Source organism: Phlebotomus papatasi, unplaced genomic scaffold (genome assembly GCF_024763615.1).
Source record: "Phlebotomus papatasi isolate M1 unplaced genomic scaffold, Ppap_2.1 HiC_scaffold_53, whole genome shotgun sequence".
Classification (NCBI taxonomy): domain Eukaryota; kingdom Metazoa; phylum Arthropoda; class Insecta; order Diptera; family Psychodidae; genus Phlebotomus; species Phlebotomus papatasi.
This window is the reverse complement of record NW_026604726.1, coordinates 4,887-148,162: the sequence shown is the minus strand read 5'-3', so window position 1 is coordinate 148,162 and position 143,276 is coordinate 4,887. Positions and strand designations below refer to the sequence as shown.

At 32.9% G+C, this 143,276-nt stretch overlaps 4 protein-coding genes across 7 annotated transcripts; 1 reads left to right on the top strand and 3 right to left on the bottom strand.

The window, feature by feature from the left end:
- Window positions 1–30,684: 30,684 nt before the first annotated feature.
- LOC129809254 (integumentary mucin C.1-like) lies at window positions 30,685–40,239 on the bottom strand. The gene is made up of 4 exons (XM_055859067.1): window positions 39,905–40,239; window positions 39,508–39,819; window positions 31,016–31,214; window positions 30,685–30,953 (listed from the first exon to the last, which is right to left on the bottom strand). The coding sequence occupies exons 1-4, from the start codon at window positions 40,050–40,052 to the stop codon at window positions 30,806–30,808; spliced, it is 807 nt and encodes a 268-aa protein (XP_055715042.1). The 5' UTR covers window positions 40,053–40,239; the 3' UTR covers window positions 30,685–30,805.
- Window positions 40,240–40,637: 398 nt separating this feature from the next.
- LOC129809253 (neutral ceramidase-like) lies at window positions 40,638–69,037 on the bottom strand. 4 transcript variants are annotated; one of them, XM_055859064.1, is made up of 7 exons: window positions 68,877–69,037; window positions 54,881–55,165; window positions 54,458–54,778; window positions 48,082–49,015; window positions 47,861–48,012; window positions 41,074–41,459; window positions 40,638–40,996 (listed from the first exon to the last, which is right to left on the bottom strand). In XM_055859064.1, exons 2-7 carry the CDS (start codon window positions 55,019–55,021, stop codon window positions 40,810–40,812), a joined length of 2,121 nt encoding a protein of 706 aa, XP_055715039.1. In that variant the 5' UTR covers window positions 55,022–55,165; window positions 68,877–69,037; the 3' UTR covers window positions 40,638–40,809. The 4 variants fall into 4 exon arrangements, with proteins under 4 accessions (XP_055715039.1, XP_055715037.1, XP_055715040.1 ...); XM_055859062.1 differs by having other exon boundaries at window positions 68,914–69,037; XM_055859065.1 differs by having other exon boundaries at window positions 68,974–69,037.
- Window positions 69,038–76,218: 7,181 nt separating this feature from the next.
- On the top strand, window positions 76,219–110,478 carry LOC129809255 (prolyl 4-hydroxylase subunit alpha-1-like). The gene is made up of 9 exons (XM_055859068.1): window positions 76,219–76,615; window positions 87,922–88,133; window positions 92,257–92,408; window positions 92,470–92,808; window positions 97,862–98,031; window positions 98,126–98,386; window positions 104,414–104,638; window positions 104,708–104,939; window positions 110,037–110,478. The coding sequence occupies exons 2-9, from the start codon at window positions 87,937–87,939 to the stop codon at window positions 110,117–110,119; spliced, it is 1,659 nt and encodes a 552-aa protein (XP_055715043.1). The 5' UTR covers window positions 76,219–76,615; window positions 87,922–87,936; the 3' UTR covers window positions 110,120–110,478.
- An 18,788-nt stretch (window positions 110,479–129,266) lies between these two features.
- Window positions 129,267–131,712, bottom strand: LOC129809256 (J domain-containing protein-like; the record flags this gene model as incomplete). The annotated part of the gene is made up of 2 exons (XM_055859069.1): window positions 129,267–131,505; window positions 131,575–131,712. Coding segments are annotated over 2 exons (348 nt in total), but the record flags the coding sequence as incomplete, so codon positions are not given.
- Window positions 131,713–143,276: the final 11,564 nt, after the last annotated feature.

Sequence of the window (143,276 nt, the reverse complement as noted above, 5' to 3'; positions counted from 1 at the left end):
TACGAGGTTTCCCAATCCCGTTCAAATTTCGTATTCCAAATGGTGCAGAGTAGGGTGTCAATAGGTGTTCCTTTTACCCTATATTTGTATGGTTTGTTGGTATGAGTCTTTGTTATCTGTTTTCAGAAATACTAACCAGATAAATATCCTACTTAAAGTATCACAAAACAATACCAAGTATATTACATCAATGTTTTGTATTTCTTTCAAATTATGTGATGATTTTGCTCCTTGATTGGACCGACGTGCTTTGACTGTGAAGGACTTTGGCGACCATTACGACATATAATTTATTTATTAGTTTCGTTCGTATAAAATTTTAAAAGAATTTTTGTTTTGAGCACCTGTTTTAAATATTGTAAAAAGGTTTTTTTTTCTTTAATATTACACGAATTTGGCTGTAAAATACGCTTATACATTGTTTTTTGTTTTAAGACTTGCAAAATAATTTAGCGATAATTGTGTAATAGGGAGATTTTAAAGTCAATGTCATAAATTGCAGGTTTCCAATGAAGAAGCCAGCCTTTTGATGAATCCAGCCAGACTAAATGATAGTGATGATGAACTTCTAATCTAATCAGCTTTTGCGAGTCTTTTTGAACTTACACATATTTTTGCAGTATGTCACCTTTTTTAAGCGTTCCTTTTCCGCCAAAAAAAAAAAACAAATGGTTATACACCTGTGAAACTAATTACTTGTTGAAGTTTCTTAAATGAAATTTCTTGTGTATTTGCTGTAATTGAGAAACTTAACTCACTGTAGTATTCTTAATTTAATCCAAAGGTATGGACACATTTGTGATGTTTACGGAAGCTATTATTTTAATTTTTAAAATAAATTAAAGGAAAATATTGAATTGATAAAAAAAATGAAAAATACCAAATGAATTGAATGTGAAATGAAAGAATTTAGAAGTGATTTTTTTTTGTTGTGTCAGAAGGATATTTTTATATTAGCTAGGCAAATAAAAGTCAAAATGAAAAGAAAATTTTATCTTATTGTCTTCATTTTGAGGGCAGGCTATTGTTCTTCTTGAGGCTTCTTGACGGAGGAGAGCTCACCTTTTTTTCCTCTTTTCTTTACAACGGCATACAAAGTATTCATAAATTGCGCACCCAGGATTACATACACACCTTCCCTCGTCATTTTCTATTTTATTATACAAGGGAAAACTTCTTTCACGTCATGCGATAGCAATAAAATTAAATTTGCACGGAAATGGGTTTTATTTTCAGCAATTTATGGTTGAAACATTTAGTTAGAAGAAAATTCTCTGCCATAATTGCCATGGAGTGCCTTTAAGCGAAGCTACTCTTCCTAGAGTCTTTCCTTAGGCATGTCTGAGACATGTTACTTTATAAGTAATTTCATAAATTGGCGGTGGTAGGGCTTAGGGGAGAAAAAGAAGTAGTCAGACCTACTTATGTCTGCTTTTCGGCTGTTGGCGTGAAAAAATATCAAGATTACATTGATTAGCGGATTTCTTTTTGTTTATTTTGAAATACCAAGCCATTTTGGTTATTTAGTACATCATTCAGTTTAAAAATATTTATCTACTTTACAATGCTTTTAGCAAAAAATATCCCTTTAGGCGCTTTAATTTCTTGCACCGTGCGGGACTCGGAACACAAGACTGTGACAGACGAGTCGGGGGACTTGCGAATTACACCTTCAGTCAATCCAGGAAGAGATTAAGATAAAAGAGTACCTGATTGAAAGTGTAAAGTAATCTAAAAGACATAAACGTGAGTTTCTGAAGAAAGACAGATTTTTCATCGGAAAGAAAAAGTTAAAAATCTTTTATAATTTCAATCGTGTTATTTACTGGTCCAAAATTCCATAGTAACTAATAAGTATCAGCAAACTTATCGGGAATTGAATATTTTGCGATAAAAAAATTACGAGTTGTTTTCCGATTCATTGGTTAGCCGTTGGGAGATTTTTTAGGTTTAGTCCACTTCTCGAACCAGCTTTTCAGGTTTTTCATAATATAACAGATTATTTAACATTAGTAATTCAAACATAACAATTTTTCCAAAAAAATTTAACTGATAAGAAATTATAATAGCTAAGCCATGATATGGCTAAACTTTAGAACTAAAACCCGTATTACTATTGCCTTTAAACTTCACCTGAAGTTCAAGATTCTAATTAAAAATGTAAAAAAGATTCTTAAGAATTAAAAAGAAAAATCCTAAAAAAAATGCATTTCGTAGGTTTTAAATTTTGATCTGATCCAAATGTCTATAATTACAGCTTTACACGAATTTAAAACTTCAAGTTTAACTGGTTTAACTCTATTCCGGGAGGTCTCGAAATTGCTAAATATAAAAAGGAATTGTAGTACTTTTTTAAGGCTAAAACATTTTTGGTAAGTATTTTGATATAAATGGTAAATAAAAAATTCACTTGGTAAGTTCTAAATTGGTAAGTGTAATAATTAATTTTGGTAAGTAAAGAATTAGGTTCGGTAAGTAAAAATATTGGAATGGTAAGTAAAATTGTAATTTTGGTAAGTAAAAAATCAAAATTGGTAAGTAAAAAAAAAACAAAATTAGTAGGTAAAGCAATTAAAAATGGTAAGAAAAAAAATCAAAAATAGTAAGTAAAACAAGAAAAAATGGTACAAATGGCACAATCATATTTTATAACTTTCCAAAAATTTCCCTTTGCCCTAACAGGCGATACTGATAACTTCCCAAAACATAGAAAAATTACTTTTTGCCCCAAAAAACGAAACTCATTAATTCCCAAGACACAGAAAATTTCCCTTTGGCCCAACAGGCGATACTGATAAATTTCTAAATACAGAAAATTTTCTGTTATCCTAACAATGAAACATTTTAACATTTTTGATTTTTTTATCTACCAATTTAGTTTTTTTTAATTACCATTTTAGATTTTCTTACTCACCATATTAGATATTTTTATTTACCATTTTTGTTTTTCCTACTTTGATTATTGATTTGATTATTTTTGATTAGTTTTGATTATTTTTTTGTTACAAATTAAGATTTTTTTACTTACCACTTTTGATTATTGTTTTTTTTACCAATTTTTAATTTTTTACTTATCATTTTTGATTTTGTTACTTAATATTTTACCAAAATACTTACCATTCTACTGCAGCCTTTTTTAAATAGATATTATAATTTGTTTTTTGCCCTAATGTATATTTTTAAAGTCGATATTATCCTTAAACTAAAAAAAGCTTATATAAGCTTAATCTGACTAATTTTAATCTTCTGTTGCTTATTTGTTTTTGATCCAAATTTTCCTTTAAGATACAGTGGGACCTCGATAGAGTCAACCCCGGATAGAATCAATCTCCAATAGAGTCAACAGCTATTTTTTTTATTCTACAGACTCCGATAGAGTCAGCTTAGACCCAAATTGACTCCAATAGAGTCAATTTTTCTATTACTATTGAGCTAATAATATTGTATGACTTTTTCGAAATTAAAATCAGTGTTTTAGTATATCATTGTAACGTTTTTAACACAAGAAAAACAATATTAAGATAAAATTCAAAATTCGTATATTAAACCGTATAATCAAATTTCGACAAAATAATTTTCTTTTCGTGATTTTAAGTGTTTTGTCCGATTGAAAGTTCTGTTGTCTTTTCTCTCTTGTCTTAAGATTTTTTATTAAGCCCTATGATCCTGTATGACGTGTTTTTCTGTAGGGGGAGGTGGGGCTACTTTGAGCTGTGGGGCTAGATTGTTATACGACTTTTTCGTCTATTTCCTAATGAAGCTGGTTCTTACAATTATTTTTTTTAGATCCACAATTATTTTGTCTATCTAAATTACATTATGTTAAAACCCAGTTCCCTTTAGAAATATGCGAAAAAAATCGTATAACAATGTAGCCCCACAGCTCAATGTAGCCCCACTTCCCCCTAATCACAAAAAAACGTTTTTGGTGGTGTATGGGAGGGGTAGGGAAAAATTAGGGTAATAATAATAATCCCTAGATTGACTTTTTAGAGGGTTATCTGAAGACTTAAGTAGATATCTCTAACCATTTAGCGCCCATTTTACAGAACAAGAAAATGAGTAAAATTGATTTTATTGCTCTTTTTGTAAAGCTTAGAGCAATAGTTACATATGTCAAAACGAAAAGAACAACTATCAATCTCTTCTCTCGTACAATAAAAATTTAAAATAAATTCTAATTAATAACGTTAATTGCATCAGAATTTTCAACAATTAAATATCTACCGGAGCTCTTCTAATAAAAAGTGAAAAAAAATCTTTAAGACACCATTTCCTTATCTTAACATCGTGGATGGATCTCAATATTATCACATGGATAGTAATTTTCACTTAAGACACTTACTAATAATAAAACCATTCTATAAAATCATACCCTAAATCTCCAACTTTTGTCCAAACATATGGCTTTTTTGTACCAGAGGGTGGATAATGTATGGGTTAATTAAATAAAATATTTTATTATCGTGTTAAATTTATCAATTTTCTAGTACAAATCTAAAATAATACTCCTTTATATCAAAATTTCACATTTAATTGATTTTTTTCGGACTCCGATTGAGTCACCGAATCCAATGGAGTCAACACGCCTGGAAATAATTAGTTGACTCTATCGAGGTCCCACTGTACTAATCTTTTAAATTAAAAATGTAACTTAAAATAGGGTGGAATCACCAGTTCTCGCCAGTGCCCCACTTCTCGCCACTTACATTGAAATCGCTATTTTTCGCAATTTATGAAATAAATGAGTCGCAATTTTTTTTGTATTGTTTCTGCTTCTACGCATAGAATCGAAAAATAATAATTATTCGTTTTGGATTCACGATTTTGATCACTTTTTAGAGCAATATTTTAAGCAAGTGCATCGAATCCAACATCTCTTACCAAATGTACTAAGTGTCGTCAAATTTTCATCAGGCCAAAAATACCTATTTGGGTAAATAATTTGTCTATTGAATATTTAATTGCACTTGTGGAATACATAAAATTTGTATTTAGTCAATTAATATTTCATTTTATATTATTTTTGTATAAAAATGAGGCATGGCGAGAAGTGGCAATATTCTGGAATTGATTTTACCACCTGTCGCCATATCTTTTCAATAGGCGACGCTAACTTCACTTCGTACATTCTCAGTTGTCAAATCTGCATTGTTTACTTTCTGCAAAAACCCCATAATTTGATTTCTCAAATAAAAGTGAAGAAAAATCATTTAAAGAGAGTAATAATAAAGTGATCACAAGGAAAGAGAAATGGTGAATGTATTCTTTTCATAGCATTGCCTAAAATAACCGAGTGTGGTTCTTTTCAAGTGGGTGGCGAGAAGTGGTTACAAATTTTACAAAACTGGCGAAAAGTGGTAAAAAGTGGCGACGAAATGGTTATTTTTGCATTATTAATAAAAATCAGTTTTTTAAGTAGTCCAGCGTTATGTTCTAGGATTATTGTTTTCACGTATCTAGAGCCAATACATCTAAGTAACTTTGTGTCAAATTTGACTTATCTTGTAACAAGGATTTAAAAGTTATGATTAAATGAATTTAATTTTTTCCTAAACATGGCGACAGCCGGTTATTCCACCCTAAATTTACAAGTTTTCTTTAGAAGGATAATTTTATGATCGTTTATCATGTACATTTTTTTAATCAAGTAAATTCTTTAAAAAGTTTGAAAAATAATAATATTTAATCATAATATTATCGTGTACTTACATAAACGTTTTTCTTGTGTTAGTAACGTTACATTAATACACAAAAAGACTAGTTTTAATTTCGAGAAAATCATAATAAAATTATATAATACTATTAGTTCAATAATAAAAGAAAAGTTGACTCTATCGGAGTCTGTAGAGTAAAAAAATAGCTGTTGACTCTATTGGAGATTAACTCTATCGGGGGTTGACTTTATCGAGGTCCCACTGTATTTAGGGAAGATTTTAAAAGCATAACATGAAAATGACTAGTCATTTTATTTGTCTTTTCTACCGTCAGGTCTTTCCTTTTTTGTAACTGCATACAGTTTTGTTCAGTACAAAAGTAAATCATATAATTGATATCATAGTCTAGTAGTGTAACTAAAAGACAAAATTCTAACATAATATTTTTTTTCAATTTCTAAAAGCTTACAAAAAAGATCGAGTAACGTAAATAGTTGAAGAAAATTGGCAAAAAATGGAAAGAACATCATTTGTAATGCAATAAATAGGCTTCTATTTGGGTAACTTAGGGTAAGTGTGCCAAATTTCGGCATAGTTGCATGCAAGCGTCAAAGTCTCAAGTTTGAAATGTAATATTTTAAATTCAAATTGATTTTCTTTATTCTTTCTTCTGAAAGAGTGTTACTTGGAACCTTGTAAATAGTTTACCGTTTACTCTAAAATCATTCTTAATACATTTTAAAATGAATAAAAATACAGACATAGCTTTGGTGCCCTATTTCGGCCACCTTCATTCTCATAGTTCGTTTGCCCTTTGGGAATTCTTCCAATATCTTTTTCACGTCATTTCGTTTGTCGAAGCTACATTTTTTTGCAATTTTTTATTGTATAATCTCTAGAGTATGCAAAAATTAAAATTTCACGAAAATTCGAGGAACAATAAAAGTGGCCGGAATTGTAAGCTGTCCGGAATTTGGCACACTTACCCTATGTTTAATTTTTCCAGAGCAATTTTTGAAATGAATGTCAATACCTAGGTTTACTTTTGGTTTATTTTTATTTCATTTTTAGCGATGTTTTGTTTGATTTGAAATGATAAACCTTGTCAAAAAAATGTCTGAAAATCTTCTGAGACTACAGGCTTTTTTGTCCGCACGAGGGTACTGTCTTCTTCCGCAAGTGGGGCTGCTAATAATTGTTCTCTATTTATAATTCTCAAAACTTTTATCAAAAAAGTTTATCAGAATTTAATTCAATTTTTTTACATGAAGTTGGCAATTTTTACATAAATTTTTAAACAAATGTGCTAAGTAATGTCTTCAGAAATATACTGTTCTAACTGTGTAAAATAGATTGTGAAGCTAAAATATTTCCTTCTGAATGGTAGTCGAAATGCTTATATGATACTGCTTGAATAGTAGCGACGATATCTTTATGGAGTAGCACAAGTCTAAGACGACTTAGAATATAAAATGAAATGGGACGATCGTTTACCCTCTTTTGAGAATTCTGACGAAGAAAAAAGATGTTTTTCAAGTTCAGTGTAATCCTACATAGCATCATTCGGTTATCTCAAAATCACAAAAATTTGCAGAGAAATGCTGTCTATAAAACTGTGAGATTAAAGAGCTTTCAAGCTTGATCACAACAGATGTTTTTTTTCTACAAGAATCTCAGCAGATATAAATTTATCCCTTCCATTGGCAGGATGTCCAAACATTAGAGCAGAAGGCAGAAAAAGAGACGATGAATTATCAAATATTTCCACAGAGGCCATTTCAATCGATAATATCTCCCATTGGGTGTGTGTTTGTCGAATAAATTTAGAATGGGGTATATCAGTAAAGAGATATGTATTAGGACGAGATTTATGTTCCAACTTTTGTACTTCTTTTTTTTTCCTTCTGTCTTAGCATATCTGTGAAAGCTCATCTGGTACCAGATTCACACTGTAACGATGTACGAGTGTTAAAGTTTCGTCTTTTTTTTCCAGCTCCTAATATACCCCAATGTGAGAAACATTCATCTTATGTGTTTCGATTTCATTATTCATCGTGTACATAACTTGATAACGACAGTTGTTATAAACTTTGAGGTAATTCTTATTCAAATGAATTCGCTGTATTCATGACTCTAGCCCACCCCCCTCTTTATACCTTTTTTTTTTTTGCTACGGTACAAACATATCGTCACACCAGAAAAAGCCATTCCGGTGATCTCCCTATGGGCTATGCCCTACTGTTCCTTTTCTCGAACTTTACAACACACACCAAACACGTTTAGGGGATAGGGTAAGTGCTCATAATTTTGGACAGTTTCTTATTTTGGACACTTTGAGGGTAAAATTGGACACTAAAAATAAATTTATTAAAATGATGGATTTTTATTCCAATATTTGATGAAAAATGAATTCTATCCAAATATTTGTTCTTTTTGGAAGATTTTGACACTAAATACGTTAAATTTTGAATATGATTTGAGTTGAAATTGCTTTGTTGAAAATTCAGTGTGAGCAATTGCTTACGAGAAATATGACAGAACTTCGTGGCTTACTTCAGTCTTATTTAGTTTTGGTGAAGTACTAACAAAGTTTGTTCGCTGTTTTTGAGTGATATTATTGAATATTCATTGAATATTGTGTTGATTCACGTTACTGATGATTTGTACATTTGACCTGAAGTGAGATTTGCCTTGTGAATTATATTTTTCGTGTGAAAAATGGGAAATTTTTTAAGACATTCACCAGTGAGGTGATGATTCTTATTTTGGACAGGTGTTTTTCTCACGAAATTTCGTGAAGTTTTAGCTTTTGTGATGACTAGGTTGGACAAATGCCTGGAGAAACAAAGGAGCATCATCTCTACGAAAGAGATGTAGCGAGAAATGCCTTGAAAGGCTCCCGGAAAGGTCAGGGAATGAGCGAATCCGCACGTACTTGGAGTACCGAAGTCAACTTACTTTAATGAATGATATGGAAAGTTTCTGGGCTTCTTGTGACATTCTACGTTTCCCTTACATGAACAGGAAGAGGACTTGGTAAGATTGGTTCATAAAATGAAGAACAATGGGCATCCTGTTGAGGCGGATTATCTGTCCAAATTTACAGCCAAGTTGTAAAAATTAATAACCAAGTTGTCCAAAATAAGAGTCAAATTCACCTCTACATATCAATTCATTTTTAAACGTATTAAAACTAATTTTAATAAAAATGAGATGATAAATAGCTTGCCAAGTTTCTAAACAATCCTTCTGAAAAGAGAGTAACAAAAAAAGTCAATTAGTATTGAAAATATCGCACTTTAAACTTGGGATATCGATGCTTATATGCAGACTGTCCAAAATTATGAGCACTTCCCCTATATTCAATATTTGCTCACGGAGTATTTCCAACCGCTTCTCTTGGTTTTTGTGAACTTCGAAAGAAATGAGCCTGAAGATGAGAGACGCCCCTAAAAGCATCCCACTCTGTGGCAAATACTAAGGCATCCGTGGTGAAGAAATTGAGGTTGGAATGGGATTCTTTGTAGGCTGATGTGAAGAAGGGGATTCGCGAGTTGGTGGCACAGTGATTTGCGCCTAAAGTGGTTTTCACGCGAAATGTGTTTACCAGTCACTCGCACCACATGAAATTTGCACTTTCACCACATTACACTGCTATACACCATCTCAAAAATTTTCTTACAATATAAATAACAAAGTGAAGTGGCGGAATACAAAAGTTTCTACCCTCCGCCAAAATCACAATTGCCAAAAGACCATGAGGGAGCTTTAAGAGCTTTATGAGCTACATTAAAAATAATACTCTCATGCCCGTTTAATTTAATTTACTGCCGTTGTCGGCGAGAATTTATTTGTCAAAGATGCTGTTTAACGTCTCTATGACAGTAAATTCACAAGTTAGTCTTCACGAAAATTCCTTCACATGCCTAATGTAAGAGGGAAGTCAGGGGTGAAATTTTGTAAATCATCAAATGAAATATTTACGTAAAACAATGGAAGGACTTTTTTAATTTGAATTTTGAAATCTCGGAATATTTTTTTATCTCTCCCTGTTACCTAAAATTACTGTTGATGGCAATAACAAATAAGCAAGTAATGTTTTCGTATTTCGTTGAATTTCTATAAGTATTACAAATAGGGTAAGTGTGCCAAATTTCGGCATAGTTGCATATAAGCACTGAAGTTTTAAGTTTGATATGCAATATTTTCAATTCATATTGATATTTTTTGTTACTTCCTTTTCGGGAGGGTTGTGTGGAAGCTAGAAGACTAGTTTATCATCTTTGTTTTCTTTAAAGCACTTCCTAAAATATTGAAAAATTAATAAAAATGTGGACATTGCTTTGGGTAGTATTCCGGCCACTTTGAGTGAAATACCGGCCATCTTTTTTCTGACCAGCTCTTGTAATTGTAATTTGTCCTGTAGACCTGAAGAGTAGCATCTCAAATTTATGCGTAGATTCCCGTAGCAATTTGTCCCTCCTGAACTCTTCCAAGGCCTTTTTAAAATCATCTTTTTCATAGAAGCGATGTTTTTTTTCTCTGGACATTGTAGAACTCAGAAACTGAAAAAAAAAACAGAAAATGAATAAGAAATTTAGGAAAGCAAAAGATGTTGCCGGAATAGGCAACACTACCTCATCGGAGAGACGCTCACAAAGTATATACTTTTTTACGCGAAATACAGGATCCAGCTGGGAAATTTTACCCGAAATTTAAAGATTGACTCATTATTAACATAAACAGAAACAATCTTTAATGAAAACTAATCAATTTTCATGAAAAAACACCGAAGGAAAACCTTTTGTATATCACCACAAATCATAAGACTGCGAAAAATACAATCGATCTGTCATATTTTTTGTAAGACTCTTTCCCACACTGAGTTTTTACAACGCAATTTAAAATCAAATAATACCTCAAATTTAACGGTCTTTGTGTTAATACATCCTAAAATGAATAAATATTTAAAAGCAAATTGAATTCATTGACTATTCGAAGATTACATACATAATTTTAATTATTTTATTTGCATGGTCGAAATTACACTCAAAGTGGCCGAAATTAGAAGCGGGCCGAAATTTGGTACACTTCCCCTACGTAACACAATAGAAGGACTTTTTTAATTTCAATTTTGAAATCTCGGAATATTTTTTTATGCTAGGTACCTCTCCCTATTACCTAAAATTACTATTGATGGCAATAACAAATAAGCAAGTGATGTTTTTGTATTTCATTACATTTATAATAATGAAATACAAATAGAAATAATGAAAATTAGTATATTTTTTTTAAACCAAACTTTCCATATGTGAGGATGAGGAAAAGAAGATATCAGGTCAAGTAAAAAGTCTTGTGCCTTTTTGAGTTTAATTTTGAAGATGATATTAATATATGAATATCCGATTTAGATCAAATATGAGCCGTTTTATTTATTAATTTTTGTCCATTTTGAAGATAATTTCATAATTCCATGATTGAAGAACACCTCGTCCCTGGTGAAAAACTTGACTAGCACATTTTTATAGGGGAAGTTAGGCATGGTTCGCACGTTTTCCCGAAGTCCATTTTTAAGATTTTTTTCTGACTAAACTGTGAAATGGACAGTCGATTACGCTACACCAAAAAATATCTGGTCTATGAGTTTCTATATGTGCCTGATTCATTGCCACAAAATCTCTGATTTTTCCTGGACAGGAAAATGGAAAAAGTATGACGGTTTGTGCGAACCTTGCCTGTGGAGCCAAGGTTCAACCTATAGGTGGTATAGGTTCGTCATTGCATTTTTCCTGGAATAGCTCTGCCTCCCAATCAAATATTTTTTACCGATTGCTAGACTAAAGAGCCATGAATCCGTGAATACCATCTTTTCACAAAAATAATGCCCCTAGAACATTTTTTTGTCACTTATCTGAAGCACTGTTTTTCTTGAATTTGAATGTCGATAAATCAACTAAAATGTGAGGATTTCTAATGTGACAACATAAGAAATTTATTAGCTCAATTTGTTTGGTCTCTCTGAACCCTTTCTTCATCTCTTCTTCCCTTTGTTTGCCTCATTGAGGTTAGGTTGTGATTTTCAAGCTGCTGGAGTTGCCTAATGAGTTGCCGAACTAAAACACTTTCAGCGGTTGAACCATTACGCAGTGTAGTATTTGCAAGTTTTTGGCCGGTAGGGAAAAAACTTCCCCCGATACAAAACATTATTACATAAATATCTACCTACATTAACCCTTCATCCATTGGTGTAAGTGGTTTTGTCTGAAAATTAACTTTTGAGCTAATTTTCTATTTATGATCCTAGATCTTAGAAAAGAAGGGTTAAACTGCCTATTCTTGTTCTAACGATGAGTTTTATAATAACCTATATAATGGCTAAGAAATTAGGATTCATCTCTTTCCCAACAAAGAGAAAATTCGGATTGTTCGAAGGCTCACGCGTGCGAAGCATGCCAAACTTCCCCTACGCCTTTCTTGAGAACGGTTTTGAACCATCAAGAAAATTTTGCAAATGCTGGAAAAGGTGATAATCGCTTGGTGACAAGTCTGGAATATACGGTGGGTGCAATAGAGCTTCCCGTTCAAGTTCTCGAAGCTTACGGAGCATTATTGAAGATGTGTGCCCTGGCGTTATCTTGATGAACCACCACACCCTTTCTTTTGGCAAATTCTGTACGTTTTCGGTCGATCGCCTGCTTCAATATGGTCAGTATTGGATGATTCCCTTCAAATCCCGCCAAACACACAGCAAAACCTTTTCGGCTGTTTATTCGGGCTATAGCGATCGTTTGCGGCGGCTCATCACATTTTGATCACGATTTTTTCTAACGCGCGTAAATTTTTTTTCCAGCGTCAGTCACCATTCATTAAAAAAATGAATCGATTTCACTACGTTTTAGCAAAGAATCATAGATATCAATTCGGTTCAAAAAGTTCTTTTTCGACAATTCATGTGGCACCGATATACCTAGGTTTATCGTGAGATCAGTCTTATGCCCTGGACAAACCTACGACTTAAGCAGAGAGACGACTTAATGGAAAATGATGGAAATGAAATTTAACCATTATGTCGAATAAAATTACGCTAAGCCGTCTCTCGGCTAATCCTCAGGTTTGCCAAGGCCTTTATGCAAATGGTTCCAAACTGCTTTCTCGCTAATCTTCAGAATAACTGCTCCTGTGTCGGTTGAACCCAACGATTTCTACAATTTTATCGATAATTGGCCTACCACAGACTGCCTCATAAATATCTAAAAATTGAGAAGTTTTTTCCTATTATAAGATCCCTTACCGCGTTGAGGGATAAATATACTAAATTTTTGTTTAAATACGTTTTTTTCTAAGAGCACTGTGAGCAGAGTCCGAGATCAATTTAGGGAATTGGCTTCAAATAGCTCCATGTAAAAAAGTCAACTTGCCACGTGCTTGCTGTATTGGGTCTATAAACAGTACAATTTTTTTTGACCGTATGCTTCGTCTTTTTACCTATGCCGTAGTTATACTGCAGAACATACCGATTTTTCTCTTTTTTATTTTCATTTTGGAAAGCTGTAAAATAACAAGGCTTCACGAAACACAAAAATTGCAAATAATCTTGCAAATACCGTTTGTATGACCCGATCCGATCCGATTTGTATATAATGAGATATTCACTATAGTTGTTCACTATAGAAATCTTGCGAAAAAGGCTCAAGACTTTTTACTAGACCTAATATTTTCCTCCAAAATTTTATATGAAAGAGTTAAGGAGAAATAAATACAACATTTCATCGTGTATTACGTCCCTGAATTTATGTTTAATAGTGTTTTTCAATACTCGTATAAAAAGACATATCAACAAATAGAGTTTTTCTGAATCACACCAAACTTGTATGGAATACTTTTAGTATCAAATAGGCTCCAATACGTCGTCGTGATTATTGATCCTATATGATATTTTGGGATGCAATTCAAGAAATTCTCTGTCATTGATTTAATACCACAAATTCATTAATTTTCAATCGTGATCTGTATTGATTTAGGGTATTATACCATTAATTTTATCCTATTGTAGTATCGTATACTATTCATTTTAGAGAGTATCGTATTAATTTTATCCCATTGTTCTGTAATTCCGTGATGGTTATCCTAAAAATCAAATCTGGTTCGTTCAGGTATTTAAATCAATACCACGGATATTTAAACATTTTCTCTGCGGGTACAAATTTGTATTATCTAAATCCAAATGGTTAAACGGTTAAACCATCCATCTCTTCCATTCATTTTAAGATTTAGAGAGCAGACGGTTGGAGACAGCGAGATAGAATTTTCAAGGAATCTACCTCTGAGTGAGTATTATAATATGAATTTTAAAATAGAGAAGCGACCTCAAAAATTGAACTAAATCAAGTTTCCTCAATTCATATGTTTTTTAATTGTTCTTCAGAGTTAAATAGAGTTTGGAAAATAGTTGTTCAGGCCAGGATGAACTTTTTGGCCTGGCTAGTGTTCGGAGATGACTTGCAGTGCTCGTGAGTGCCAAGATAAATGTTCATCATGATTGCAAAGCTTAAATTTGAGACTTTCTTTGAGTGAGTACATCTTGAACTTTATTTTTTTGATATCCGTCCATTGGGGATCATAAAAATGTTCTTCCACAAAAGGGTCGTATAGTAAATATTTTCTGTTAAGCCTATACATTCGCTTGAAGCGGACAAAAAACTATAGCTAAAACAAACATTAATTTCTAATGTTTATTTTACTGCTCGAATTCAAAGAGAGAGCAGTTATATAATCGTCTTTTTTTTTCAACTTTTCACTGTTCTGGAGCTTAAACGGTAAGAGATATCAACTTCCAGTCTTAGATGACCCCCAATTAAAAACAATATCTCTCGACGTTTTGTTTTCCCCTCCCCACCCCCCTCTATCCCCACCAAAACCATGTTTTTTCGGTTTTTCTCAAAATTGGTCCAAGCTTTTTCAATGATTTTTGGATATGTTTTAGAGCTAGTCCAGGCGAACATTTCGCCCAAACATACCTATGACCGGAAAATTCGCCATTTTGAATTATTGAAGGTCAACCACTCTAGAATATTCATTTTTCAACTTACACTGTGAGAGAAATCCGAAAAAGTTAAAATAACATTCCGGAAATGTTAATTTTACCCTGCAGTATTGATCCGAAATCGGTGTAAATATTACCCTTTTTAGGTGTAAGGTAAAGTACTCTCTAGTCGGCCGTTTAACAAGTCGGCCACTATGTGTTCTTCAAGTCGGCCGGTGGAATTATTTATTCATATTATATAATTTTGCAATAATATTCCAGGAGTTTTATAACATCATAAGGTCAATAATTGTATAAATAACACAAATGACCTAGAATACAAATGAAATTAGACACAAAACATTAAAAAAATTATTAAAAGTCAGAGGATTCAAATTTACCTTAAGCAATGTTGGTCATTTTTCAGCATATTTTGATGTTCTTTATAATATTCACGACATTTTTTCACAAAGAGTTATTCGATTTATTACCTGTAAAGATTACTTTAGCAGTCAAATTTTGAGTCAAACCGCAAGTTGAGAACTTTAACTAACTCACTGTGCAATAAATTTATTTTCATTATTGATAAAAATATTAATTTTCTGTCTTAAATGTGAAAGTGTGAAATTTTAAAGCCATGTTCCTCAATTCGGCCGGCTAAATAAAAGAATAAAAAGAATTTTTCCCTTACAATTTTTTGTTTTCTTAAAATTACTATTCTTTAAAGGTTTTCTTTCTTTCTTTCTCAATATCCTTTTCTAGTCCGTAAAACCGTTACGGGCTTTTAAAATTTGAAAAATGGGTGGCCGACTAGACGAACCCCAGGTGGCCGAGTAGAGAAACGCTTATATTGAAGTGGCCGAATTGAGGAACACTCTACATTTTTAAAACATTTTAATTTTTTAATAATCTAAAATTATTTTATCTCCAAATAAAGTGTACAATCAGATGGACAAAGATCTATACTACAACTTAGGGTGAAAATTTGATCAAAACAGGGAAATTAAATGTCCTTTTACATAAGTTTTTCATAAAACCCATCCTTAAGTGGCCGACATACAGCCCCTTACCTTATAATGGGTTAAAGTTACCTTTTTTCATGTTGATTTTACCCTCAAAAGGTGTAAAATTAACATTAAAAAATGTTGATATATTTTTACACCCGAAAAGTATTAAAGTTATGACGAAAAAAAGTTAATCGTAACCTGTTCTTATCTCAATGTAGGTTACATTTGAATTTTTTGGAAAGGTATTGAAATTTCGAACCCGGTTGCATCGGTCTTCATCGGTAATGAACCGGTTAAGTACCGATTTTTGAATAATTTTTCATCAATGTTTTTTCGGTTTTTCTCAAAATTGGCCCAAGCTTTTTCAATGATTTTTGGATATGTTTTAGAGGTAGTCCAGTCGCATATTTCGCCCAAACATACTTATGACCGGAAAATTCACCATTTTGAATTATTGAAAGTCAAAGGTCAACCACTTTGGAAGGGTAATTTTTCACCTCATTTGGTTAAATTTGGATTTTTTGGAGAGGTATTGAAATTTCGAACCCGGCTGCATCGGTCTACATCGGCAATGAATCGGTTAAGTACAGATTTTTTGATTTTCAAATGCTTTTGTGATTTATGAATCAATTTGATCTCTAGTAGATCAGTAATACCAAAAGATCATACAGAAAACTAATTCACAGTGAGCTCTATCTCGTGAGTTCGAGCATTCCACAAAGCTGGGATGCTATGCCAGCTCTTTATAATTAACTATTCGACATAAGAATCTATGTTTGTATTGTAGATATAAGGGAAGATGAAGCATAAGCTTAACCAATGATTTTAATCGAATTTTGCAATTTGATATAAAAAGTAAACCATTGCCGTAAGGATATAGAAATCTTTATTATCCGAAAATATAAAAAATTACTATTTGGAATAAAAGAGATAGAGAAAAATGTGGAAAAATCGAAAGAAAAAACGATTTTGAAAACAAATAAATCTTTTATATCGTCATGGAAATTTAGAATTCTTGGCTCTGCTATTTTGGTCCTTGGGGTCGGATAGTTCATTGCTTATTGCAGGGCTTATTGATATCTCTTATTATTAATCGTACCTAGAGACTTGTTAAGAGACTGTCCAGAAGCATCTAATAACATCTAATAACAATGCTTTCATTCCACCTTTATTGAGTGTCACTGTGGTCATCTCAATGGCAATGCCTGATCAGATGAATTTTTAAGTACATTGTCAGTTAATAATTTCTTTTTGAGCACCGGACGCGGTTCACAAAATCACGGTTCAAAATCCAATACCCTATCCGCTAATTCACGAAGATACCCATTGATCAAGATTGTGTTTGAATAAAATTATGTTAATGATATTAGAAAAAATCGTTCCAACAGAAAACTTTCCTGTATTTCAAAATGACAATATGTTCACTGAAAATGACAATGAATATTCTGTAGACAGGGTTTATGGAATGAAATTTCAAGAGATATATGCAAAGTGTTGTCTAACTCTCAAACTCATACACCCATTCCTCTTTTAAATATTAACCGCAAAATCTCTATTTTCGTTTTACTCTAGAGCAGGGGGTACGTGATTTACTATATAAATCCACTTCTTATAAATTGCCATATGTTCTAGACAGCAGCCACCACAAAACTAAAGCACTTCAACCCTCTCAAAACGAACTTCATCTCTGTCTTTCTCACTCTGTTTAGCACTCTCACAAGTTGTATATGGTAAGGGGTAAGGGTAAAACTATATATGCAAAAGCTTTTGAATGGATTTACACATGACGGGAGAAAGTATAATTTTACCTACTCTGTCACCACACTGAAATACGTGTTTCCTACTTAGTTTCAGGATTTGTACGATGTTCAGATAATTCATGGACTTTTTTTTAAATCTAAAATTAAGCACTTGTTGTTCAAATTGCTTTTAATTCAATTCTAGAAAAGTTTTCAAAATTCACATTAAGTTCAAGTTTCTTTGTTGTCTCGAGAACCGTGACCAAGTCTGTCAACCGTCGTCGCAGGATGTTACACTTCCTGAGAAACTAATTATCATTTTCACAGTGATTGTTAATTTGGTTCCTAGCAATGAAGATATTGTCTGGCTATATATAACACCCATATAGTAATACATCAGGGTGAAGTTAATTATTATGATAATCACGCAATGCGCTCTAGTAACAATAACAATGAATTCACCGATGAAATTTTATGATACAATTTATATTTATTTGCAATTCATTAAGTTGAAATTGTTTTTCCAACTCTCATTTTGTTGTAATTTACAAAATTTACTTTAATGAGATGTATTGAAAATTGAAGAATTATTTCATAATTATGTTCCTCAAATAATCAAGTTTTATTCTTCTGTAATTGAAAATTTTAAAGTTTATTCAAAAATGTTTTTCTCATTTGCCTAATTAAATGACAATTTTTATAGGTATTAAATATCCGAAACATCTTTAGTTACTAGTTTGAAAACAAGGATGAAAAATTTACATGGTCATATGGTCGGTATAAGATAGAATAGGTTTGACTCAGCACACCTTTCAGATTAGGAAAATTTCGTGAAAGCTAAATACACATCCTTTCTATCTGAAATATTTCACGTATACCTACTATAGGGTAAAGTGATATAAGTTAGACATAGTGTTACAAGTTGGACAATTCGCCGGTACAAGTTGGAAATGGCTTTATTCTTTATAAATACAGTACAAAATTTGTTTTTAAGCACAGTGAACCAAATTATAAAACTAAAGCATTAAAAAAATACAAATAAAAATGAAGTACTAAATTTATCAAGAAAAAAAGCCCTGTCTAACTTGTACCATTCTTCAACTTGTACCACTTTACGCTATATAACTGCAGTAGAAATGCAAATAACTTTGTAGCTGTAGCTCACTTATTTCTTGATTATTGAAAAATAGCGATTCAGGTATAATTAGCGAAAAGTGTCAGGTCACTGGGGAGAAGTGGTTATTACACCCTACAGTAGTTCTTCAAACTTGTCAACCTTATCACCCCTCAAACTTAAACCCCTCAAATTTAACTTATCTGACAGTTCAATTCAAAATGTAAAATTTAAAATTACTTTAGAAAAGTGTGACTGCCTTCCGGGAGTGACTTTGTCATTTTACTGTTCGTTAGCTTTTTTTTTAAATTCTAGTATTTAATCTGGGGATGGCAAAATCACCCCCGGAGGGTAAAAAGTCACACGTAGGGTGGTGTCATCACTTCGCGCCAGTGACCCACTTCTCGCCACCTATAGTTAAATTGAAGAAAAATCATATAATATGAGTAATAAAAAGGATATCAGGAAGAAAAAGCAACGCTGAATATATTTTTTAATAATATTGTCCAAAATAATTGAGTTTGGGCCTTTTCAAGTAGGTGGCGAGAAGTGGTTATTTTTAAATTTTTAATAAACATATTTTTTTTTTTAAAGTAATCTACCGTTAAATTGAGGGACTATTAGTTTGATATATCTGTGGAGTCTATAGACAACATATCTAAGTAACTTTGTGTCAAATTTAAGTTATTTAATAATATGGGTTTAAAAATTATAATTAAAGTAATTTCAGTTTTTCCTAAAAGTGGCGATAAGTGGTTACTCCACCCTATATACGGTATGTAAAGAAAGTATTCGTGTTATGCATTAGTGAAATAAATTTCTTTATTGTTTCTTGAATAAAATCGTATAAAATAATCAGGAAAGGCGTTATCACGAAGGTTTGTAAGAAAATATGGGCACTATAGTTAAGACTAAAATTCCAAAAAAAAGTAAAATCCCTGATATCAGTGGCAATTGGTGGCAATGATATTGAATATTGGGAATCTACTATTGTAAGCTGGACAATCGAAAAAAAGCTTAAGAATCAAGCAGATTATGAAGGATGTGCTATACTGAAAGCATTGCGCACTGGATGATTAATTACATTAACCCATTCCTTACCATGGTATTATACATCATACGCAAATTGAGTTATTTTAGATTATTTATTCCTGGGCAATTTTTATCCGAATTGCTGTCGTGAATGGATTTTTAGTAACTTTAGTTCTTCAATAACTTGGAAAAAATAGTCCGACAGAGATAGGAATGCATTGTGTTATTCTTTTTCCGCTTCGCGGAAGGTCATGCAAAATTTTTGCTCAAAATGGCGGACGGAAAATACAACATCCCGCCGAATGTGTTAAAATTGGCCTCTTTCCTCTTTCCTGATTTGAATTCTAGTTGCCAATTTGTTTTCTTGGTTAGTTACTCTATCTAAAGCAGTAGAGTTTGTAATGAATTAATTCACAGAATTTAAATTCAGTGACCGTTAAGACGTGTGTTTGACAAGGGCTCCCCGCGACCCCTTGATATGTAAATTTTTCTTTTCAACAATCATCTATTAATCTGTAAGGAACTAATCCCAAAATATGAACATTCTATATCAAGTATTTCTGGTATATTGACCGAATGGGTTAAAAAAAACCTTAAAATTTATTTTTCTTCCTTTATTTGAAATTTTGTGGTTTTTTGAAAGTATTGTTCAAATTTGAGGACAATGAACTATCATCTAATACATCAAATATTCAAGTTTGAAGAGCTCTACTGTATGTAGAGCAAAATGATTCTTGGGTATAATTCAGTACAAATTTATTTTCCTAATTTCCCTAAAATGAGCTTTCTAAAGTTTTATAGCAATTTCAAGAAAAAATTGCTTTCAAATGTCAATTTTACTTTTCATTTCCTAAAAGTTCACCAATTTTTCTGCCCAATTTCGGGTAAAGTATGGGATGGCAATAACTTTTAAGATTCATGACACAATTCACCAATGCCATCAAGCTAATTTGACAGGCTATTTCACATGAAACAGCTTAAAACTTTTACATTTCAATCCACGAAATTATGTGTATTAATACATTCAGAAGTGGGAAAATTGAGAAATTTTATTGTATGTGACTGATAGTGATTCCATAATGCCTTTATGCCAAAATCCTCAGTGATGTATTTGGTGTAATAACAATAGTGTAGCACCTAGTAAAGCTATCTACTATAAGGCACTGCCTCATTTCGAAGCTTTACGAGCGATGTAACCATTAATTTCTCTGCTGGTTTGGAGCACAGTATCCAACTCCCTCGGGAGAATGCACATAAACTAATATGTACTGCCACAAGCACTCCCACCGGAGACATGCAAAATTTCAGCATTTAGCAAAAATTAATTAGTTTTCTTCCGCATCCTGGATCAATCAATATATTATGCATATATTGCCGTAGTGGAGTTTTGCCAATATTTAGTTACGGCTTATACTATTAATTGAGGATTATGGAGAAGTAGAGGCGGTTTTAAACATTTTAACCATATTTCAGAATAGATTTTGTCAAAACTGATGGTTTTTGGGAAGGACTTTACAGAGTATTGCAAGTTATTAGTTCTATCCTGGGCATTGAAATTATTCTGTTAACAAGTTAGTGTCATGAAGAATTTTGAAAAGTGAAAACTAGTGTTAAGCTCAGATAAACTTATGGTGGCTGAAATTCTTTACAGAGGACTTCGAAGTCCTTGCAACACGGAATGCATAAAAATTCGATTTTCAGTTAAATTTTGGGGATAAAGAATAGCGTCGACCAATTTTATTCGCTTCGGCCGTCGAGAATAGTTTTCTCAACGGGATTCTTTAACCCTAAAATTTAGCTATCAATCGAATTTTTGGGCATTTCGAGTTGCAAGCACTCCTGTGAACATCACCTACCATAGGTTTATCTAGGCATATCATTGGTTTTCAATTCCTTTTTGACTCGAAAAATTTTGAGCTATACTGTATGTACTTTTATATTCATAGATCTTTATTCCTTAAAAGCCTGATTTTTTCTTTTTAAAAAACGTATGAGGTCCATCAAATCGTTCAATTTTGATTCTTGTATTGCCCTTCCTTTAGGATATAACACCTTAAGGTAATGGATTTTAAAGTCATACTTTGTCATTTTCTTTTTTTCAACGTTCATTTCGGACGTTTCCCCCTTGAAATTCTTAATGAAGATCTTACCCAAGAAACATTTTTTTCTTAATATAGTCTTGTAGAACTCCCTAAGTAAGGCATTATAGAACCAAAAATCTTATTTGCTTATAACGCTCTTAGTTCCATCACCGCGAATACTATAAGTAAAGTGGCGAACTCTTAAGGATCTTCAGAGCTTCTATAGGAATTGCAACAGAAAATTCTGACTTTAAGTCTTTTAAAAGTGCACTAAAAGACTTGTCTAATACTTGGTTCTATAAGGCAGCTATTTTGCTTCTTGAGTAAAGATTTCATTTTTCTCATAAAATCGATTTGCAGGTTCTTCAGCCAGTTTCTTTCGTATATCTTGTTTTCTGTTGCATATGATTTTTTTCAGTTCGTGGGAAGAATAGAAGACCCTCGATTTCATTTGTAGGGGGACGTGGGGAATCTTTGAATTGAGGCATCTTTAAAATTAGACCTTTTCTCCTATTTTTTTTTATTGAATTGGACCTTACTATGATATAATTTAGCTCCACAGACCAACAACTAAACTAAATTACATTAATGTAAGGCTCAATTCCATTTAAAAATTGGAGGAAAAAGCCCACTTTAAAAGCTGCCCCAATTGAAAAGTGCCCTACGTCCCCCTATGACTTTAAAAACAGGCGGTTTTGTCTTAAAATCTGCTATATGATGGATGCCCAATCCTAATCATTTGCTGTTTCAATTGTTTCGTGCCTTCGACTTGCTTTTTCAATCAATCCAAACTCACGATCGCAACTGTTATATGAATTGTCCCGATATAAAGAATTTTGCATTTTTTTTTGCAAAGCATATGAGTACAGTCATGTACAAAAAAATGTTCAGGACAAAGATTTTCTCTTCATAGTATTATTATTTCTCGTTCGGTGTATTTTTTAATTTATTTTTAACTATCAAGAAAATTAGCATTCCAAAGGAATTAGAAACTGTTAAAGGGAAATAGGGCACCTTTAAATTGGGACACATTTGAAATTTGCATTTTTCACTTACTATCAAATGGAACTGAGAATTATCATAATGTAATTTACCTTTACAATTTTATTTAACTGTTTATATGTGGAGCTAAAATATATCATGATAAGGTCCAGTTCCATTTAAAAATAGGAGAAGAATCCCTATTTTGAAAGTATCCCAATTCAAAGATGCCCCACTTCCCCCTACAGAAGAACGTCTGATATTATCACAGTTTATTATGTCTGCACTCTTCATTGATGAAAATCACTACCTTTCACGAAACTTTTCAAGTTCAGCTGGCAGAAACACTATGTAGGTTGAAAGGAGCATGTACTGACATTTTAAGAACTTAGCGTGACATAACTATATTGACACTTTCAGTTCCAATTTGGGATGTAAAATTGAACACCTCACTTTACGGCAAAAATAGATTAAGGAAAACACGTACAGTAGAGTCTCGCTATAGGCCATCGCTCTATAGTCCACAATTTATCGACCGTTGATTTCAAAACACTGATTTTAAGTTAGGTTATGTTTTTTAGTATGCGACATGCATAATTATTTTAATATTTTTGGCAAACTTCATTGAGTAGTTGTGATAATTGTGATCCACAATGAAGAGAGCAAGGACAAGTACCACAATCGCAAAGAAAGTGGAAGCCGTCGAGCAATTTCAATACTAAAAATCGTTGATAATTTTAAAAAATTACATGGACTATAGTGCGACCCAAGTGTCAAATTTGAAACCAAATATGGACTATAGCGAGACTCTACTGTAATATTACTAGAATTTTATGAGATACATTAAATAAATTTAAATAGTTTTAATATTTTGATGAAACTATGAAGAAGTATATTCCCCGTGCAATAACTGTTCCTTCTACCATTATAATAATTTATTTGGTTTCACAGCGGCAAAGTACTTTCTGAATTTGCGTAGTTCATCAATGTTTCGTTTCAGATCTTAGCCCTTGAATGCTTGATGTTACCGGCTAGGCGAACAGACAATTCATTATGATTGCGAAGAAATCTTTTCAACCAATCACGATCAGGATTGTTGTCTTTGAATTGTCTAATATTAGTACCCTGGTTCGTCAAATACGTTTTTATAGTTTATTGCTGATCATTCGTCGTTACTGTCGGAGGTGGTTAACAAACGACTTTTCTTCATCAATTGTGAAAACTTTACGTCCTCCAACAGAATCGACGTATTTGCTTTTTAATTTATTTCTAAGGGTACTAGGGGAAAGGCTCATAATTTTGTTCAGTTTCTTTTTTTTGGACACTTTGAAGATAACATTGGACACTAAAAATAACTTGATTAAAATTATGGATTTTTATTCCAATATTTGATGTTCCAATATCTAAATATTTGTTCTTTTTGGAAGATTTTAACACTAAATACGTTAAATTTTGAATATGATTTGAATTGAAATTGCTTTGTTGAAAATTCAGTGTGAGCAATTGCTTACGAGAAATATGACAGAACTTCGTGTTTACTTCAGTCTTATTTAGCCGTGGTGAAGTACTAACAATGTTTCTTCGCTTTTTTTGAGTGATATTATTGAATATTCATTGAAAATTGTGTTGATTCACGTTAGTGGTGATCTGTACATTTGACCTGAAGTGAGATTGGCCTCGTGAGTTAAATTTTTCGTGTGAAAAATGGAAAATGTTTTAAGACATTTACCAGTGAGGTGATGGTTCTTATTTTGGACAGGTGTTTTTCTCACGAAATTTCGTGAAGTTTTAGCTTTTGTGATGACTAGGTTGGACAAATGCCTGGAGAAACAAAGGAGCACCATCTCTACGAAAGAGATGCAGCGAGAAATGCCTTGAAAGGCTCCCGGAAAGGGCAGGGAATGAGCGAATCCGCACGTACTTGGACTACCGAAGTCAACTCACTTTAATGAATGATATGGAAAGTTTCCGGGCTTTTGTGACATTCTACGTTTCCCTTACATGAACAGGAAGAGGACTTGGTAAGATTTGTTCATGAAATGAAGAACAATGGGCATCCTGTTGAGGCGGATTAGCTGTCCAAATTTACAGACAAGTTGTAAAAATTAATAACCAAGTTGTCCAAAATAAGAGTCAAATTCACCTCTACATATCAATTCATTTTTAAACGTATTAAAACTAATTTTAGTAAAAATGAGATGATAAATAGCTTGCTAAGTTTCTAAACAATCCTTCTGAAAAGAGAGTAACAAAAAAAGTCAATTAGTATTGAAAATATCGCACTTCAAACTTGGAACATCGATGCTTAGAGGCAGACTGGACAAAATTATGAGCCTTTACCCTACGTGGAATATTGTATTTACGTGACGCACATTTAATTGTTTTTTTTGCTTTGATCTCTTCCGTGCAGATATTAAGTGCCTCCTTATAATTTGCGTAGGCACGATTTCACACTTTTCTTTTCTAGATTGCAGATATCTTAATTTAAAAGTAGCCTACCAAATCGAGTTTGTTTAACTTTTGTACTATAAAATACGTATAAACAATTTTACAAATTGGTTACCTGAATACACAATAGGGTGTTTCAAGAAGGAAAAAAAATTTGACACTATTCTCAGGGTGCTCTCTACATGATGGGACAAGAAAGTTTATCTTCGACGACCATATGATCAGACACCGTTTAGAGGTGACTGAACGACCCTCTCTGTAATGTAAAATCAGAAAAATGTTCTACAGATAAAATTTTGAGGTAATAAATTTATAGAGGGTTTTATGGTGCAATTGCTAATACTGATCAGCTTATATGGGCTTCAGACTACACTGGTAAAAATAAAAGGGTCAAATTGACCCTTTTCCAAAGGATGGATCATATTTGACTCTTTGAAAGGGTCACCAGGTACCCTTCGAAAGGGTCACGGTTTTGACATCTATTTAATTCCGGAATAAACGAATAAAAAAACAATGAAAAAGTGATCTTTGGTGTTCGCTCAGATGAGAGAAATATGATATCAGTAATAAGTTTACGATAAAACATGATTATTCGTGATAAATGTGCATACTAAATTTCAAGAGATACAAAAGTGAACCTTTCAAAGGGTCAAATACGATCCATCCTTTTGAAAAGGGTCAATTTGACCCTTTTATTTTTACCAGTGTAACTAGATACTTATAGCTGAAACTTAGCGCTTAAGTCATAGTCTGAAAAGATCGGGTTGTGGCTAAACCCAAAAATTTAGATTTACTTATGCCCTAGACACACTTACGACTTAAGCCGAGAGACGACTTAGTTGAAAATTATTTAAATGTAGTTTAATCATTATTTCGAATACAATTATGCTAAGCCGTCTCTCGGCTAATCCTTAGGTTTGTCAAGGTCCTTAGCTAAGTCCGGTGCAAGAGAATTAAGGATCTGAATCGACATTTCATCCAGTCATTACGTCATTACCCAAGAGAAACTTAGCTGAATGTATTTACCTTTATAAATGTTAGGCAAATTATTCTTAAAATATAATAAATTTCAATTGTTTTAAACTACCCTATCCTATTGCATTTAAATATAGAATTAAAATTTTTAAAATTCCCTATACTGACTTAAACGCAGCAATATAATTCTTCAGTTTCAGACAGATGTCTAAAACATTAGCATCTCTTAAGTTGAATTATACTTTGAACCCCATTCTTATTTTTAAATAAGAAGAAAAACAGATGGATTTCTCTCGTTTTCTAAATATAAAATTTGTTGTGTCTCCATATGAGACATTCTCATGAGTATATGAGATTGCTTTTTAAAGAGGGGGCGCGAAGGTGTAATATGGAACGTGTTCCTTTCTATCAAACAAATGCGTGTCATGTGCAAAGGAATCCCATTTTCCAGCATTGATTGTATTCTCTAAAAATGATCGTGAGCGATATAGAAGAAAGGCATGTCAAGTGTGAAGAGCTCAAGTCACAGAGAAAAATGTTGGGGATGTCAAAATGGGTAAAGGAGTAAATGGTATTCTATTATAGAGTGTAATTTACACTAAAAGGGATAGGATTTCCAACAATTAAAATTCTCACCGCTCTATATCATCCTCTTCTCCTAGCATCGTTGTATTGATTGGAGTTCCCATTCTTCCTTTTTCATCGCCTTTCCCGGAATCCATTTGCAGTGTTGGGAGAAAAGGAAGTTGGAGGTGGGATCCTGGCATTCTCATAAATGGCTTAAATTTGCTGAAATGGTGAAAAGAGAGTCGTTCATTCTTCTCTTACGTTTTTTTTCCCATCCCTCGAGCAGCGTGCTCAACCAACCCTGCATTAATTTAGAAAGCATTCAAATAGTCACGTACTTTGTGTGTAGACTTATATTAGAATTTGGGTTTTGAGATCGATTGAAGGTGTAAAAGTCACGTTTTTCTTTTTCTCCTTTTGAAGGGAAGGGGGAAGAAAAACTGCAACAATTTCTATTGAGTTGTAAAAGTTTCCTGTACCATCTTCAAAGGAAGAATTGAAATTGCGTGAACTAACAAAAATATCACGTACATTGCTTATTGCGGTACATTTTTGTATTTCTTAGTTAGAAAAAAACGGAGTTCCTTTATGAACCCCATATGCTTGTTGAGTTTTCAGATTACTGGAGAGTTTTTAAATTAAAGGATGTAGGGGACGGTGGGTCACTTTCAGTTTCCGCTTTATTGTTTTATTTTTTTGAGAGAGTTGAGCAGAAACTTAAAGCAGTACTTCTAATGCAGTACTTTTGATGCCTTATACACACTTACGACTTAAACCGAGAGACTGCTTAACGTAATTATAATCAAAATAATGATTAGACTAAATTCCCATCAGTTTCCTATTAATTAAGCCATTTCTCGGTATAAGCCAAGAGACGGATTAGACAGAAACTAATAAAAATGTAATCTGATCATTAAGCCGTCTCGCGGCTTCGGACGTCAGTATATCTAGGGCATAACTCTTAATATAGGGGAAACTGGGGTACCACCAAACACTTTTCAAAGATGCGATTTCGACTGAATTTCCCAAGAAAACTGTGAATTAAAAAAAAAATGTTGCTTACCCCATGTTATAGTATTGGATATAGGCTGCAGGGCCCATCAAGCGTAATAAAAAGTGAAGCTATTTTTCACTTTTCCTTGTAAAAATTTTGCAGATATTGCACCGCGTCTTAAACAAATTTTCTCGTAGTTTTTGTATTATTTCGGCGAGCATAATTAAATATGTATTTTTAGATAGCTTTTAATGCACGATTTCGAAATATATCAGACTGATAAGTCGATTCACTTTAGGAAAAAACTTGGCAATAGTCTTCAGTGCCTCTATGCAAAAACGTATGGAAAAATCAAATGTCGAGAGGCCCCTGCTTTTATCTGGAATTTTTATTAACAATTTAGAGACTAATGATGTAAAAATCCGCAATTATATTTTTTTAATCTTCCAATTTGATCACTTATTTTTTACAAAAATGGGGCTTTAGACACGATGAGTCAACTTTATGTGAAACATTTCAGAGGCCCCTGATAGACTGCGTATTAATGTATACAAGGATGATGTAAAACACTTCAATTTTCCGTAAAAAGGAAAATTGTGCCACCATGCATTTTTCGTTTTTTTTCCAACCACCCGGGGTACCACCAAACACATTCTGGGGCACCAGTAAACACCTCTTTTTCTCACCCATTGAAGTTATTTTGGGCATTCACCATAACTCTTAATTATAAAAAAAAGTATTGAATATGTAAATAATTCTCAAAAAACACTGCAAAATTTAAAATGAGTGACTAAAATAGCAAAAAACTACAGCAGTGTATACCGAACATATTTTTCAATGGATTTTTCATCATTTTGACAACATTCGACTTGTGACTGAAAAGCAGCGCCACTAAAATCGTTGCAAACATTTTACCTAAAGTTCGTATTTTGCGCGATCTTCAAATTTGTTTTTGATAAAATCGAAAAATCAAAAAATCAATCGTCAATCTTTGATTAAAATCATTTGATAATCATAAGAATCATTTAAGGAAAAATTGGGTTCTTGAAACTATATTTCTCCTGAGTCTTGAATGAAAATTCCATGAATAGATATAAATTTCAGAAATCGAACAAAGAGGGAGAAGAAAAGTAAGACAGATAAGAGGAAAAATTTTTACATTCAAGCTACGTCTATATCTGCAATTGTGAGAAATTTGCCTGTTTGGTGGTGCCCCAAACTCTGTTCTGTGATGGATTTTATATTCTTTTAATAAAATGTGAACAATAATTTCTTTAGTAAATACATAAATATTATCCCAAAACATGTAGGAAATTACTGGTGTAGTGAAATTTTACATAACTTGTTTTGTTTTCATTTTCCGGGTAGATATAGATGAAACTGGGGCACCGCCAAACACGGGTTACCACCAAACACTAATTTTTATTTCTAAACTATTTGGACTATCTCGACCATTTCTTCAAAGCATCCCTATAGTGCCTATAAAGTCCTATAGGTCTTATTCTCTGAAGTCGAATATCCGATTAAAAATCGCAGTGTTTGATGGTATCCCGTGTTTGGTGGTGCCCCAGTTTCCCCTATGACTAAAATTATCAATATCTCACAATTTTACGAGAAATTATTTTTATTTCTAAATTAGGTGAATTATTTTGTAAATTATTTTGCTGGACAAGCATTTCTATAGTATCTATGATTTCATATAGGTCTTCTCCACCAAGGTGTAATACCTATTTAAAAAGTCGCAGTGTTTGGTGGTACCCTTGTTTGGTGGTGCCCTAGTTTCCCCTATTGATTAGCCAGTTTATAGCCCAAATCTGTGGCTAGTAACAATATATTTATTACCCATCCTCCGAGAGTTACGGCCCTAAGCTATGGGGTTTTTCTCTTCCGGACTTGCCGGTCTCTTTTCCCCAATTATTAAGCAAAATGTGAAGTGGCTGGCTTGCGATTTTTGGGGATTCTCCGCTGCGGGGTACGCCCTTGATGGGGTGGCTGGTGGTCAGGGTCCTGATCCTTCTTGGGCGGGTGCTTTGACTTTGCTCCCATTCTAAACTAACTCTTAAGTCCCATTACCGCACGGGTCTCACTCGGTTCCCTCTCCGAATTTTGGCTTGGCTCCCCTTGCTTATGGTTTTTTTTTCCTTTTGTTTTCGTTTCTTTTAATGTTTTTGAAAACTTACTTTTATTTTATTTAATTTAAATTTAAATTTAATTAATTAATTTCAATTTTGATCCTTCACAAAGACCCAGACAAAACGTGTTCTTTTAGAACCTCGTCTGGGTCTCTAAACTCCCCTCCACTGTTCTCAATGTACAGTTTTAAAATAAAATTGATAAAAACAAAACCTTCAGTAATTTGTAATGATGGGGTTTTTATCATGAGAATTCCATAAATGTTCAGGTGGAAGATCTTTCTGCAATAGCTTATACAACCTATGAAAGAGGATTTCCACCGTTTGCCTCTGGAGGTTGGTCACCAACGCTAAGACGGCGGTGGACGCAATACTGTACATTGTAGATATTTTTGGAGAGTGAATAAATAAATAAAATAAAATAAATTAATAAATGAATTTACAATTATAAGTAGTTGTGCCCTGCTTTCCCCTACGAAGTTTGTACAAGAAATCGAGAAATCTGTTAATTCAGGCAGAATTATCATTTAGTTTCACGATTTTAAATTAATTTTATCAGCTTTTATCTGTAGTAACTAGAGTTGTGAACCTTTGAATAAGTTTTATGCCATAAAATATTTAAAATACCTCACATTAGCATTTTCTCTGTGATATTGCATTCAAAGGAAACTCACGTCCTCCTGCGTGAGGCCCCTGTCTTCATTTTATCTCACCAGCAACAGATGGATGCCTCCAGGAGGTTGAATCCGTTTGGCTTTGGCATATATTTTTTTGCCTTCAACCACACTGACAGGGTGGAATTTAATCACAAGAAAAGTGTTTCAAGCTGAGAGTTCAAAAGGAATTTTCCATACCCTTACCTGTCCGTCTCGCGTGTAACGCTCTGGAATGCTATATAAATGCCAAGTGGAAGGTGAATAAACAAGATGAAACGATTTTCCCTCCACTTGAGGATAAATAATTTTTATTCATTCATTATTGCTGGCAGAGAATGAAAGGTCTCCTCGGCATATTCCCCCCATTGAATTTCCCAGGCAATTACCACCTTACTGAAATTTACGGAATTGGGGTTGTTACATAGTCGGGGCATTGGTAGGTCGTGGATGTAACACATTGCTGAATGTCAGGCTTGAAAACTGTTGTGCCTTGGCAGAAATAGGTCGAACCAGCAAGTGATCCTTCACTGGCAAAGCAATAGTAATACCTGAAGAAGTAAAGAGGTAATTTTTAAATAAAATTATGGATAAATTTACGGATATTTCTCACGATCTGCAATCTGGATCATGTGGATGAGGATACCGCCCAATAGTACCCTTATCAGCACACCAATCTGTTGGCGATTGTGTTGTTGTTGTTGATTGCGTCGTTGATGTTATAGGAGTCGTTGTAGTTGATGATGTTGTCGGAGTCAATGTACTTGTTGAAGTTGTCGTTGTCGTTGTCGTTGTGGTTGTTGGTGTTGTATCTGAAAAAAATATATCAAAAATGTTACATTAATATATCCAATCCAATTTTATTTCATAATATATTTCGGAAAAATATAATAGTGCACGATTATTATATTTGTGTATGTTTAAGGTGCAATGGAAATTCATATATTGCAACTGTTCCTAATTTTGGACAGCGTACAATATCGGACACTTATTTTATTTCTCAAAATTCCGTCAATTTTTAGATTTTTTAATTTCGCGAGGTTATATAATATATTGCCAACGAAAGGAAAGAGCATCACCTCTACGAAAGAGACGTTGCCGAGAAACCCTTGGATGAATTCAGGAAGGGCAAGAACCTCGGGAAACCTTGTGTTCGATATACCACACAAAGCAATATCTTTATTTTTGTTTAATTTTATGGTAAGAATAATTTTAGAGAAAACCAAATAAACTAAAATATGATAAAATATTTTTTAAGGTTCAAGACAACAATCTTGAAAAATAAGTTAAAAAAGATTTCAATTCAAAACTTAATACATTGTCGTTTTTATGCGACATCTCTATTTAAGATATCACCAATAATACCACTTGAACAAATTAATTTCTCATTAAACTAATAAAGTAAATAATAACATGCTCATCTTGTATTCTAATGATCTCGCTGATTGTGTAAGTTTATATAGCTGAACACGAAATAGATTTGTTTTTAAGATTCTTGTTATCTCCAATGCGCAATATTTGCCAATAAACAAAGAAAAGCTGCGCTATTAGCTAATTTTTTAACACAGCAAAATCCTATTTTTGATACCAGATGCGATATGATTCATTCAACAAAGATAAGCAATTATTGAGTAAGAGAACCTGGGACAAAATGTATAGTTAAGTATTAAAAAAATATATATATCCCATGATAGAAGAAAACAAAGTTTTATTTCCTGCGATTATATAATATTCATGAGCTCTTTTGCATGTCCGATGATTCAAGGGATGCGTGTAAAGCATATGGAATATAAAAAATGTGGAATTTTGAATGAAAAACTAAATATCCACTAAGCATTATGATGTTATGAGAATTGCATATGATATCGATTTCTCGTAGATGGTTCCAAATTTTACCAAGACTTTTTTATAAATTTTAACTCTTTAAACAGTGAATTATTTTTGAATTACTACAACTTTTAAATAAATTTTTAAATGGTTTTATTATTATTATTATTATTATTACTTTATTTAATCACAAGAATAGGCTCATCCTTTTGACAATTGTGATAAAAAAAAATCAGAAAAAAGAGGAACATAAAAATAGAGAATGACATGAATTAAAAATTAAGAATGTTCAAGAAACAAATTAATTGCTTCTGGGATCCAACCTGAAGATAGAAATTACGAATAGCAGCCGCAGAACTACGGCAATCACTCGGAAGAGAATTGAACGAGAATTAAAAGTTTTATAACGTATTAGGGTAATTGTGCCAAATTCCGGCCAGCTTGCAATTTCGGCCACATTCTTTTGTTCCTCGAATTTCTATGAACTTTTAGATTTTACGTACTCTAGAGATTATACAATGCAAAAGAATAACAAAAAAATGTAGCTTCGACAAACGAGATGACGTGAAAAAGACATTGGAAAAATTCCCAATGGGCGAAGAACTATGAGAATGAAGGTGGCCGAAATAGGGCACCAAAGCTATGTCTATATTTTTATTCATTTTAAAATGTATTAAGAATGATTTTAGAGTAAATAAAGACGGTAAACTCTTTACAAGGTTCCCAGCAACACTCTTTCAGAAGAAAGAATAAAAAATTAATTTGTATTTAAATATTGCATTTCAAATTTGAGACTTTCACGCTTGTATTCAACTATGCCGAAATTTGGCACATTTACCCTACGACTGCTTTGATATTGCTGATCTAGAAAGTTTGAGATAGAATTTTATTTCTATTGGACTCATGTTGACCGTTTCTTTAATCTACAAGGATTCCTATGATCGATCTCGACTAGTAGCTATAGGTCTTGTTTTTTGAAACTTAATATCTAATTACAAAGCTTGAACTCACGAGATAGAGCTATTCGTAAATATTTTTTTTAATATATATATTTTTTTTAGGAATATTCAATTCAATTTCAATTCAATTCAATATATTTCTCCTCAAATAATGCTTGGTTGCGGCTGCCGCCGACTTACCACGACCGATCTCATCAGGTAAACGGCAGAAACCCTGAATCACAGATCGTTTAAGCCAAAAATGTATAAAAGTTTTACAATTTATGTTTACAATTACAATTTAAATTGCTGATGAATGGCTGTCGTTGCGTGAGGAAGGGGCAACAGAAGCAAGCATAATGAGGGATTATGAGTATCAGCTTGGCCAGAAAAAGGCACGTGTCGCTGACACTAGGAATTCGTGAAGGTGGGATAATAGGTTTTACATGTTGTATGGGGTCTGAGCAGTGAGAAGGTTGTTACCGGTTTGTTAACGATTAAATTCATTCATAAATCGAAAAACAATTCTGAACTACAAAATTGGCTAAGAAGTGTGCTTTTTAGAAGGGTCTTGTCATTAGTAACATGCCTACGAGTGAAAACGGATATTCGAGAAAAATAAATCAATTACGATTGCTTGACCATTTGACTTTACCGATACTTAACAATACCGATTAGAACTGATCTGGCCGGATTAGAAATGTCAAAATGTTTCCAAAAAATCCAAATTCAACCAAATCGGTTCATAAAATTTTTTCCTTCCAAAGTGATTGATCTTTGACCTTCAAAATGGCGAATTTTCCCGTAATAGGTATGTTTGGACGAAATGTTCGCCTGGACCAGTTCTATACATATTCAAAAATAATTGAAAAAACTTGGGCCAATTTTGAGAAAAACCAAAAAACATGGAATTTTTGGGGGTGGAGGGAAAGAAGAAAAGCATCTGAAGATTTTGTTTTTTTCATTGGGGGTTACCGAAAACGGGAAATTGATATATTTTACCGTTTAAGCTTCAGAGCAGAGACAAGTTGGAAAAACCGGATTATATAACGGCTCTCTCTTTGAGTTAGAGCTGTAAAAATCGCAATGTTTACAACTATGTTTACTATCGATCAGTTCCCGGTTATAATGAGATAAGCGGTTGAAAATGATGATGATGATGATTATAATAGTTAATAATACGGTTATTAATATTGATTTTGGATACCCTTCATAAATGACTGTATCTGTGTATCTATATTTAACTAAAATGATCAATTTAAACAGCTTTTTGGCCTATCTTGCAAATTGGGACATTTATTGATCAAATGAACCCATCAATGCGACTTGATTTGTAGATGTTGCACATGGGTCATATCTTCAATTCAGAAAATTCAGATAAAATTACTCATGCTCTCATAGCAATTGTAATAAGTAAAGCAACTATTTATTCTACTATCATTGTATTTTTTAATTAAGAAAGAATGAATATTAGGGCTCTATCTATTGTGAGAAATTTTCATCAAAATCGAGTATTTTCAATTTAAAACGATATTTTGGATCAGTGTTGATTACTGGCCCTAAAAGGTTAAATGTTATTTCTAATCTTAAACTCACATCTTGCGAAAGGTAGGGTAAAATAAGGCAATTTTGAACCAGTTACAATTTTGGACAATTGAGATTAGTGTTATAGATAGTGTGAGATCAGTGTTATAGAGATTCAAAAGGAAGAAAAGCTGTTCCTGTTCTTCTTAATCGCCTTTTTCTTCTATTTCGCGGTCTTTGTTTTCTCTTTGCTCATCTGAAATAGTGACGAAGTCTTAAATGTCCCAAATTATAAATGGTTCCAAATTACCTCATTTTACCCTATGCTGAATAATTCTTAGTAAATAGGATAAAAATGCTGATTGGCTTACAGAGAAGTGATAAATAAAATAAGTGGAGCACCTTTGAAATTGGGATTTTTCATCCATATTTAAGTAAAATTGAGTCTTATCGTGATATAATTTAGCTGCACAAAAAGATTGAGAAGCTAAATTACATTATGATATGGCTTAGTTCCACTTAAACAGAGGAGAAAAATTTCAATTTCAAAAGTGTCCCACTTTCAAAGGTGCCCCACTTCTCCCTATTCTCGTTCTGTAAAACTGTTTCAAAAATTTCATTTCCTAACACGTTTTAGATAGAAGGTTTGTGGGTCTTTTCATTTCTGTACGGAAATCATCTTAGAATATTCTTTTTCATAATTTTATTTTTTAAGCAAAATTTGAATGAAGACTGAGAGATACTTTTTGACTGGTTTTACTAGTTAATAATATATTTTATGAAGATAATTTTCCCTCATTGCTTCAAAGAAGGGAAAGTGTTTCGGATTAAGACAAAATAGAGCGTTGTACGAAAAAATTGGTTTTGGCTATGTCTAAATTTTCGATTAACTAAACAATCGACAAACACGAGTCGGGTTACAGTGTGAGTGACTGGTTACGTTCAAGAATTTAACCTCTGTTTGATCAAAAAAGTTAAACAGTTTTGATGAGTCATCTAATTCTTTACACAGGCTTCAGACCTAAGGCTTTAACTGCTCTAATTTCTTATCAGTCAAGATTTTTTTTGGAAATGTTTAACTTAGAATTCGATTATTAAGGGCAAGTGATTTGTTCAATTCTGAAAAATCAATCAAATTGGTTGCTATTTGGGTTTTTGGAAGGGGGAGATATTAGGGTGAAAATGTGTACACCACTTCCAGAGACTTCCACAATTTATATGGAAGAGTTCTTCACACTTCCAGCATTACGAAAAACTTCCAAAAATGCTGCAATATTTCCAACACTTCGCATACTTATGGCGCTGGCACACCTTTTCAATTGAGTGAAATTCAATCGATTGAAATTTTACCTCTCACTCTTTCAAACTGAAATCAGATATAGTTGTCTCTTTCTGCAAAATGAAATTTAAAATTGAAATTTCAATTTCCATTTGAAAGAAAAGAGACAGCTATATCTGATTTCAATTTGAAAAAGTAAGAGGTCAAATTTCAATCGATTGAATTTCATTAAATTGAAAAGGTGTGCCAGCGCCATTAGAAATAAATAATTTATGTAATATTATGAAAAATCTATTTAAAAGATTCTCAAGAAATTTATTTTTACGTATTTTTTTTTATATTTTGCTTATACATATTTTGAATTTCTTGCAGCAGAATTTCTTTCTATGGATTTTCTAAGAGACCAGTGAAGCTATTTTTGGAAAAGAAAGGCTCTAAAAAAATGTATTTTCGTTTGTAATTTATTGAAACTGTGTGGGAAAGTCTCTAATGGCCTCTACACACTAGAGAAATTTATCTCCATATTGAAGAGTTTCTCCTACACAAGCTTAGGGAATTTGCTTCAATATGGAAATAAATTTCTCTAGTGTGTAGAGGCCATAAGAGACCTAAAGTACGAGTGCAACAACTAATTCAGCGCTTCAGAAGTACAGTGTCGACCAAAAATGTCTTAACAAAGTTATATTGGAGAAGTCAAGTGGAAAGAATGATAAAAAATTATTTTTCAAATTTTTAATGTATTTTGTATATATTATGTGTAAAATTTTATTGTATCAAAAATAATTGGTTTCTAAAAGTTAATCATTTTTTATCGGTTAAAAGTTTCTTGGTACGTTTAAAAAAATTACTTAAGTTATTCTGAAAAATAGATCATCCGACAGGATATCGGTCAGATCAGTGAGATGTCTTTAAGGTTTCTCTTAAAACTTCACATGCATCACCACGATCTTACTTCATTGCCGTTATCCCCAAAGACTCTATACCCGTTTAAACCGTTTAAACACAGCACAGGATCCGGCAAATCGTCTATTCCGGAATTGGATAGAGAGGTCTATGGTTATAAAAGGTTACGAGCAAAAAGTACCATAATAACTCGTAATGGAGTTCATACAGTTCCTACAGATCCCCTTATTCCTTTCAGTATAAAGATGTGGGACCCTTCTATCGAGCTTTTAAATACATCCAAGCTTTTCTAAATAGCGAAATACGATCGAATTTCCAAAAACTTCATAATCTCTTTTATTGGATAATTTTTTTCCACTCGAATACTTACAATATTGCTATCAATATTAAAGACCGTTTTAAATAAACTTGATCTTTTCAATAATAAATCCTTATATCAAAAATTTTCTAAGCCATTCTTCAATCATTGAAACACGATCTAAATAAATCCCGAAAAAGTTTTTTTGTGGAAGTCCATCACTTAGGCTTTTCCAAAATTCGACTAACATTAAATACTACAAAGGCACTTTTTCTTTCTTATTGTATTTTGTAAAAGTCCTTCAAAGGACATATTGACTTCTTAGAAGGATACTTAGCATTAGGGGGATGTAAGACAATATAATCTTACCTGTAAAGTAAACATAAATGCTAGAGGAAACCTACGGGATACGCCATAAATAACGACATTCGCGAAAAAGTTCTATGAATTTATACAATAATCCAATAGGGTGGAGTAACTACTTATCGTCACTTTTAGAAAAATGTGAAATTAATTTGATTATAACTTTTGACCCCTTATCATAAGATATCTCAAATTTGACACAAAGCTACTGAGATGTATTGACTCCAGATTCGTAAACAAGTAGTACTCGAATTTAATACTGGACTACCTAAAAAAACTGATTTTTATTAACAATGCAAAAATAACCACTTCGTCGCCACTTTTTACCACTTTTCGCCAGTTTTGTAACCACTTCTCGCCACCCTCTTGTAAACGTCCAAACTCGATTATTTTGGGCAATATTATGAAAAGAATACATTCAGCATTTCTTTTTCCTCATGACCACCTTATTATTACTTACTTCAAATGAATTTTCCTGGGTTTTATTTGGGAAATTAAATTATTAGACTGTTGCAAAAAGTAAACAAACCAGACTTGACAACTGAGAATCTACAAAGTGAAGTTAGCGTCGCCTATTAAAAAGCAATGGCGACAGGTGGTAAAATCAATTCAAAACATTACCACATTCCGCCATGCCTCATTTTTACATAAAAATAATATTTAATGAAATATTAATAACCTAAATACAAATTTTATGTATTCTACGAATGTAATTCAATATTCAACAGACAGATTATTTATACAAAAACGTAAATTTTGTTCGATGAAAATTTGATGGCACTTGTTATATTTGGTAAGAAATATTGGATTCGATGCACTTGCTTAAAAAATTGCTCTAAAAAATGCTCAAAATTTTAAATCCAAAACGAATAATTTTTCGACTCTATATGAAGCAGCAATAAAAATACAAATAACTTTGCGGCTCATTTATTTCATAAATTGTGAAAAATAGAGATTTCAATGTAAGTGGGACACTGGCGAGAAGTATGCATGCATATTTACGATAAATTAGAAAAAAAATCAAATTGATTCAAAGTCAACTGCAACAACTAAATTATTATTTCCGAGCAACTACATTTGATACTCATGTAAAAATTAAGGAAAATTATATTGTAATGAAAAAGACACATTTTTCATAAATCATGAATATTCTGAATAAATTTATAGCCTTCAACTGAATATTTCTTCAGAGAAATTATAACACAAATTAAGCTGTAATAAATTTTAGCGTTATTTACACCGTTTTATTATAATAAAATCGAACTTGTAAAATGTTAAGGAACTTTTTCAGCCGCTCGAATTTAAAATTTTAGCTAAAAGTAACGTATAGTCTGCAAAATTAGTCGGAATTAGATAGAGGAAGACTTTATTTTCGGGCACTCCCACTTCCAAAGACTTCCAAGCACTTCACTCTTAGCTGTACATCACTTTCGATCCTAATATCTCCCCCTTGGGTTTTTGATACCTTCGGAAACTGGGATAGACCTCTAGTCTGAAGACAGCTTTATCGACGCACTTTTTCGGAAAGACTATTTAACAAAGTTCCTGTTATTCAACTTGTGTTCTGAATTTTAAAATTTTTTTTTAAATTTTTATGGGAGGGTATAAAATGTGTTATATATTAGGGCGCTTGCTTGGAAATACATATGTCCCTGGTTCGATTTTTCTTAGGGTCGTAAGAAATTTACTCGCATTTTGGAAGTTGTCAAATCCCATCTAGCGAATCCCGTGTAGGGACTGATCACATGAATAATTTTGCTTGTTTGGAAATATTGTTTGTGTCACATTTATTTTGTGAATATCAAGCACAAAATTCTGTCCGGGAAGAACAATTTTTTTTGTATATAGTCTGAATTTGTGAACTGAAGCGCGCCTGTCTCTCAAATCGATTGAATCACAGGCCCACAGCTTCATTGAAAACTTTCAGCACATAATGTATGCACAAATCCCTGATTCGAGTCACAAATTCTTACCTGGAGGTTGTGTGGATGTTGGATTGCATGTTACGATGCTGCCATTGTCCACTGAACAAAAATCAGGAGAAGCAGCATTGACATCGCATACGGTATTGATGGGGCAAGTGTACGTGTCGCTCGAAGGGATGGTTCCTCCATGGCACAGGGCGAACGTATTCAATCCCGTACAAGCAAATCTTCCATCAGCTGTGCACGTCCCGCACGCCTGACAACTGGGAACAGCACCGGTCGCACAATATTGTGTAGTGTCTGAATTACAAACAGTCCCTGTGGCACAATTGAACAGTGGTGAATTGGCATCTGGAAGACCTGGGATAAATCATGTAAAAAAAAAAAACAGAACAATAATTTAGAAATTTGGCAAGAAAGTAATTAATTTCCAGTACTTAATTACCGTCAGAGCACAATCTAAATTGTGTTTCACTCTCACAGGAAATATTTGAAGTGGGTGAGCAGACATTGCACGTACTGTCCACCAATCTAATTACCAAAGCTGCAATTATGAGACACAGGAGTGTCGGAACTGTGATAAAATTTCTCATTGTATCCTCGAAGTCTCTTGGGGTGGAAAAGGGGAAGGTCTGCAGGAGAGATGCAAAATTAATTGAAGCACGTCCTAAATCGCTCGCCACACGAATGTAATTTTAATTATCTTCAACCTGGATTGCCTTTTGAATAAGTCAGTACCCAAAAGATTCGGCCTTTTTATCTCTTTGCCACATTGTGCTGAATCTCTCTTATCAGCTTTTTCCCACACGCAATTCCTTTCTCCGTGTGATTCCGTGTAAACATAATTTTCGGTGCTGGACAAATATTTGGTGTCGACCATGAAAATTCACGGTAGAACAAAACATTAATTTAAATTTAAACATTGTGTCACTTTTTTTGGGAAAGAGAACTCAAAGGCAATGTGGGAAGGTAATGAAAGAGTTCCCTCAACTCGACAAAATTCGTTACTTTTAAAATTAAAAGTACATACATCTGGTTGATATCTTGGCTAAATCATTTGAAAAAAAGTCTCCAAAGCTTTTCCTTTTTTTATTTCAACCAACGAACTTCCTCTTGTGATTCATGATAATTTTCTCTGATTAGCATTTCGATGATGGTGAAAAAAAAACACAACAAAGTATTTTGCGATAATTTTATTGATATATCCGAGATAGAGTCAAACACAATGCACAATTGATTGACTAGCATTAAAACACATACATTCTTCTGATAAATAAATTATCTTTCGCTCTCTCATGCACAATTTTCTGTGCAGAAAAAAAAATTGCAGTCATCGCCAGGAAGGAGTAATTAACCTTTTTGATCTACGATAAATACCTGACTTGTTCCATTGTAGGGAAATTTCCCGCCAAAAATGTATTGATAGTATCCCAAATGGCTAATTCTGTACTTGCCAGCTGGTGTCCCCTGTGGAATTTCCCAGAGTATTTCCACATTACTGAAGCCCAGAATCATGGAGACTCGGGTCCATCGAAATCTGGAATTGCAATGCCAAGAATTCAGTAATTGCCTGAATATTTTCCCAGTTATATCCCACAAAGGCTTTCCACTCACAGTGTTTCCCAGTTTGCATCAGTGGCCACAGTTCTCCATTCATTCCTCGCCTCGTCAAGTCTCTCGACACGTAGGAATGTGTCCTCATGGAGGAGATTGTTCCGCGGATTAGCTGCAATGAACACAACTCGCACTGTCTGCCCGGGAATGTATCGTGGCTTTGGCTGAACTTTGACTGTCCCGAAATCATGCCCATATGGATGACCGTCGTACAGGACACCAGTTTGTAGTGTCAGGAGATTCTTGTCTTCCAGGTGAGCTGGTTCTGGACCAGGATCGACTTCTTCCTCACTCAGCATCGACTGGACGAGCTTTGAGAACTGATCCAGATAGATGGTGAGGGTGTGTGGTCCGAAAAGTGTCGATGCACCTTCGTACCGTTGACTCTGCAAAAAAAGGTCATAAGATCAAAAGGGGTGGCAAAGCGTCCGAGGCTTTGCGATCTGCTCGAACTCCCGAGAAGGAGCTCTGCCATGTATTTCTTTTCGCAATTTTTTCTGGTACATATAGGGTAAGTGTGCCAAATTCCGGCCAGCTTGCAATTTCGGCCATATTTTTTGTTCCTCGAATTTCCATGAATTTTTAGTTTTGGATAGGGTAAATTAAGCTAAATCAAAACCTGCTCCAAATGGAATTTTTTTGCTACTCCAAATGGAATGGAAACGTCATTATTTTCACGATAAATACAGTACATTTATATATTTTCTATACCACAGTTTCATTATTTAGTTAATTTTGCTCCAAATAAAGCGAAAATCCATTCATATTCACAAATTTTAATTTGTTAGTTTCTTAGAAAAATTAAAAGTGTACCTTTCCACCATCGAATTTTTCATATATCGATCATATTTTCCAATGAAAAACACAATGAAGTGACTGTTGTTTATTCGTTTTGTTTAATATTTATGTCATATTTTTGGCTAATTTTAGTTAAATTAAGTGCTAATCTTTATTGTTAACGGTACGTGAAATTTTCAAATGAAATAATTACCTATTTCGTGAACAAAAAGGGTTTTCTGAAGTTTCTGCAAATGCTTCAATAGGAAACCCCGGAAATATGATTTTTTTTTAGAGATTTTCATTTTGTTTTAGATGGGAAAGGAGAAAAGACCAGGAAAAGAACAAATCCTGCACTCAGGAGCAACTCAACAAGGTTTTGGAAGCCTTTCGTCGCGATTTCACTTACACTGTTTGTCTCCAATTAGATACTTTCCCTTGTCTCCATTTGGATTAATATGTTTCCAATAGGATCATTTTACGCTCGCGCATTTTTCTTGTATTTAAGAAGTTTTCAAATTATATCTAAAGAATTTTCACTAAACAGTTATATTCTAGGAGAGTCAAGGAGCACATTTATGTAATTCTCTTCAAAAAAAATATGAACTTAATGTGTTGAATCTTCTATCAAAGTTAAAGCGTCTGGAAATGGTTTTGAATTAGGACACTTACCCTACTCTTGAGATTGTACAATGCAAAAAAATAGCAAAACATGTCTTTTCGACGAACAAGATGATCTGAAAAAGATATTTAAAGAATTCCGGAAGGGCAAGGAACTATGAGAATGAAGGTGGCCGAAATAGGCCACCAATGCTATGTCTACATTTTTATTCATTTTAAAATGTATTAAGAATGATTTTAGAGAAAATAAAGATGATAAATTGTCTGCAAGGTTCCAAGCAACATTCCTTATGAGAGAGTAACAAAAATATTAATTTTTTATTAAAAATATTACATTTCAAACTTGAGACTTTGTCGCTTGCGTGCAACTATGCCGAAATTTGGCACACTTACTCTAAAATTATTGGCGAATTAAATTTGTCTATAAATCACCACAAAACCATCTTGAAGTTGAAAATTGTTCAAGAAGATGTTTTCAAAAAATCATTAACCATTTAATTAATTAGTTGAACAAATCGGGTGAAAATTAGGCCTTTGACCCTACACTGAGAAAAAAAGAGGGTGCGATTAACTTATTTTCCTCGTAACTTTAACACTTTTTAGGTGTAAAAATATATCAACATTTTTTAATGTTAATTTTACACCTTTTTAAGGATAAAATTAACATGAAAAAGGGTAACTTTAACCCCCAATACACCTAAAATGGATAATATTTACACCGATTTCGGATCAATACTGCAGGGTAAAATTAACATTTTCGGGATATTATTTTAACTTTTCGGATTTGTCTCAGTGTAAATAATTCAAGATGGCGATTTTTCAGGAGAAAGGTGTCTAAGGACGAAATGTTCAGACGGACTAACTACAAAACATATCCAAAAATCATTGAAATCGCTAGGGCCATTTTTTGCAATGTTAGAAAAACCTCATTTTTGACTTATTTTAGGGGTATAGAGAACGCATAAAGGGGATGGGGAAAAACAAAGAAATTAGCTTAGAAATAATGTAATTTGAGGAGGGGTCATCGAAGACCGGAAGTCGATATCTCTTACCGTTTATCAGCCAGGATGATGAGAATTTGAAAAAAAAATTGGATTGTGAAAACTGCTCTCTCTTGGAGTTCGAACAGTTAAAATGAATTTTAGCAATATCTGGCTTTTTTTATAGTAATTATTGATCGAATTTGATAAGGGGGAAGTGCGACATCGTGAATTAGATTGGGACACCTACGAAATAGGGCTTTTTCTTATTTTTAAATCGAACTAAGCCTTATCGTGATGTCATTTAGTTACCTAATAGGTTTGTAGAGTTAAAGTTTATCATGATAAGTTCTACTTCCATTCAAAAACAGGGGAAAAAAACCTTCAATTCAAAGGTCTCCCAAGAAACACCTAATTAATTTTGATCAGTAAATTCATCGCGCCGTAAAACCTTTGCTTTGCTACAGCAAAATGTGGAAAGCCGAAATTTTAAAATTCAATTTCTTCCAAGATAAATGAAATCGAAGCTTTAATTTTTATTGAAGGATAACCTTTCGAATCTTTTGAAAAATCCACTGTATTAATTAGAAAAAGGAAGCTAAAAAATATTTAAATTTTGAATCACAGGAAATACCAATTTTAACTAAATTAATTTCCAAAATTTGTATCCTCTTAAAACGAATCCCTTGAACGTTTTAGAATTTCTTGAAGAGTTTCTCCTCAAGAAATTTTTCAAAAAGAAATGTTTAAAAAGGTAACCCTCTTACATAAAAAGTAATAAAAATAAGTACGAAGAGAAAAATCATTCCTGAGTAATATCTGATTGGCCGCCCATCTTCCTTTCAGTTCTCCTTTTCTGCTTTCTCTAAATCAGCTAAAAGAGACTTTTCGTACAAATAACAGGTTTTGGTTAATGAAAAATAACACTTCTTTTAAAGATGGAAAAATGCAGTCTTTGATAAAACTGCAGAGAGTTAAATAATTTCTCAGAGCAAAACATTTTAAATATTTCTTTTATTGACGAGAGCCGAAAATAAATAAAATAAAAATACCACAAATTAAACCATGTTTGTTAGAAGTTACGTGGTCTGGGTTAAGCAGACCAAAAAACAATATTATGTCCTTCACAGCATTTTCTTCAACAAAATAAAAAAAAAATTGTGTAAAACTCTAAAACATATAAAAGTAAAACATTTCAAAAATATTTTCTGAAATTTTTATTAAAAAAAATTTAAAATTCAGTCGTTGGGACCTGGGACCTAATTTTTAGAAACGGTTTTTGAAAAAGAAAACTTACTTTGCAGTGGACCAAGATTTCACAGAGTAGGTATATTCATTTTACGTCAAAAAACTAAGTATTTCCCGGTTAGTTGATGAGTTAAACTCGTACTTGAACAATGGGTTTTTTGCTGCCTTGATCAAAATTTATTTTACAAAACGAAACGTGATGTAAATTACGCCAAAAATGACAATATCTATTTACAAAAATCTCCCAAAAATCCAAATTTTATTTATTTATTTTTTTTTTCAAAATCCACTGTTCAGGTACGAGTTTCACTCATCAGCTAACAGAAAAAGAGGGAAAACCAACAGCGATCGGCAGTGTTTCTAGGATCGTCAGGTTATTACGATATTGTTGCTCCAAATTGAATGAATTTTTAAAAATTTAACTATCCTTTTTAGTATTTAACTCTCATTAATGCACTGCATTAGCTAAGATTTAATTTATCAAACCAATTTTTCGAGACACGCCTGGTCATAAGTGTTTGTGACTCACATAACCCGTTAAATCGAATATTTCCACGACTAAACAACTTCACAAATTCAATTATGCGCAATTGTACATTGTTTGGAGAGTTTTAAAAATTGAATAAATCTTTATAGGTTTAGTATATTATCAATAAGGGCAGAATCACATTGACAATAAAATGCTCGCCGTATCCTTACCGTATTTCGTTAATTTACGCATTTTCATTGGAATTCTTACGCAAATTTTCCATACCATACCATACCATTAGCTTATCTCATAATTGGTAGCACTAGGTGAAAATAATACAAAAAAAATTGAAGAAATAAAACGAAAATTCGATAAACGGTAAGAAAAAAACTGTAAGATCGTACAGTTTTTTTTATCTCACCATTTATCGAATTTTCGTTTTATTTCTTCAATTTTTGTATATTATTTTCACCTAGTGCCACCGAGTTTGAGATAAGGTAATACGGTAATCGAGAATTTGCGTAAGAATTACAATGGAAATGCGTAAATTAACGAAATACGGTGAGCATTTTACTGTCAATGTGATTCTGCCCTAAAAGGTACGTTAAATTATAAACAGTATTATGAAAATTTATAACTTTCGAAATATGTATGTTCTGAAATATTTTTCGGTACGACTTAGAAGTGAAATTCTTTATATCCTTATGTGTTCTTTAGAGCTAAGTTCTCCGAAGGTCTTGATTTTCTAATTAGATTTGAAGTTCTCTAACCACTTTTACCCTTGACTTTACCACGTTCGAAGTTTTGACTTTGTGCATTATGCCCTAGACACACTTGGAATTTATTAAATGAAATAGGTTTACTTAAATAAAAAAAACAGATCATTAAAAATTTTACGAAGTACATGGATTATTATTTAAAGAATTGCAAAGACATTTCAAGATTTGGCAGACTGATTTATAGAAGCAAAAATTAGAAATATTATATCTAGATTTTGCTTTGTTTATTTGTTTGCGATCTCGTTTCTTAAACTTTCGTTTTAACCATCATGTACTAAGTAACTACTAAGGTATACTGTCAGGCCATGCAACTGCGACGATTGCAAAACTCGGATGCCGCGACCGATTCAACTCCGATAAATCCATTTAAAATATAATTTATATTTCCATTTCAATTTTCATAATTAATCACTGCAGTAAGATAGTATAACTATTCTACTTTAAGAAAAACCAAAAATTATATTTTTATCGGTTTAATAAGTGGGTGAAACAAATATTTTTCAAAACTTAAACTTTTCCTCAAAATGAGTATCCGAATTTGATCGAATTCAACTGAGTTAGAAAAAAGCATCGCAGTAAGGTTCTTGCCATTATATTAATAATATCGTAATTTTATTAATTTTCTTCAATATTATTGCTAAAACTTTTTTTCTATCATGATTCTAAATGAAATAAAGAATAATTCTATTGATTTGGAATGGGGAAAAAATTTTAATCAGTCCAAAAATAAGCGTTAAAGTCGCACTCTATGAAAAGCATCGGGATTACCTCTCTTTACTATAGTAGTTCCATATTATTATACCCTAGACACACTTATGTTAAGTCTAGTGTTTGCAAATAACCGGGTAATTACAGCTAAAATTGTGCTGAAAACATGCACAACCGTTTTATGATTGAGCTGAGCGTAGTTTTACGCTGAATTTTGGCCATTTTATGATGGAGCTGTGCGTAATTTTAAACGCACTCTTGGCAGTTTTGATGTAAAATTCAGTTAAATTATCCAAAAAAAGACGATTCTAGAACCGGTTCCATGGCTAGGAACCGGTTCCTAAACCCGTGGAAAATTCTGGCGGGTACCCGGGTATTTAGGAACCGGGTACCCGGTGCTGCAAACACTAGTTAAGACTTAAGCCGAGAGACGGCTTAATGTAATTATAATCAAAATAATTACATTTAAATAATTTCCATAAGGTTCTGACTAATCTGTCTCTCGGTTTAAGACGAGTAACGGCTTAGTCAGTGGGAAACTGTTGGGAATTTAGTCAAACAATTATTTTGATTATAATAACGTTAAGATGCCTCTCGGCTTAAATCGTAAGTGTGCCTAGAGTATTACAAATATGCTGAGTTTTGTAGTACAAATAAGAACTGGGTTTTTAATTTAAACAAACGCAATATTTTTTGCAGTTTATTATATAGAGTTGTTTTTATAGTTCATATAAATAATGTGCAAATTTTAATTACTAAATGAAAATATTTCGATTGTGCCATAAAAATGCAATAATTAAAATATTAAAGTAATTTGAATTAGTTAATTTTATGAAATACGTTTTAAAAAGTTAATTAGCATTTCATAAAACTATATAGGTATATAAAAATTAAACCGTTTAAATTTATATCAGTTGATAATAAATCACAAGTTGTGAGTATATTAAAATTGCCTCATTTGTGAAGAGGAAAGGTAATATTGTTATAAGCGCTAAAATTAGAATTTATTGCATGCAGGAAGCTTTCAATTAGACTGTATCGGCATGTAAAATCAATATAATCTCCCATATAACCCTGTATTAGCAGAATTTTTTTCTTTTCCTCTCATTTAATTCCATGTTCCTGCAGAATTGCAGTATTGCTATCTATAATGCAATTGATTTCTTTGTTCTAGCAAACATTCTGAATAAAAAAACCAAACTCACTGTATATTCCTCTGGTGTTGCCACGTAACTCGTATACATGTTTGAAAGACCACAAATAATCACTTTAACGTCCTTCTCATGAGCCTGAAGAGCAGCATTTCTCACAGAATTCCTCAGTCTTCTGCCACTCATTGTGGTGAATTCGCCAGGAGCTGCAATCCAAACACTAATTAGCAATCTTTGAAGGATTCAGGGGCGGGATGGGTGGTGGGGTAAAATACCTGCCACAAGGATTGTGTCTCCTATTCTGAGGAGCTGAGTGGCAACAACTTTGGGTTGCCAGTCATAGGGAAATGTAGCTCGCCCTGTGGCCAAGAGGATGGGTTTGGGATGATGGCACTCAATATCACCCTTTGTCGGTTCAGCTATGAAATCCCTCACGACATTCCATAGAGGATTATCTGACGTTGTGCCCTGATGAAAATCAAAAGCACCCGGACCATCTGTTGTTCCGGCGGCAAAACTGTATCCCATTGCTGGAAAACATCCCCTCACCTCTTCCACAGCCTTTGTCTTGGGATTCACGTACTTGAGCTTAACCTGAGTCATATTGACAAATTGATGGATGTAGTTGACCTCACCGAGAATTTCATGGCCAGTTTGTTGTCTCAGCAAACGAGATGCTCCCTGGTAGATCCGATCTCCAATAATCTTTGTGCTCTCGAAGATATTGGTGCCTGGCCCTGAAGCAAAACACTGACCAGCATTGGCTGGACACGAGGATGTTAGAACGTCACAGGAGTCTCCTGTATATTGACACTTTGGACCCATGATATTGGGACTAACATCTCCCAGATTGGAGGCTGCGAAGGCTCCCACAAAATCTCCCTGACCTATTAGACTCCCCTTATTGTACTCCTGCTCCAGCAAGATCGCAGCATATCCCATATTGTCCGAAGACACAAGTTTATTTGTGTTATTCATAGACGTTGGGTGAACGGGGTACCAGTTGATGGCCCCCATGATCTTCCCACTGGACGTCACGAAGCGAATCTGTGTTAGGGTCTTATCGACGTCATATTTGTACTGATTTCGCTCCTCTTCGGGATTATTGAGATATGCTGATGGACTTCGGTTTATATTTACTTCCAAGATCTCAGCCTCTGATATGAATAATCTACCATCAGTCATACTCTTATGAGCACGAGATATGCTCTGGAAAGACATTTTAAGAAAGTTCAATTATTTCCGAAATAATTGTAAATTGGTATGAGATATCAGTGAGATAGTTCATGTTTTTAAAGTTTTTCAGAAACCGTAAAGGTCTCGACCTCGACAGACCTGAGGATTAACCGAGAGACGGCTTATACGGACTTTCAGACCTAAGGCTTAGCAATGTGCCTTAACTTCTCTAATTTCTTATCAATCAAGATTTTTTGGAAAATTATCACTTAAAATTGAACAACATGGGTAAGTTATCCTTTAAATAAAAAAAAAACCAACAAAATTTGTTGCTATTTAAAATTTCTAGACTATCGGGAACTGGGCTAAACCTTAGCGTAATTATATTCGAAATAATGATTAAACTGCATTTCCAGAATTTTTCCACTAAGTCGTCTCTCGGCTTAAGTCGTAAGTATGTCTAGGGCATAAAGCGGTCTTCAGATTAGAGGTTCAGCCCAGTTCCCGAAGGTCTCAAAATCCTATATAGCATCAAATTTTATTGGTTGGAATCTAATAGAACATTTGCCCTTAATAATTCAATCCTAAGTAAAATTTTTCCAAGAAATCTTGACTGATAATAAATTATGGACAAAGGAAACACGGATTTTGACCTGGTCTTATCCTCCTTTATTACTACACAAACGACGTTTCGGAACTTTATGGCTCCTTCTTCAGGTCTACAATGTATAAAATTAAACATGCTTACATTACAAAACATGATTTCAACAATCTTAAATAATAATTAAATTTCTTACATGCAAGTAACTAGTGGGAAAAGGGGGGTCAACACAAATTTTCACTACACTGTAATCACAATTGGACGAGTGTAGTGAAAATTTGTATTGACCCCCCTTTTCCCACTAGTTACTTGCATGTAAGAAATTTAATTATTATTTAAGATTGTTGAAATCATGTTTTGTAATGTAAGCATGTTTAATTTTATACATTGTAGACCTGAAGAAGGAGCCATAAAGTTCCGAAACGTCGTTTGTGTAGTAATAAAGGAGGATAAGACCAGGTCATAATCCGTGTTTCCTTTGTCCAAAGTTCAACTCTTGACCGATTCTCAAACGATAATAAATTATAGCAGTTCAGCCATATGGCTAAGCTTAGGTCTGAAACTCGTATAATTGTGAGGGACTTAGCACTCAGGAGATGACTTTGCACCCCCTGCTTTTCGTAAGCTTTTCTTAAATTGTAGAACTTAAGGATGATATTTTGGATCGTCCTTAACGCTTTAGGGACTAGAGGGTCCATAACCGTGGGTCTGCTTTTTTTTCAGTTTATAGAACAAAATGTAACTTTAGATGCCCGTAGGAAAAATGTTGACCTAATCAACCTTAAAGGGTTAACCCTTTAACGACGGGACAGTTTTCGCTGACCGAAAATTAGCAATAAAAATGAAACCGATAAACAAAACTTGTGAAGTGTTTTACATCTAAACTTCGAAAAGCCAACAGAGTCTGATCTGGTGTATTTTTTGTCTCTATGAACGATAGGGACAAAAATAGCTCAAAAATTTAAATAATTTTTCTGACGTTACCGTTAGTTCTGACGTTAGTGACAGATAATTTTCACTTTAATGAAAAATATAATGTTTGAGTATTGTAGTTTCTTATTCCAAAACGGTTATACTTAAAAAAAATTGGAAGTATAAAAAATAAATAAAATAAATTTTCTATATGAGAATTTAAAAATTCGCCATTTTTGAGCTTAAAAAATTACTGTATCGAAAATAGCTGGAGACTTTCAAAAAATATCCTAGATTCTCTCAACTTTCTACTTTGCAATTACGTACAAACATAAGAAAAAAATAACTTAAGGTAGTCAGGAAAAATATTTTCTTTATGGTACACCGGTGTTCCAATTGTCCTTAAAGGGTTAAGTGTCATTATGATCACTTGAAAATCCTTAAGTCCCAGAATTAACGCAATGCTTGCCAAAGGCAGGGATGCAAAGTCAACCCCAGAGTGTAAAGTCACCTGCATCTACAGTACTAGATTTTTAGGAATAAGTATTTTCAATCAGTGTTTAAGTAATTTGGTCAGTAAAATATTCAATTTTGGCCCTTAAAAATTGATTATAAATCCCTTTAAATCAAACTAGAAATGCAATAATAGTTCAAACTTTCATCATTTTCCATTTGCCAAGAATATTTTAACATTTTACTGAAAAAATTTAAAAAAATAAAAATAATAATAACAATAATAATTAAAATTTAAATAATGCCCAACGCACAATAACTTTTGTTTAGTAAACATGTTATTGACATTTCAATGAGAGTGAGTGAGATCTAGATCTAGTCATCTCGCTCATTCTCATGGGAAATTTTGAAAACATGTTTATAAACAAAAGTTATTGTGCGCAGGTCATAAATTTTCAAAAAATATTTTTTTTGCAAAGTTCTTTAACTAAGACAGTACTAGGAATTACAAAAAAAAAGCTTATGTACCTCTTTAATAGGTTTCTGATATCATTATTGTAAATAAGAGATACTATAATTAATTAATCTATTTTGTTGTTTTGCTAATCTTTCCAAGTGTTTGCTATTTCTTTTGACTGAAGTTCTTTACTTGTTTACTAATGCTTCTCTTACACTCTCATAATTAAGTGATACTTTTCTAATATCAACACGCGCTTATAGTACTGAGAGTACAAGTATTATGTTTCAATTGTTCTTGGTCAAGTCCACACTCAATTACAATTGTTTTCCATTTCTTTCCATGTAATTTAAAAGCATTTGAAATAAAGTGTCATTAGATAAACTAAGTATATAATCCAGGCGGATTTTTTGTTTGATAACACGAAGAATTTTTGCTTGAATCTTAGATTGAGTCTATATTTGAAAATAAAATGATAACTATTTAAAAAAAAATAAATAAAAATGGAATTTCTTTGCTACAGCTAGAAAAGAACATTGTCATTTTAATCAATTTTGGCATTTCTGCCACAGTTTTAAATTGTTTTCTTATCAATTATTCAAATTATTCATTTTAGTAACGAGAAATGCAAATATTTCGGAATAATTTTGATTTTGAATATATAGAATTGAAGTAAATGTTTAGTCGCGATGTTAAATATTTAATTTAGTAACCCAATATAATAGTAGTTTCGTTAAATAAACTCAAATATTTATTTTTAGAGACAAACTGATGTTTACGTGTTTACTTCTATTTTATAATTGTTATGAATAAATTGCAAAGTGACTTTCATTTCAGGAAAATATTAATTTTGTCAGTAATAACTTTAAATTCTTGAATAAGTATTCTCGAAATGATGTAATATTTCCTAGTAATCACAATACTATAAAATATTGTCCTATCAATGATAAACTGGTGAAATTGACTTTAGAAGGATGTCTCCGGTAATTGCCAATGAAAATGCTAGTCACCCTAAGATGAAAACACTTTTTTGGTTTTGCCCAGAGCTTTCGATCCTGATGGGGATCTTCTTCAGTGGCTGGAAGGGCATTAAATTTTTATTTGCAACGAATTTCTTTTTAACATTTTATAAGGGTTTCAAATTCAAATTCAAATTCAAATTCAAATTCAAATTCAAATTCAAATTCAAATTCAAATTCAAATTCAAATTCAAATTCAAATTCAAATTCAAATTCAAATTCAAATTCAAATTCAAATTCAAATTCAAATTCAAATTCAAATTCAAATTCAAATTCAAATTCAAATTTAAATTTAAATTCAAATTCAAATTCAAATTCAAATTCAAATTCAAATTCAAATTCAAATTCAAATTCAAATTCAAATTCAAATTCAAATTCAAATTCAAATTCAAATTCAAATTCAAATTCAAATTCAAATTCAAATTGAAATTGAAATTCAAATTGAAATTCAAATTCAAATTCAAATTCAAATTCAAATTCAAATTCAAATTCAAATTCAAATTCAAATTCAAATTCAAATTCAAATTCAAATTCAAATTCAAATTCAAATTCAAATTCAAATTCAAATTCAAATTCAAATTCAAATTCAAATTCAAATTCAAATTCAAATTCAAATTCAAATTCAAATTCAAATTCAAATTCAAATTCAAATTCAAATTCAAATTCAAATTCAAATTCAAATTCAAATTCAAATTCAAATTCAAATTCAAATTCAAATTCAAATTCAAATTCAAATTCAAATTCAAATTCAAATTCAAATTCAAATTCAAATTCAAATTCAAATTCAAATTCAAATTCAAATTCAAATTCAAATTCAAATTCAAATTCAAATTCAAATTCAAATTCAAATTCAAATTCAAATTCAGTACAATGTGGGTGTCCTTAAGAAGAATTATCAAACTTGATAGAGTCTCCCTTAGTATCAGTGAAAGATTTTTGCTTTGTTTAATAGTTGAAGAAAATTAAGTTATAATTGTCTGTCAAGTTTTTTCTGATAGTCCAAGTAGTTTAGAAATAAAAATTACTGTTTGGTGGTACCCCGTGTTTGGTGGTGCCCCAGTTTCCCTTAGTCCCTTAATTGTAAAATGCTTAGCTTGGGGCATGAAGAAATGTTTATTATTTATTATTTTTTATTAAGTTTTAGATAATTAAAATTGGATATTTAGAACCGTAGATGTATTTTTGAATGTTGAAAAACAAATTCTAAAAATTTTGAATGCATATAGAAAAAATATGTTACTTTATCAAGTTTTATCGCTCTTATCAAAGACACTGCTGACAAAAGAGTTAATTTATTGAACAGTGAATTAAATCTGAGATTATTTTTCAATTAATGCTCAATTTATTGAATAAGTTCTCTCTGCCAGTATGTACATATGTGAGAATTTCTCTGATTTTCTTTTTTACGAAAATGTTTTTAGAATGTAAATTTCTTGTCTCTTTCGGGTGTTTAATTTACTGTTGATACTGTGTAATTAATTTGATAATTGCCGTAATAATTAACTAAAGCTTTAACTATGCGTTATGGTTGGAATTTTAAGAGCGCACTGTTACTACATTTTGTGTTTTTGAGTGTAGATCTCATACTAAAAGTTCTCTAATTATTTTTTCTAGGTCTAATGGTTAATTATAAGTCTTGTTAATATTATTTTTTGACATACGAATTTAATATCCTATTTTGAAATGCAAAGATCTTTATTTAAATGAGCTACAAGGAGTTAAAAAAATAAATTAAAGTCTATATTTCACCATTGAGTAATGCCATGATCGTTTGTGGGACATTCTCACGAGCTGTGATTTTCTTTAAAATTACCGACTTGACCTCTTAAATCGTACGGTTTTAATTGACGAAGGGATACTTTCAGTTACACAATTTGGGGTGAATTTACGAGCTGAGAAACCCTATCTTTTCATCTTCTTTGTCTGGTAGCTTTGGTCAACGCCTCTGGCACTGTGGAGGCGAATCTCGAGAGACAAAGAACCATTTGGGAGGATGGTACAGGGATAAGACAAAAAAAAAGAAGATAACTCACTTTGGCTATTCCTAAAACTAGAGCATTGAAGGTTTCCTTTATAAATCCTAAGCATGGCAAGTCGTAGAGAAGGTGGGTGAGAAATCCTCCGGGAGAGCTGTGAGTGTGAGTTCCACTGATGAGGACATTCTTGTGATTGTACATATTACCAAATTCCTTGCTGAGGTGCTGCAGTACGGCTCTCTTCACAGCATTCCCAATCATTCCAGCATCCACACTCACAAACACAACCCTCTTTTGTCCATCGTCAACTATGAAGGCTCTTGAGAATTGACGCAGATGAATCCCTTCGCCTTTCTGCGATAGCTGAGCATATCCCATCTACCACAGAGAGAGAGAGGCATAAGAGGAAGTTTGTTAGTGATGCACAGCTGAAGGTTGAATTAGATCTTAGATTGAGATTTATGCAATAAAATTGCTCACAAAGGTAATCTCAACAGGTGGACCAGTACAGTCAGCTCGTCCAACACCAATTTGATATCCACTAACTACACTGTTGTAGGCTAGTGCTACACATTGGTGTACACACAGGACGACTATAAACCATCCGAAGGAATATTCCATGGTAGAAGTTTGTTTCTAGGGTGGCACTAGAATTGCCCGATTAATCCAAGTATATCATATGTAATTTGTGACTCTTTGTGCGCACAACGGATTTAATCACTTCCAATTGCAATCTCACTCCAGTGTCACACCGAGTCTGTTGGACTGAAACGACAGACAAGCACTGAATGAGGAATTGAGTTTTGCTCTCGAGCAACTTATGCCTCTCTCTTGTTTATTGTATTTTCCAATTTTAACAAATAAAAGCATGCCGTCAACCACCACCAGTTCAAATCAACACAAACTCCTCATTCAGAATGAGACTACATCAAAGGCACATACTCATATGCTCATGCTGGTATTCCCAAATGGTAAAGACGCATAACATGTGATACAGAGACATTTCTGCGCGTATTTGTTTGCAAATTACGCTTAATATAAAAGCAATGTACAACGTATTAGGTTTATCAGCTCACGGAGTCAACATAAAGAAAACACAGATACGCAGAATTTCCGTGCTCTGTTGGGGTTCACGTTCAACATCTTAAGATTGACACAAAGATCAATTGATAGCTCATAAGGATTGTTCTCACGTGAAGAAAACACTTATTCTGTGAATTAGAGAAGTTAGATGCTTGAGATTTATTTGATTTTCACACTGGAGATTGTATCAGATTATCTTGAATTATTATAGAAATTCGCAGCAAAGGGTCACTCATATGGAGAAACCGATGCCTACGGATTATTTTGTGAAACTCAAGAATCCTAGGGTCGGAGGAACGTCTGTTAGACATGGAACCCCTATTGACACTTTTGTCAAAATGTTGAAAATAATTTAATGTATCTAGTAAAATATAAGTAATATAACGTTTTTTCTGTAATACATTCAGTTCCGGCATTATGCACTTCGGGATTATGCACCTGACGGAATTATGCACATAGAATTATGCAAGATTACCTACCATTAGGAGTAAATTTATTAAATAATTTTTGAAATACGCCTGGATGTATACTATGTTACGAAGCAGGAAATTTGAAAACACTGTGCTTCTTCTTCAGAATAAAACTTTAATTTCTTTTATTAAGGTAAAATTTTTAAATATTCTTACCATTTATTGAAGAACTCTGTCCAAAAAGTGCTGTTTGTTAATGCAATTCTAACAAACAGTTGAATCTTTTTGTTTTGACTACTTTTACTCCGCACGAAAATCAGAAATACGGCCGATTTATTCAAAAGAAAGCCCCTGCGGGTAAGCAAATTTTCTCGATGCATAATACCATTTTGCGCTTTTTTTCCGTCCCGAAAATGTGCATAATCCCGGGACTGAGTGTATACCTTTTACTATGAACAGAGATGTTCAAATTTCGTATCCCAAATTGTACAGACAGAGTAGGGTGTCAATAGGTGCTGACACGAGTTCTTAAAGTGTCAATAGACGTTCCTTTTACCCTATATCTTTGTGGAAATTGAAAAACTATACAAAAAAACCTCTGCAAGAGCAGAAGATTAGGAAATCCTAAAAATCTTTTACTTTTCTTATCCTCAAAATCTTTTATTAATCTTTTACGAAACCTAAAAAACCGTCAAATAGTTGCACGAAATCTGTGAAATTAAAAAATGTCAAACACGATAGGTTTTTGTCAAACATGATAGACAGAAAGTTTTGCGTTTGATATTGCGAAATCTGAGAAACTCACAACAAATATTGAAAAGCATAAGATCTTTTTCACGAAATCAGAAAAGAGTTACATAAAGTTTCACGAAATATAAAGTACAGTGCCCTCTTCGCAATCCGGATGGATTTTTTGAATTGTTCAACGTCTCGAAAATATAATACAAGTTTTTTTTTGTAGAATTATAATAAAAGTTTTAAAGAAGCTTAAAAAGAAATAATTAGAGAATTCTATGCAATTATACTTCATTTATTAAACAAAAACATCACAGGATAATTCATTTTCATTGCTGAACACACATGCATACATTACCTCAAAATTATTTTAAATGTAACCGTCGGTCGATAACTCGCCCGGAGTACGCCGATCCGGATTAAAGAGCGGGCGCTGTATTAGAAATTCACGAAAAGTTTAACAAAATTGTATTTTTTAAGTAATTGTGCTAAATACGAAACTTAATCTATTTAACGTGAAGCTTGATGAAGTAAAAAAAGTTTCCTGAAACACAACCAGTTTCACGAAGCTTAATAAAGCTTTAAAAGTGCACCGAAACTTGTAAAAATGAATAAATTCTCTGAGAAACACAAAAAAAAATGTTACGAAAAGTTTTACCCAGAATGTAAGGAACCGACGTTGATATTAACTCAATGAACAAATCCGGTGATCGTAAAATTCTACGCATCGAAGCTCTGGGATGAAAGAAAAATTTTATTCTGGGCTGAACCTCCTCTTATCCGACGATCATCGGATTTGTTCATTGAAAAGTTTTACGAAACCCGAAAGTTCTTCAGAATTCTGGCATAACTTTCAAAACTTTTGCGATACCCGAAATATTCAAGAAGATATTATTTTTACATTTTGAAGAAATTAAGCGAGGTTAGGAAATGCGTTTTATTGAGAAAATATTTTCAAAAAAATATCACGGAGGCCTACAAAACATATTTTGTAGAATCCATGAACTTTAAAAATATTGCGAAACACAGGAAAGTTTTTAAATAAATTAAACCCGAAAACCTTAACCCTTTAAGGACGATTTGGTCACCTATGACTCAAAAACAAAATTGTTCCTACGGCCATCTCAAGTTATATTTTGATCTAAAAAGTTAGAAAAGTGATTTTTAGTGACCCACAATTTTTAACCTTCACGTCCTTAAATGATTAAACGCTTGGTAAAATACGTATTATTTAGGAAATTAGATATGTCGTTTCTCGAATATGCAATTGCTTTATCTACGTGTTAAATAAAACGATTGTTGATTCAAGTGATAATGGTAAAAGAAGAAACACGTAAAGTTACCAAGGGTAGTTTCGCGGTAGTGGAAAGTGCCTATGCTTTGTACGGTCTTAAGCTTTACAATGATTTAATTTTTTCCTATGTTTTTTTAAGAAATATGACTCATCGCACCTATATTTTAAAAACTAAGAGACAGTGTCCTATTTTTAAAGTATATTGCGGAGTCACATTTATTCAGAAACACAGGAAAAATTTAGTTATTATAAAGCTTGGGACCGTGCAAAGCATGGGCACTTTCCCCTACTCGTGAAGGATTCAAAAGATTCTACTAAATGCTTTTAAAAGTAAAGTAAGTAGTAAAATATATCTATAAAATTTTACGAGAAATCAAAGGAAAGTTACACAGATTCCGTTCCAATAGGCATAAGAAATTTTACGAGAAACCTTCAAGAAGTTTTGCGAAACCTAAAGAAAAAAACTTATATCAGCGAAATATAGCAATGCAACACCCTTTGAAACTGTCGGTGAGGCAATTTCCAGCAATTTTCAAGAAAAATTGCCGTCTGGCTATTGTCTGTTGTTTACGGTATTTGTTGTTTCAATATTTTTTCTTCAAACAATATTTGCATAAAAGTATTTCCATTTAATTTTAAAATTTGCAATAAATCTGATTTATTCTGAATTTTAATTAAGCTCTAAACCAGTCTAATCATGAGGTCACTATCATCTTGCAAAATTCACAATTTCAAAACTAATATGCATATTAATTTAGTATATAAAGTGTTACTTCCAAAAATAAAAGAAACAACACACAATTCTTTGGAGACCGTATCGCATTTAATCAAATATTTACTCATTTCATTACGGAAAGAAATGATATTTTGCAATGACTAATGTTCCCGGAATTCTCAAAATAAGTGAATGTATTCAAATTTGTTGTTCTATAAAAAAATGCCTACAAATTGGATGCTTCCTGTTGAATAATTTAATTGTTTTTATTGATATTTGGCTGTTCCAAAATTGTAAACACCAAAACATTCTCTTTGTCATGGGGGTATCTATTAAGAACTTTTCTATCTTTGTTTGCGTCCTATTACTGTTCTTCACCTTGACAATGGTTCTTTCAACAGAATAAACGATTTGGATTCGCTTCGGTTGTGCCACTGATTTTAGGATGTGCGTTTTATCACTTGAGTTAAGTGAATTCTTTGATGTACAGAGTTTGTAATACTTAGCATAGATCTGATGACTAGACAGTAGACAGCTTTAACGCACTGATGTTTGAGCTGTAATTTTAATGTAATTAGTCTAAACTGTCTCTCATTTTTTAAAGCTGCAGCAGAATAGGAGGTACATACTTTTGGTAAAAGAGGCCAGTAATGGCTTGAGTCGCTCCAGCATATCTCCTACATCAGGAAAATTGGTACATGAAATAAAAAATTCACATACACCCCTTTCATTCTCAAACATTTTGCAAACGTCTACCCTATTTTTTATTCTTTTGAAAATCAAAAAATTCTATTTGAATGCCAAATGAAGATGGCAGATATGAAATTTTTTAATTTCATAAAATTTTTCTGATCTAAATGGTATACCCTGGGCATAAAATAGTAAGTTTGACTAGTAGAAAAGATCTTATTATTTTAAAGTGAGCAGTGAAATTCCATTTAAAGTTAGGAAAAAAGCAAATTTTTTCCTTAATGATTCTGACACACCTTTTAGATAAAGAACTTTCACGAAATTAAAATCCACAACCCTTTCTTTATCAAAACCACTCTTTCGGTCTCAAAATTGGACTGAACTAAATTCAATTTAGTGTAACTTTCAAAAGAAGAAGAAGACTGCTATAGAGTAGGATAGACATATGCAAAACTATTAATAGATGAACGAATATAAATTTTGACTTCTTGAAATTTTCCTGATCAAAATGGTGCTGGAGCATAAGAAAACGATTTTGACCAGAAAAAAGAATTAATTGTAGTCAGTGAAAAGAAGACTCACTTTAGTCAGTAAATAAAAGCGGTATAAGATCAGTTATTTTTCAGTAAAAAATTGAATCTTCTAAAATTGACCTTTTACTGACGCAAATTGATCTTTTATAGCTCCGGCATACCTTTTAGATCAGGAAAATTTCGTGAAGTCGAAATTCGCATCCCTTTCTTTCTCACACATTTTGCAATGTCTATCTCATTCTTTTGCTCTTCAAATTCGATTGAGCTAAATTGAATTTGGTGTGATGTTTAAAAGAAGAAGAAGAGTACGAGAGAATGAGATAGACTAGACATATGCAAGGCGTGTGAGAAAGAAAGGGAGTCGAATTTTGACTTCATGAAATTTTTCTGATCTAAAAGGTGTGCCGGAGCCATTATTATTCAAAATCGATTTTTACTGACCAGATCAAAATGACTTATTACAAATTAAACTCTTGTTTGTATAAAACTGAATGTTTTAGTAACAAAATTACAGTTCAACTGACCTTAAACATTTTACTGACCAAATGTGATTTTACTTACCTACCAACTGACTATTTTTCCCAAAATACGGACCACGAGTGTTTTTGTTTTTTTTCATCCCACATACTTAGCATTCGAAAATAAAAACTTTAACAATAATAATCGGTCTAAGTGTTAGAATGTTATTAATGCAATGCCACAGATGAAAGGTTTTGGGAAATTCTTTAATTCTTGAGAATATCATAACTGTTTAGATCACCGATGAGGGTTAAAGGTGCCATAATTGAAAAATCTTTCGAAAATTCGACGAAGAGTTTCTAACGCAAAACTCCACGCATTTATTAAATTTTAATATTTCTTAGTTGACTTTCTGACATAAATTTAGTTCCTTTAACTTTTTTTTGTTTCGTCAAAAGTTAACTTGAAAACAATGTACTATATTAATATATTGAACTAATTACTAATTAACTATTGAACTAATAACTGCTATATTAACCCTCCAACAGTGTTTTCTTTAATATGCGAAAAAAAGTTCTAAAACAATGTTTTCTAGGATAATTTATGATCCAATAAAGTCAAAAAACCATGTTAAAATGACATTCCGGAAATGTTTATTTTACCCTGCAGTATTGATCCGTAATCGGTGTAAATATTATGCTTTTCAGGTGTATTAAGGGTTAAAGTTACACTTTTCCATGTTAATTTTACCCTTAGAAAGGTGTAAAATTAACATTAAAAAATGTTGATATATTTTTACACCTAAAAAGTGTTAAAAAAGTTAATCGCACCCCCGTTTTTTCACAGTGTTATCTGTTTTAGTTTAGGCGCTAGGTTAGAATATATAATTTTTTTTGAAACTATTTTTGTTTCTCAAATTCACATTTTTAGTTTTTTTTTTAATTTTTTAAATAAAATATACAAAGTAGAATGACATATCAGTAAAAAATAAATTAATTTTAGTCAGATAACTTTTAATTGGTATTTTTAATGAAATTGGAAATGAGTTTTTTTGCACAAATATTTTTTGTTGCTTTTTCTCTGACCTGTCACACAAAACTGGGAATAGCAACAAAACGAAGAGTCAAAATAAGCTCAAACTTTCAAAAGATGTTAGTAAGACTATTACCGAGGACACTAGCACTTTTAAATAAATAAGAACTTTGTAATCGCAGTAAATGTAATTTTTGTGAAGGCCACCTGGAGGCGGTTTTACCTGTTAGAGGGTTTAAGAAAAAAAATTATTATTCTTTTTCTTACGACCATAAAGCTATGTTTTCCTTCAAATAGACAAAAGAAGCTTTTTTCTCAATTTCTGACCCCTTTGTCTTGGAAGGATTAACTTTATTTTTCTCTAAGTTTAACAAAATCATACTATTAATGTGCTTAAATAAATAAATTTTTGAATGTAAACAAAAAGAAATAACTTTTATGCGTAATTACATCATCGTATTTCTTAAAGGGTCAAGACCGAAAAAAATATTGAATCTTAACGTTTTTAACGACCGTTATAAAAGTCGAGTATAATGCAAAAAGACAATTTATATTTGATTTGATTTTATTAACGTTAATGTCAAAAGGCTAAAAAGTGAATCAAAGCAAAAATGCCTTATGAAAGCATTATTATATCTTCAAGATCAACAATATTTCGAAAAAATTGAATATACCACCTTGATAAAGATCCCCAGTAAATGATGCTCAATAAAACCAATAGCCAAAGCGTGTAAGAAAATAAATTTATAACCTCAGCTCAAACTTTACACGACATATCATTTTGTACTATACGGAATGATTTTGTAATTTTTATAACTTTGATCGCCGATGGCGTGATTTTAGTAACATAACATACAGGTCAGTAGGAGATGGACTAAACACGCAAAGGTTTTATAACATCCCCTGAATTTCCTAATTTCAAAAACTTCTTCCTGAAACAAAGGAATTTATTGAAATATTTTGTGCGAAATCACTCACAGCTGATATTGTAAAAGAGAAGAGTAATTAAACTTTAAGTGGGGGTGGCGTGAGAGCCACAGTTAAATAAATCAGTGATACTGACCATAGCCACGCATAAAAGAGACCTAATAGCGTTAGTGCGATAATCAAATGATATGCAAATTAATTCTCTTGGGCATTCAAATGGCGTGGCATCTACAGGGCTATATGGTGGCTGTTTTTGGATAGTCGGAAGAGATTTTACAAGCTATATGTGCAGTATGCAGAGAATTTCTGATTAGTTTTCCGTTTCAAAGTTTAAACTTGAACTCTGACTTCCTAGCGTTAATTGTGTTCCTCACTATATTCAGAACTTTTGCTTGTGATTGTAAATCAAGAAAAACTTAGAATAGTAATAATTCGGATTACACTATTGAAGATGTCTTCCAAAATGGACAATATTAGTAAAGTGATAAATAAATTTTCTTGCTAATTATCTTTTCTATTAATTTTGCAAATTTTGTGTTTGGATTAACCCTTTAGAGGTGATTAAAAATGTATTTTTTCACTTTTTATTACAATTAGGAGAAAGTGGGGAACTTTTGAATTTGAGAATCTTTGAAATTGGCCTTTTTCACTCATTTTTAAATAGAACTGAGCTTTATCTTAATAAAACTTAGCTTTGTTGTTAGTCTGTAGAGCTAAATTGTATTACGGTAAGATTCATTTTAATTGAAAAATAAGGAAAAAATGTCTAATTTCAAAAGTGCCCCAATTTAAAGGAACCTCACTTCCCCCAACATTAAAGTGTTTTTCAAAAATATTTTTTTTAACTTTCAATAAACTCCTTTCAGTAAAATTTAAATTACTGAAATTCTTGTAAAAATTATTTTCTAATTTTTAGCAGTTACGGAAGATTACGAATCTGGTTTTGAATTAGCTTTCATTTAGGGCGTTAAGCCCTTTAAGCCAACAAAATCTAACGATTTTTTCCCTAAAATATGTCAGCTTAGGAATTAATTGCACTTTTGCAAAAAATATTTTAGATTCAGAAAATTTTGTACTTTGTAACAAGAATCAGATTTTTATAGGGGAAAATGGTGCACCACCGGACACAGGATAGCACCCAACATCATCATAGTCCAAGTAGGGGAAACGCGCTACCTTCGGGCGATTCAAGCATCGGATAACTCAATTTTTTCTATGTTTTCAATGAATTTAAGGGGTTACATGGGTCTCTCAGGTCAAAAAATAGGCATTTTTTCTGATAAAAATTTATTGTGTCGAAAATATTTTAGAAATTCCAACTTTTGGGATATGAAAGAGCAACTTTAGAACACAATTAAAAAAAAATTTTTGAAAAATTTTATTCGACCGTTTTGGTAGCTGATTTTCGGAACCATTCCTCAAAAAAACAGACCATGTGGTAGGCAGGATTTCTCCCAGTAGGTTCATCTGAAATCTAAAAACCTAATATACTCTGTTAGAGGATTAGTTGGACTCCTGAATAAATGAAGGATTTTTGAAAAAAACAAAATTTGGATTTTTGGCAAAAGTTTTTATAAAAAGTATCAATTTTATTCTATTTTTTAACACATTTTGTATTGTAAAAATGGTTCTGATTAAAGGAAGTGCCAAACCCTTCGTTCAAACAGTTGATAATACTTCTTAAAACAAGTATGCAAAATTTCAGAAAGATCGGTTCAATAGACTCTGAGTAATCTTGACTACTGCATTGTAAAACGGTGTTTTGAGAAAAATGCGTTTAAAGTTAAAACTGCTCTACCTCCGAGAGTTTTACTCCGATTGACTTGAAATTTTCTGAACATATTTTTCAAGTATTTTACTATAAAATAAAAAAAAATGATTTTTTTGACCTGAGAGATCCATGTAACTCCTTAACTCATGGCTCTTTTCTGGAAATTTGAGGCATTGGATTATCTATTAAAATATAGTACTCCCTCCGTTCCGAAATAAGTCGTACGTTTGGGGAAAAACTAGGGGTTAAGGAATGGTTTCAGACAATGCTTTTGTTATTTGTAAATATCTAATGTATGAACTATCCTCCATGTTCAGGGATAATATGGGGATCTTACGACGATGGTAAGCTGAGGAATTCATATGTTGAAGTTGTTCATTTTTCGCATTTTTTTCAAAGAGCTCCGGTAGATAGTTAATTACTAAAAAATGAACTGTTATTAACATTAAAGGCTAGAATTTGTACTAAATTTTTAGTATGCACAAGTAGAATTCAACAACAGAATTCAACCGATATGACATTTTTTTATTGCTCAAATTTTGAGGAATAAGCAATAAAAAGAACATTCTTTTCTAAATTTTCGAGTATCTGGGTGCTAAATGGTTAGAGATAGGGACTTGGGACCTTCGGCGGACCTCCCCATAAGTTGACCCTGGGACCATTAATACGTCCCTCATTTTCCACCTCTCCCTCCCCTTCTCATTCAAAGCCATCGGTATTGGTCGAAACCATGGTGTGCGATTGGGGAAAAAGTAGGGGCATACTAATGTCCCCAGGGTCAACTTATGAGGGGGTCCCCCGAAGATCCCAAGTCTCTATCTCTCACCATTTTGCATCTAATTTGGATTGAAAAGGGACAGATAATCCTAACCGGCTTATGTAGGTGAGATTCTTAACGTGAGCTAACTCGGAGTGCATGCAAATTCGATTTAGAGCTGAAATTGTGAGTCGCCATTCAGTTATCTTGAATCAAATTCGTGAAATTATACAAATTTTGTATTCAAATCAAAATATCAAGGATTTGGATGAACTGGCACAAAAGTGATATATGGGTGAAATGTAGACCAGAATGTACTCTATAATTTTGCCGTAGAACTTGAACTCATCGATTACTCAGAAGCCAATATAAGCGAGGTTTTTTGTTTCTTAACTCGTTTTTTCATCCAGAGTGCCCCAAGTGTTCATTTGTTGAACTTCAACTAAATCAAAGAATTGTTGTATTTTGCGAGACTTTTCATTTAAACCCCTATTTTAAGTGTCTTGGTGGAGTAGAGGCAGTCAAATTGGCATCTGAGTGATTTCAAAGCGTTATTATGGGAAAAATCAATTTTTTCACACATAAACGGCAAAATCGGAGTGATAGCGTAGTCTGAGCGGAAAATGATGTATGGACGAAATGTAGAGACAAATGTGCTCTACAATTATGTTGAAGTAATCATCAAAATCGGTTCAGCGACAGTCGAGATAATTGAGGTTATGTGATATTGAAATTGGTTTTTCGACTGTGGCGCCCCTGGTGTTGGTCCCACGAAGTTAAGACATTCTAGAAAGTTGTAGCATTTGGTGAGATCTTTCGTTTAAGCCCACATTCATCAAAATCGGTCACATAGAACCGGAGATATGATTTTTTGAATTTCGTGAACTTTGACCCCTCATATCTCCGGTTCTATTGAAACCACAGCGCACATACGCACCATTTTGGAAACGTCCTAGACTGGACTACAACATACTAAAATTTCATTAACTTGCACAATGCCGTTTTTGAGAAAAGTGACTTTGAATTTCGATGAATTTTGACGCTATCACAGCGCCACCTGTGGTGAATTTTTGAACTTCCATCTGAAAGTCCTCATCGAGACGAAACCAAAAAGGTAAAATTTAGGTCGCTATGTTAATTAGAACCGGAGATAGAGGCCGGTCAATGTTCGAACTTTGACCCCTTATAGCTCGGGTCAGGGGTTATGGATCGACTTAAGGTTTTTTTTGTTTGATAGGTATAATCAACGGCTACAACATACTAAATTTTCAGCCCGATGCACAATGGAATTTTTGAGTTATTTAACTTTTAAGATTTAAAAATTTTCTTTTTAATAATAGCGCCCCTAGCGGTGGTTTTATGAACTTGCGATGTTAGAGGGAGAAGTGGCATTTCATGAGAGCTTTCCAAAAAGCCCTCACTTTTTAAATTCTGACAATTAGAACCGGAGTTATGGCCATTTTAAGAAATTTTTTTTGGACCCTTATAGCTCGGGTCAGGGGGGTCCGGGGACCTTAAGTTTGGTATTGATGGAAAGCTCTAAGGCCCAGCTATAACATACTAAAATTTGAGTCCGCTGAATGCCATAGGGGCGGAGCTATTGAGAAAACAAAAAAGGGGGGTCTTCAAAATGGCGGAAGGAGGGGTGGGGGGTGGGGGGTCTATGCACCAAGTTGCAATTTTCACCCGATATATAACCTTTGCCGAAAACCGCAAGTCGATATCTCTTTTAGTTTAGGAGCTATTAAGCTCCAAAGAGCGGCCGGCCGGCCGGCCGGCCGGCCGGCCAGCCGGCCGGCCGGCCGGGAACGTAAATTAGCCACATATATATTCGTGATCAGGAAGTGCTGAAACACATTTTGGCCAAATTTGAGGTCGATCGGACGACATGAAATTTTGTTAGGATTATAGTAGGTGAGATTGTTAAGAATCTCACCTAATAAAACACAAAAAATAAGACATTTTTAAGACATTTGTCCCTCAACTTACTATGAAGACTGGACCCCATTTTTAATGCTGAACATTAACAATAGTTCTTTACAAGAGATAATTGTTGATACACAAAACATTTACCACCAAACTTTCCCTTAATCCCATTTTTTCCCAAACGTATGACTTATTTAGGAACAAGAATTTTTTCCAAACGTACGACTTATTTCAAGGTGAAATTCATAAAAAAAATGATTTTTTCGAAGTTTGAGTCGTTCGAACGTATTGTGATTTCCCCTAAGAAATAAAAATTAGTGTTCTGTGTTACCTTATGTTCACGTATCCCAGTTTCCTCTATATATTCTAAACATTCTAAAAAATGTCTTTTTTTGTTCAGAGTAATCTATTTTATTTATATGATACTTTGGGAATCACTGAAAGAAATCCGAAAAAGTTAAAATAACCAATGGCAGCCAAAATCCCGAAAGCCAAAATCCCGAAAGCCAAAATCCCGAAATCCAAAATCCCGAATGTTGAAAATCGTGAAAGAGATAAAATTATATGGAGGAAAATATTTAGAATTATTTCCCAAGACACAGAAGATTTCCCTTTGCCTCCAGCAAGCGTGGGTGCAATCGTGGGAGTAGCTATAACACTTTTAAGAAATCGGGATTTCGGCTTTCGGGATTTTGGCTTCCGGGATTTTGACCGGGACCCAAAATAACATTCCGGATATGTTTATTTTACCCTGCAGTATTGATCCGAAATCGGTGTAAATATTATCCTTTTTAGGTGTATTAGGGGTTAAAGTTACCCTTTTTCATGTTAATTTTACCCTTAAAAAGGTGTAAAATTAACATTAAAAAATGTTGATATATTTTTATAACTAAAGTGTTAAAATTATGAGGAGAAAAAGTTAATCGCACCCCCGTTTTTTTTTCAGTGTACAGCCTTATATGATACGAAAGAGGTTAGTCTGTCTAAGCATTTAGTCCTTTTAAAAACAGTTTATTTTATTGAATTGAAATGTTATAAAAATATTTTTTGGGAATTTGACGATCACATATGGTCCGTCCTTAAAGGGTTAATCACTTAAGTAAGACCTTTACCTTCACAAGTCTCTATGGTTAATTATTTTGCTAAAAGCGAGAAAAACATCTTATACAACAAATTGCTATTTTGTCCCAGTTGAAGACGCTTTTTTTTAATTGTCCATTGAACCCTGTGCAAGGTTAATCGATCTTATCTTCTATTGTATACAATTATTGCCACTACAATATTGGCCATTTCCACTCAGTTCCCAACTCAATGTGCGACTTGAAGATGATTATTTATTCGCCATGGGAGACTTGAGAGAGATTTAACAAAACAAAGAATTGCGCCAGGCTTTAGTGTGAGCGTGTGTGAAAAAGTTGATGGCAGAAACCTACTTTGAAGATCATTTGGATGAACGACATAGTTTTGACTTAATCAAGGTTTGATGATATTTCGCATCTTGGTGCTTTATGGCGCATCAAATGGTTGAATTACTTAACACTTGGTGAATTTGAAAATTATGCTTTGGAGATGCAAATTGCGTCACTTGGAGCATCAAACTTGGGGGGCCCTCACTTTGAAAATTCGTTGGTGTACACAAGGGGCTCTTCTGAATCACATATTCACGGCTAGTTGGTGGATTTGCCCGTGTTGTTGGCAGAGAAAGTGGTCAAGAATTGATAATTTATGCATTATGGTATAAAAGTTTTTCTTTTCTTCACTTCAAATATCACTTTTTTCTTCTTTCTTGTCTCACAGAAAACTCAAAGGAGGAAGTTGTGCCTGGAGAATATGATTTTCTTCCGCTTTTTCACGCACTTCTGTATGCAATTATTCTAAATGAGAAAACACCAGGTGAGTGCACTGTAGAAATTCCTATAATTTCACGCGTCTTTTTTCGCGGGTGTTAACCATGAGAAACACGACAAAAATACGTACGATGAGGTGGAATGGAAAGCACCGACTGACTGTCGAATTTCTTGCATACATCCATCGACTTCCAACAAAAGCCCCTCTGTTACAAATTTAAAAAGTGGGAGGTGTATAAATTATTAATTTCATTAATAAGTTGATTTATTGCTATTTGGGACACTTTGCAACTCTACCTTTTGCAGCATTTACTACACAGAAATTCTTTCTCACAACATATGACTACAATCACAATGTAGGGCAGTGCAATCCAAAATAAACAGTCTTTTTCACCTGGAAACCATTCACTAATTTGAGCAAGAGCCAAACAGTTTCAGGGTCTTTTGACGGAATGCGCAGAATTACCCAGAAGATCAAGAATTTATATGACTTTACGCAATGGACCTTTGAAACTTGTGCAATATGTTCAAGAGCATATTGTGCATTTATTTTTCAGAAGTAGCATAATCGCTAGATTTGGCTCAATCAATAGATTAAGTCTCGATAACATGATTGATTAAAATCTTATGAGGCTTACAGACTGGTTATTGACCGATCAAGTGGACATAAGTTAAACTAAGCGTAATCATTATGACCAAATAATATGACACTCTCGAATTTTTCATAGAGAAGGGTCTTACAAATATTACTTTTTATAATATTGCATAAAATTAAAAAAAATATGCAAATTAAGATGATTTAGATTTCGAGATAATGCTTAAGGTAAATCTTTTTGACCTCTTTCCTCTTAATCCAAAATTTTACCGGCAATAATGTTTTGTCGGTATGTTCAGACGAGAATTTTACAAAGTTTTAATTAATTACATCACCTCATGGAATGAAGAAAGACACAGAGACTTAGATGTGTCTCTGAATAGCGTGTCACATTAATTTCTTCAAAATTTATGACCCAAAGTCGAAAATATTGTAACGTACGGACATTTAGTTTTATTTTGTAAATTCGTTTTGAAAGAAATTTTGTATGTGAATCGATAAAATCTCTGTGTTCAATATTTTATGCGCTCTCGTAGAAACGAAATAGAGGAAACTGGAGCTAAAGAAACGGAAATGACATTTTTTAACACATTTTTGAAAATTGAATCTGAATTAAACTGCTAAATGAATGTTACAACGAATAAAAGCTTACTCCAAAAAAAAACCGTTTAAGATAAACAAAAATAATCTTTAGGGAAAGTTTGTCAGGTTCGCACACGCTATGGGTTCTAACATTTCAGATTTTTCCCACTTTTCTTTAATGAATCTGACCTAGTGGCAATGTATTTTAATAATCCAGTATTAAGTCACACATTTTCTAAAGGAAAAAAAATAGGTCAGATTAATTATAGTAATATGGGGAAAATATGAAGTGTTCGAAGATAGAATGTGTGCGAAGTTTGAAAGCATTTCCCTATAACTTACTCTGCATAACTTACTTTCTAGTTGATTTAGCCTCCATTTCCCTATTTCTTCGTTTTCAATCAAATGTATTTAAATGTTAAGATTTTTTATTTTTAAAAGTAACGTGAATTATTATATTACTGCTTGATCTCAAAAAGATATCTACATAAGTTCATATACGATTTTCATTAATTAAAGAAAGAAAGGCATATACGAATTTAATTTCATTATTTCTTTTTACTTACCTAATTTCGCAAACTGAAATAGTAATTGTAAATTGCATCGTTTTTGCCAAGAAAACTTAAATCTATTTGTTCTTTAGAAATTTTTCCAAAATTTAAATCGAAAAAATATATTTGAATTTTGGAAAAACATTAAACTCGTAGTTGCAAATAACATTTTTGGGAGTTTATTTTATTGCACTTAATAAAAATTGTTTTTAAAGATTTCGAAAATCAGATTTCATCTTAGAGGTTGATACCCTTTCTGGACGTCTTCTAAAATTAATTAATTAATACCTTCGATAAGGAAATAAATCTTTAAATGTTATGCTGTAAACAAACCATTTGGAGTAGCTAAAATTGCATTTGCCATTAAATAATTTGGGTTAAATCGGCTTTAACACTAAACCTACCGACCATTTTTGGTTGTTTTTCGGTCAAATGACAAACCGCGCTAGGATAAGATACTCAATAAATTTGTATTGGGAAAGAGCAAAAAATTAAAATTTAAACACTGAAAAATATATTACAAATGCATATTTTAAGAAATTCATAATGTTTAATTAGTGACATTGTACCGTTTAAATATGTATTAATTTTCGACCGGTCAATTTGACCGGGTCTTAGTAGGTTTAGTGTTAAAATTCTGATTCATATTACCTGATAGGGTAAGTGTGCCAAATTCTGGCCAGCTTGCAATTCCGGCCACCGTTTCTGTTCTTCGAATTTCCATGTTTTTTTTTTAGTTTTTGCATACTCTAGAGATTATACAATGCAAAAGAATAACAAAAATGTAGCTTTGACAAAAGAGATGACGTGAAAAAGACATTGGAAGAATTCCCGGAGGGCAAGAAACTATGAGAATGAAGGTGGCCGAAATAGGGCACCAAAGCTATGTCTATATTTTTATAAATTTTAAAATGTATTAAGAACGATTTTAAAGTAAATAAAGACGATAAACTGTCTACAAAGTTCTAAGCAACACTCCTAAAGGAATGAAAAAAAAAAATGAATTTCTAAAAGATATTACATTTCAAACTTGAGACTTTGGCGCTTGCACGCAACTATGCCGAAATTTGGCACACTTATCCTAAAGGTCTTTAATTTTAAAGTATTGTATTTTTTTAGTTTATAAATTTACGCTAATTCATCACAAGTTTAACAATAATGGAGATGAAATATAAATGTAAGACTTTTGGATTTTTTAATGATTAAGCTGGTTGGGTAAATCTTTTAAATATCTAAAAATTAGAAATTTCGAAAGAAGATTGAAATAAATAAAGCGACGATATCTTTTAACACAGATTCGTAAATCTTTAATTTTTACATTAAATATTTAAGAATTAGGACAAATATGAAGGATAGATACTTGTGACTAGAAAATTCGTGTTTTGAATTTTAAAAAAGGAAACTGAAATCAGTCTAGAAATATTATTAATTATATTATTATTATTATTATTATTATTATAGTAATTTATTAACCAATTTGGCGAAAATTTTTTATGATAGGTTTTGACATTTATAACTCTGTTACGTCATTCCCGAATGACATTGTAATGGTAAAAAATCGGTATTTGATTTTATTTACTTGTTATATTAATTTTTTTTGAAACTTTATTGCCTGGCTATATGGAATACATACAATTATTACATTTAATAAAATATTTAATTAGTGAATAACACTTAAAAAACTTAGCAAGAGATTGAGCAGCATTTTTATAAAAAATTAAATAAGATTTAGGAAATTCATAAATTGAAATATTTTATTACAAAATTAGTAAAATATTTTTGGAAATGGAAAAACTATAAAGTTATGATCCATGTGTCTAAATTTATGATTTTAATAACCAAAATGGAATAATATATTGACAATTTTTGTTTTCTTCTGAATAAACATGGTTAATTTTCATTGTTCAATTTATTTTTATTCGAGATATAATACTCATTGCAAAATGCATATAAAAAGGTACCCAAAAACCTCTTTTCTGTCATTTTAGAGGATTTTATAGTCCAATAAATATTAAACATACAGCAATCGTTCACTTTCGTTTTCAACCTGTGAAAGAATAAACAACTGAGAAAACTGAGCAATATAAACGTGATGCATTTTTAATTGGCTGTTAACTCTGCACATTTTGCTGATGAAACTGAAACATAATAACACGAAATTCCACTTAATCCATATTGAACAATTGAACTTGATACTGAATTTGCTACATATATTCTCCCCTAATTTCATTTTCAACATCTCCTTTACACAAATCATTTGAATTAGAAGGTTTTAAAATCCTCCACGTCCCTTCGTATCCGATCCATTAGTATGTATGCCTCATGTACGAGTTGTGGCTCGTGTTAGGTCAATGATTTCCTTCAGCGATGATAATAACCTTTGGTGATTCAATACTCAATATGCAGACTGAAGGTCAGATGTCATTCTGGATTTAAAATATCGTGGGCGTCCATCAATGATTGTTATGTGATCACTCATTGTTGCTCAGTTAAAACTCCTTCTCGGTCTTCTCGGTCTGATGACTCCAAAAACGAATGTCAATTGTCCGAATTTCCCACATGGAATTAACTAAAATTAGGCTCATTTACAAAATGAGGTGAGAAATTAAAAAAAAGAGAACCGTATTGAAATGACTAATTAATTGAAATTCATCATGAAAATGGTTTCCTAATAAAGTAATAGTCGGTCTCATAGTGCGATCTCGTTTAATTAATTTAATATTGCAGCAAATCTTTGCAATAATTAATACAGAAAAATATTTAGTCATATCCAAAATTCCGCTTAGAAATATCGCAATTTTTTTTTACTTTACACACGCAAGTTGCGATGAAATATGAATTGTTGACTTAATCTTTAAATACTTTCTTATAATTGCATTCTACTTGACACTTTAAATACAGGAGTAACGTAATAGGATTAAATTTCCGAAAAAAAACTGAGATTATTGGGTGATAATTAAAGTGTCAAATGAATTGCATAAAATTTATTAATTGGAAACAAAATTAATTATTTTCTATTTGTTTGTTCTATTTGTTTTATTTTGATATCGGTTTTTGGAGCAATCAAAATTGGCTTATAGGCATCTACAAATTAACAAATTTACGCGTGCACAAGGCGCTGTAACAAACATCTCCATTTTCTTTAATTATCCAGCTTTTCCTCAAATATCCTTAAGTATTCTTCAATTCTATGTGAAAAGTTTATTTATTTTCATGTTTTCTTTACAAATGCTCCTTAAAACGAAAGCTAAAGCTGCTGAATCCCTATGGATGCCCCTATGGGATCGATCAATCTCAAATTTTAGTATGTTATAGCTGGACCTAAGAGCTTTCGATCGATATCAAACTTAATCCCCTCCGACCCTCTTGACCCGAGCTAGAGGGGGTCAAAAATTCAATTTTCAAATGGTCATATCTCCGCTTCAAATTATCGGATTTGGAAAAATTTCGGTGTTTTGGAAAGCACTTGTGGAGTGTACTACAGAGAGAGTACTACTACAGAGAGTACTGCAACCACCGTGATACCATAATTTCATCCGATTAAATCGAATGTTCTATTAATCGAAAAATCGATTTTCGATTAATGTTCCTCCCTCGATGTTCCCTGACCCGAGCTATAACCAAAAATGTCTTGCCCGGACTGCATTTTTTGTGTTTATGAAGGGATTTCGATGAAATTTTAGCATATATTGGATCTGAGAGCAAGATCTTTATAATAATGGGTCACATCCGTCTCTACCCCAACCCACTGTACCTTGACCCTTACTATATCCATATGGACCGGACTCTATCTCCAATGTTTATTAACCCTCTAACGGTGTTTACTTTAATATGCAAAAAAAAAAAAAGTTCTAAAACAATGTTTTCTAGGATAATTATGATGCAATAAATTCGATAAAACCATCCATTCTTCATTATCTCTTTTAGTTTAGGCGCTAGGTGAGAAAATATAAAATTTTTTTGAAACTCTTTTTGCTTCTAAAATTCACATTTTTAGTTTTTTTTAAATTTTTTAAATAAAATATACAAAGTAGAATGACATATCCTTCAGTAAAAAATAAATTTATTTTTTTAGTCAGATAACTTTAAATAGGTATTTTTATGGAAATTGTAAATGAGTTTTTTTGCACAAATATTTTTTGTTGTTTTTTCTCTGACCTGTCACACAAAAATGGGAATAGTAACAAAACGAAGAGTCAAAATGAGTTTAAACTTTTAAGAGATGTTTATAAGACTATTACCGAGAACACTATAGCACTTTTAAATAAATAAAACCTTTATTGTCGCAGTAAATGTGATTTTTGTGAAGACCGCCTGAAGGCAGTCTTACCCGTTAGAGGGTTAACCGATTTCAATGAAATTTTCTTTTTTCTGTTGGCCTTCCGCACTCAGACTATTTAAAATAAAAAATAACCAGTGATAAGCCCAGATGAGCTTATGGTAGCTGAAATTCTTTACAGGGGACTTCTAAATGTCTGTAACTCGGAATGCGTGAAAATTCGATTGTGAATTGAATATTGAAGGTAAAGAATCGGGTCGAACCAATTTTATCAATAGATGGTCGAGAACCGTTTGATCGACGCGATTCTTTACCTTCAATATTCAATTCACAATCGAATTTTCGCGCATTTCGAGTTACAGACATTTCGAAGTCACCTGTAAAGAATCTCAGCTAGAAATCACAGCTCAAAATTTCAATATTTTTTTTTTATTTTCTACATTCCCTGCTAGAATTCCTTGAAACCTTAGATGTTTATTGAGGTTCACGAAGGCAATCTATGATAAAAATTTGAAGTCACGGTCTCTTTTCCTTTAGAAGATATTTAATCTTAAAATCTGTTTGTTAAATTTTGCCCCAGTCTCCCCCACATTTTCATTATTTTCCATTAAATCGTCTGTCTCTCGGCTTAAGTCGTAAGTCTGTCAAGGACATTAGGCTGATCTTCGAAAAAAATTTGCCTGTGAAATTAGGCAGTAATGGATTAGATAAAGGATATTTATGCAATTGCTCTCTAATCGATGATCCTAAGTTCTCTGTAGGGTGGAATCACCACTTGTGGACAGCATAAAAAAATCCTCATCCTCAAATCATAAAATTTTTTAATCACATCATAAACTAAAAAAAATATTATTTTTCAAAATTTGTTTTAGGTGAAACTTACGATTTTTGTACGCTGTCCATAAGTGTATAAAGTCCATAAGTGATGACTCCACCTAATATAATAGTTTTTGGGATAAATTTTACAGGCTAAAATATTCTTGAGGAACAACCTGAGTTTACTTAGGCCCCTTGGGCCCTTAAAATGAGATTGAATCAGTCAAGTAAATCGTTGAGTGAAATTCAATCAAAACAATTTAGTGCGCTGATACGCTTCATCCTAAAAAAAAGGTGATCTTCCTGGAAGTAGCGATGATAAATTTCCAAATTATATTTTCAAAATATTTTAAGTATTATCTTTGAAAGTAGTGGCGTCTATCCAACAAGTGTCAAGGTTATTGTGTCATTTGTGACAGTATTTAGTTATCATGTCATTAAGTAACACTGATATAAGTTTAAGTTCATTATTAATAAAAACACCACTATACGGATACACTGAAAACTATTTTTGATTATAATTTATAAAACATGCAAATAAGTTCGTTAATTTGAATATTGAATGTCTGTGAAGCAATTTCAGATAAACATATGCTTTGTATGCATGACACGTTCTTTTTTACAACTTCCGAGCTGAGAAGCATATGCTTGATAGAAACACTTTTGGACCACCGCATTTTCCACACAAACCACTTACTCATCGACTTTTATGAATCGGCTTTGAATGGGAATAAGAATGGGTGGAAAGGAGAAGGTTATAGGCTGTTGAAAATATGTAGTTGATCGCTTCATCTTGCCGACTCGGTTCTTCAGAGTCTGCGTAGGGTAAATAGAGTCTGTACACTCTATTCATTCAATCAAGCGACTCGTCGAGAGTGCAAGGAATTCATTTCGGAAGAAGATTTTTGTGTTAAGAAAACAGGAAATTTAATTGAAATATTCCCATTTTTCTCCCTTCAAGCAATAAAAATTTTGCAGCAGAAACTGCAGAATATCAATAGTGAGTGGTGATGGTGAAAAATTCTGCAAGTTCAAAGGCGGAAAAGTGATAATTGAACGTTATGAAATGACCAGCACCAAGTGATTGGAATGAGGAGGAGAATTTTCAAGTGAATCTTCTGTGATAAAGCAAAAGTGTGTGAATTTATTTTTAAAATCAACATCCAATAGGAATCTCCAAGCTCAATAATCCTGGATACGTGAATAACTCAGCGTAAGTTGAAATTCTATCCAAATGACAATTGACCGGTTGTTCTCCTAGTTATTCCCGGACAAATGTGTTGAATGCGCAAAAGAATTCCCTTCTGCGTCAATTGTAATTATAAGTCGTTCTCAGTAAAGTGCACTCGCAGATACACATGTTTCTTTTCATTTTTATCACATGAAATATGACTCTTAAAAGCCGCGGGAATTGGACGAGCAATAGATATGGGAATCGCTTTTCTTTTCATTTCTATAAAAAAAAACAAAACCAACTCCCAATTGAAATGATCTTTGACTTCCCACATCCAAAATAATCAGACAAATGTTGTCCATGAATTAGAAATAGTGGACGAATGCTGCCGGGAAAATATCAACAGTGTTTAAGCGATAAAACATTTGCCTTCATAGAAAAAATAGAGAAATGTGCCGGGATTTTTTCCCATTCAAGGGGCAATTCATTACCAAAATAGGGAGTCCTTAAAGATCCGGATAATTTTTCGAACAAAAAGTAGTATTCATTTAGAGAACGAAATTGTATAGAGCGTTTTTATGTCGACCGAGAACTAATTTTTTATTTAAAAAAATCATAGGGGTTTAAAAAATTAAAGAACAAATATTCTAGGGTGGATGGAACACCTATTGCCACTTTAAGAACTTGTGTCAGACCAGGGTATTAGACCTATTGCATTCTTCTTTGTATCATTTGGGTTATTTTATATTACCATCGCTTTTTATAGAAAAAGCTATATATACAGAAAAAACGTCATATTGCTTACGTTTTATTAGATACATTAACCCATTCAGTCAATATACCTGAAATACTTGAGATAGAATGTTCATATTTTGGGAATTTTTTGAAAAGAAAAAAAATATCTATTATGGGAGCACGGGGAGCCCCTGTCAAACACACGTCTTAACGGTCACTGATTTTAAATTTTGTACATTAATTCATTACAAAGTCTATTGGTTTAGATATACAGTAGAGTCTCGCTATAGGCCATCGCTCTATAGTCCACAATTTATCGACCGTTGATTTCAAAACACTGATTTTATGTTAGGTTATGTTTTTTGTACGCAACAAGTATAATTATTTTAATATTTTTGGCAAACTTTATTAAGTAGTTGTGATAATTGTGATCCATAATGAAGAGAGCAAGGACAAGTACCACAATCGCAAAGAAAGTGGAAGCCGTCGAGCAATTTCAATACTAAAAGTCGTTGATAATTTTAAAAAATTACATGGACTATAGTGCGACCCAAGTGTCAAATCTGAAACCAAATATGGACTATAACGAGACTCTACTGTAATAACTATCCAAGAACATAAATTGGCAACTAGAATTCAAATCAGGAAAGAGGAGAGAGGCCAATTTTAACAAATTCGACGTGATGTCGTATTTTCTGTCCGCCATTTTGAGCAAAACATTGCATGACTTTCCGTGAAGCGAGAAAAGAATGACAAAATGTATTTCCATCTCTGTCGGAGTAATTTTCCCAAGTAATTGAAGAATTAAAGTTACTAAAAATCCATTCCCGACAGCAATTCGGATAAAAATTGCCCAGGAATAAATGATCTAAAATCACTCAATTTGCGTATAATGTATAATACCATGGTCAGAAATGGGTTAAATAAATTTCAATATTTTGAGAAAAGTGTTAATAGGGGTTCCGTGTCCAAAAGGAATGTTGTTTCGACCCCAAAACAAAATCGTTATAGAAATTGTGAAAGTTTTTACGATATCGAAAAATTGGTGGCACCCAAAATCCAGAACATACATTTCCGGGATACATTTCCGAAAGTCAAAATCCTGAAAACCAAAAACTCGAAAGGTAAAAATCCTGAAAGAGTTGAAATCGCATGGTTTATCCAAAAACAGAAAATTTCGCAATTCCGTTCCCAAAAACAGAACGCAGAAGGAACTATGGCACTCTTTCCAATTAGGGATTTTGGTCTTTTTGCGATTTTAGCGTTAGGGTTTTGGCTCTCTAAATTTGGACTTAGACCCGGAACTCTTCATTAATACCACTAAAATCACGAAAATCATTAACTTTTTGAAGTTCATGCTATCAAAACGAAACTTTCCGTGTTTTTGTGACTTTAAACTTTTAAAAACGATTGGGTCACCGTCACCCTGAACCAAATGAAATATGAAATTTTCCTACTGTTATCTAAAGTTGTGTTTTGCTCTAAAAAGTCAGAGGAAATGTTTTTTTCCGATCTCTAATTTTTGAGTATCTCGTTCTTAAAGGGTTAAGCAAAATATTAAGCAAAGAAAATCCCTTTATTGTACTTGTATCGTTTTCTAATGTTTCTTTTAATAATAATAATACCAAAAATACAAAAAAAATCTAAAACTATTTTATTTTTATTTTATTTATTTTTAAAATTTTCTACAAATTCTTGCTCAGAGATTTGCTTTAGCTGACATTCTTACTCATTTACATATTTAAAAAATCAGATTTATCATGAAGAAAAAGATTATTACTGAAACAAAATTATAAAATGTTTGGGACTTTGCAAAATTTATTTTTTAAAGCAATTTAAGCTTGAATTCTCACTTTCCTCAATATTTTGGAAGTTTTACTTCTTTGAAAATTGTTTTTTTTTCTGGCAAAATATATTCATTAGTTATACTGAAAATATTTTTTTAACAATATAATGGTCTTTTCATGATCATATGAGTTTTAGCACTTCAAAGAACCTTTCAATATTAAAATGATTAAACTAAATTTATTAATGAGCACGAGCACTATATCTTTATGTAGCAAATTTTTATTTTTCCGGTCTTATAATAAAATGACAGTAAAATTTAAACCAATTCCGCTACTTTAAGTTTCAGAAAAGGTCAGGTTTAGAGCTATTCCAGCTATTCAAATAAATTCTTTTTGTCATAACATTAAAATTCATGAATTACTGTTACTTATTTTTAGTAATTTTAAAATAAACTGTGTTACATTGAGATTATATTTTTCTTTTGCTTATAGTCAATCGTCATTTTTTTTGTAAAATTGTCTAAAAACTAAAATCAAAATTTATGGTCTTTAAATTAATGAAATTTTTGTCAGTCATACTTTTGACAGTTTGTTAATTGAATCAAGAAATTAAAGTTTTAACTCGAAATGTACACCTGGGTATGAATTCTGAGATGCGTGAGTTTTTCACATGAGAAACTCACGGCTTTTAAATCGTCTTTTGTAAGAGTTTTGTTAAGTTTTCATATAAAGTGTCATGTAAACCTCTTACAGCACCTGAGAAAGCACGGTATAGTTTTTACGAAAACTTAACAAAACGCTCACAAAATGTGATCTCAGAGCCGTGAATTTGTCATGTGAGTAACTCACGAATCACAGAAATCATACCCTGGAATTCATGACAATCAACTTACCTTACACCGTATATTGAAATTTTAGGGTATCACATTAATTGTCGTTATTAATGTGTCCAAAAATAATTGTGGAATATCAATCATGTAAACCCTTAGATCTCAATTTACTCAAAGAGGAAAAGCCGAATTTGATCTACAAATTAAATAGCAAATATGGTTTCTTATTAATAAACTTTAGAAATTTTTCATTTTCGTTTTAAAAAATGAGAAAAGGAATTTTTAATGTTAGAATTTTTACAGAAACAGTATGCATTTTACAAATGCTTTTTAATCGAACAGTGAGAGATAGTGACTTCGGATTTTTAGGAAAAATTCTGCAATAACCGATATTTTTATTTCCTAAAAGGTTTTTTTTTGTTAATTTCGAAAGCCTTTGCAATGAATTTTTCAATTTTTAAAATGCTTTTTTGGAAAGCAAATGTATTTGTTTTTAATTTAAAATCAATGACCTTCCAAATGTGGATTTTCAAGGTTATTATTTAAATTGTATGGGGTTCCAGGTTTGAATCCTGGATTATTTATTGATTTAAAAAATTGGTTTAATATGTTTAATGACATCCAAAAAGCTTCTGAAAAAATTTTACGAATATTAAAATAATTTTTAAGGTAAAATATCATATTTTCAAGTTAAATTAGTCAGTATAAAGAATTATTTAGCTTATTTCGAAATCAAGGGGTAACTCATTCCCATTTTTTCTGACAAGGGTTTCTGGTTTCTCGGGTTTCGCGATGCAGGAATTGGGTTTCTCGGGTTTCGCGATGCAGACACTGGGTTTCTCCTGGGTTTCGCGATGCAATTTTTGGGTTTCTCGGGTTTCGCGATGCAGAAATTGGGTTTCTCGGGTTTCGCGATGCAGACACTGGGTTTCTAGGGTTTCGCGATGCAATTTTTGTGTTTCTCGGGTTTCGCGATGCAGAAATTAGGTTTCTCGGGTTTCGCGATGCAATTTTTGAGTTTCTCGGATTTCGCGATGCAATTCTTGGGTTTCTCGGGTTTCGCGATGTAATTTTTGGGTTTCTCGGGTTTCGCGATGCAATTATTGGGTTTCTCGGGTTTCGCGATGCAAAAAGTGGGTTTCTTGGGTTTCGCGAAGCGTTTCTCGGACAATAGACGAGGGTTTCTCAATATGAGTTACCCCTTGTTCGAAATTGATTTCAGCGTTTTTTTTCATTTTCGGATATATTTCTCGTGTAGTTCGGATAAAAATTCGTCCATATTTAATTGATTTTTTGTTACGTTCAGAATAACATCACTCTAAAAGGTTTATTTCTCAACCGATTTGATCAAAATTGAATTTGTTTGAAAGGTATTCAATTTCCAACACGATTGCATCGATCACAAGAAGTATAAATGGGTGTAAAGTATCAGTAGTTGATTTACTTTTCTTGAATACTTCTTTTATTTATTTTTTAAACCTCACCCGTAGAATTTATTTAGTTGGAATTCCAATGAAATCAATTTATTTAACGTGCATGTACTATAAATATTTAGTTAGAAGCCTCCGGATAGTGGACATTTGAAACGTAACAGCAAAATTTATGAAGTGGAAATAACACAGAGTCTCGAGAAAAGTAAAACTTGTCTGGAGATGGCCGATTAGCACAATATTCTTGTTTTGTGGCTTATGTAATTAATTGAATTGAATTCACACACTTGAAGTGATATATGGAATCTGTTTTGTCAATATGGTCCCCTCATAAGAAAGTCCCATCTTGAATTTTTTTCTCTCGATATTTCCTGTTGAGTTGTTCCACAAAAGGAAAAGTACAAAAAACACTGCAAGATGGGTTATTTCTTTAGAAATAATACCGCAAAAGTGGCAATTACTTTAATTTATGCATCGATTGCTATTAGTGTCGTTGGAGAAAATTGATGATCGCTCAGTGTTCTGTACCTTTTATAGCTGGGAACATCACAGTGTTGATAGAAGATCTTTGCGTGAATATAATAGCGAAAAAATGATTAAAGTATTACATACTTCCTCTTCTATCATTTTTATCGCACATATTTTTTCAATTCAACGTACCCCATTTTTGGGTCACGTAGTCCAGAGAGTAAGGAATATCTTATGCCTTTGAGATTATGTGTAAGTTCAAAATTAACGCGATATACATATATATTTTTATATTCATCTTCACTGCTAGCTTCATTATATCTCATGAGCTATATATGCGATGTTGAATGTTATGATTATCACAGAGCAGTGCTCTGAGCTCTGCTTTTAGTCTAGAATTTTCCGCACATTCACTCAAAACAGTGCTCGTCCGTCTGAGGGAGCACGTCAATTTCATTACCACATGCCTTTGCCTCTGATGGAAGTAAATTGCTACGTACATCTATGAAATGGAAATGCATTAAATTACAATGGAAAGATGTTAACATAACAAAACGATATATAGCAAAAAATATACCTCGTAGTTCCAGTGAAATACTTGAGAGGAAATCGCAAAGATAAGATTACAATAAGATGCGAAATACTATGTGCATGTTCTGAACTGACACAAGATCATACAAATCAGTCCTTGATCATCAAAATGTTATTCAATCCCATTGAAAGTGAATCTTTGTTCTCTATCGTGGAAAATTCATGATGCTTCTCCGATGTCTTATGTAAAAATTATTTCATGGAAGCATTCTTATCTTGTTTTATTTCTTTTGGGTAAAAAAAAACCATCTTATTAATCGTGTGCTTCATAAAAATGAAATAATTTCTGGTATTTATCACGTTTATTTTGCAACATACATTTTATTTAAAATTTAAATATATTTTTAATATAAATTATGCGATTATGCAAAACATTCATTTATTCTAAATAATTTCGGTAGTGCTTTTATCAAAAAACTATCATAGATAATTGTGGGAAAATTCCCTGTGATTTTTGTAGAAAAATATTTATCATAAAAAGTTATTTTAATATCTTTTAACTCACAAAGCTTCCAGTGAACTCCAGTACACTCATAACTTTTTTCTGTTTTGTATTTTAAAGTCGTTTTCATCTGAATTAAAGACATATTATACTATTTTAAAGGTTGGACTCATAAGTAGCAAAAAAGCCTTTTATAGCTAAAGTTTAATTGCTTTTATTTCTTGTATTTTCTTGTACTTAATTACTCAGTAAATTTATATATTGATTTTGAAAGAAAACTCTTCATATAACAGAAATATATTGAGGGTTTCAACTTCTTTTATATGCTAAAAAACTGTACAAGGAAAGGTCATCATCCTCAAGAGAGTTTATAGAGGACTCAATATAATTTGACTTTAAATAAAGAATGTCAGTTCAAAAGCGGAATGACATCTCTAGGGAATATTAATTTCTGAGTGGAAAGGGTCATCAGAATACCCATAAGCTAATATCTCATACAGTTTGATCTCTAATCCGGTGAAAAATGATTTTGGATTATATGTCTATATTGCTCTTATTTTGAGTTCGTTCAATAAATTGATTGGCTAAATTACTCATATAAAGACAGAGACTTTTTGAAAAGTTCTTTAGAAATTTGAAAATTTTATTTAGAAATCCTAAACGAGTTTCAGACTTGTTGCAGGTTTAACACAGTTCCTATAGATCTGAAAATCTCATAAAAAACAATCATTTTTATTATTTTTTTTAAAAATACAATGTAATTATTTGTAAGTTGTAAATTTCACCAAAAATCTTGCCTGTAAAATTAATCCATATGGTTGTATCTAGGTCCATTTAAAAATAACGAATTTTTTAAAGGGAAATTATACTCAAATGGAAGTAGTTAAAGCGGTCTTCAGACTAGAGGCTTAGGGCCTCGAAGACCTGAGGATTAGCCGAGAGACGGATTAGCGTAATTATATTTGAAATAATGATTAAAATTAAACTATATTTCCATAATTTTACACTTAGTCGTCCTTCGGCTTAAGTCGTAAGTGTGTCTAGGTTATTAGCCTAAAGGTCTCAAAATCTTAAATAACGATCAATTTGACTCCTTTTTGATAGCCTAATAGGTCATTTATCTTTAATAATCCAATACTCCGGTAGATTTTTCCAAAAAATCGTGAATAATAAGAAATTAGAGCAGCTAAGCCATATGGCTAAGTCTTAGGTCTGAAGCCCGTATAGAGGAAACATTTATTTGGTCTTCTGGACTTCCAGAAAAGGAGTCACCGAAGATTGGAAAGCAATATCTCTTACGGTTTAGATTCTAGATCGATAATAGGCAGTCGGAAAAACGGGCAAATATTGCGATTTTATTTTTCTAAAAACTTAAAAAAAATCTAAATTTTGGAAAATTATGATTAGAAATCAAGAAATCTAGTATGACAAAATTTACCATCTTCCATACATAAATTTTAATAGCCGGATAGTAAAAAGTCACCCGGCAAATGGGATATAAGATTGGAAAGTCAAGAATTATAGAATATAGGTGCTCGTCTTTAGAATTTACTGTCTCATGGATCCCATGAATAGTAAATTCTAATAGCTGTGTAGTAAATTCTACTACCTATTTAGATTTAATCTCAAATCTCTCCTAGTTTCTATTATCCGGTTAGCAGGTTTTCCTAGCCGGATATTAACACTAAACCTACCAAGATCAGTAAAATTAACCGGTTTTTAAACTTTTTAAAATTAACACATATTTAAACGGTGCAATGTCGCTATCAAACTTTATGAATTTCTTAAAATATGCATAACAATATTTTTTTTAAATGTTTGAATTCTAAGTTTTTCCTCTTTTCCAAGAAATATTTATTGAGTATCCTACTTACCGCGGTCTGTTATTTCGCCGAGCGCGTTAGAGAAGACGACCAAAAACGGTCGGTAGGATTAGTATTCAAATGCATAACTCTGGAATTCTTTTTCTATTTTTTTTTTCTAATTTGTGACCATTGTTTGGGGGCTTGATGCCTTTTCTGTTTGATATTCCTGGTTGATGTAATGCTTGAACATGTTTTTCCAATATTGGCGGATACGCTGAGATTTTGGGCATAGGCACGGGGTCTTTATGATGTGGTCGTGCATCTTATTGTGTCATGAAAATTCTATTGACTTGGACAGTGATTTCAACCTAAATTACTATCCTCCGGTAAATTTTACTGGCTTCGAGTTAAATTCCAATATCCAATATCCGGCTAGTAAAATTTACTATACGGATATTAGAATCTAGAAGAAACTTGAGATTAAATCTAAGGAAGGATAGTAGAATTTAACATCGGACAATTAGAACGTAATATCTGTAGGATAGTAAATTCTAAATTTCAAGATAGTATAGATACTAAAAGAGTAGAATTTAAAGACACGATTTGTGGAAAATACTGTCAAATTTTTCATCGGTGATGAATAATTTTCAAAATTGTAAATTTAAAAATCTTGAATGGTCAAAATTCGAATTATGAATTTATAATACGGTGAAATACGATTACGATTGACCTAACGCCAAAAACGAAAAGAAATAATGGGAACTGATTTGAAAAAATATCAAAAACTGCCTTGTGTGCTACTTGTATAATTGGGTCCCGGTCAAAATTCTGAAGCCAAAATCCCGAAAGCCAAAATCCCGAACGCTAAAATCCCGAAAGCCGAAATCCCCAATGGCCCAAAATCCCGAAAGCTAAAATCCCGAATTCTTAAAAGTGTCACAGCTACTCCCATGATTGTACCCGCGCTTGCTGGAGGCAAAGGAAAATCTTCTGTGTCTTAGGAAATTATTCTAAACATTTTCCTCCAAATAATTTCATCCCTTTCAGGATTTTAAAAATTCGGGATTTTGGCTTTCGGGATTTTCCCGTTCAGGATTTTGGCTCTCGGGATTTTGGCTTTCGGGATTTTGGCTTTCGGGATTTTGGCCTTTTCGGGATTTTGGCCCATTCGGGATTTTGGCTTTCGGGATTTTGGCTGCCACCGATTGAATAATTTAGCATAATACAGAAAATTTCTCCTTGCTACCAAGAAACGCGGTTTCACTCGTAGGACTAGCTAAACACCGAATTCTTAGACAGTGACTTCTAGATTTTGGCGTTCAAGGATTTTGGTTTTCGGAATTTTGACTTTTAGATATTCTGGCTCTCGAGATTTTGGCTTTCAGGGATTTTGACCTAACGCCAAAAACTAAAAGAAATAATGGGAACTGATTTGAAAAAATAGCAAAAACAGCTACTTGTACAATTTATTTATTAAAATTTTATGACTTTAATTTCTCACCAAATATAGAGTTTAAAATCAGGAACAACGTATTTTTTTGGAGTATACCTATATGCTAAACGATAATTTATAAATAATGCATTGCTGCATAGTCGTTTGCAACAAATGCAGATTTAAAAGAAATTACTGATCTACCTGACGATATTTTGAGGGAAAGCAGAAGGTTCGCGTAAAAATTAAGATCGAATAATAGGGGCCTTTTAAGGCATTGAGACTCTATCCCACACTGCTTGGCCTCTAAACCATATAAGAAATGGGAAAAAGAACAAAATAAGAATTATAACGATTATTTTTCACTAATGTCAGAATATTATTTAAAAAAAAAAGTTTTGTGATAGTTGTATTACACCATAGAACATCTCCTGTTTAAAACTTGAGTTAATAGCACATAAATGGAGCTCTAATTGGGAATTTTCCGATTATTTTTCGCGTCTTCATTTCTAGGAACTTTAAAAATTGGACGTTTAAAACATGTTTTTTGTGCGAAACAGTTAGACATTGAAGAGACATTGGTCTCTTGATGTAAGAATCCCCCAAAAAAATACTGAATAAACATTAGCGTATTTTAGCAAATAGTGATTTCATCATTGTATTTAAGTGCCATACAATGTTGCACTGCAGTATAGGTGTAGAAAAACTCTTCTTTCGACACCAATTAAAATTTCCATTCTTCAGCTTCTCAATGAGAGATTCTGGTGATTGTGCCCGATTAAAGTGATGAGGGAATGCGAAATCAGTGGGTATGTCAGAAAATTGGCATTTATCTTCCTTTTACCTCTTTGGCACAAAGTCTTTCGTGAGTATCATCATGCCCGAAAACTGCGCTCAACAGCTGCCTTCCAACTGAATCTCTCAACAATGGAAAGGGTCTTGCAACAGAGATTCCAAAAAATGTTTCCAACGCAGCGAATGGTTTTCCTCTTTGGTCTTTTTTTTTGGACTTTTGCAATATTGCTGGGAGGAAAATGATTTGGACAGTTTATTTCGCACAAATAAATTTCATCTAGAATTTGGTAATCGCCACTCGCCAAAAGTCTACATACAAAAAAAAAAGAATCATCATATGCATTGTTACATTGTTCCTGGCGAATAAATTGGGCGGAAATATGCACCAGCTCTCTTTTTACATAGACGAGCCTTACAATTGAAATTTGCATTAGATGATTACAAAGGGCCTTCCCCCTTTCAATGGGTGATTAGAATAAAAATCTAATTGAAACTTCAAGTAAATTCAATTAATTTTAACATTATTCACCATGGAAGTGTTTTTGTTGCCACTGATGCACGTAAAGTTTCAATTTCAATTATCGCAAAAGAGTTTGAAGTTAGAGGTATTACTTTGAGGTGTATGCTGCATGATGAGACGTGAAATTTACTTTCATCCCATGGCAGGCACATCAGCAAGATTTATTGCCGTGCTTTGAAAACTTCCTGATTGTTAAGCAAATTCAAATTAGCATTAAGTTGGAAAAAAATAGAAATTCTCTCATTGAACAAAATCATTTAGCACAAAAAGTCTCTCGAACTCTTCAATAAATTTCTCATAAAATTCCTTTTTGCATTCTGTTAAAACCCTGACCAACTGGATATGACGTAAAAGTTATTTAAAGGCGGAAAGAGGTGTGACAATGCCTCGATAACCATCGAATATTGCACAGAAAAGTTATATTGAGAGTCACTGTGCGATGAACTGTGGCAATTGTGGTGATATTTCTCAACGTAACATAACTTATAGAAACGTGCTATTCCCTTTCAGATATCAATTGTTACAATGATGGTCTCACAGTTCACGAAATCTCTTCGCGGCACCATTATCGTCTTCTTGGTGCTGCTGATAAATGTCGCCCGTCCGGAAGTCTTTACAGCCCTTGTGGAGATGGAAGAACTGCTGGAGACGGAAGCTGTTCTCATAACGAACTTGGAGGAATACATTAGGGCCCAGGAGGAGAAGTTGCAGTTCCTGAAAAAGTAAGATCTATTGATAAGTACACTTCAAGGTATATTTAAATAAATTTGATTTAGTAAGGTTCTGAACGTATAACATGAAAAATTATTTATTTGTTTTGATGGGGGGAGGTGGGGGGGTTACAAAAGGACTCAATATCGGTATTGGCGATTAAATTAATAATTAAATTAAATTAAATTTTTAAATAATTAAATTAAATTGTTAATTAATTTAAAAAATCGAATTGAATTTCGGAAAATTAATAATTGTTAGTCGTATAATTGTTTTTGAACCATAAAAAATTTCACTCAAACGTGGAACAATGTTTTTATTAATAATTATTTTACAATTATTTTATTTTTTAACTTACCAAAGAAATAAATGATTTAAAAGCAGAATATTTTTATAGGAATAGGCGTTCTATAATTTTTCCAAAAGCCATTTTAATGTATCTTGAAAAGAAATAGGCTTTTATATTCTTTTTCCAAAAGTTATTAATTGGAAACTCTTCTTTTTGTGGAAATTCTATTGGTGCAAAAAATATTTCACATACAGTGGCGACAAGATAAATAGCACACTTTCGGATACTGTAATATATGCTTTGTTTTTTGAAAAATTATGCTTTTAAATATTTTAAGTAATAATAATAAATGAACTTGTATAACAATACATTTTGAATATGAAGAAAAAACCTAAAAGTTCTATCAAGAAATTTATTACGATCAAAAAATTCTGAAATGGCACATATTAAGGGGACAATATAAATAGCACACCGTATAAGAAATGATAGTTTTCGATTTCTACAACTTACGAATTAAATTTGGATCAATTGATATTTAGTTAAGTAACTTTTGGAAAAAATGAGCGTTTGACAACGAAGGATCATTAAGGAAATCAGGATTTGACACTATTCTAATGTGATTGTATTTCATGTAATGTGAATATGTACTTAAAACTATTCCAAATTAGTCACATTCGATAGATTTATCTTGTGGTCAATCTATTCCTTTAAATTCAACAGGATTGAGGTCCTTATTACACCGTCCTGACCATTCCAGAAGATCAATTTTGTCCTGATTGAACCAGTTTTAAAAACTCTTGGCAGTGTGTTTGGGATCATTAGCTTGGTTAAAATTTAAAAACCAAAAACAAATTCTTTTTGATATTAAAGTACATGTCTTGTCCAAAGATATCCTTGTAAATAAATTGGTTAATATTACCTAATATTTCATATACAGACCATACTCCACTTCGCAAAAAGTAACCTCATACTATAAAATTACCACCGCTAAGTTTTACGTTCTTAATTATGTATCAAGGACAAAATTCTTGACTTTTGGGGCATCTAATATTTTGATATGTCATATCCTGTGATATTAAAAAGGAATACATCTGTTCAAAGAATATTATTCCAGAACTACAGGTCCTTCTGCATATGCTCTTTAACAAAAATTATACAACAGGTACGGTTTCGTTTCAACCTGTACGTCTGGAAACGCGTCTAAACTGAGTATTTTTACATGATTGAGTATTAGTAATGCTCACTTGAGTTACTTCTTCAAATTTTGTTCAATTTATTCCTTTATTTTCGGAACGGCGGCAAATAAATTCAGTTTTATTATAAAAACAATGGCAGAATCTTCTTTAGAAATCGTTATTCTTTCTCGAAATTTTCGAGTTTTTGCGTGATTTGTAAGTTTGATCATAAAACATTATTGAATGGATAGTTATCTTCCTTGAACAATATAATTTTTCAAAAAAATTCTTAGTAATCTTAAACTCTTTTACGTAAAGCGTGTAAATCTGCACCAAAGGCTCTATTTACATGACTTTTTTTTAGTGCTCATAACTTTATTTTCTGAAAATTTGTTGTATTAATGCCTATATATGATCAAAAATACAGAAATATAATGAATTTTATAATAAAAGTAAATTTCAGGTAATATTTTCAGAGAAAATGAAAGTGTGCTATTTAAATTGAACGCAGGAATTATACCTAAACTCATAAAATGACAAAAACACATGGTTCTAGCAGATACAAATATTAAATAATTATCATTTTTATTTATAATAGGCATTATATTTTCTAAAAAAATAAAGCATGATCAGGTATAAAGATTGATATTGTATCATAAAACATCAAAATAGGAAAATCGCTGAAGGCGTCCTATTTATCTAATTGCCACTGTATATAAAATTATTTATAATATTTGATAGCGTTTTATGCGGAGTCAGATAAAATCCCGAAAGCCAAAATATCCAACGCCAGAATCCCGATAGCCAAAATCCCGCATGTTCAAAATCTTAAAAGGGATGAAGTTAGGGTAAGTGTGCCAAATTCCGGCCAGCTTGCAGTTCCGGCCACCTTTTTTGTTCCTCGAATTTCCATGATTTTTTAGTTTTTACATACTCTAGAGATTGTACAATGCAAAAGAATAACAAAAAATGTAGCTTTGACAAACGAGATGACGTGAAAAAGATATTGAAAGAATTCCCGAAGGGCAAGGAACTATGAGAATGAAGGTGGCTGAAATAGGGCACCAAAGCTATGTCTACATTTTTATTCATTTTAAAATGTATTAAGAACGATTTTAAAGTAAATAAAGACGATAAACTGTCTACAAGGTTCTAAGCAACACTCCTAAAGCAGAAGGAATGAAAAAAATCAATTTCTATTAAAGATATTACATTTCAAACTTGAGACTTTGACGCTTGCATGCAACTATGCCGAAATTTGGCACACTTACCCTATATGGAGGATAATGTGTAGAATAATTTTCCAAGCATAGAAAAAGAAGTGAAAGTAGCTCTGACACTTAAGATTTCGGGATTTTGGCTTTTAGGATTTTGTGCAATTCGGGATTTTGGCTTTCGGGCATTTTGACCGGGGCCCCGTTTTATTAACAAAAAATAAAATGTTCAGTCGACAAATTTTAATAAGGTATTTATTCAAGTACAAGTTTGTATCAGAAAATTTTTCTGTATCTTCGAAAAAGTGTGCTTTTCAAGCAATTTTCCAAAGGTTTTGGAAAGAAAACTGTTTTGTTTTTGCTGATTTAGAAAAAGCAGAAAAGGCGACCTGGAGATGAAATTGATAGAGCAAATTAGTGGAAATATCATTCACTAGGGATTTTTGCAACATTTTACCCGTTTGGCTATATTTTTTATTCAAAAATTATTAAATAATTTTCAAGAATTTTTACAATTTGCAATGAATCCTTGTCAACTGGATCCAATTATCTTAAACACACGCTAATGTAATTTTTATGTGAAATAAGTTTGCCAAAATCAATATTTTTGAAAAACATGTATTTTTAGATGAAGGCTCAAAATTGTAATATTCTTTTTATTTTTCACTTGCTTTACTTGAAGTCCTTAAAATTTTGTACTTTAGTAGGGCTGCTACCTGTGATAAACATTTGAAACACCATTTTTTTTTTGCCTCTTAGGAAAATATGAAGTATCACGGACAATTAAACTATTAAAAGTGAAATAATTTAATTTAATTTAACCATATGACCTGTCGGGTGAACATTTCGTCTATATACGAAAATACCGTTGAATCATTCCTAGTAACGGTTTTTCAAGTTTAAAGGTTAAATAGACACTAGAGAGCGAATTTATCAAGCGAGTGGTATCATGTTTGGGCTCGTTGGAAAGGTCTTGGAATTTTCTATAAAACTGAATCGGTTCCAATCGGTTTTAAACCGGTAATGAACTAAGCCGATAACTAATTTTTATCCGAAAATCAATTCTATTTAATTTTAAAACAATTTTGGAGGATCTTTTAAATGATTTATGAATCGGTTCAAATCGGTTGAGAATCGGTAAATGATACGAAAATACTTTTAAGGTATAGCATCTAAAATGTGCAAAGGCTGCCTACATTCCCCTATCCCAGAGAACATCAAGTACTGAAAGTCAGCCGTTGCGTTGTTTAACTTAATATTACTAAATGCTATAAATATTATAATAATTTCATTATTATGTATTCCCTAAGATTTGATATTTGAATTTAAATTAAATTGAAATACCGTTTTAAAAACTGAGTCAAATTATTTAATGTAAAAATTATGACAAACTAGTTAAATGAGTTAAATCCGTTAAATCCCTTGAATATTAAAACACTTTCCCTTATCTCAACAGGAAAGCAGCAGAATACCAAAGTGAGCACAACGAAGCGGCTGCAGATATTGCCGGATATCTCACTAATCCGATAAATGCATTTCTGCTCACCAAGAGACTCACGACTGACTGGAAGGAGGTTGAGAATGTGATGCTATTTGATGTGGGATCAAGTAAGTTCGTCAACAATTGCAATTATGATAAATTTTTAATAATGTTTTTGCTTTTCCCTAGTCTACCTAGAGAATGTGACAAACTACAGGAATGTCCTCAAGTTCCCAACAGATGAAGATCTCAATGGAGCAGCTGTAGCCCTCATGAGACTTCAGGATACTTACAAATTGGACACGGCCAGTGTAGCTCGTGGAGAACTGAATGGGATTCAGTATGCAACGGAAATGTCCGTTGGTGATTGCTTCGAACTAGGTCGTCAATCCTACATCAATGGAGACTTCTATCACACGGTCCTGTGGATGCGAGAAGCCATGGATCGTCTGCTGAGGAGTGAAAACGGCACAACGACCACAAAGGCTGACATTTTGGAGTACTTGGCCTTCTCCACGTACAAACAAGGTGAGGCTCTTTGGGCAAAAAAAAGAATAAACTCTTTCACGATTTTGGCACTTTAAAATTATGCCCGATTGGATGACAATCGTGCAGACTTTTTGTGTTAAATTAAATGATGTGAGACATGTGAATGCCGTGATTGTCTCGCGAGGTGTAAAACGTGAGAGATTGCCTGAAAATTGCATTGCCGAAGTGACTTCTTCATATCGCACTTATGCAAGTATAAGGGCAAACTTATTTTGAATTATTTAATAATGATGTAAACTGTTAAATCGTCGCTAAAAACATAATAAGAAATTCATTTATTTATTTATTTGAAAGGTCTTGCCAAGTTTCTTGGAAGTCCGTAAAAAATACGACCCAGTTTAAACAGATTATCAACAATGTATATTAATTTAATCGATTATTATTTCGGTACGATATTAAATTGTATTATTTCTGAAAGATTTTGAACAAATTTTGCGCTGATTTCTTAGCCGAAAATAGATTGTGAACAACAGCAGAATGATAACCAACCCACAAGTAGAGTTAAGTGTTGAGTTTCTATTAAAATCTATCGAGTTTATAGGGTAAACTAAGCTAATTCAAAACCTGCTCCAAATGGAACTTTTTCGCTACTCCAAATGGAAACATAATTGTTTTCACGATAAATACAGTACTAAATTATTATATTTATATATTTTCTATACATCAGTTTCATTATTTAGTTAATTTTACTCCAAATAAAGCGAAAATTCATTCATATTCATAAATTTTAATTTGTTAATTTCTCTGAAAAATTAAAAGTGTACCTTTTCACCATTGAATTCTTCGTAGATCGACCATGTTTTCCAATGAAAAATACAATGAGGTGACTGTTGTTTATTCGTTTTGTTTAACATTTAATGTCACGTTTCTGGCTATTTTTAGTTAAATTAAGTGCCAATCTTTATTGTTAACGGTACGTGAAGTTTTCAAATGAAATAATTACCTATTTCGTGAACAAAAAGGGTTTTTCTGAAGTGTCTGCAAATGCTTCAATTAGAAACCCCGGAAATATGATTTTTTTTTGGAGAGATTTTTTTATTGTTTTAGATGGGAAAGGAGAAAAGACCAGGAATAAGAACAAATCCTGCACTCAAGAGCAACTCAACAAGGTTTTAGAAGCCTTTCGTCGCGTTTTCACTTACACTGTTTGTCTCTAATTAGAAACTTTCCCTTGTCTCCATTTGGATTAATTTGTTTCCAACAGAAACATTTTACGCTCGCGTATTTTTCTTGCATTTAAGAAGTTTTCATATTATACCTAAAGAATTTTCACTAAACAGTAACATTCTAGAAGAGTCAAGGAGCAAACTTATGTAATTCTTTTCAGAAAAACTATATACTTAATGTGTTGAATCTTCTGTCAAGGTTAAAGCGTCTGGTTTTGAATTAGGACATTTACCCTAATTTAATTTTGAAGTTGTTTATCATTAGTCAGATCATCTCATAGGTACCACCAAAAGTTGCCAAATTGCAAAAAAATCAATAAATACTTCATCTTACCGTAATTGGACATTAAAGGAATGTACATTTTTGGACAATAAGATACATAAGGTATTCTTTTTAGGACTGTAAAAAACGTAAACTTAATCAATCAGTAATTACCTTTAACACTATGTAACATATCATAATCCTTAATATGTCCTTATTTTGTCGTTTCTAAGAACATTTTACTATTTTTGTGCATCAAAAATTTAAGATTTAATTTATTATTGTTTTTTTTTTTACATTATTGTTGATTTTCGGTCCGTAAAAAATGTCTCGTCCTTAAAGGGTTAAATGAATCTGGACCTTATTATGATATGATTTAGCTCCTCAAACCAATTGCGAAGCTTAATCGTATGTTGATAAGGCTTAGTTCCTTTTAGAAATGGAAGAAAAAAGCCCAATTTCAAAGTTGCCCCAATATAAAGGTGCCGCAGTTCCTGCTACAGAGTTTTCATTTTAAAATCGTTTTTATTACTTCTAAAATATTTTGAAAAACTTAATTATGAATTTGTGCATAATCTTTTATACCGTTTGTGATATCACGAGTATCAAAAAATATGACGAAGTGAAAAAACTTTGCCGACCGCGTGAACAAGGCTATTTATTTTATATCATTAAACTGTTTTTTGCATCGAAACAATTTACGAGAATTTTTAGAGAGTAAGTCGCAAAATTGTGTAATTCCTCAAACCCAGTAATTTCGTGTAGGCAATAATTCTATGATTTTTTATCAACGAAGAGTAATGAGACAGATGTTTAGCGAGAATTGATTGCACCAGTTCGACCTCTTCATTGATTGTCTCTAGCATAATGGTGGAAGATAGTTCTAGTGGTGCAAACTCTGATGGATAAACAGACAAGGTTTTGCCAACCAAGACAAATCTAAACCGTTTTTAAGTAGCTTTTATATGAAGAGTTTTAAATAAAATTAAGATTTGTTCATAGATTATTGGCTTAACATTATTGTGATCTTGCAGGATATTCGGAAAATTTGTGAAGTCCGGTACATAAATAAGCAGTAGAATTTTATAAGTTCAAGTCGCTTATTATGTAACACTTTTATATCAATAGGACTTGCTTGAGTTTATTGAATACTCTCTAGTGATGATCGCCAATCTGGAAAATTTTTCTTATCTTGAAATCCATTTCAATTTAAAGTGTTAGCGCATTATGCAAATTGGAAAAGTTTTCGTAAAGTAATTAAGCAATTTGTTAAAATGGATTTATAAAAAATGGAAATTTATTCTAAAGTGTTAAATGTACAAGGTGCATCAGCTTTGTAGAAATCAATGGTTTGCAGTTGGTTAATCAGGTTTCAAGGTGGCTTGATGGCAATTAAGATTGTTCATGTTATATCAAAGAGAAAGTACTTTATTTTAGGTAATGCTAATTTTAAGTAATTGTGGAAAAACTGACTGTTTACCAAATCCTTGTATGGAAAAAAAATGAAACAGTATTAATCTGGATGAGGAGGACAATTCTCGGAATATCGTAGCGAATTAATCAGGAAAAATCAAAACACAGAAAACAGGTTTTTTCTCTTATCAGCTTTCTGCTAAGGGGAGGTGAGGCTATATTGAGCTGGGGCTACATTAAATACGCTAGGGTGAATTGCGGAAAGGGAGACACTTAAGAAAAAGTTCAATTTCAGATGCATTTTTAAGCCGAATAATTTTATTAATTTCATTTTCTTTGCATCATGAGATTGCTTGTGAAATATTCTAACAGAATCTTCACAGTTTTTACTAGAATTTTCAACCAATTAATTAGAATATTCAATCAAATTAGAAAACAACACATTTTGAAAAGCTGGACAAAATTTTGGAAAGTGAGACAAAAACTTTTAGAAAGATGGACATAGTGATATTAATGACAAAATATTATTCGAAATATGTAGAAAATCAATTGTTGGGGGTTTTCTGCGTATACTTGCATATTGGATGGTTATGCTAATCCCTGATTTATATCCGGGTAACACTTAAGGAATCCTAATTACCAAGAACTTCATGGACGTCCAACCAAAAACAGGTTCTGTAAATTTCACAGACGCCTCGCGCTGTCCATCAGTTATAGCTTTAAAGCGGATGAAACTTTTTATCACATTTGTATTGTATTGTATTGTATTTATTTTTCCATTATCATTGACAATATTTGGCCTTGTTCAACCTTTCATACCTTGCGGCCATCGACGTCTTAGTGTTGGTTACCAACCTCCAGGGTGAAAACGATGGAAAACCCCTTCACAGGTTGTATATTGTCAGGTTTACACTTTTACATTTTTGTATTGAATCCTGAGTTTGTCCATGAGTGCCTAAGTCAATGATAAGAATAGAGGCCTAGCTATACTAGCTGTTGGCCATAAGAATGCAGCAAGATATCACAACACACATAGAAACCAAGACCGTAAATGAAGTACTCTAACGTGTCCGACAAAATAAAACAAAATAAGATAAAACAAACCCAAAAAGAGAACAACAAACGAAGGTCAGAAAATCAAATCAGATCAAATCAGTATCGGATCACAGTGATGGAACACACACGCGCCACCGACCAACCCAATTTCAATTCCCAATCCGGCCAGGTCCTTTTGCACTTCCTTTGGGAGCTCTGTAAAGGCTCCTCTTTGTTTTTCTCAAGGTGTTTTTGCGATTTTTACTAACCACTTTGTCAGAAAAAGTGGTCTTCGGAATCTGGAAGTCTTGGCAGCCTTTCTCCAGGAGATTTTCTCCTTATCAGCTACTAACTGCTGTTGCAACTATTTCCCCGGGTACTTAAAGATCCTTCTCTTCCTTGTTGACATGATTTCACTGCACAAAACCACCAAATTCATTCACAAAATCAACTTGTCCAAGATTTCATAAAACTTGTTTTGAATGCAACACGAAATTAAATCACTTTTCTCTCCTTTTTGACTTTAATATTTCAAAAATTATACCGAAAAATCAAACAAATCACTTTGATATTTTCCTAGCAACCTCCATAAGAAACAGAGAAAATGACAACTACCGTCTGAAGGTTATGAATATCACTCATGCAATACATTTTTTAAATTCTTCTTGCAAGTCACTCTTTGATTGTTTAATAAATACTTTTGCATTTTTAACTTCTCAAAGAATCACAATATTAGGTTTAATAATCTTTTTATCGACAATTGAAATATATAATTGATTTATTATCAAGTTTTTAGGGAGGTGTCTCACATTCCACACTGCTTGGTCCCACTTTCCAAACTGTCTTGCTTTCCACTCTTTACCCTATTTTTGCGTATTCTTAATTGGAGCTGAACTCTAACGTAATGTAATTTAGATAAATAAAATAATTAAGGCTCTAAATAACTAAGTTATAACTAGGTCCAAGTTTCTATAGAAATATGCGAAAAAATAACGTTTTTAATATAGCACCTGCTCAGTGTAGCCCTACCTTCCGCTACTATATGTCATATAAAGCTAAAAAAAATTCTTTCCGGATTTGTAAAAAAAAAATGGAAGATCGAAGAAAATAAAGCAGTGCCATTACATTTCCTCAAGTGCGATGTCTTTTTCAACAGGTAACGTTGACTCAGCCCTCACTATGACGAATGAATTGCTGGAGCTGAAACCAGACCACGAGAGGGCAATTGGCAATAAGCAGTACTATGAGAAGGAGCTGGCATTGCAGAAAATGGATCGCAAACTTCGTGGTGATGATGGTTCTAAAGATCTCGACATGGATTTTGAGGTAAGTACAAAACGGAATGAAGCTCAATGCCGAAGAAAATTGCCTCAATGAGTGGTTTTGCATAAAATTTCCGTGACATTTTGCCTTCAAATAGCAAGTTCGCAGTGTAAGTGATCCGTCGAAATTTGATCTTCCGGAGAGGCGGCTCTATGAAATGCTCTGCCGGGGTGATATTAAACCATCACCTTTGGAATTGGCACCACTGAGGTGTCGCTATGCAACGAATAACAGTCCTTTCCTGAAAATTGCTCCACTGAAATTGGAGGAAGCCAGTCTGACGCCCTACATCGTCATTTACCATGATGTCATGTCTGATGAGGAAATTGAAGTTGTGAAGAAGCTGTCTAAACCGAGGGTGAGTCTTCATTCAGTTTACTTTGCATGGTCACCGACTAAAAAAAAGGCCATTAACACGTATTCATAAGTCCCTTCCCTATAGAATCATCTCATACTTTGATCTCTGATTTCATCGTATTTCACGCGAGAAAATTAACTTTCAGTATAAACTTCTCTATAATCCTCAAGTATATTCAACTTCTCTTTCTACAATCTAATTGAAAAGTTATTCCACGAAACATCTGCAGCTTAAATTTAAATTTCTTATCATCTTGTTTTCCATGTTCATGCTCTAACAGTCAAAGTTTAAAACTTTTTGCATTCAAACGCAATCTTCAATATTTGTTATTTAAGTTGGTTATCCATGCCTCTTTTTCTTGGTCTTTTTTTGGGAGCACTATACTGGAGTTATTTATTTTAAAACTTCCGCAAAAGTTATTCATCCATTTTCTTCTACATTTCTGGTGATTCACAAAAGAGAACCTTCCAATTTGCTAAACCAAAGATAATCCAATTGCAGTGTAGTCAATTGATATCCCTAAACTAATTAAACTCAATGAAATTTACTCTTGAAACATAAATACGCGCAACTTTAACAATTATTCCCCTGATGAAAGTAGATATAGTTTTAATAAATTTACTAACATAATTTTAATTGGATTTATTCATTTCCGCAAAAGTTTATGGGAAACATTTTCATTAGAAGGATTCAATTTCAAAAGTTCACGGATGAGAGAGAAACAATTATAATTTTTCTTGAAATTAATTATCGTTGTTATGATTTTCATTGATTTTTTTTAATAGTTTTTCCATGCATTTTTATTGCTCTAATTCTGCAGCGTAATACAATACCTGAGAATTTCAATCTCAATAAAATTATACTCTTTCGTTTCCCCCTTGGAGCAGAAAATTACATTTTGATATAATTTACCTAATCTAAAGATTAAATTTTATGAATCCGTACTCCTTTTTCAGTTTAGAAAAATACGTTTTACCTTTATTTATTAAATTATGATAAATTGAGTTATACTTTTTGATTTTGTTTGATTTTTTCTCATGTGAGGTTTTATGATTGGTGTTGAAACCTTTTTATATCCGACTTTTTTTCTTAAATCGAGCGCACTTTTGAACCTCAACAAAACACATTTGTTATTCAATACAGGGAGTACGTTTTCGTGCTTAGCTTCGATTTAACTAATCGTACACCAAAATTTAATGCAATCTTATTTGTTTTGATCTTAACCCTTTAAGGACGAGAGGTTCAAAAATCGGGGGTCCGAAAAAATCACTTTTTATGACTTTTTAGAGCAATACACAACTTTAGATGACCTTAGGAAAAATTTCATTTTTGGGTCACCGGTGACCCAATCGTCCTTAAAGGGTTAAAGTATTAAAAATCTTAATGCGATTGGCTAGACCGACTAGACCTTGAAAGCACTCAATAAAATCTAAGCTATACTGGTTGTGAAAGATTGAGCAGAAATTCGTTTTGGGAAGGGTTACTCAAATTTGGAATACTGACACATTTTTTCGTTCAAATTCATAGAATCCACGGAATCACTCGTAAGATTCTAATAGAATCTGAAATGATATTCTTTTGAGAATCAGTGGGATCAAATGAAATCAGGGAATCATTCTAACTGAATATTCCGCCATGGTAATTACAGATTTCTACGGATTGTTGTTTTTTTTTTATTTTCCAAAGAAGATTGGACATTTTCAACTAAAACAACAATCATGGAATATGTCTCATTCGAAAAGAAATACGATTTGTCCCATGGCAGATACAAGGTAAAAGACCCAGTAAGCAAATACGGTTTAGGGGACCCCTGGTATACCAACACTGAGAGAAATACGAAAAAGTTAAAATAACATTCCGGAAATGTTAATTTTACTCTGCAGTATTGATCCGTTATAATTGATTCGTGATCATCGATGTGAATATTACCCTTTTTTCATGTTGATTTTACCCTCAAAAGGCGTAAAATTAACATGAAAAAATGTTGATATATTTTTACACCTGAAAAGTGTTAAAGTTATGACGAAAAAAAGTTAATCGTAGCCTCTTTTTTTTCTCAGTGAAGAACAAAATTGTGAATTGTGAGGCGCTACATTTTGTCCTATGTTCAATATTTTATATAGATTGAGTTGCCCAGTATTTAGGATTGATGAGGGGCTCTATTTAGAGTCAAGGATGCAGCCAGGCTTTCAGCAAGAGGGGGCCAAATTGGAGAACTATCCCCAAAAGAAATCGTTTTTTTTGAACGCAAAGAACAAAATTTTCCTCAAAAATTTGTAAAAATAAGCTTAATTATTATGACTTTGAGCATAATTAAAAATCAATAAAAGGACAAGCGTTTTCATGGATAGACTAGTCTTTTGTTCCTGGAAATTGCATTTTAAGTTTGAGGATCCCAAAACGATGTTCTTAGAGACCAAAAAAGCTTTTAAACTTTATATGCTCGAAAATCAGAACCAATCTTATTTTAATCCGATTTTGATGATTTTAAGGAGTCAAGATAGCACATAATCAAACTTAAATGATTTACAAAAAAATATTAGCTTTTATGTTTTAAGGAAAAGTGATTAAAAGCACCTTCCGTTTTTTTTTCAATTTCTTAAGAAAATTTAGACAATCTTTCTGTTAGAAGTTCACAATAAATTTATTTTCAAATCGTTTTTTTATGATAATCAACTTATTTTCAAAAGCGAAAACACTCCATAAAAAAAATTCGAGTGGAAATTCTGTTAAAAGAATATTTTTTACATGTTAAAATCAAGAATTTAATTAGGGCTTTTCGTTGAAGAAAATGGCGGGTAAATTTTGGTCAAAAATGAACCGATAGTGCTGTTTCTAGAGTTTAAAAACTTTCTTTCAAAATTTGAATTCTGATCCTATTTTGACTATTTTGAGGCTTGATGTGGAAAGCTTTCTAGCTAGATATTTTCTAGACCTGTTCCATAGCGACATTGTAGCTCTTGTTCAAAAATTACCTTGATCGTATTTAGCAATATCTGAAATTCGATAAATTCGAAGATATCGGCGATTAACAGAATCACAGAATGACATAATTTAGAATCACAGAATACCGAATTGAATTATTAAGAGAATGACACATTTAGAATCATTAGAATCACATATGGGAATCCGATGGAATAAACGAAATATGGACACAAATGTTCGATCTTAAGTAACCCCTTCGACGATTTTATCGGTTTCGATTTTTTTTAAATAATAATTTCCAGACTAATAAATTGCCAATTTGGTTTACTGAAAGTCTTCTGATAAAAATTGATGATCTACTAAACATAAATAGGGTTATTGTGGTTAAAATTCTTATAGTGTAGGCAACCAATCTCTTAAGTTTGAAATGCAATATTTTTAATTCAATATTGAGAAACAAAAGAAGAGGCCGAAATTTCAAGGTGGTCCAAATCTTGTAGAGTTTCCCTAGTTATACTTGAGATTGTCTTCTTATAACTGGTGAGAATTCAGTGTTTATCCGTTATCCAGATGAAAAAGCGGTGGGAAAGCGTCTATGCTTTGCGAAATGCTCGAACTCATGACTTTGTAGCTACATTTTTTTTAAAGTATTTTCGCATCATTTATCGTTTATCGGTTCATAACGGATTTGAATTGATTTGTAAATCACTTAAAAGATCGCTCAAGGTGGCTAAAAAGTATTGGAATTGATCTGCAGACAAAAATTACTGATCACTTCATAAGTAGTTCATTAGAGGTTCAAAACCGATTGGAATCGGTTCAGGCTAGCTAGAAATTCTAAGACCTTTCCAATGAGACAAACATAATACCATTCTGTTGAGAAATGCGATTTCTAGAGCCTTATTAAACTTTGATGTTGAAAAATTGTTATTAGAAATGATTTACCGGTATTTTCGTATATAAGCGAAATGTCTGTCTGAGCAACATCTCTATCCGGAAATGAAAAAAATATGGTTTTGGAGGGGAAGTAGGGGACAGGGGGAAAATAAGGGACATGTTAATTATGCTAATTATGCATAATTGCTTAATTATGCGAAGGCCTACTTATAGGGGGGGGGGGTCCGCGTAAGTCTAAAGTCTCTATCTCTAACCGTTTAACATGTAAAGGTGGAAACATACAGACTACAGACGGACGAACGAACAAACAGCGTGACACGTGAAAATGCGAACTCGAGACCAAATAGGCCCATTAAACATGATTTAGTGCAGATTTTTATCCTTGAGCAATGTTTTTGATAGAAAATTTCAAGAGGAAAAACCCTCATAAAATTCTAAAAGTTTATTTTTAAAGGATCTTATTCTTATAAACACCAATAAACACTGTACTTACGCTGATATTTTTGGATATAAAGTTGGTCTACATTGAATTATCCTGTAAGGAAAATATTTTCATATTCCTTGCTTAAATTAATGAAAATTTTACATATTTAACCCTTTAAGGACGATTGGAACACCGGTGTCCCATAAAGAAAATAATTTTTCATGACTACCTAAAGTTATTTTTTCCTTATGTTTGTACGTAATTGCAAAATAGAAGATTGAATGAATCTAGGATATTTTTTGCAAGTCTACAGCTATTTGCTATATATAGCAAATTTTTAAGCTTAAAAATGACGAATTTTGAAATTCTCATATTGAAAAATTATTTTAATTATTTTTTATACTTCCAATTTTTTTTAAGCAAAATAGTTTTGGATAAAGAAACTACAATACTCAAACGTAATATTTTTCATTAGAATGAAAATTATTATTCATTGGTATTGTCAGAAAAATTACTTAAATTTTTAGGCTATTTCTGTCCCTATCGCTCGTAGAGGTGAAAATTACACCGAATGTTGGATTTTCCAAAGTCAGATGTAAGACGTTTCATTGATTTTATTTATCGGTGAAATTTTTATTGTTGATTTTCGGTCCGTAAAAAGTGTCTCGTCGTTAAAGGGTTAAGGAGATTTGTGAAGGTTATTTATGGTGAAAAAGAATTAAGAATTGACTTCTTTTATCTTCCAATATATCGAATTTTTAAATTTTCTATTTCCTATTTGTTGTAGAGCTTTCCCCATATGGATTAGTTCAAATCGTTTATGACCAAGTAAATATCAAACTGAAAAACACTTTGTAAAATTATCGATCTGGGTTTCATGCCAGGCTCGGTTAATTTATTTCTTTAAATCGATTTTGTATATTTATTCCAATTTTTATGCCTGAAACTGCCCCCCATTTCTTTATGGTATGACTTGAAAGTGAAAATAGTTCTTAGTAGTTTCCATAACCTGTTTCAGTTGGATAAAGTTTGAATAAATTTGGCATGAAAAGTTTTTGAAAAATGACTAATAAATTGCGCAAAGTTTCATATCGCTGCATAAATTTATTTAAAGCAAAAAAAAACTTTGACTTTATGCATTCTCTTCCAAGATTTTGCAGAATTATTTACCGTGTTTGCGTAATGTTTATCATCATGAATTATTTATGCATAAAATGATTCAATTTGTCCTAAAATTGAAACACTTAAAGGGTAAACAGTAAATTTATGTTTTATGCCTTTCTTTTGGATTTATCTGTCATCTGTAGCTCTTTAATCCTATTTTAGGTTCAATAGTAACCTTTTGGAAAAGTTTTTGTGAGGGTCCAGCTACCCTCTGCTTGTCGTCTTCAATTATCTTAATAAAAGTTATTCAGTTTTATTAAATCACATTACAAATTCACGTAGTTGTTGAATATATTTCTGCACAACTTATATCTTTTGAATACACAAAGATCGATTGCAGGGAAGCTTACATTTTCAATATTGTTTCTAAATTTTAATAATAAATGTGTTTTGTACCATGAATGTTTTATAATGTTTGACAAAGTCTTGGAAATGTAGAATTCTTCGGGAACATATCTCTTCTCCACTGCCTTTTGTATATCAAATAAATAAGATATTGGATTTTATATGCTATTTTTGAGATGAATGGTGTGCAATTTTGGAAGGGAAAATTGTGAAATGTGAAGTTGAATATGAGATTTCTTAATAGAAAAAATTTATATGATATTCAATTTCAGTTTCGCCGAGCTACAGTTCAAAATCAAAAGACAGGTGAATTGGAGATTGCTCACTATCGGATTAGCAAATCAGCGTGGCTTAAAGACGAGGATCATGAATTTGTGAAGCGCATTGGGCGAAGAGTTGCTGACATGAGCGGATTGAGCGTGGAGACAGCCGAAGAGCTGCAGGTCGTAAATTATGGCATTGGGGGTCACTATGAGCCACACTTTGACTTTGCTCGGGTGAGTATAAAGCCAGTGTTGGTTACATCACGTCACTCTTGGATAATGGGCATCTTTGGATGCTTGCAGAAGGAAGAGACAAACGCATTTAAGAGCCTGGGTACGGGAAATCGCATTGCAACAGTATTATTTTATATGAGCGATGTCTCCCAAGGAGGGGCAACGGTTTTCCCATCAATTAGGACAGCTCTGTGGCCCAAGAAGGGAACTGCGGCCTTCTGGTTTAATCTCTTTACATCTGGCGAAGGTGATTACCAGACCCGTCATGCTGCTTGTCCTGTTTTGGCGGGAACTAAGTGGGGTGAGTTACCAAGTCAAATATTTTAAAATTAAGAATTTTAAGCCTCTAAGGACAATTAAGTTATCACGATCACGGTATAAGTAACATTTTTTTCCACTTTTAATCGTTAATTTATCCAATAATTTTTTACTTCTTTATTCCTTTGCTTTCAGTTTGACTTTTTAAGTAGATTGCACAAATCCTTATAAATACACTTATACAGACTTCAGACCAAAGGTTTAGCCACAGCTTTTTAATTCTTTAATGTCTATTCGATATCTCTTTTGATTTTTTTGTAGTTATATTTGGGATTATTTAGGATTTTTAAACAGTCCAGAACCTCGCTAATACCCTAGACGTACTTACGACTTAAGACGAGAGATTGCTTAACGTAATTACAATCAAAATAATGATTTGTCTAAACTTCCTATCAGTTTCACACTAATTAATCCGAAAGACGCATTAGGGCAGAATCACATTGACAGTAAAATGCTCACCGTATTTCATTAATTTACGCATTTTTATTGCAATTCTTATGAAAATTCTCGATTACCCTATTACCTTATCTCATACTCGGTGGCACTAGGTGAAAATAATATAAGAAAATTGAAGAAATAAAACGAAAATTCAATAAACGGTGAGCAAAAAAGACTGCACGAAATATTTCTCTTACAGTTTTTTTTGCTCACCGTTTATCAAATTTCCGTTTTATTTCTTCAATTTTCGTATATTATTTTCACCTAGTGCCACCGAGTATGAGATAAGGTAATACGGTAATTGAGAATTTGCGTAAGAATTGCAATGAAAATGCGTAAATTAACGAAATACGATGAGGCTACGGCGAGCATTTTATTGTCAATGTGATTTTGCCCTTAATCATACACTATTGGAAATGTAATCTTAATTACGTCAAGTCATCTCTCGACTTGAGCCATAAGTGTGTCTAGGGCATAAGACTCCAGTCCGAAACCAATATTACAAAAATTAAGAATTAAAATTGCAATATATTGAAACCTGTGAAGTTTTCAGGTCGAATTATCTCTTCTATTGTAATATAAGTGCCTATAAGTTGCAGTTTAAGAAAAAAAAATAGACCACGCCTCCTGTAATAATTCTTTTAGATAATTCTAAAAAAATATTCTTTACGGAGGCTTTGGACTGTTCCGCTGTTTATTATAAAAATTTCAGAAAATAATATGGGAGGGTTGGGCATTTTCTATATGGGCCAATCCATCTTAATACGACCGAAAAAATTTAAAATCGCTTTTTCGTGGTATCAGATGTTTTTGAATTTTACATGTGTTAGAATACATGATAAAATAATATACCCCTATTGTTCTTTTGGCCCAAAAAATTCCCGACCGGAGATACATGGTGTCAAAGATGCGTCTCGTGCTTAATTCCTTAATTGCGATTTTTAGCAAATATTTTGAACGGGAACGGGTTGAACTTTCTTCTTATTCTTGTTTTTATTTGAAAGATAATTTTATTTTGTTTTAACCGATACACTCGATTTTGCACTGTGTGCCCAAGTTTTTTTTTAATGGTGTTTTGAATTGTTTTTGAAAAAAATTAAAATAATTTCTACTCAAAAACCCCATTTTTTTTTTTAAATTTTTTTATTATTGATCAGTAAGATTGGGTACTACATTCCCTGAAGAATCGAGTGTTCATTTTTCCGTTTAACGTTTTATAAATTATTAAAATTTTACAACTTTTTTAAAATTAAATAAAACCAGTTAAACTCAGAATTTGGAGTTAAATTTTTCAGGGAATAGATTGTACTATTCCACAATACTTATAAACAATCAAAAAATCAAAATTTTTCGAACTCGCGCTTTTGAGAAACATGTTTTTTTGATTTTTCAAATAAAAATGGATTTTATTGACAAAAATAAAACTTTGAGATCATTTGACACGCGTTAATATGTTAACTTATTTAACCGGATTTTTTTTTTATTTTTCAAAAAAAAAAATTTTTTTTGAAAAATTAAAAGAAAACAAAAAAAATCATAAATAGTACATTTGTTAAATATGATTTAAAGCTTTATTCTTGTTAATTAAAAACATTTTTATTTAAAATAAAACAAAAAAATCAGACACGCGAGTGCGAAATATTTTAATTTTTTAACTGTTAATAAGTAATTGTAGGTAGAGTATTTATTCCCTGAAAAGTTAAACTCCAAATTTTTAGTTTAACTGGTTTTATTGAATTTTGAAAATGTTGTGAGTGCATGGTATGATACTTCAGCGTTAAAACGGGATCCAGAAAGTTCGAAATACTTCTGGTTCATTCTGGAATATAGTCCATTGCAGCTTAATGGCACAGTCCTAGACTAAATAATATTAAAACGAAAATGTTGTAAAATGTATTTAATTTCAAGGGGGAGATATTAGGGTGAATATATGTGCACCACTTCCAGTACTTCCACAATTTATATGGAAGAGTCCTCTACACTTCCAGCATTTCGGAAGACTCCCGAAAATTTTGCAATACTTCCAGCATTTCTTGCACTCTCATGCACTTCTTATACTTAAGAATCAATAATTTATTTAATAATTATAAAAAATCTAATTAGGAAAACAATATTTCAATATTATATCTGTCTTTTATGACCAGCAGAATTTCTTTCTATGGACTTTCTAGGACACCAGTGGAGCTACTTTTGGAAGTGAGAGTCTCTAAAAAAAAATGTTGTTTCTAATTTATTGAAACTGTCTTGGAGAGTCTTTCTGGAGAGACAACTTTCAAGAGGTCCATATTTTTTGGTACCGCAAATTATTTTATAGAGATTGAAGCAAATGATAGTGTGAAGGGTCCTGAAAGATATTCTAAGTTCTGGAGAATTTTCCATTGCAAGCCCAAATAATAAAATTTGCATCATGGCTATTTTTTTCAAGACCTTTTCCGCTGTTGTATTAGATCATTTCTCACCAGTATCTGTCACAAATCGATCCAGAAAAGTTCTTTATCACAAACGTATCTATCAGGAGGGAAATCGCTACCACTGCATAATATCTTGTATTTTGGATTTTATTCTTTCTTGTGAGCCGAGTTATATTTACTTCTTAGAAGAAATTATTGGTCTAATTCTAGTTGCACCACCAATACTAATTTGCAAATCGTTCATCAATCAGAGATCAAATATCTGTCTTTCGATACAAGGCTCCAGCTAAACGTTCTAACCTTAAGTCCGGCTTCAGACCTAAGGTTTAGCTCAGTTCTAGAAGATCTCAAAATCTTAAAAACGACCAATTAATTTGCTTCTTTAGAATCTGATAGATAATTTGGGTTTTATAATACAACTCTAAGTCAAAATTTTATGAAAAATCTTGTTATATAGGAAGTTAGAGAAGTTAAGCCATATAGCTAAGCCTTAGGTCTGAAGTCCGTATAATAGTGCAACACTTAACCGATCCACCAGATTGGCATAAGGTTTTTCGCAGTTAGGTATCGACCAATCTAAACAACTCTTTTTCGTCACTTAAAGTTCGGACCAGCATCGCAACCACCAAAATCAAGAAATGGGATTTCTTAATTTTTATATCATCAATAAGAGCATTAATTTAGTATTTACTATATCATCAAATCCGACAACTCAGTCAATTCCTTTCTCAATATTGGCTTCTAAAGGTGGGGACCATTAGGGAACCCATCCCAGCTTACCAGTTTACCTGGACTGGCCACAGGTCATGGTGTACTTCGAACATGTCCTAGAGGCCGATAATCCCAAGACAAGCTCTTTCATGCTTCCCTACATCTCCTTACAGTTTCCGAAGGTTCAAGCCCGTTGTCCAGCGTGGCGGTAGACTCACTACAATATCTGTCTAGGTTTCCCAGTCATTTCATTATCATAACCGAACTTGTAAAATGCCAACAAACTTTTTTTCAAATAATACTGCCGCTCGAATTAAAAATCTGAGCCAAAATTAGCGTCTAGTGTGCAAAATTTGGAATTAAACAAAGAAGACTTTATTTTCAGACACTGCCACTTCCAAAGATTTCCAAGCACTTCATTTTCAGCTGTACACCACTTCCGACCCTAATATCTCCCCCTTGTTTAATTTATATTCTTTATTTTAGCGAGAATTATTGATAAAAGCATTTTTTTCATATATTAAATAGCATAAAATATAGAGTAATAGTAAAAGTGGTACCTTTCAGATCGTTCTGGCTCTGACATTGACCCTTTCAATTTTTACGTGTATTTTACACTGTAAATTTGCACAAAGAAATTCAAAAGTTTAATGGTAATTTGGTTCATAAAGAACTAAACAAGTCACAAAAACTTTAAAAAATAAAAAGAAAACAAAAAAAATATATGATTTTAAACGATATTTTTATGATGCATTTGGTTCTGAAATGTACCGTGTACCGAAATATATCACACTACCCTAATAGGGCTTAGATGAATCGAAATAAAAACCTTAGTTTGGATGAAAATTTGTCACAATATACAAAAAGATACGTAAGAAAAAGTTAATGTGTATTAAAAATATACTAATTTTTGGAGATATCTCTTTCTAAACCTAGGATATTACGTGCAAATGGCCGGAGGGTCAGTTGAACCCAATATTGATGGTTGGTCATTTTTGGAATTAGGGTTGATCAACACATGAATATGAGAGTAATCAGTGGTGATTTCCGGTCTCTATCACAGCCAACGGAGCACTTTCCATACCCTTGGCTTTACAGCTTAAAATTGAAGCATTATAATTTCCTGAAATTAAACCCTTTAAGTGTTGAGATCTTATAGCGTTTTATAAATGACCATTTTCTCTGATTCTGACTGTGATTCTGACACCGGGGATACCTTGTCGTCCGTAGAAGGCTAGAGACAGAATCGATATGCAAATAATTTAAACTCACTATTGATTTCTTTTAGCAACATGTACAATATTCAAAAGCTTTACTGTATATGCTGTCTGAGAAATCTTTTATTACGTGTTGTTGAAGTTTTTCACCCTCTGTTCAAAACTGATTTTCAATAGAATACCCCTCGAGAAGGAATCCATTTTCCTTGCTGAGTTATCATCCCCTCACTTATGAATTCTATTAGCATAATGTGGTTCTTTTTCTTTCTCTCTTCTTGCTCGACACCTCCTCAAAATACGCAGTGTGTAACAAATGGCTCCATGAGAGAGGACAGGAATTCCTCCGACCCTGCAAACTCCAACCAGATCATCCACCGATGTATTAAATGTTCCAACACCCCCACATCGCCAATTCTATTTTCGACTGGTTTTAGGATGAAGTGTAAATATCCTTTTAGAAGATGTGTGGAAAAAAAAAATAGGCGCGAAATCTAATAATAGGAGAGAATGAACAGTGACTCGCTAAATCAATTTTACCAAAAAGTTTAGTCATATGAATCTATTTTATCCAGTCTTTCCTGTACCAGAGGAAATTCCTCGAAATTCGAATTAGCGTCAAAATCGGACTAACTTTTGCAATTTCAGCGTGAAAATTGGGCGATTTCATAAATTATATATCTTCTCGAACAATGTCTAAATGTACAAAAAAATGTGTTTTCTTTTGTAATAAAACAAATTTGCTGAATTTTTGGTGTTTTACTTTACTGTTGACCCAGTGAGAGTTGTAAAATCCTTTTTTTGTTGGCAAATTCATTTTAGATTGGTATTAAATTACATGTAGAGTCTGTATAGGAGAAAAATCTTACAATTCACTTCGTTATTGATTTAAAAAGCTCTTTTTCAGTTTGCTTTCAAACCATTTTTTTGTGGCAGCTTGTGAAAATGAAACTTCTTTCCCTGCATCATTTTCCCATTACCACTTTTGAATCCATCAACTCTTTCGAACGTATCGATTGAATGTGGTTTTCCTGTGCAAGTTTAGAAGTTTCTTGCGTGTTCCATGAAATATTCAGCACTTTTCTATTCTCTTACAAACTGAAAACAGTACTTCTTGATGTTGTTACCCACAAGAAATGTTTTCGAAAGCTCTTCAAATCCTGGGAATAAAAGTGTCCTAATTTTGTGAACTGACAGGAAAAGTTGAACAATTCATTTTTTTATTTTAAATGCTTTAGGAAAATATTTTAAAAAAGCTTCTTGGAGCCAAACAATTTTTCTACCAAGATGTAAGAAAATTTTAAAGCTATAATGTTAATAGAAAATTAAAGGTAAGTAAGATGAAGTCAGCATAAATTGGCATAAATATTCAAAAAGAATTAGAAAATAAAAATCAAACCATTACTCATATTTAAATAAATATTTCATGCTTATAAAATATTCCAATTCTACAGTGTTCTTTGATTGGCTGAAGCTTGAAAGCATTCAAAGTGTTAATCAATCAGCCAAGGTAGTATAGTTCTAACAAGAATTATTGTATATATAATTACATAAGTGTAATGATTTAGGATATGGAGAAGGACACACCTTTAAATTGAGCTACCGAAATTGGGCTTTTTCCCTATTTTTAAAATAATTTGAGTCTTATCATAATGTAATTTAGATTCGCAATTGCCTTGTTGAACTAAATTATATCATCGTAAAGTTCACTTCCATTTAAAAATAGAAGAAAAATCGTATTTCAAAGGTATCCCAGTTCAAAATTGCCCTACATCCTTCTGTGGTTTATATTTTAAAATCTTCTCAATTTTTTCCTCATTATAGGTTTAAAAGATTTTCGAAATCAAGTTTTAAAATTAAAAAAAAAAACAATATTAGAAATTTCCATTACAAATGTCAAGTTTGTTGTTAAAGGCCTAAAGAAACAAAACTTAAGATAAACAATTTTATCGCAGAATATAAATTAGATTTTACAGACTTTAGTGAAGATTAGACTTTGATAAAGCAAATGCCCATTTAACTAAAATATGATTTAATAAGACTACTGAAATTTTAATGATCATCCCCCTTCAATTATGAGCTTAAATGCTTAAAGATTTAAGTAGATTATTTAGTGTTAAAATTGGCGAACTTCCTATTGTGAGTTAAAGCCTATTGACATTTCTCATGTTAAATGGAGAGAATATATTTTTTTTTAATTTTTTGCCATAAAAGATTTTCTAAATCAAGCTCTTAAGCATAGGAATAATATTTTGAGAATATTTTCTGATATTTTTATATAAATATACCATAGTGTGAAAGGGATACCTATTGACACTTTAAGAACTCATGTCAGGGCCTATTGACACCCTACTCTGTATCATTTAGGATATTAAATTTGAACATCTCTCTTTATAAGAAAAGGTATATTACAGAAAAACGTCATATTGCTTACGTTTTATTAGATACATTAAATAAATTTCAATATTTTGACAAAAGGGTCAACAAGGGTTCCCTGTCAAAGAGATGTTCCTTCGACCCTACTTATAAAAAAAATCATATTTATGCATTATGGTCTTTGGACACTATATGAAGTTTTCGACAATATATGGCTTTAGCGAATTCTTTTGGCTTTTGTAATTAAAACTATCACATTTTCTTCAATAGTCAAATATTAACAGAAATCTTAAAATGTCAAATTTTGTTGTCCTAGGCCTTGAAGTAACCAAATTATTTATTCCTCAAGACCTGGAACATGAAGCTTCATGCTCCTGTTTTCTCGATTGAACCAAGACTGGGTCCTTCTCTCCACGAATACCTCGGTGCGGAACCGTTCTCGAGAGGAGAACTCACAAGTTTCACATGATGACCGCTGTAATCTTAATAGAAATACTGATTTCTACAATATTAAGAGAAATTTTTTTATAGTGTGTAGAAAACATCAGTGAATATTTATGGAATATAATATTAGGTGAGATAGTAAAGAATCTCACCTAATACAAATACGTTATCCGTTTTAGAATTTTCTACATAGTTTTATTTGGTTTTATTTATAAAATTTTTTTTATAAAAAAATTATTACTTGGGGTGAAAAGTTACTTTCTTTGGTCAATTTGTTCCAGTTCGCCGTTAATGTCTTTTCCTAGCGATGGAACTTTTTTGCCGAAAAAGCTTTTGGAAAAGTTCAGGAAAATTTTATTAAATAGCTTGCGATAAAATATTTATTTAACTTACGAGAACTCCTTATAAAGCGAATCAAATCAGTCCAAGCCTTTCAATGTTTGCTTCAGCATTTTTAATATAGGTACTTTTACACTAAAAACAAAATTTAGTCAATAAAAATAATAAAAATTGGTCAATAAAAAATTACATAGTGACAGAAATCCCTTAAAACTGAACGGAGAATGCTAGTTTAGGGTAAGTGTGTCAAATTTCGGCATAGTTGCATGCAAGCGCCAAAGTCTCAAGTTTGAAATGTAATATCTTTAATAGAAATTAATTTTTTTATTTCTTCTACTTAAGGAGTGTTGCCTAGAACCTTGCAGACAGTTTATCGTCCTTATTTACTCTGAAGTCATTCTTAATACATTTTAAAATGAATAAAAATGTAGACATAACTTTGGTGCCCTATTTCGGCCACCTCCATTCTCATAGTTTCTTGCCCTTTGAGAATTCTTCCAATGCCTTTTTCAGATCATTTTGTTCATCGAAGCTAGGGGAAAGTGACCATACTTGATACTGTAAAATGATGTCCAAGGTTTGTGATTATTTTATGATTACCACACAAGCCGAAGCGATTCTTCCACTATGACAAAAAAATGTCTCACTTATTAGGTTCATAATCCAACCCCAAATAGTTCTTGGAAATCCTTAGATTTTCCTCAAGAAGAAAATGGAAATTCAGTAGCGATTTTTATACAAGTTGGGTCCGGGGCCTTCCTGTATAATAATTGATTCGACAATTCGGAGGCCCATTTTCACTGCAAAAAATTCACCGGATACAAAAAATTCCACATCAATATTTAGACGGAACTCTAATCTATCTGCTTAAGTCGTTTGTAAGACTGGTTATTAGTTTTAAAATCACTTTTATGTATATTTTCTAAGCCATGTTTTTATGACATTAGGGCGCTAGCGAAAACCATTTTTTCACTTTGAGTCCATGAAAATGTCATTCTGCAACCTTAAAATTCAGGCAACAGGGTTGAAGATTATGTCAATTGTCGATAAAATTGTTGCAAACCCCTTGCAACTTTCTTCCCATATTCCAGTCCCACCTTCTTCCCACTCCATTCCTTACTCCAATTTCCCTCATTCACTAATTAATATATTGACAATTGAATAAAAATTTAGTCTTGCACAACCAGCCGCATCATTCACTTCGTTGGGCTACATTTTTGGTGTTTTCGCCCATTTCGGATCGATGCAATATATATGTGTATGAAGTATAAGAATTTAAATTTAAAGTGATAAGCAAAAAGTGATAGTAGTGAAGTAAAGAAGCAGAAAATTCTTGGATGAAGAAAGGAGGAAAGCAGAATCGGAAGAGTCTTCATTTAAGAACAAGAGTTGTTGTTATCGAACCAGACAACTCAAGAACTCTTCCCAGAGACGAAGGGACATCATTTGGAACACCAGGACTGTTGGGAAACCGCTCAAACTCCATCGCAGGAATAACCCCTCTTTTAGAGGAGATAAGAGATTGGCCTGTTGTCACCACACCAGAATTTCCACGAAGGAATTTATTCAACCGGCAAAACACACTTGATTGGGACTTTTCTCCAGCGAGTTCAACGAGGATGCCGCTAAACAGGACACCACCAGAAACCAATCAAGGAGGACTTCTTGGGAATGGCGGTGGTACTGCAGAAGATTCAACCAACAATACCAGCTCCAACACAGATGGCCCGATGCTGAGCTTCAAAGAGTACTTCAGGAATATTCCCATCCTAACGGGTGAGCCAAAAGTAGCTTCTATTTTCTTCTCATTATGTGATATAGCTTATTCACGGTACTTCGCGACACCCAATTTTGCCAAAGACCCAGAATTTATCGGGATTATAGCACTCAAAATTAGCCCAGATATATTTGTGCGCGTGCAAGGCTCAAGCTTTATAAGATATGAAGATTTGAGAACGGAGTTACAAGGAGCGATCTTTCCCGACTTAAGCATAAATGATTCATTGATAGCTTTGCAAAACCTTACCGCGAAACCGCGTGAAAATTTAAAAGATTTTGCTACACGAGTGCAGGAAGCTTTGGATGTACTTAATCATGCGTACTCAGCTAATCTTGCGGGAAAAATTACACCCATGATCTTAGAATCAAATACTCGGTTAGCTATTGAAACATTTGGGAATTCTATAAGAAATATTGCTGTACAAATCATGGTAAAATCCCGTCAATTTGATACTTTGCAATCAGCTCTTGTTTTTGCTGAAAATCAAATTAAAAGAATGCAGCAAGTAGGGAATTATCACCAAGATCCGCAGAACTCTCAAAATCATGGATTGAATAATTTTCAACAAAATTCATATAATCAGGAATCCCCTCAGGGTATGACCTTTGGTGAGAGAAATAATAATTTCGGTGATGTTCAATACAGAGGAAATGGACGAAATTTTAGAGGACTCAGATGGCGTGGCAGAGGAAATAATTCAAATCCATGGTCATATTCCACAAGATTTCCCTCACAAGAAAATGGCGCTTTATTTTCTAATCCTTATCAAAATTCATATCAGTCGCCTTTCCCGAACTTTCAAACGCAAGGAAATTTTCAGAATTCATTCCCTAATACATCTCAGCAGATGAACCATTTTCAGAATCCATTTGTAGGTTCCAATACAAATTCTTTCCAACAACGTCCGCAGAATCCAACGAATTTTAACAACTCTGGTGGATCAAATTCATTCGCGCAAAGAAATCCAAATGGTTCAATGAGTGTTGATATCACTCGGGGGAATAATTCACAAAGTTTCTTTCAACCCCCACTGAATTCCACTTCATTTCCAAGAGGAAATCAATCAATGATCGCACCAAACAGAAATGGATCATATTCAGGCGTTAATTTAATCGATTTAGGCCCTCAGTCAGAAGAATCTACTGTGTCAAATGACATGGGAAACTGCGAGGGGTCGGCACCCTAACATCCCCTGTCGACCCTCAATCCTTAGAATATGTTCATCATTATTTAGCGGGAGAGCTTGATAATACACCAATAATTGATGTTTTCACATCCGCAAGCCCCCCAAATATTCCGCTGAAATTTCTCGTAGATACTGGAGCGAGAAGATCATTCATAAAGAGCTCATGCCTTTTACCAGATACAAAAATTATGTCATCTAATTCAGTCCCCGTAGGAGGAATTGTCTCTGGAGTCCTCCATACCCTTGGCACATCCACTTTAAGCCTCGGTTTCTATTCTACCAGATTTCTCCCGATTGATTGCCAAATTCAAATTTTTCCTAAGTGCAATCATATCTATTTTGATGGAATAATCGGTCGAGATTTGTTGCAAGAACTCGATGCATCAATAAATCTCAAATACAGACACGTAATTTTCAATAAATTAAATATTTTGGTACCATTTACCTTTGACACGCTGAGTCATTTTAAGAAGATCGAAATGGAAGATGAAAAATGCGACAAGAAAAATCATGGGATCAAGAAAAACGAATTAAAAACAGAAATGTCTAAAGATACTGAAAATCGCGAAATTGAGAATATAGATTTAATTAGTTTTAAGGATAATGATATAGTAGTTAAGGAAATAATGGAAATAAAAGTCTCAAACGACAATGAACCCTCCTCTGGTTCTCATGAAAACAACGGAAATGCACTCTCCACGAGCTTGCCCAATGACGCAAATAGACATGCAAAAAGTACCGATTTCGCAATTTTCAAAAATGATTTGTCAATCGATCCCTTTCCACAAAAACAAAATGAACCCTCTTTGAGTTCATCAATTGACGCAAAAGAAAGTTTCCATTACACACATGATTCAGCGCGAGCGCGAAAAGAAGATGACACCGTGAATAATAAAAATTATGCAATTCGGCCAAAATATACAAAACAAATGGTGTATGCATTGTTGGACAACGTAACACCATATCTCAGGGCAACGACACATAAATTGCCATCTCACTCGTCAATAATTATAGAAGTCCCTATTTTAAGTGATGAGGAGGCAGTTTTGTGTTTTGCTCCAGAATTGGGTCACGAGGTTCACATTCCGGACTGTCTTGTATATCCGCGAAATCACAAAGCAAAAATTTTGATAAGAAATGTGAGTGACGATGAAATCGAGATACCCTCTTTCATCCCACGCACTATTTCACTTAAAAATTATGATATTTATCCCGTACAAGATCTGATTGGGAATAATTCAGTTAATGATGAGGATAGGATAGAGAAGATCATGAAGGACGTGAAAATAAATGGCTCTCTCTCTGCCGATCATCGCGATATATTAAGGAAGATATTTAAGAAATATCAGAATACCTTTCACTTAAAGGGAGATTTGTTATCCTATGCGAAGAGTGAAGAATACGAAATCAGGACAATGCCTGGCGCAGGCATCGTTAACGAGAAACCGTATAGGTTCCCATTTCATTTAAGATCGGAGGTGAAAAAGCAAATACAAGAGATGTTGGATAGCGACATTATACAACCCTCTTATAGTCCATTTAATTCACCTGTCTTAATTGTGCCGAAAAGACCTGATTCGGGAGGAAACCCGCGTTATCGAATCGTGATAGATTTTCGTAAATTAAACGAGATCACGGTCCCGGATACATATCCGATCGGGAATATCGATGATATTTTTGATAGCTTGGGTAAAAGTAGATGGTTCTCAACATTGGACCTCGCGTCTGGATATTTTCAGATGAAAATCGCAGAATCGAGCAGACCGAAAACCGCTTTCAGCGCTTTGGGCTCACACTTCGAGTTCAAAAGACTGCCACAAGGGCTTTGTAGTGCCCCTGGAGCATTTTCAAGAATGCTGCGTAATGTTCTTGGGAATCTGTTAGATGGTATATGTATGTCCTACTTGGATGACATCATCATCTACTCAGAGACCTTGGAAGACCACTTCTTGAAAATTGCAAAAGTTCTTGAAAGGTTATCGGACTTTAACATTAAGCTGCATCCAGAAAAATGCGATTTTGCGAAGACTGATCTGATATATCTAGGGTTCCGAATATCAGATAAAGGACTCGCTTGTGATCCTGCTAAAGTTGAAGCTATCGTGAACTATCCAGCCCCGAAAAACGTCAAAGAGGTTAGATCTTTTATAGGTCTTGCTTCATATTACCGTCGGTTCATACCACAATTTTCGGATCTTGCCTATCCCATTACACGTCTAACGAAAAACGATGTACCATTTGAATGGACATCCCTATGCGATAAAAATTTCAAAATTTTGAAAGATAAATTGTGCTCCTATCCAGTATTACAATTTCCTAATTTTTCGGAAATTTTTACACTATCGACTGACGCAAGTAATCATGCATTAGGTGCAGTCCTCTCACAGAATGGACATCCGATATGTTATGCAAGTCGAATTTTAAGCCCTTCGGAAAAGAATTACTCCACGATAGAGAAAGAGGCGTTAGCAATTTACTATTATTGTAAATATTTTCGAACATATTTGCTTGGACGTCCCTTTCTCATTGAAACTGACCATAAGCCACTACAGTGGGTCTATAGTATTAAAGACCCCTGTTCAAGAATATTGAGATGGCGATTGGCATTACAGGAGTATCAGTATAAAATCGTTTATAAAGCAGGTGCTAAAAATTCAAATGCAGATGCTTTATCGAGAATACCGCAGGATAATCAGGAAAATATCAATGTCGTAACACGGGCACAATCCAAATCAGCAAAAATAAGTGCCGTTGACTCATATCCACATTTTTCATCGATAAGAGATATAGATATTCCCAAAGTTTTGCTGGAAATAAAGTCTGAAAATTTAAAACCGAATCACTCGGGAAATATATTTTATTTTATTCCCGAGGATAGTTGTCCAGATGATTATCCAAATATAGAAAAGTCCACTTTAAATTCAGTTTTAAACTCAAAAGAAATTTTTAAAATCTTTACACATCAGACCCAAATGAGTCTTGTAATTTTGATGAAGATGCCCTCAGTAGCACGAATTTCATATGAAACGCTTTTCATGGCTTTTTCTAAATTAAAAATATTTGTTGAAGAAAACAAAATTCAAATAATAAATTTTGATAAAACGAATTTGGATATAAAGCATTTGGAATATAATATTATTAGACGGATTATAAATTATATTTTTCGTGAATCCAAAATTGATCTCAATATGTATTTCCAGAAAATTAAATATTTACAAGATCCAATCAAAATTCAGGATATCATTAAAACTTTTCATGAAAGTCCTCTTGCTGGACATCGGGGTATCAAGGGCACATATCTGAGGATCAAGCAATCATATTTTTTCAAAAATATGAGACGCATAATTTCAAGATATGTCCAACGGTGTGAGGCCTGCCAAAAAAATAAGATCCGGCGAAACACGCGAATGCAAATGGCTATTACATCGTCAAGCCCGTATCCGTTTTATAAAGTCAGTCTAGACATTGTAGGTCCACTATCGGAGACACAAAGTGGAAATAAATACATCTTGACCGTGTACGATGACCTTACGAAATATTTGGTCGCGGTACCCCTGAAAGATCAAAGTTCAGAAACGGTCGCGGAAGCTTTCGTAGATCGGTTTATTTGTCTGTATGGGGTCCCAATTCAGTTATGCAGCGATCAAGGTGGTTGTTTTGTTTCGGATATTTTTAAGAAATTGTGTCGTTTATTACAAATCACGAAGATTCAGGCTAGTAGTTGGCACCCTCAGACGAGTGGGGGAGTTGAGAGATCACACAGAGGTCTTGGAGAGTATCTGCGTATTTACACTAAGAATAATTCTCAAGACTGGGATACGTGGATCGCAAAGGCTGTTGCGGCCTACAATTCCTCTGTTCATGAGGCGCACAACTACACCCCACACGAATTAGTATTTGGGGAAAAGTTTGATATGAATTCTTTGATTTCTCAGGAAGGTGTACCGATTTATACTCCTGATGATTATATAACCAATTTAAGAAGGAAACTTTCGTATACTCAGAGACTCGCCTTGGAAATGATTGCCAAAAACAAGCAAAAGAGTAAAGAGTATTACGATTCTAACTTAAATCCGGTTTCATTTAAAATAGGAGATAAGATACTCATTATAAATAAATCACTTCCGAGACAAGGAGAGTCCTCTAAACTGCTACCCAGACGCAAGGGACCATACGTGGTTACTAAAATAAACTCTCCCTTGAATACTACAATCCGAATTGGCAATCGAGAAAAAGTTTTTCACAACAATTTGTTAACTAAATTCATAGAATAATTTTCCTTTAAATGTTTAAATTGATTTCATTGCTGAAATCTATTTCTTTTATTTTATCCGATATTAAATTATTTTTGCGGTAGTTGCAGGATTGTTTATACTCCTTGCGGTCGGTACGGGAGCTCACGGAAATACGACAGACAAAATCATGATCACTCAGCTACAGGATTCAGGAAATTTTTACGTTCAGGAATTAGGAGAGACTTGTCTTACTGAAGGACACTGGACAATCATCGCCAGCGTACATTTTCCAGATTTAGAACTTAATATAAACAGTTTAGAAAGAAATACCGTCAGGGTTGTAAATGCATGTGTTCAGCTGCATAATGATACTAAAGATTGTAACAATTTTAAGGCAAGAATTAATACCAGGATAGGTCAAATTAAGGAAGCTTTTGGAATTCTTGATCATCTTCTAACTCCTCGTAGGCAAAAGCGTGGCTTAATGAATTTAATAGGTTACGGTACCAAGCTTCTCTTTGGTACCGCAACCGAAGAAGATGTTGAAGAGATGAGATTCAAATTAGATATTGTCCATAAAGAAAATATGCGAATGGGTGATCTTGTAAATACTCAGACAAGCCTCATTTCTTCCACTCTTACGGAACTAAATAATACGAGAGAAGGACTTTCAAAATTAGCTCTAAAATTGTACATACTTTCGCAAAGAGTGAAGCAGATAGATACAAAAATATCGATTTTGGAACTTTTTAGCGATGCAGAAATTGAGTTTCAACTGGAATCCGAAAACATTGAACATGAATTAAACAATTTGTTACAAATAATTACTACAGCCACTTATGGGAAATGTCATCCTCTTTTGTTGTCCCCGACAAAATGAGAGAGAGCGATTCAAGAAGTAACGTTTCGACTTCCGGAACATTTTAAGTTACCTCCTTTATCAGTGTCACAGTTTTATAATGTGGCAAAATTATTTATAATTTCTAATAAAACTCAAATCACAGCTTTGGTAAATATCCCATTGTGCGAAAACAAGGAATTTCGACTTCATAAAATCCTTGCTTTACCTTTTCGTGAAGAAAATCGTAGTCATATCGCCAAATTACAATACAAGTATATTGCGATTGATACTCTTCAGGAACAATATACTCTCTTTTCGGATATTCAGTATCAAAAATGTACTAAAGTTAATAGTCTCTATATCTGTAACGCACATATACTCTTTTCGTCAATAGTTCCATCTTGCGAAGTATCAATCTTGAAAAATAAATCTGATTACTGTGTCTTGACAAATTACGAATTTGACCATAGTATTTGGATTTATTTAAAACGTAACACATATCTGTATATTGTTCAAGAGCCAACAAAAATTCAAATAATTTGCAGGATGGATAGAAATCCTGTATATCGTACAATAGAGAGAAAAGGTGTAGTTGAACTGAGAACAGGTTGTTATTTAAATGATAAAGGCATTCAGCTTCATGCACCTCCGAAAATTACTCTTTCTTCAACGCCATATATCTTTCACAAAAATTTAAAATTTAGTCAAATTTCTTTTAAAGAATATTTTATGCATAATACCCCTGTAACTCTGACCTCGAATACAAATTCGGAACACTTGCAAATTTTAATAAAACGAACTAACGAATTTAAAAATAAAATTGAAGAAGTTCAGGAAACATTTTCGGATTTTGATGGACTTGAAGATAACAATAACATATTAATTCCATCCCTTACAGTACCATCTGTACTTGTGATAATTTTAATTGTTTATTTCTTATATAAATTTTTCAAAAAATCTGTTCCGAAAACCGAGTCTAATACGGTATTACAGTCTCAGTCTTCTAATGTGCAAGTAACGCCACAGATTGCCCTATTACCGAGCCAAAGTGTAGTAATAACTGAGCCATCGATTTCGCAACCACCTGATACACCTGTAAATGATTCATCTAACGCAGTTGTAGATCCATCTCTCCGTCAACAAGTACCAAGAATAAATTATGTCACACTATAGAAAATTATATATTTGCATAGAAAAGCTACTTTTGGTAAACCAATTACTTTTATATGATTTAAAAAAGGTTTTTTTTTAATTCATTTTTATATTATTTTTGTATCATTTATTAAAGGGATCTATTCATTTTATGGGTAAAAATTTAAAAAAAAAAAAGAAAAAAAAATAGAAAAATAGAAAAGAAAAAAAAAGTTAAGGAATAATCTACTTCAAAAAGGGGAAAGAAAAAGTATTGAAAAAATTTTAAAAAAAAAATTAATTAATTAAAATAAAATAATAAGTAGATATCATTAAACAATGTCAAAAGAAATCTATAATACAATCAATTATAATTTTTTGATAAATAAGGGTTAATTATGAAAGACTATAAACAGGAATTTTTAATATTGATTTGGGTAAATTTAACTTCAATTTATAAAGCCAATGTATTTGTATTGTAAAATTTGTAAGACTAACCAACTTTTGTATTGTATTCCATCGCACCCACTACACTACGATTTCCATTCGATTCCATCTACTACAATACGATTTCCATTTTTTTTTCCACAACTTTAACATTTGTTTCCTTCGGAAACTCCCTATATGGGGAGGAAAATGTTGCAAACCCCTTGCAACTTTCTTCCCATATTCCAGTCCCACCTTCTTCCCACTCCATTCCTTACTCCAATTTCCCTCATTCACTAATTAATATATTGACAATTGAATAAAAATTTAGTCTTGCACAACCAGCCGCATCATTCACTTCGTTGGGCTACAAAATTGGCGGATTGCAATATGTGTAATTATGAAATAATCACATCTAATGATATAGTTGCCACATTAAAATTATCATTCATGGACCCTTCTTAAAATATAGGATGGACACAAGTAGAATTTATGAATTTGTTACCACCCACAAAAACAGTGTCCACCAAGTAAAAATATTTTTACATAAATATTAGTACTGATGACTCCTCTATGTGCCTATGATAGTAGTTTTCGTGAACAGCGACATTAATTAAGAAATACTTATGAAATATCATGTATCGAAATTACAGTTTTGGGCCTATTTTTGATTTTTGCTTCCTGAAACTAGGAAAAAAGAGCTGGGATCCTAATTTTTTTTTAGGAAATGTGAGGCTTAGCACCAGCTATTGAAATGTATTGCGATGAGTCATAACTATTTATTAACATAGGAAAAAAATAGTTATTATCAAGCTTGGATCGTATCAAGCATGGTCACTTTCCCCTACATCTTTTGTTATTTTTTGCATTGCACAATCTCAAGAGTATACAAAACCTAAAAATGCATGGAAATTCGAGGAACAAAAAAGGTGGCCGAAAATGCAAGCTGGCCGGAATTTGGCACACTTACCCTATAATTTTTTAAATTTTCTTTTGCTGAGAATGATTCACTATTTTTGGTGCACTTTCAATTTATAATTTTCATTATAATTTTACGTACTAAACTTCATTTTAATTAACGGGTTTTATTAAATTATCTCCTGCAATTTTCAGAAAATGTCAGGTAAGTACCGTATGCAGGTGACTTTTTCCTTCGTAGGTGACTTTGACCCCTACTGTAAAACTTTTCTTTAATTCTAATATGTAAGAATAGTCCTTACCGCTAAGACATTGTAAATCGGATTGATAAAAACCATCATTAAGTGCTATTTAAAGAAAAGCTCACGAACAGGAGGGGGTCAAAGTCACCCGTATCTACGGTACTTAATAAGCATTAAGTATTTATTAAGCATTTAATAAGTATATACTTAATTTCATGTAATATCCAACGCACAATAAATTTTGTTTTGTAAACATGTTTTTGACATTTCAATGAGAGTGAATGAAACAGAGATCTAGTTATCTCGTTTTGTCTAATAGGAAATTTTGAAAACATATTTACAAACAATAGTTATTGTGCGTTGAGCATAATGCTTCAATTTAAAGAAGTTATAGAACATAAATTTATAGAATATGGAACATATCTATCTATCTATCTATCTATTAAAAATTACTTACCAAAGTATGAAAATAAGACGAAACGAGGGAGTGCTCAGAGCCGAAGTTACCCCAAGAGAAGAAATATTCGAAGATTGGTTTCAAAAACAAAAAAAAAAATTTAATTCTTGTTTCGTCCATATGTTGGCTTAAGTGTTATTGACTGTTCGATTTTCTAGTGTCAACATGTCAATCTTCATTTTGTTATGGAGAAAATTAAATTTTTATATGGAGCTAATTTGAACATTTGAAGCCAACTCACAAATTGATCTCGGACTCAGTTCACAGAGCTCTGAAGGAAAATGTGTTTAAAGTTTAAACACATATTTAGTATATATCCTTATTTGCATAACTAAACGTGGATGATGTGAATTTTCGGGCTTTCTTTCGGTCCCGTATGGCTCTGCTCAGAAATTATCTTTCGAAGAGACAAAGCCACTCCAAAAACAAGTCAAACCTATTCAAAATTCTATCGGAAGTCTAAAGTGTAAGTTCACATATTCACCGCTTTAGCGCTGGATGTTCTTCCATTTCGAATTTTCAGTATTCTTAACACTTCAATCATCAGCAACAGTGCTTAAATGTTTGCTACAAAAAGGGATTTTTTATTAGTGTTTTTTGGAATTTATGGATGGCAAAATGTTTAAATTTTGATTTTTCCTTGTCATGAGCTTATTCATTTTGTTTTTAGAAATCGTCGGTTTAAATTTTCGAGCTTCTAATGGGTTTTAACGATTTTAAGTTAACTTCTTTCTGATGTACTTTCGAATTGGTATATAAACCTATATATCGGAGAGAGATGTCAAATGGTAATATATTACTCAAGGCGTCAAGGCGGACCCTCTTTTTGACAGATTCTTACTGTGGTAGAGTACAGTCTTCCAAATTCGAACTCTTATGGGAAGGTGATGAATGACATTTCTGAGTTCATAAATTCGAACGATATTTTCAAAAACAACTAAAATTATGTGAGATTAAATTGGACTTTGAAAGAAATGCCCATAATTTTCTCACAAATTTTCGCCTTTCATTTTATACGATTATAATATGGCTAAATATTCAGAAAGCTGCAGAAAAATACGATTCTTAATCATCCACAATATGATTTTTTAACATAACCTCATACTACACTTTGAATTCAACTGTCATGTCGTTCTAATTTGAGAAATTCAGATTTAAGAGACTTCATAAAGCACAATGGGCAGAAATGTATGCTAGCTGGTCCAACCAACGACTCCTTCATATTATCATAGACAGAAGGTAGAAAATTTTACTCATACATACCCAGTCGCCGATAGGTATCTCGAAGCCCAACGACTTTTGCCGATTGCTACTCACCCCACTCACTCGCTCGACACGCCGATGATATGAAAGAGATGATGATGAGAAAAAGAGGAGGACAATGCTTTTTGCTTTTGGTTAAAGACGTTTTAATTTTCAGTACTTCTGTATTTTTCGCTTCTTACTTACAATTTCATCACTGACTAAAATTGACAATCATAAAGAGTATTGCCAGAAAAACTATTTAAATTTTTGGTCTGTTTTTTTCCTTAACGTTTATGGAAGCAAAAAAAAACACTGAATTAGAATCTGTTAGACTTTCCAAGGTTGTAAAACGTTTGACAAATTTTGTTTATCGGTTTAATTTTTATTGTTGATTTTCGGTCGCTAAAAAGTGTCACGTTTTTAAAGGGTTAATTAGCCAGAATCTAAAGAAATTTACCTTTCTTATCAATGAATGAAGGATGAAATACAAGTGAATGTATAGTGAAGCAAAGAAGCACAAGCCTGTAAAAGTATTTTAAAAAAAATAAGTATTTCACCTCGATCATTATAGATCATAATCTTACTTGGTACAGAGCAGAGATTCTCGAATTAAAGATGAAGAATGAGTGTAATGAAATTTAACACTTGGAAGGACCCTAGTGGCAGCCGCTGCCAATTTAGTTTTCAATTTATTTTTTTATAGAGAAGAATATATCATTTCGCCTGGAGGCCTGATCGAATGCGTGCAGAATTTATCTGGCTATTTTTTCGTTATAAAATTTTTAATATAAATTAAATATTAATGTAAATATATTGCAAAAACAAAAAACTGCACTCGGAAGGACCAAGTGGCAGTTGCTGCCATTTGCATTTTATATGGGAGTTTGACGTTCTGCAGATGTAATTTTATTGATTGTTAGTGTATAAAAGTCTTAAAAGAACAAATTGAAAGTGTTTTTGCAAATTATTGAGAAGAATTATGGGAAATATTGAACTGGGAAATATGAATAATTTTGGGAATTATTCAATTTTTCTCTTATTTCCCAAAGCTCAAAATCCATTTTGTTAAGCGAAGTTGATAGAAAATAGTTAATAGTATTAACTATTGTTCATAAAGTAGAATTTTTGCTTTGAAAAATAAGAGAAAAATTAAAATTTCAAAGGCTGCCGCATTCAAAGGCAGACCACTTTCCCTTACTCCATGATTCTGATAAAGATGAAAACATCGAATGGTTAGAAATCTTTAGATACAGTACCCAAGGAGGTGAAATTTCTGATTCAGACACAAGAAAAGAACTGACTGAGGCTCCGAATGTTAAAATATATGTAAAAATATTAAAATATTATGTAAAATCTGATGAGTGGCAGCGGCTGCCACTTGGTCCTTCCGTGACACTTTTAGTTAGGGTTCTACGAAGTGTTAAATTCAACCGCGCGGCAAAATTGAGAAGAAAGAAAAAAGAGGGAGAGTCACGTGACTAGTACCGCACCAATCCAAGCGCTTAAAAGTGACTATCAAATACATTCAAACCTCTACCTCTAGTCTATGGTACATATACAGGAGTCGTTGGTCCAACCCTTAGCCAGAGATAGGACTAGGGCCATTTTGTAGGTATTAGTGTGTGACTTAAAAATTACCGAGACCCACGTCAAAAAGGACTGTCAGTTATTACTCGAAAATTGCTTACCCGATCTTAATGAAATTCGGCTCAAAGTCGACATATGACTTAAGCTTTAAATATTATATTTTTATATTTTTCCTCTGACTGGTGTATCTGGTAGCTCCCATACAAACTTGTCCTGTTTTAAAGCCATCGAGCATTGCAAAGGCAATAAAATGAAAATTTTTTTCGTGCATTGGGAAACCATCGGTATTTTCGGAGTCCTTAGTCCATCACGTCAAGTTTCTAAGATATCTTAAAGTAAGTTTTCTTAAGCAATGGATAGGACTATTTTATGGAACTTTCTTTTTTCTCAATAACAGCGTATCGCAAGTTGTTGGCGTGAAAGAACGATTTCGAATGGAGAACTCAATGAACATTTCCTGGAAGAAACCATTTCCCTATTTCTCCATTTTCCTTGCAATCATCCAGATTTTCCTCAATATCCTTGAATATCCTTTAATTGCATTAAAAGTATTGCAACTTTTTGTCTCCTTTACAGAAATATTCTTTTTAGAAAAGATGCTAGGCTTGTTGAAAATTATAGGGTTGAAAAGGGGCCGTTATCAAAAAAAAAATACAAAAAGTTCAGAGTATAGTGGCTTTCTTAACATATTTTTACTCTGAACTTATTATCCAAAGTTTCTGAATAACGATATCTTTTAGGGCCCTTAGACCTTAAGAGGTTTCAACTATTTTTTTTAAGAAAATATTTCTGCATTGGAGACATTTCCCTACGGAGAATCCGTTTTATGAATTTTAGGGATATTCAATTTTTTTTTGAAGATTTATCAGGAAGATCTGGAAAATTGTAGGGAAAAATGAAATGATAAAGCTATTGTTTGTTCTAGAAAAATCTTCCTTGAGCCTTCCTTTACAAATTGTTCTTTGAAACAACCAATATAATATAAACATAAACCGTTACTGTATAAAAGGAGTTTTGTTTAAAAAGTATTGTTAGAAAAACGTCACATATGTTTTATGCTCTAGTGCTTTTTCCACATACTTTTGAGGTTGGTCCCGGAACAAAAGTTATTACCTTTGCCAATACCGATTCGATGGTGTAGACAGGGGCCCATCAAGCCTAATAAAAACTGAAGCTATTTTTCACTTTTCCTTGTAAAAATTTTGCAAATATTGCACTGCGATCCTAACAAATTGGCTCGTAGTTCTTGTATTATTTCGGCGAACATTATGAATTATGTATTTTTCGATAGCTTTTTATGCACGATTTCGAAATATATCAGACTCATAAGTCAATTCTCTTTAGGAAAAAATTTGCCAATAGTCTTCAGTGCTTCTATGCAAAAACGAATGGAAAAATGAAATGTCGAGAGGCCCCTAGGTATAGGTCTAATTCGTGGAGAAAGGTTGGACCATTCTGTCCATTGTCCTTTTTATACCCTTGTGCGAATTTTCATAACCAAAATTTCGAAATCCTATTTAAAATTTTTCGAACATCAACGATATTTTGTGTAAATAGAAAGCTATTTACCTTTTAGCTGAGACACTTTTGGACAATCGAATTCTGGCTGTGAGTCTAGAGAATCCCAAGTAACAGTTTATCTTGTGTATCCAGGAATGATTTCGAAAGTAGATTTCTTTTCGTGATTCTCGTGATATAGAAAAAATGGTCTGCAGCCAAGTTGTATAGTAATAAATTTCGTAATATCTCAGGTCTCCTGGGGCTTGTAAAAAATACGTTAAGATGAAATAATGAGCTTAATCATGGAATTTGTTACGTTCTAGCTTGAAGGTTTAAATTTAAAGGAATTCTACGAACTGGTTTTATAATACTGTTTTAAATATTTAAACCTTAAACATTTATGAAATACATTATATACTTGAGAGGCATATTCTTAAGAAGCTGGATGGAGAGAATTTAAAAAATATATTAAATATAATATATGTAATATTTTTTATTCAATTTGCTCTTCCGTCATTGCGATATATTCCCTTTGTAAGGAGGGTTCCGTTTTGCGTTTCTTCGCAAATTTTCCAACTAACCAAATTAAATTAGCTTTTCCCGGTTTTCTAGCAAACGCAATATAAAATTACTTTCTCACGTATTTTACGGTAAATAAATCGAATGACACGCTTCACAGTTTATACAGCAAGGAAGCCATGTAGGTGGGCAAAAGGGTTTTCCCTGCTCAGCCCCAGAGATTTATGGTTCTCCATAAATTCTCAATGTGATTTAAAATATTTTTTTTGTATTTATTTATTTTTCTTCTGTAACATTAAATACATCCATATTTATCACATTAAATGGTATATTATTTGAGGTACAGTGATACAATAAATTCCATTGGGTTCTTGTACGTTCATTGCACGTAAAATGCTTGTTTTTTTTATCAAGTTATCAATTGGATTCTTATACAGCAAATTTTTTTTTTCTGATATTGGGAGACAAATATTACTTGTGTGGTTCGAACAACATTAATTTATTTTTTATGGTTTTTCTTTTGATGGGGTGGTAAAAGAAGGATGAGATGTTATTGAGAGATGCAGGATAAATTTTGTTTTTAGAAAAAAAATCAATTCCTTAAGGTTCTAAGTTTAAGATAAGCTCATCGCTCTTTCACAGTAATGAGGAAAAGGACATACCCTGTGGAGTTTTTCCATTTGGGCCAGTTGGAGGGTGATTGAGCCACCAAGTTTTATTCCATAATACTGATAAAATTGTGTTTGCATATTTTGATTATATCATCTTTTTTTTGGATTGTCACGTATAATGAGATGTTCACATAGATTGTTTGTTTATTTTTTCTTCGGGGGATTACAGCAATATGAGTATTCATCTCTACACAAATATCTTTATACTGAGATGATTCTTCATCAAAATGCTATGAATATGTCAATATATTCTTTCTAAACATTATTACTAGTATAGAGGATATACTCTATCTATCCTGTACTCCATGTCACCGGATTGTGACGTATTTTAATGCAATATTTTATTGGGGTGGAACCGAATGGAGACATAAATACTTGCAGTTTCTACAGTATTCCATTCGTCTAAATGTCACATTGATATTTTATTTTGTGTGATATTACATTTAACGGAAAACATTCATATGACTTATATAGATTTTATGGGTGATAACAGCAACAACAACATAAAGATAATTTCACTATGATATTTCCTACCATGTGATTCCTTTTATGTATCTCACAATGTTTCACAGTAAATATTCCATCATCAGCTTTCTTCAATAAATATATATTTCTTTTATTCTCTCTTAATTTTCATTTTTTTTTCAAACATATTTTACCAACATGATACTGGGTTCAAAATGGAAATATATTTATATCTTCAAATAGATTTATTTTCAACATTTATATTAAAATATGATCTATGTCTATAAAGTCTAAATCCTATAAATGTCTAACATCGTTTATTTCTCTTTTACGTTATACATAAAAATATGTTAATTCTTCAAAAATTGGTTCAGAGCATACATCCAGTATGATAGATATCATGGAAATTGTCTTTAAAACATTTAGCATAAAATATGTTTCATCTATTTCAATAGTATATATAGAATTTGATTGACGTCATCTCTTGGATCTTATATTATTTACTCATATTTGCATACATAATACTTGATTTTATTTTCTCCTGTCTTTGTGAGAAATTTCTTATTTTTTTTTTATTCTAGTCTCTGTCTAAAGCTGCTACACCTTTAGATGTTCATTAGTTCTTTATTTTCCCTACGCACCCTTTCTTATTTTTTTTTTTTTTTGTTTTAGACTTAAGAAGCAAAATTGAAGCATAATTGTCCATCATTCTTCCATCTTTTAAGATGAAAGGAGAAAATTTCTTGAGGAATATCCCTATTTTCCTTTTATATCTCAAGTTATGATTTTCTCAACTGTATTCCCACTGAATATGAACATTTCCATGATGTTTGTAGGGAGGTTTTGTTCATACAAAATGGGAATGGATTGAACTACAAAGGTTGGGATATTCCCCAGTTATCTAATATATATGGGAAATTGTACATCAATGGGGTACACAAAAAGGAGGCCAAAACAGAAAGAGGGGGGAAATTATTGAACAGGATTTCCACTTGTCTGGTTCGCTCATATAGCGATTTTTTTCTGCCTTGTGCCAACTATAAATAAATTTTATTGAAACAGCGCTATAAAGGCCTCCCGGAGAGGAGTTGGTGGATGGTGCAAATAAAAATCAACGAGGGATAATTAAAACAAAACAAGTAACAAGTTTTCTCTTGAGCAAAATAATGAGATAAAAATAGTTCAAAATTGGCATTGATTAAATTAAATTTCGTAATTTCTGAATTTATTGACGACTTCACTGGGATTCTCTGAGCCCCATTCCTGCTTGCGACTGCCATAGTAGAGGGCTGCTCCACCCTCAGAAGCACGTCGATGAGCCGGATTCGGGACACCGGCAGACAATCCACTGGATGCTGATGCCCCATCCGGCAGCATACGATCCTTAGTCTTCGGCGTGGACCAATGCATTGACTGGAAAATTGAAATTCCAATAATTCACCTCTATTCTTCCATTGTATCTTGCATATTTGAAATATTCACCTGATGAACGTGTTCCTTCATTCCCACCCAATTCTTGTAGCTGATTGAAATTCCACTGCGGCGCCACTTATCGTAATTGGCACGTTTTTCAGGATCGCAGAGAATCTCCTTTGCTTCCTGCAATATGTCAACGTCAAAGAATTATATACATATACACGATGAACTTTGCATATCTCGCACTTGCGAAAATATAATAGCTTAATTCCATTTTTGGAATTTTCCGAATTTTCAGATTTTTCTTTGAAAACTTTATTAATGCCTTAAAGATTCTTCCTTATGGTAAAACATTCAAAATTACAATCCGTTTTGATCACAAATTAATGTTGAATTGTATCTTGAAGACTCCGGCACACCGCGCACACCTTTTAGGTCAGGGAAATTTCGTGAAATTAAAATTCACATCCTTTTCTCTCTCAAACGCTTTGCATATCTCCATCTCACTTTTTCCCACTCAAAATTAGGAACTAAATTGAATTTGCCGTGATGTTCAAAAGAAGAAAAAGAGTGCAAAAGTGTAGACGGTCTTATACAAAAAAAAAATTGAAAAGGAAAAGGATGTGAATTTCGATTTCACGAAATTTTCTTGACCTAAAAGGTATGCCAGTGCCATTATGACTTTGGCACACTTTTTAGGTCAGGAAAATTTCATAAAGTCAAAATTCACAGCCTTTTCTTTCTCAAAAGTTCTGCATATGTCTATCCTACTCTTTTGCATTATTCTTGTTCTCTTGAACATCACAGCAAATTAAATTTAGTTCAAACCAATTTTGTGCGCGAAGATGTCGGATAGATTTGTGCAAATCTTTTGATAAAGAAAGGAACGCGAATTTTGATAATCATAAAATTTCACTGATCTGAAAGATGTGCCAGATGTATAAATAATAATGCTTCCGCCTTCCGGTACAGTTTTTAGATCAGGAAAATTTTGTACAATCAAAATTTATATCCCTCTCTGTCTAATACGTTTTGCATATCATCGATTACGTCTACCTCTGTCGTATCTGCATTTCTTTTGTGTCAGCATTTCACGCAAGAGGGGACGTCTGTATTGTAGCTTGCACAGAATGCAAATACAAAATAAATGCAGATACGACAGAGGTAGCCGCAACTCACGATATGTCTATCCCACTCAAATTGAATTCAACTAAATTTAATTTATTGTGACGTTGCAATGGAGAAAAGGAATGTGATAAATTAGGATAGACGTATGCAAAACATTGGAGGAAGGGAGGGATGTGAATTTTGATTTCATCAAATTTTGCTGATCTTAAAGGTGTTGCAGAGCCATAAGGAATATGTTAGTAATGGCACTGATACACATTTTTAATTTAGTAAAATTCAATCAACTAAAATTTTTTCCTCTTACTCTTTCAAACTAAAATAAGATATGTTTATATCTTTCTGTCAAATGAAAATTGAAATTTCAATTTCATTTTCAAAATCAATTTCAAATTTCATTTGACAGAAAGAGATAGCTATATATGATTTAAGTTTGAAAGAGTAAGAGGTGAAATTTAAATCGACTGAATTTTACTCAATTGAAAAGGTGTGCCAGCACCATTAAAAAATAGAATTGGTAAGCAAAAAAAGATTTGAACAAGCTCAGTTTAAGACTTCAAAGCCTGTAAAGTTATTACGCAGGCTTTATCAAAGGGAAAGTAAAGAGCTTTACACTTTACCTGTAATCATTTTGGATTTAATTTTAAGGATTTAATTTTTTGGATTGTAATTTTAAGTGATGGGCAAATTTTCTTTGAATAATAATGACAAGGGAATAACTTGCTCGAGTTTGTCCCCTATTTCATTAAAATTTGGACGATAAATATATTTTATGCCCCTTTACTTCAAACAAACTTTCGCAAGCCATCAAAAAGAGTGAAATTTTCAAAAATATTTCTAATAACGAAATTTAGTGACTCATATCATCTGAATTTTTATTAAATTCTCTTTCTCAAAGTGGTAAAAGAATGAGTTAGTTGACTTGTAATTTTGAAGGAGCGTCACATTATTTTGGAAAAATAGAAATCAAAAATGGTGAATGCATAAAACATTTTCTAAATATTGTCGGAAAAATGAAAATTAACCATTTAGGCTTTGTCGGTTTAACATGAAGATGTTCTATCTATGGTCGTTCTTTTTTGTTTTTCTTTTATTGAACAAAATAAATTGTTCTAGGGTAAATTCAGCTATAATTCAAAACCTGCTCCAAATGGAAATTTTTCGCTACTCCAAATGGAAACGTCATTGTTTTCATGATATATACGCAGTACTAAATTATTATATTTATATATTTTCTATACCTCATTTTCATTATTTAGTTAATTTTGCTCCAAATGAAGCGAAAATCCAGTCATATTCACAAATTTTAATTTGTTAATTTCTCAAAAAATTAAGAGTTTACCTTTTCACCATCGAGTTTTTCGTCGATAGACCATGTTTCCCAATGAAAAACACAATGAGGTGACTGTTTTTTATTCGTTTTGTTTAACATTTATGTCATATTTCTGGCTAATTTTAGTAAAATTAAGAGCTAATCATTATTGTTGACGGTACGTGAAGATTTCATATGAAATAATTACCTATTTCGTGAACAAAAAGGGTTTTTCTGAAGTGTCTGCAAATGCTTCAATTGAAAACCCCGGAAATATGATTTTTTTTGGAGAGATTTTTTTATTGTTTTAGTTGAGAAAGGAGAAAAGACCAGGAATAAGAACAAATCCTGCACTCAAGAGCAACTCAACAAGGTTTTGGAAGCCTTTCATAGCGGTTTCACTTACACTGTTTGTCTCCAATTAGAAACTTCCCCTTGTCTCCATTTGGATTAATGTGTTTCGAATAGAAGCATTTTACGCTCGCATATTTTTCTTGTATTTAAGAAGTTTTCAAATTATATTAAAAGAATTTTCACTAAACAGTAACATTCTAGAAGAGTCAAGGAACAAATTTATGTAAATTCTCTTCAGAAAAAATATGAACTTAATGTGTTGAATCTTCTGTCAAAGTTAAAGCGTCTGGAAATGGTTTTGAATTAGGAGATTTACCCTCCTGACAATTTTGAATTATATACTGCCCAATTTAATTCTGTTATAGGCCAATATGATTTTTTTTTTAATTTTTATTTATTTAACCTTTGCAACCTTGTGCTTTGGGTATCAATAAGCTAATCTAATGAGTAAAAAAAATTATATCAAAATAAAATAATAAAATAAACCTGGTAAGTCAATAAAATAAATAATTTAAATGATTTGGAGGAATTGAAATAAAAAACAAAATTAAAAGCTACAAATAAAGTAAACAAAATATTATTTTTTGACTGCAATTTAGTCAATATTTTAATAAATTTGATCAGTTTATGGCAATATGTTAAATTTGGAAATAGATAATTAAAATGAAAAAGTAATACTTTTTGATGTTTTTAAATCAACCAATAAAATAATTATGATTAAATTAAAAACTAAAATGTCATTTTTCTTTTAATAGCAGTATCTTAATTTGACAGTAAGTATCTAACCTATGAACAAGTTTTATGAGTTATTTGTATTTATTTTGGTTTAACAAAAATGACTTTTTTATTAAGCAAGCTAATTTAATGACCAAAAAGTTTAAAACTTTTTTTCATATTTAAGTAAAACAATATGGTATACCCATTATAGCATTTTATTAATAAACTTTTAATAACTAACATTTAAAACCTCTCATTTTACAGTAAAGTATAAAGGATTCATTTGAGAAAGCATTTTGAAAAATTCATTAGGTTTTCTGAAAAATTGATCAAAATAAGATTAGCTACTTCGTTTACATAAGTGCGGATTTATCAAAGGCATATTGTAGAAGTTATAATCGTTCTAATTTCTAATATATAGCGTGAAGTCTCTTAAAGTCGAGATATTTTAAAGAAGATGTGCACAGTGTAAAATCGCATCACACGTGGAAGAGATTAAGGTAAATTTGTTAAGAGGAGCTTTTCTCTGATACACTTGGAGCAGCTCCAAAGAGTGGATAATGAAGATAAAAAGTTGATGAAATTTAAATTTTAAATTTTGCAGATTCTTTGTCAGCTTTTATGTGTTGAACTATAACCTATACTTTAGGTAAAAGGTTATTATCCTTGAAATGCAAACTACTTGAAGCATTGATTAAATAGGATGCTGTATTAACAAGTATCTAAAATATTCTATCTAAAAGGCTATTGAAGATACTTCTATAGAGCTCTCTAAATATACAATTTCATTAGATACTTTTTGGACACAAACTTTCGAAAGCTGCAAAAGTTGAATTTAATTTGAGAGGAATCTAATCGATTAGATTCTGATAATTCTACTCCATATGGATTAAATAGCACTCGAGTTAGATGCTTTAAATTGCAAAGCATCCGTGTGGGTGTATAGAAGTTTGGAAAACATCAAGCCCTAGAGGAACAGATGTTGAGCAATGCTTTCAGATGAAATGGTAGTAACTTTCTATTCGTTCTCCATTGGAAAATAAAACGGAAGTATACATTTTCACTCTTTTTTTTGTGCCAACTTCAAACCATCGCAAAGTACTATATGGTGATATGATATTTATGATGAGCGTATTTATCAAAAGGAAAAAAAAACCTCCTACGTTGGTGCTAAGTCCCTTAAATTTTCACATAGTGAAATATTCTCTGTGAACTTTTCGTATCACATACGAAAGCTGCCACATCCATTTTGAGGGCTGTCTCAGAGAATGGTATTTTTCCTCTTCGCCTCGTTTTCTGTTATCAGTGAAAATCCACAGAGATATTTGTTTTTCCCACCCGTCCAACATCCCCCTGCTTTTTGTGCAGAATAGGGCAAAAAATCAGAGAGGGATAAAATCAAAAAGAAGACACAGTAAATTGGGAATATCAACAGAAATTGTATTTACTTCCAAAAGCTAAAGAAGTTTGATAGATTTAGCCTTGTCTCATTTATCACGTGTCATGCAGAAATGTTCTCAATTTTTTTTTTGGGGATTGTTGGGGTGTATAGGCAAGAAAGCCAGCAATTAGAGACAATTATTCAATATTACACGATAAATAAAATGGTATGATAAAATAGCAAATAACAAAGGACGCAAAAAGTCTTCCACAACGGAGACAGATTAATAATTCAGAAATGATGGGGAGGAAATGAGAAGAAATTCAATTATTTTATATTTATCCAATTTCCAACTCTTTTTATTCCTTCCTCTTTCTTCTGTTTCCTTCGAAGCGTGACAATAAAAAGGAAATTATAGACGATAAATGTGTACGACTTTGGTTATGTATTAGGACTTTTTCCCATAAAGGCATGGCAAGGAAAATGGGAATAGAACCAGCCCCTGGAGGTACACAAAATTATCCCTGAAAATATGATTAGAAGTGATTCTTATATAATGTATGTGGTTGTTTTGTGGTATACTTTGCAATAAAATTATTTCATAAACGACACATACCCTAACTCATTCATCTATATAAATTTTCTCTCGCAAAATAGACAAAAAGGGATGAATATGGCTGAGGAGGGAATATATTAAAACCCTTTTAGTAATTAATTAATCAACTTGATGGGCAGGTATTTAAGTCAAACGATAAATTAATACTTTCTTCCACATTTGAAGTCAATCTTCCAAATGGAACACCCGAAACACCTTTTCTAGGACTTTTCATCCCTTAAAGATTCCATAATGCAGCCTGGAGCTTTATGTGCAGCTTACCCAAGCCATAAAATAGAAGGAATCAAGGAATTTATTAGATAAAATAGATAGAATATCACATTAATTTAAGGGAAGATTGCAAAGTTTAGGAAGCTTTGAAACATGTATACTGCATATTGAAATCCATAATACCAAGCCATAAAGCTATGCATAAGCTTCTAACTGGAAAATTGGTTGAATGTTTTTACCAACTTAAATATATTACATAGTAATACAATATTCTAAGTAAAATAATTCAAATCCTAGATAATTTACTTCCATGTTGGAGATCGTTTTAATTTGAAAGGAAAGATTTACAGACGTATTTAAGTTTAGAACTTTATATACAGAAGAAATTGTGTTTATGACTATAAGTTTCTCTTCAAATTATTATTTATTTTACTATTCAAAATCTAATAAAATCCTTTACAATAACATGGATCACCACGTACATCACAGATATATAAAATTATTAGGGAAGAGTAGGGTATATGGTTAACTTTTCACTTCTAAACTTCTAAGACATTACTAAGATTCTTAAAAAAATGATGAAGAATTTTTGCAGAGTACTCGAAATTGTGATTTTGATTTGAAGTTCATATAGATTGATTGTTGTCTGTGTGAGCTCGGGAACAAATGGAAATAAAAATAGAGTTCGATCAGTAAAAAAATTCGACTGATCAAAAATAAATAAAACAAGCTAAGGAATGCTTGTGTTAAGTGAAAAGCTTTCAAAACTTTATTTATTATTACATACATATTTGGAATTCATGTTCCATAACAGAATTTTCGATAAAACACGAGGCATACAAATTTATTACATAATACAAATGTTGGCAAAGTAAAATAGATCGGTGGATAAATTCTGGTAAAGACAGTCAAATCGATGAAATTTTAACTTTAACTATATTTTTATAATTATTATAGGGGGAGTTGGGGCTACTTTGAGCCGTGGGGCTAGATTGTTATACGACTTTTTCGCCGATTTCTAAATGAAGCTGGTCCTTACAATTATTTTATTTAGATACACAATTATTTTGTCTATCCAAATTATATCATGTTAAAACCCAGTTTTCTTAAGAAATATGAGAAAAAATCGTATAACAATGTAACCCCACAGCTCAAAGTAGCCCCACTTCCCCCTATTACATATATTTTAACGATAATAAATTTATAAAAGGTTATATAGGGTATATTGATAATTGAAAATTCAATATAAAGTAATTTGTGAGAATTTTATGAACTTTTGTTTAATGTTAATTGTATTTTTCTCAGTAATTTGTGTAAGTGAAACAACTCGAAATATTTAATGTCAAGGGCCCATTTATAGCTATGTAATACAATTTTGAACTTGGAATACAACGTAGAAATTGTATTACATCGTAGAAGTTGGAATACATCGTAGAAATTGTATTACATCTTTGAAGTTGGAATATCATCATCATCATCAATCATCATCAATCATCATCATCATTTCAACCACTTATCACTATTGGGGGGCGGGGAAGTTGGAATCCAACGTAGAAATTGTAATACAATTTTGAAGTTGGAATACAACGTAGAAATTGTATTACAATTTTGAACTTGGAATACAACGTAGAAATTGTATTACAATTTTGAACTTGGAATACAACGTAGAAATTGTATTACATCGTAGAAGTTGGAATACAACTTTCAAAATATCATGTCAGTGGATTCCCTATCTCCTCTCTAGGAAATCCCAGATCCTCTGGGATTTTCTTGCATATTATGCCCAAGACTCTTCAGATACCTTCCGTGGTCAGAGGATTTCTGGAGCTTCCTCCAAGAAATCCCAGATCTTTTGGGATTTTCTTGCATATTATGCCCAAGACTCTTCAGATACCTTCCGTGGTCAGAGGATTTCTGGAGCTTCCTCCAAGAAATCCCAGATCTTTTGGGATTTTCTTGCATATTATGCCCAAGACTCTTCAGATACCTTCCGTGGTCAGAGGATTTCTGGAGCTTCCTCCAAGAAATCCCAGATCTTTTGGGATTTTCTTGCATATTATGCCCAAGACTCTTCAGATACCTTCCGTGGTCAGAGGATTTCTGGAGCTTCCTCCAAGAAATCCCAGATCTTTTGGGATTTTCTTGCATATTATGCCCAAGACTCTTCAGATACCTTCCGTGGTCAGAGGATTTCTGGAGCTTCCTCCAAGAAATCCCAGATCTTTTGGGATTTTCTTGCATATTATGCCCAAGACTCTTCAGATACCTTCCGTGGTCAGAGGATTTCTGGAGCTTCCTCCAAGAAATCCCAGATCTTTTGGGATTTTCTTGCATATTATGCCCAAGACTCTTCAGATACCTTCCGTGGTCAGAGGATTTCTGGAGCTTCCTCCAAGAAATCCCAGATCTTTTGGGATTTTCTTGCATATTATGCCCAAGACTCTTCAGATACCTTCCGTGGTCAGAGGATTTCTGGAGCTTCCTCCAAGAAATCCCAGATCTTTTGGGATTTTCTTGCATATTATGCCCAAGACTCTTCAGATACCTTCCGTGGTCAGAGGATTTCTGGAGCTTCCTCCAAGAAATCCCAGATCTTTTGGGATTTTCTTGCATATTATGCCCAAGACTCTTCAGATACCTTCCGTGGTCAGAGGATTTCTGGAGCTTCCTCCAAGAAATCCCAGATCTTTTGGGATTTTCTTGCATATTATGCCCAAGACTCTTCAGATACCTTCCGTGGTCAGAGGATTTCTGGAGCTTCCTCCAAGAAATCCCAGATCTTTTGGGATTTTCTTGCATATTATGCCCAAGACTCTTCAGATACCTTCCGTGGTCAGAGGATTTCTGGAGCTTCCTCCAAGAAATCCCAGATCTTTTGGGATTTTCTTGCATATTATGCCCAAGACTCTTCAGATACCTTCCGTGGTCAGAGGATTTCTGGAGCTTCCTCCAAGAAATCCCAGATCTTTTGGGATTTTCTTGCATATTATGCCCAAGACTCTTCAGATACCTTCCGTGGTCAGAGGATTTCTGGAGCTTCCTCCAAGAAATCCCAGATCTTTTGGGATTTTCTTGCATATTATGCCCAAGACTCTTCAGATACCTTCCGTGGTCAGAGGATTTCTGGAGCTTCCTCCAAGAAATCCCAGATCTTTTGGGATTTTCTTGCATATTATGCCCAAGACTCTTCAGATACCTTCCGTGGTCAGAGGATTTCTGGAGCTTCCTCCAAGAAATCCCAGATCTTTTGGGATTTTCTTGCATATTATGCCCAAGACTCTTCAGATACCTTCCGTGGTCAGAGGATTTCTGGAGCTTCCTCCAAGAAATCCCAGATCTTTTGGGATTTTCTTGCATATTATGCCCAAGACTCTTCAGATACCTTCCGTGGTCAGAGGATTTCTGGAGCTTCCTCCAAGAAATCCCAGATCTTTTGGGATTTTCTTGCATATTATGCCCAAGACTCTTCAGATACCTTCCGTGGTCAGAGGATTTCTGGAGCTTCCTCCAAGAAATCCCAGATCTTTTGGGATTTTCTTGCATATTATGCCCAAGACTCTTCAGATACCTTCCGTGGTCAGAGGATTTCTGGAGCTTCCTCCAAGAAATCCCAGATCTTTTGGGATTTTCTTGCATATTATGCCCAAGACTCTTCAGATACCTTCCGTGGTCAGAGGATTTCTGGAGCTTCCTCCAAGAAATCCCAGATCTTTTGGGATTTTCTTGCATATTATGCCCAAGACTCTTCAGATACCTTCCGTGGTCAGAGGATTTCTGGAGCTTCCTCCAAGAAATCCCAGATCTTTTGGGATTTTCTTGCATATTATGCCCAAGACTCTTCAGATACCTTCCGTGGTCAGAGGATTTCTGGAGCTTCCTCCAAGAAATCCCAGATCTTTTGGGATTTTCTTGCATATTATGCCCAAGACTCTTCAGATACCTTCCGTGGTCAGAGGATTTCTGGAGCTTCCTCCAAGAAATCCCAGATCTTTTGGGATTTTCTTGCATATTATGCCCAAGACTCTTCAGATACCTTCCGTGGTCAGAGGATTTCTGGAGCTTCCTCCAAGAAATCCCAGATCTTTTGGGATTTTCTTGCATATTATGCCCAAGACTCTTCAGATACCTTCCGTGGTCAGAGGATTTCTGGAGCTTCCTCCAAGAAATCCCAGATCTTTTGGGATTTTCTTGCATATTATGCCCAAGACTCTTCAGATACCTTCCGTGGTCAGAGGATTTCTGGAGCTTCCTCCAAGAAATCCCAGATCTTTTGGGATTTTCTTGCATATTATGCCCAAGACTCTTCAGATACCTTCCGTGGTCAGAGGATTTCTGGAGCTTCCTCCAAGAAATCCCAGATCTTTTGGGATTTTCTTGCATATTATGCCCAAGACTCTTCAGATACCTTCCGTGGTCAGAGGATTTCTGGAGCTTCCTCCAAGAAATCCCAGATCTTTTGGGATTTTCTTGCATATTATGCCCAAGACTCTTCAGATACCTTCCGTGGTCAGAGGATTTCTGGAGCTTCCTCCAAGAAATCCCAGATCTTTTGGGATTTTCTTGCATATTATGCCCAAGACTCTTCAGATACCTTCCGTGGTCAGAGGATTTCTGGAGCTTCCTCCAAGAAATCCCAGATCTTTTGGGATTTTCTTGCATATTATGCCCAAGACTCTTCAGATACCTTCCGTGGTCAGAGGATTTCTGGAGCTTCCTCCAAGAAATCCCAGATCTTTTGGGATTTTCTTGCATATTATGCCCAAGACTCTTCAGATACCTTCCGTGGTCAGAGGATTTCTGGAGCTTCCTCCAAGAAATCCCAGATCTTTTGGGATTTTCTTGCATATTATGCCCAAGACTCTTCAGATACCTTCCGTGGTCAGAGGATTTCTGGAGCTTCCTCCAAGAAATCCCAGATCTTTTGGGATTTTCTTGCATATTATGCCCAAGACTCTTCAGATACCTTCCGTGGTCAGAGGATTTCTGGAGCTTCCTCCAAGAAATCCCAGATCTTTTGGGATTTTCTTGCATATTATGCCCAAGACTCTTCAGATACCTTCCGTGGTCAGAGGATTTCTGGAGCTTCCTCCAAGAAATCCCAGATCTTTTGGGATTTTCTTGCATATTATGCCCAAGACTCTTCAGATACCTTCCGTGGTCAGAGGATTTCTGGAGCTTCCTCCAAGAAATCCTAGATCTTTTGGGATTTTCTTGCATATTATGCCCAAGACTCTTCAGATACCTTCCGTGGTCAGAGGATTTCTGGAGCTTCCTCCAAGAAATCCCAGATCTTTTGGGATTTTCTTGCATATTATGCCCAAGACTCTTCAGATACCTTCCGTGGTCAGAGGATTTCTGGAGCTTCCTCCAAGAAATCCCAGATCTTTTGGGATTTTCTTGCATATTATGCCCAAGACTCTTCAGATACCTTCCGTGGTCAGAGGATTTCTGGAGCTTCCTCCAAGAAATCCCAGATCTTTTGGGATTTTCTTGCATATTATGCCCAAGACTCTTCAGATACCTTCCGTGGTCAGAGGATTTCTGGAGCTTCCTCCAAGAAATCCTAGATCTTTTGGGATTTTCTTGCATATTATGCCCAAGACTCTTCAGATACCTTCCGTGGTCAGAGGATTTCTGGAGCTTCCTCCAAGAAATCCCAGATCTTTTGGGATTTTCTTGCATATTATGCCCAAGACTCTTCAGATACCTTCCGTGGTCAGAGGATTTCTGGAGCTTCCTCCAAGAAATCCTAGATCTTTTGGGATTTTCTTGCATATTATGCCCAAGACTCTTCAGATACCTTCCGTGGTCAGAGGATTTCTGGAGCTTCCTCCAAGAAATCCCAGATCTTTTGGGATTTTCTTGCATATTATGCCCAAGACTCTTCAGATACCTTCCGTGGTCAGAGGATTTCTGGAGCTTCCTCCAAGAAATCCTAGATCTTTTGGGATTTTCTTGCATATTATGCCCAAGACTCTTCAGATACCTTCCGTGGTCAGAGGATTTCTGGAGCTTCCTCCAAGAAATCCCAGATCTTTTGGGATTTTCTTGCA

What these genes read in the sequence shown, in the direction of transcription:
- LOC129809254 (XM_055859067.1), bottom strand. Translation starts at nt 40,052, where the DNA reads ATGAGAAATTTTATCACAGTTCCGACACTCCTGTGTCTCATAATTGCA. An exon ending in ATTTAGATTGTGCTCTGACG is followed by an intron (nt 39,820 to 39,904) that starts GTAATTAAGTAC and finishes GATTTATCCCAG; the next exon opens with GTCTTCCAGATGCCAATTCA. An exon ending in AACATCCACACAACCTCCAG is followed by an intron (nt 31,215 to 39,507) that starts GTAAGAATTTGT and finishes TATTTTTTTCAG; the next exon opens with ATACAACACCAACAACCACA.
- LOC129809253 (XM_055859064.1), bottom strand. Translation starts at nt 55,021, where the DNA reads ATGGAATATTCCTTCGGATGGTTTATAGTCGTCCTGTGTGTACACCAA. An exon ending in CACCTGTTGAGATTACCTTT is followed by an intron (nt 54,779 to 54,880) that starts GTGAGCAATTTT and finishes TCTCTGTGGTAG; the next exon opens with ATGGGATATGCTCAGCTATC. An exon ending in AGACACAATCCTTGTGGCAG is followed by an intron (nt 48,013 to 48,081) that starts GTATTTTACCCC and finishes TTTGGATTGCAG; the next exon opens with CTCCTGGCGAATTCACCACA.
- LOC129809255 (XM_055859068.1), top strand. Translation starts at nt 87,937, where the DNA reads ATGATGGTCTCACAGTTCACGAAATCTCTTCGCGGCACCATTATCGTC. An exon ending in ATCTCGACATGGATTTTGAG is followed by an intron (nt 98,032 to 98,125) that starts GTAAGTACAAAA and finishes GCCTTCAAATAG; the next exon opens with CAAGTTCGCAGTGTAAGTGA. An exon ending in CACACTTTGACTTTGCTCGG is followed by an intron (nt 104,639 to 104,707) that starts GTGAGTATAAAG and finishes GGATGCTTGCAG; the next exon opens with AAGGAAGAGACAAACGCATT.